The sequence below is a fragment of the Telmatherina bonti genome (genome assembly GCF_933228915.1).
Source record: "Telmatherina bonti genome assembly, chromosome: 19".
In the NCBI taxonomy this organism is placed as follows: domain Eukaryota; kingdom Metazoa; phylum Chordata; class Actinopteri; order Atheriniformes; family Telmatherinidae; genus Telmatherina; species Telmatherina bonti.
The window spans coordinates 15,864,756-16,008,934 of record NC_136617.1 but is presented as its reverse complement, the minus strand read 5'-3'; the positions used below and the strand labels follow the sequence as shown (position 1 = coordinate 16,008,934).

Here is a 144,179-nt window from a genome sequence, read left to right as displayed (position 1 = left end):
AATCCCTGATTCATCATGCTAGTCATGCCATTAATTTCTTTAGAAAATGAAACACTTTTAATCAATCTGAACAGGAGTTATTTGCTTGTAGTATGGTGCTTTTTGCAAATTCCAGTCAAATGTGACAATTTCTACACAAAAAGGAGAACCGCATTTTAGGTTCAGAATTTCACACAAAACAACAAAAATAATCAACAAAAACCAAGCCAGAAGAGAAATGTGTTTGAGAGATGATGATAGACATTGCTGTATTTAGACTATGTGGGAGCAGTATTTCAGCAGTGAGAACACTTGGCTTGGCACCGGGTTGTGCTTACGTACAAATGATGCAAATCTATTCATACCGTACAGTTAAAGCTATACCGAACGTAAAATGAGTCACGTCGCAACACACCCACATACGTACACAGAGGACTCTGGGTTTGCTGACTGTGAAGCATAGACTGAGTATTCCCTCCACTAACTCCACTTCCATCCCCCAACATGTGCGCACAGACAAACAATTAATACACCATTTGGTCAATGCTGCATTAACACCTGCTTGCAAAGACAAACGGGCCACTCAAAGAGACATCTACGCACAAACACATTTTCCAACCTACGCCAGAATGAACACACTGCTGTGCTGCAGGGTGCAGCTTCTCGTATATGAGTGTGACGTATTCCCTGACTATTTCTCACCAGAGGCCACCAATAGAGGATCTCTTCTTTATTGAGGAAGGGATCAAGGGTGGCTATGAATCATTGCCCTCCACAGTGGTTTGCCAATATTGACTTGGATTTCCAAAAGTGAAGAGGAAGTGGATAATTGCTTTTAATCTCTTGACAAACATCAGCTATGAAAGTGAGGGGAAAAAACGACTGTTACAAGAGAATTACTCAAAGTCGTTTCCTGAATATTAAAAGTACTTTATGGAAATGATACAATGATAATCTGACCTGGATTGCTTTTGTCACGATACGTCTTTTTCACAGTGACTTAGCAGCAAAACAAGCTAAAAAGAAGAATATAAATGCACTACGGAATGAAGAAATTTAGGTGAAGACATAATTATCATTATCTTAGTATTTATGCACAAATTTTTCACTTAAAAATGTGTTATTACATTTTGCACATGCAAGCGGACGCCAATAATTTTCATCATGCTGCTTGTGTTACATTAAAAACTGCTCTGATGGTGCTCAAACCCAGCTGTGAGTGGTAATTTAAGAAAATGTTGGTCTGTGATTTCTAAAAAGAGAGCTCCTTCATTTGCAAGATTATGAAATAATTTTTCAGCAAACTTTAGAACATTAGTACGTTTCAGATAATTTGCAGAACTTCAATGGTTTTTAAAACAGATATTCTCCAACTGTTTGTGTTTTTCGACAACTGCATTTGTGACGTGTGAATCTGCAAACTGAGCGCTCTAGGAGAACAGGTCACATCAGCAGGGCTGCGTACCTGGAAGTAAGATGTCTTGAGTCTCTATAAAATTTCTCTCAAGTTTCTTTCTGTTTCCTGGAAACCATGTAAACATGATCCAGAGATTATCAGCACTGCCTGTGATGTGTTTCAGCACAAGTGTGTGCTTGCATAATAAATATTGTCAGATTTAAGATAGATGCTTTTTGAAACAGCTGTCAGACAGATTAACCTATTTCAGGGAAGCGATGTAAAAAAACAACTTATTTCCATGCTAGGATGCTAATACATATTAGTTTTTATTTGTTTTCATGAAATCAGTACTAAATTTCTTTTTTTTTTTTTTTTTTTTTTTTTTTTTTTGTCTTGTCCAGCATTTAGGCAAGCAGAATGATGGTCTGGATGCTGTGTTCTGCTGAGCAAATTTTCTCTGCCAAGGGAAGCTTTATAGATATAATGATCCCCTTGACTTTCTGATTTTTTATTTTATTTCTGTTTATTTTGTATTGTTGTTTGAGTTGTAGAGTTTGTACTGCTGGACCAGAGAGGACAGACAAAAGACAGAAAGAGAAAGGAGAAGAAACACCTCATAAGAAAAGGGAAAGAGATAAAGGGAGAGAAAAGGGAGAGAAAAAAACAACAACTAAAAAATAACCCAAAAACAAAAAGAAAGAAAACAACCTACAGATGTATACAGGCACACACATACATATACACACACATACACACGCATACATACACATACATATACACACACGTATACACACATAATATATATATATACACAAATATATACATATGTACACATATACATATACACATACATACATTTACACACACACCTCTATGCACACACATACACACACATACATACGTACAAACATATACGCACTTGCCAGTATTAACACATATACATACACATACAAGCCAACTTTAGATCATAGTAACTAAACTATGAATCTAAAAAGTTAAATATAAATGAGAAACAAACAGAAATGAGAAAACTAGCTGCTGTTAGTGAATAAACCTGCAGACAACTCGGTGACTGTGTCACATGCAGAACATGCAGAGTGGAACGTGTTCCGGAAAAGGTGATCATGCCAGTGTGACCCCTCCCACACAAAGGCAAGAGGCACGCCAGGAGTACCCCCGAGACCAGGGCCATCGGCAGCCATCCCCAGGCGCAGACCCCAACCGCCCCACCCCGGAGCCAGCCATGCACCGACCCAGGAGGAGGCAGAGGGGGGTCCCAGCCAGAGTCCCCCGCAGTCAGGGGGAACAGGCACCAGCAGGCCCGGACCAGCGAGGACCGGCCCCGCCAGGCACCGGCCACCCAGGGCAGACAGAGCGCGGGCCCCATGGCCCCAAGAGCCCAGAAGCAACCCCCCACCCCCGCAGGCAGAGGGCCCAGCCCACACCGACGGAGGGCCGGGATCCCCAGACCGCCACCGAGCGGCAGCCAGGCCGCACCCCAGTGCACCAGCAGCGCTCCCCGAGCACCAAGACCCTCCATGCACCCACGCACACAAACACACACACACATACGCACACACGCACACACATGTGCACACACACACACACGCACACACACACACACACACACACACACATGCACCCACCCACCTACCCCCACCCACACCCACACGCATCCACACTTCCTCCTTAAACACGCCCTATACACCCATTCTCTTACACACGCTCAAACTCACACTCTCCTACCCCCGTTCTTTATACACACACACCCCCTCACACACACATCCCTGCTCCCTCTATAATCACCCATTCTTCCATACACGCATAGCCCACTCTACACACACACATACCTCCCTACACCCCTCTATCCACATTCACAGTCCTCATTGTACACCCACCCCATCACTTCCCTGTACCACCAACATAACCCCACATACGCACCCCCACCCATCTGCATACACCCCCCCCTTCCTCCTATCCCAGCGGCCATCCACTTTCCTAAATTCTTTCACCCTGATCCCCCCACCCCCCCTCTACCCTAACATTCAGTCACCACTTCATCCATTGGCTCATGCACGCCCTCACCTTTCTTTCCCAACGTGTCCCCTGTGAGATACCCCCGGGGGAGCAGGGGATAGGAGGGCCCCGATCAGGGCCCCACAACTACCCCCCACCCCTGTCAATGCCCCCCCACCACTCCACACATGCAGCCGATCCAGCACCACCCAGGGCCAGCAGCAGTCCCACCCCCGCCAGGCCAGCCCAGACCCAGGCCCCCTGAACAGCACCACTCCCCCGCCCAAACTCCTCCGGCACAGCCCCAGAAATAGGGGCGTGGCAGGACCCCATTGTCACCCCCTCCCTCCCAGCTTATGAATGATTGTGAAGTGTGTGTTGTTTGCAATTAAAATTGGGAAGAAGTAACCACATCATGTTGGGAGCGGGACCACCAAAGCAGCCCCGCCCACCGCACACTGCATGGCCCGCCCCCCAAAATATGTCCATGTGTTGTCAGTGTGTGTTTTTTGTGTTATGTTGACTAAGTGTAATTAAAACTGGGAGGTGAACCGATGCTGGGTGCAGCGATCGAAACCACCTTGATGGCCTCTCTCACCATCCAGATCAACGTGTCCACCTCCCAACGCCCTGCCTGTGTGTGGTGGAAGAAGGGAAGGAGGGGGGTCCGGGGATTTAGGTCCCGAGGGAAGCGCGCCTCCCTCAAGAAGATGAGCCACCTGCGGCACGAGGCACGTCCCCCATTCCCGGGGCCCCCGAAGGCCAGGACAGGCCAAGGGCAGCTGCCCCAACAACCAGGGCCCTCAGCAACCCCAATAAAGGAGCCGCCACCGGCCCCAGAAGGCACCAACGAACCACATGCAAAAGTGGGGGGGGGGGGCAAAGAAGAGGAGGGGCGGGAGAAGGAGAGACAGACCAAGGGCCCACCGCCCCCACACCCCTAGGAGACGCCCCCACCCAGAGACACGTTGCATTCCCTTCTCCTTTACACACCAACACATTCACACCCCCTCACCATCAGCCTGGTATACACACACATCTACACACACACACACACCTACAGACCCACACATACATCTATACACATACACACCCATTCTAACAGATACACGGCCAAAAGATTAGTCCACCTCCAAAACCCTACATCCCACTCACCTCCCTGCCCATCACAAAACACCCCTTCTCATTCTACCTACACTAGAACAAACCACCACAACTCCCCACTTCTCTCACTGAAGTCCTACCCCCTTCATAATCATGACCCTTCACCCCCCTATACACCTACATACACATGCACCCCCCCACTCCCCCCTACACACGGGCCACTACCCCCCATACACATGCATCTCAATACTCCTCTATATACACACCCCTATCTCCCATGCATTTAACACCAGATTATCCACACACAAGCCCTTACCCCTTCCCATACACACACACACACACACACACACACACACACACACACACACCCACTCCCTCATTCACAACCCCAACCCCCCACATAATCATGTACTATCACACGCCCCAAAACCTCCACCCCCACACCTACATGCCCTAACACACTCCCCCTTACACACAACCCTACCCCCCACAAACTCATGCTCCACTACACTCCCCATAAACCCCCCACATATAAACCACCACACACTTCCTACACCCCACACACTCATGTACTATCACAGTCCCCTAAACCTCCACCCCAACACCCCTCACACACTCCCGCATACACACACCCCTCACCCCCTATACCTTCATGTACCGCTACAATCCTCTATACACACCCCGCATATACACCACCGCACTCCCTCATACATACACCCCCACACATACATGCCTCAACACACTCCCACATACACGCACCCCTACCCCCCATACATTCATGTACCACTACACTCCTCCATACACACCCCATATATACACAGGCACCCCCCCATCCTCAACTATCTTGGGCCCGGGTCCCTCTGCCGGGCACCAGGGCACGGACCCGCCCCCGCTGCAGCGGCAGGTCCAGGTCAGCCCAACCCCCCCACGGCAGGGCCGACCCCCCATCCCCGAGAAGCAGGGGACAGCCCCGGGCACCGGAGCCCAGGACCCGCACCCCGCCCACCCCACAGCGGCACGGCCACCCGTCACGGAGCCAATACCCGCCGATCCAGCCCCCGCCAGCGACCTCGCCCCACCGCCAAAAGGCAACTCCATCAGTACTAAATTTCAAAGTAATTTGCATTAGGCTTTCTCAAGTCTTTTACACTGGGAAAAGATAATAACTGAGAAATAAATAGCCACTTACGTCAGAGGTATTAATGCAATGAGAAAATATGAATGTGCATTTAGACCTATGTCAAATGATTCTGCAGTGCAATAAAGTTTTCAGTTTTCAGCTCCAATTTAGTGGGAGCTTCAGTGTGAACAAAACATCTGGTTGTACACCAAAAGGATCACAGATCACTAATTCCCTAATAGCAGTGATTCTCAAGCTGGTGTGAAATGGCAACATAACAAGGAGATGGATACGCTTGGTAAAATGCAGCAGAGAAACTAATATTTTGACAACTCAGGCTCTTGGAAACATTCTGTTCTACTCCAGTTTTTAAGACAAAACCTTTCAGATGAAATGTTAAAACATGCTTGGTTACTAAAAGCAAGAAAAGGTAAATAAAAAGATGAATTGTTCCTGAACAAGAGGAGATTATGGGTGATTTTATTTGTGGCCAATCTCAGCCAGGTAGCTGGAAAGCAGAGTGAATGAAATCTCCAGCTTGTTACGACCTGTTATGATCACCCAACAACTTATTACCCCGCAATCTATCTATCTATCTATCTATCTATCTATCTATCTATCTATCTATCTATCTATCTATCTATCTATCTATCTAGTGCTTTTCCAACATAAAATATGCAACTTAAAGTGAAATACAGTTTAAAAATCATCCCCACCTGAACATCCCCAATATTACAGACAGAATAGAAACAGACACAATTTCTAATATGCATATTTATTTAGTTTTTTCAGTCCATGATCTAGACAGCTGGAAGTTTATTCTTCCCATCTGCATCACAACAAAAACAAAATGCCATGATCAGTAATAATATCTCTTAGCAAAATTTTGGATTATGACTAAATAAGTCAGGATGCCAGCCAAATCTGAGAACTTCTGTTAAATTTGCCCTGACAGTGAAATACGTCCCAGCAAAGCAGAAACCTCCAAGAGAGAAACATGAATCAAACAAATAAACCCCTGAAACTGCGTTTCTCCACACAGTCAGACGCTGCCTCTAAAACAGCTCAGCCCCACTAATCCATTAACTTTATCGTAAAAACAAACAAAACACCAAAAACTAATTTAAAGTAAGAATAAACAAGTTCAAAGTTTGAAATGCCATCAGCTTTGGTCTGTGATGCCATTTTACTCTCTGCAATAACTTTCGATTGCGTAGGAGGTTAACATTATTTCACATATTTCAATGACTCAATTGGCCACGACCCTCAGGTGGTGCCCAGAGGCATGATGCATCAGACTTGCTGACGTTACCCACTGAAATACAATCACGTTATTATATGAGAAGTTAAAGTTAGTCAATTTAATTTAATCTTTACATGTGATGTTACTGTTGTGTTGTTCTTACTACAGAGGAAAGGAAATTGATTCATAAAATCAAATTCAGGCATGAGTTGAACATAGCCACATAAAACTGTTGCCTTTCAGTTCTCTATCCTTAAACACTTGTTTCTTCTGACTACATCATGTCTGGAGGCAAGTGTTCTCTGCTAGTAAAAGGTTTAATCTTTTGCAGGAAGTCACTATCAAGATTTTTGTTCCTTGTAACAAAAATTTAAAAAAAAAAAAAAAAAAAAAAAAAAATCATAGCTTTAAATATTATACAGCTAGAATACTTTCTTTTTATACTTTTACCTTGTTCCTTTTACAGCAGCTACTCTGCAGCCTTTAATTGTCCTACATGGACAAATACAGTTGTTTGAATATAACTTTGCATATGAAACAAGGATCTGTGCTTTCATGCCATTTCCACCAAACTCTGATGAAAATAACATGAAAGCACAGAAATGGAAATGATTCTGCATTATTTATATATATATATATATATATATATATATATATATATATATATATATATATATATATATATATATATATATATATATATATGTATATCTGACAGATTTTTACTTTATTGATCTTTTATAATTTGTACAGCACTTTGAGTAGCATTTTATTAAAAGAAAGGTTCTTCATAAATAAAGCTTGATTTGATTAATTGTGATACTCACATCTATCAACTGTAAATAGATTAAATATTCCTTTATTTGTTATCACTTTACTAACAGTATAGTCATCACACAAATCCAGACAGCTGTCTTTTAGCTTGACCCTGATGTTTTCAAAATGTGCACTACTTTCAGCAGCAGTGCACTGAAAGAGAGAGGGGATGCTCTCACACCTTTTTGGCCTTTACAAAGAGATAATGTGCTTTAGTGGGAAATGCAGGATATAAACAAAGAGAATTTGTTGTTGATGAAAACTTACAAGATTGCAGAAAGGTATGAGAAGGTGAAAGCTTTAACCATAAATGTGTACTCCACAGTCATGTTAATAAAAGGTTCACGGTGAGTCGTCTGGGTCTGTTGTTCACAAAATAAAATAATATGAACTACAAGAGGTTAGGGAAATTATTCTCATTTTCAGACATACACAAACATGCACATATATTGCTACCCCCATTTTGTTCTGCCAAATTTAACTTTTAAACATGTTTTTTAATGTACAAGTTTTATTTGAACAATGAAACTCAATGTACTGAGTGTATCTGTTTGGTTAAATGCAGGATTGTGGGAGGAGGGGTTACATCAGAAATAGGTTGCCAGGCTGTATAGGGTCAATACAGACAGACAGACAAATGATCTAGCTTATATATATATATCTATATATATATCTATATATAGATATATCTATATATATATATATCTATATATATATATATATATATATATATATATATATATATATATATATATATATATATATATATATAGATATATATATATATATATATATATACATATATCTATATATCTATATCTATATATAGATAGATATATAGATATAGATATATAGATATATATATATATAGATATATGTATATATATAGATATATCTATAGATATAGATATATCTATATAGATATCTATATATATATATCTATATATATATATATATCTATATATATATATATATATATATATATATATATATATATACATGTATACATTATACATGTATATATATATATATATATATATATATATATATATATATATATATATATATATATATATATATGTATACATTATACATATATATATATATATATATATATATATATATATGTATATTATATATATGTGTGTGTGTATATATATATATGTGTGTGTGTATATATATATATATCTTTGTGTCTCCTATACATTCCTATCTCCTCCCCCTCTGCTCCCCACTTACTCTGCAAGTAAGCTGACGCCAATGCATGCTCAAGTTTGCCAATGCGCTTCCACTATGAGTCATTTTCATCAACTAATGTCTACCAAGATCAAAAATAGTGTTAGGTCCCTGTACAGCTCACAACATAACTGACTCTTAGAAGAGTCATACATCAAAAGTAAGACAAACACATTAATGCACAGTTTGAGTGCGTAGAACTCCAGTAAGTTGGGGACAGTTTCACCTGGTGATTTACCGTAAAAAAGGGAAGTCGGACTGATTTGTATACTGTCAAAACCCAAACAAAAGTTAAAATGAGCAAATATTTTTCTTACAAAATTTTAACTAACTAAAATGTCTAATCTACAAATCAGCCGTGCAAAGAAATTAAATAGTTTAGTTGAAATGACTTCATATGATTATTTGTGTCTCCATAAATGCATCTACAGGCACAATGCATGATGAAATGGTTGTTCCATTCCAAGGAATGGTGTCATCTCACCATGACAATACTATGAATACATGTTGGTTAAGTACTAAATAAAAATGCAGATAACATGCTGCAATAGCGTATATTTAAATGATTGTGTGTGGAGTAGTTGGCATAGTTTGTGTAAATATATGCCCTTCACTGAACATGGATATATTAGGCATATATTCGATATTCTTGTAATTAAATGTGAAATGATGCAACGGAAATATTACTGTACTTTTTTAAGGGGTAATTAAATTCTTAAATACAGACTTCCTGGGCTGCATGGTGGTTAGGGGGGGATTTTTGTTTTGTCAAGGTAATAAAAAACTAAAATCAAACTGGGGAGAAAATAGATGTCTGATCGGTCTCGTAACAATTTACTCTTTCTAACACCTAATTACATGGAAGAGAGGAGAATTAGTGTCATTGCCTGTCAAGCTTTGAAGTGATTCTCCAGTGTTATTTCACAGAAAACTTACAGCCGTCACTGTTACATGTGTGCTTGTGAAATATGCTTTAAAAAAAATAAAATTCATTTCACCTCTAAGAACAAACATTGACATCATCTCCTGCACAACTGCCTTATTCTATTTGAACCCTTTTTTATGTGTTTTATCCATTATTTGTCCCCTATGTTACACAAAACTCGACTAATTATGCAGCAAATTAGTCCTTTTGATTAAAATGCACCTGTGAGGGGCATCCCTTTAGTGCATTATCAAAGAAGAGCCTCTCCTGTCTACTCTCCACCCAACATATTAAAGACACTTTCATAAACTCTGAAAACATTAATGCTGGAGTTTTACAGCTAAAAGCCATTTTTGTATATTATTAATGCCTCCTCTTCATTTGTGTTAATCAAGCCTGATTTCATGACACTTAATGAATTTCAAACATCAGGCTGACAAGTTGAAACTGCAATGTCCACACTAGAGGTTCTTCACGCGGACCATTAACCTCTCTGCCTCACTACTAAGAGGTAGAAGTATATATCAGATGGCCACAATACCATGATTTGAGTTAATACTTAATAAAAGACAGGAACTTTATAATAGGGATTTCATTAGAGTCTATGGTTGATGTCGCCTTTGTAAATCAGCAGGACACAAGCAACGCAGGTCTATTTGTATAATGTTCAGGACAATTCAAAGTGCTTTCATTAAAAACATTAAGGCTTTACAGCGAGGTTCAGAGAGCATTATAAACAAACAAGTAAAACGTTTAAAAGAAAAAGAAAGAGATTGAATAAAAAGAGACAGAATAACAATGCATTGAATATAAATTCCAGTGTTAGGAATGAACAGTTACTTTGATAAAAGGGGACAAATAAAGTTCTTAATCTTTATTTAAAAAGAGCTTACAGTTTCAGCAGATCTGTAGTTTTCTGGGAGTTTGTTCCACATGTGAGGAGCATAAAAACTGAACTCCATGTCTGGGTTTTACTGTGAGAACAGAAAGTTGACCTGTTCCTGATGACTTGATAGATTTAACTGGTTCAGACCACACCTGAAGTCTTGAACATATTTTAGTTTGAAACCATTCAGTGGTTTTAGAGTTTTTTCTACTTCGACGGACGTGTCCTTGTCCTTGGGGATCCCGCCCCTGGTATCGTGGTGGCGCTGGCCCGCGATGGTTTTGCTCTGGGTTGGCAGGGCCCGCTGGGTCTTGGCCGGGGCTCTGCTAGGGGGAACGGGTGGTCCTGGGGCCTGTGGGCTGCCGGCTCTCTGTGCGGCCCGCGCTTCAGCACCCGGCACCCGCCGGGCCGGCTTGCCGTCGCCCTGTGCTACCCGGTGCCCCTGCCTCGTCGCGCCGGGTGGCGCCTGCCTGGAGGCTTCCACTGCTCTGGGCTCGGGGGACGGAGGCTCTCTCTGCTTTGCCTGCCTGGGCTCTGTGCGCGGTGGGCTTGCCGGGCCCTGGGGGCCTTGGGTTCCTCCCCTACACCTCGGGTCGTGGTCGTGCTCACCTACAAGCACTCAGCTGATCTTTGATTGCATGATCACAGGTTGAACACTCACACGTGCACGCCCACAAAGCGCTCATCTTCCCATCTGCTTCCTACTAAATGTTGCTGATGACTCTCTGTAGGTATGTTTAATAACGGTTGGTATTGTAATTGTTATTTTATTAATTCATTTACTTTTTTACTTTTATTTTTCTTTTTTTTTTGTCTGTTTTTGAATATTGTCACTATCCTACTTATGTCTTGTTGTATTTTTTCAATACTTTATGTTGTTTTGCAAATACTGTAACTTTAGCAGCTTTTCTTTTCTGTCTCTCTTTTTCCTCCTTTCATTTCCTCTTTTTTTTCCTCTTTCCCTGCCAGGTCAAGCTCGGCCATATCAAGACTGACGATGATTGCAAAATGATAAAAGGAAAATAAATAAATAAATAAATAAAATAAAATAATTATCATAATAAAAATATTCTGATTATCAAGGGCAGCTATATACATGAGATGTCTCCCTTGACAGAGCAAATCTGTCTGGCAAACAATGGCACACAGATTGCTGTTCTGTATGCTGAGATGCTGGACAGGACAGGTTAAAAAAAAAAAAAAAGATTTTGCTTTGCATACAGCAAAACATGTGAGTCAATGTGTAAATGTGATTGTGGCTTGTCAAGTGCTCTGGACTGTCCATCAGAATAGAGTAACCATGTAGAGAAGCAGTTCATACCACTTCCTTGATTAGTTTTCACAGTAAATTCGAAGAAAAAAATGGTGGATTCAGAAAGTGGATTTCAAGTACCATCCACGATGCTCTCCAGTCAGCCAGGATGGGAGCAATGACGGAGATAGGTTCACTTTTTTTCTTTTAATGACAGCACAACCAGTAAAAAGGCAGCAATCCATCTTACATTTACCCATGAAAAGGTTTCTGAGATTGAAATGCTTCACTCGAAACAACTTTCCTTTTCTTATTTATTCATTTATTTTTCTTTGCCTTTTTGACCATAACAAGTGTTGAGTTCCCGTGCAGGAAAGTCAACACTTTTCTGTAGGTTCCCAATGCAGGAAAACCATGAGCTATCTTTTATACCTTAACATTTCTCTTAAACATGATGACTTCCTCTTCTGCTGGACCTTACACATTTCATTGTTTTTATTGTTATTGCTGACCTACTATGTCAGACAAAATGCTGGTTTTAGAGCAATAGATGCGCAAAACCTTTAATCTTACAGTTTTTTAAAGAAAATGTATGCCTGTTCTGGTTGATCTGATTATCTACTCTTCGTCAAAAATTAGATAATCAGTGTTGACAAGTTGCTTTATGTCATCGTAACCGTATCAGTGGTAATATTAAGTATTGTAGTCCAAAACTGCAACTTGAACTCCATCTTGACCTCATAAATCCTGAAATAACATTCCTTTAAAGCCTTAGGAACAGGTCTTCTGAGTTCTCAAACTTGAGTTGAAATGTGAAAACTTGATGTCTATCATGCTCCACTTCAACTGAAAATAATTTTAGACGTGTCATTAAATTAGCATCTTTCTTCTAACTTACAAAGACAACCTGTGATTTCATGAGCTTTTTAATGAATACATCCATATGCATCATGGATTTAAATATAACTTGGTATTCTCTCATTTATGCATGTGCACATGCTTTTTTTGGTGTGTTTAAATGTGCGTGTAGGCAGCTATTGTAGAGCCATGAGGTAGGCGTTGAGTCAAACCTATACACGACAAGCAGTTGCAACCTCACAAGTCCTCAATCTAACCCAAACAGACCGAGGAAGACGATGACGCACAGGCCTTCCCTAACACCATGTAATCCATATTCATCATGATATCTAGCCATGTATAATTATAATTTCATCCATGGAGATGAGGAAGATTAATATTAGCATGTTAATATAAGGAAATCAGATTAATTATCAAACCTATTTCCTATTTCTACTGAGAAAATCTGACTAAAAAAAGTTGTCACGCCACAAAGTAGACTGAAGAAAATGACTGAGAGATGGAGCTTGAATTACACATTTACACCTAAAATTTTTATTGTTATCATTATTCTGTTGTGTTTGTGCGCTCGTTTCATTTTCACAGGAAGTGAGGGCACACAGGGAAGGCAACCACTGGCTGAGACAGATATCACTTCACTAAATCCAAATAGAAATCCAATAAAGGCTACTGACGTCAATGTTTGGGTTCAGAAGGCACAGACTGATTGAATCAGTGAGGTTTCTGTGTAATAAACACAGTATCTCTCTTTAGTAGTGCATTTATTGTTGTGATAATGGCCAGCCCGCAGGCAGCTGCAACTTCAACCTTGATTTTCTGGAATGAGAATTTAACTGGAGCAAGTTCAGAGAGAAGTAAATACTTAAATTAGTCACAAGATACCATGAAAACAAACAGGTTTGCATCCTGGGGATATACAGTTTTATGGAAAAGCATTGGCATTTATTATAAGCTTGTGGCAGTTAGAAAGTGTTTTCAAGCTTTACTGAATGAATAAGTGAGCAGACTGACTCATGTGTAAGTTGTATTTGTCATGATATGTTTGATTTCATTTTGAAAAATTAACTTGTTTTATTCATGTCAACATATTTTAAAATAAATTTTTCACAAAGGAAAGGCTGAATTTTGATACACCGTCGGCCAAATTAAGAAATGTCAGACTTCTAAATAATTATTTATGTGAGCTTTTGCCAGCTTCCTTTTTGCTTGTGGTTGTCCTGTGCTGATTGAGCTTGTTGTTCATGATATCAGCTATAAATAAAGTTTTTGTTTTTCCGAGACTTACTGCATTCTTTAAATCTTGATGTGGTCTGTAAGGACCCATGATATTATACGAGGGTAAGCTGTCTGGATTTTCATAACTTAAAATATAGTTTAATATCCCAACCTGTCTTTTTTTTTTTTTTTTTTTTTTAAATGCCATGCAAATACAACTTATGACAAAAACTTGAATGAAAGTGTTTAGTTATTTCCAAACATGATGTATTTTACCACAACCACATGTTGTCTGATTGGTATTATTCTGCCTTTTTTGATGCAGTATTAATGCATTTTTCCAACAGCAACTGGATGGATAATTTGATTCCCTACTTACATTATACAAAACTTTAACTATTAACTTCTTTACCAAGCACAAACAATGCATATGTTAATTTTGGCTCAGCCCTTTTGCGCATGAAATTTTTCAATGTATTTCCTGGGAAAATTTAAAAGTTTAAAGGGATTTTAAAGTAAGTTTAAAGTAAAAAAGGATTTATTTAAAACTTTGATCTAGGGGTGGCAAACTTGTGGTGAGTTGTAATTTTGTTGGAAAAATCCTATGACCTTTCAGCAGTAACACTTTTAAATCTGGTGCTGTCATGTCTGCAGGTTTTGTGTTGCTGCTGTCTTGGTTTTTAGGTCTTTTGTTTTGAGTTTTTACCAATGTGATCTGTTCAGTTTACTTTCTTTTCCCTCATTATCACACCTGGTTTCTTTTTGCTGATTGCTTCACCTGAAGCTCATTTTGTCAATCATTCCTGTAGTGTGTAGACTCTTGAGCTGTGTCTGAATGTGCATCCTATTCCCTACATAGTGCCCTATATAACTGTCACACCATTTTCTAGGAGTGTCCGAATATCAAGAGAGAAAAAAGTAGAGCAATCAAAATTACCCACAATGCATCTTGAAAAGTCATGAGCATCAATGTCGCTAGACAGGTCAATATAGACCACAATGCATTGTGGGCAGGAGCTTGAAGCGGCACAAGTGACACAAATGTTAAAGCAGGTTAAAAAAAAAAGACATCATTCATTTTATTTCCTTGTTTGTTAAATAAACATGCAACAAAGAAAATAAAATTCAATAAAAGAAAAAAAAAAATTTCATGTAAGTTTGGATTGGATTTGGAACGACACGTAGTGGCGGCGGTGGGGACAGTCTGTAGTCACATGATCTGTGACAAGGAGAAAATAGCCAGCTTCGTGTTCAAATCGCCAACAAAATGGATGCACTGTGTAGTGTGCTATATAGTGTAGCCTGATGAATGGTAAGGGAATCGGACATAGTCCTTGTTTTCAATTAGGCAACTCCTTGTTTATGCATAATCTACAACAGTGCCCAAGTTCGGTCCTCAAGCTCTACTATCCTGCAGCTTTTACATGAAAGCTTTCTCCAACACATCTGAATCTAATAAATGTCTCATTAACAGGCTTCTGCAGAGCTGGATGACATGCAGATCTGTAGTTCCTTGTGTTCCATTAGATGCCACTTGGCTTCAGCTCCTCTGTGTTTGTTTTGCATTTGGGTCCTTTTCACCCTCACAAGCCCACCTGCATAGTTTGACTCATGCTTTAAACATTTTTACTTGCAAAACAATCAATATTTTTCTATAATGTTCTAATAAAACTTCATTTTTAAAATAAGGAAAACATATTAGCTGTCTGACTAAGAAATGTTGAGCAACTATATATCCACAGGACATCTGTAAAATGTAAATAAAGTTATAAAGGATGATTAATAGATAGATAGATAGATAGATACTATATTCATCCCCAGGGGGGAAATTCAGGCTGATGATGTCTGTGTAGCTGTAAATGGCTTAGTTTTAGAGGGGCTGAACATCAAATGTTCACAGTGGAAATACGCTCAGGGCCTTATTATGTTCTCAAACTAGCAGTTTAATACCTACAGCGTTTTGTTGCAGGATTCAGTGACCCATCTGGGCAGCTTTGAATAACCTCGGCATAAACCCTTTTTGTTTGAGCAACAGGAAGCAGCTAATGCTGCATTTAACAAGCTCCATGACTGTGCAGTTTTTCTAAACCTCTAATGCCCACTTCCTCTGTGGAAAGGTTTTATAAGAGATCCTGCTTACTTCATACATTTGCCCTAGAGACTTCTTCTGACATCTGTGTAAAATCTTTGAACACAACATTTCTTACTTTAAAGGTTGATGTCAAGGGAATTATTGAGTAATGAAAGATCTCAGTTTTTTATCTGGTTGAGCTGACAGACTGGTGTTCTGTGATATACAAAAGAAATCATTGAGCTTCCAGACAGCTTTCATTTGTAATAAAGTACAAGGCCCTCGCTCTACATACGCTGCATGACAGGTCAGAAAAATTATCCACCGGAAACAAAGGACTGATGACATATCTTTCAGATCATGACACAAGGACAAAATCTGCTGATCTGCATATGCAGGGGTCCTCAATGTTGGTCCTATAGGGCCGGTGTCCTGCAGATTTTTCAAGTGTCCCTGCTGAACACACCTGACTCAGACTCAGACAGGCTCTGCACATGTCTGCTATATGCATTTTAATTTGAATCAGAAGCGTTGCAGTGGGGACACTTGAAAAGCCTGCAGGACACTGGCCCTCGAGGACCAGGGTTGAGGATCTCTGATTTAACTCATTAATATCTGTGATGACATTATGCATGGTGTGTGGTAGTGTAGTGGTTAGCACTGTGACCTTACAGGTTGCTGGTTCAAGCCTTGGCTGTGGGTGGTCCAGCTTTCTGTGTGGATTCTGTATGTTCTCCCAGTGTATGTGTGGATTCTCTCCTGGTACTACATCTTCCTCCCACTGTCCAAAGACATGCATGTTAGGTTAATTGGTTACTCTAAATAGTTCCTTGGTGTGAATGGTTGTTGTGTTACTGTGTTGGCTCTGTGATAGACTGGCCCCCTTTCCAGGGGCCTTAGTCCCTTAAATGGACAAAGGGGTGAAGACATTGGATGGATGGATATAGTGCAAGGGAAAACCTCATTTAGAAAAATGTTAAAATCAGTATGTGTCTTTTTGACTATTAAAGATTTCTGCACTCTTTCAAGAATTTCACCTTCTACTTTCCCTGTGATCTTGTTATTCCTCATCATTTTTATGCTTCAGCACCAACATGACCAAAGTTGTTATGTTTTTTTTTTCTTTTTTAGATATTCACCCATCTACTACATTCTTATAAATGCAATCGGCTGTTAGGAACATATTCAATAACATGGATATTATCTGATGCTTTTCTGATTGGTATGAAATACGTTTTGACTCTGTTGGGTTTAAGAATTTAAAAAGGAAACCTCAACTGAGTGTCATTTTCTGATGACTAAGTTCGACAATACATCAAGGAAAAAGCTGTCGTCCTTATGAACAATGCAGGGAAACACCAGCATACACTGAGCTAAAAGGGCACCAGGCATTACTCACGTCCTAATCATTTTAATAGAGTCTTTTGAGTCTGGCAGAGTTCATATTAGTAATTCTCTTTTTCAGACTTCAACAGACTCCCTTCTCATTCACTTGGAAGGGGGAAGTCTTTGTTTTGCCACATTGAATTGGAGCTCTGCTGTTTCCCTCTCCCAGTGTTGCCTACACAGAAAGAGTTGAGAGAAAAAAATATATTTTCAAGTTGTAGAGCAAGTACCAGCTAATCACTCAGCACATAAATCATTAATTTTGTTTCATGGCTGCCAGCTGCAGTTTATCAGAAGGACAGGGAGACAAAATAGTCTATGTAATATCGGAGCAAAAACAAAAAAGAAAAACAAAATCTTTTAGTTTCTTTCTGTGTATTTATTCATTGTTTCCAACTTGCAGGACTCAATAAACAGCTTTTAATTACTTTGTGAGATTTGATGAGCTGCCAAGAGAAGAATAAAATGCCAAAACCCGCTTTGGCTTCTTTGAGGATATAATTAACTGTCAGGTAAATTCTGTAACTTTAATAGTGTGCATGAAAACTCAGCTGAGGAAAGTCTAACCATGTTTTGATCAATCAGAATTAAGTTTTGTTTTTTTTTGTTTTGTTTTTTTTTTAAACTTCATCTGTAACCTTATTTACCAGTTCCAGCTGTGTGGAGGGAACGCCAGTCAGTGGAGTGAGACTTGCTGCACCTGCTTGACAATACATTTTGGAAATTCAACTCTGAATGCAGAGTTGCTGACTATGATCGAGCTGTTTGTTCAGCTTACATTTGGTTTTCATGAAGAGGTATTTTGACAATATCAACCCTTTAAATGTCTGCTCTACTTTTTGACACATCTTTTGGTGATGATAAATTGCATTAAAAAAAATCATCGACCAAAAGAAAAAAAGGAAAGAATATTTTTCAACATGCTTTTGTCTTGATGTGCACTAAGGGGGAAACAGGAATACTGATAATCTGCTTTTCCCCATTTATCAATTTTAATAAAGCTTTCAAAGAAGAAAAAAAGTTGAACTCCTAAAAAAAACTCCTGAGATTCTTTTTTTTTTCCACAGCCATTACATTTTCTTGCTTCATTCACAGGTTCACAGAAACATTTTTGGATTACTTTTGAATCAACACTTTCAACTTTCATATTAGTTTTTTTTGTGTGTGTGTGTGTGTGTGTGTGTGTGTAGTTTGTGTATACACACATACATGTACACACACATGTCATACATATAATATTTTGTATGGTAACATACTGGCGAGCTGTCCAGGGTGTACCCTGCCTGTTGCCCAAAGCCGGCTAGGATAGGCTCCAGCTTCCCCGCAACCCTGAATTGGAATAAGCGGTTCGGAAAATGAATGAATGAATGAATATATATATGTATATATATATATGTATATATATATATATATATAGAGTATTTTGGAAAACAAGAGTGGTCTAATATTCTTTTTTCCATGGCTGTATATGTATACATATACACGTATACACTCTTATACTACAGATAACACAGAGAGATAAGAGTGTAGCTTTGCCAAAATTAGCTGTTTTTTTTTTTAAAAATCATTTTGCTGTTGGCCAGTGATTTTATGTCTCAATTCATTAGACATTATTTGTTGAAAAATGTGGAATCAATAATCAGCTTACCCATATGGGACAGTAAAGATTTACTCTGCCTCCAAACAGGTCCCTATCATCTATTTACACTGCTGATCAGAGATTAAATTAAATCCATCTTAAATGCCATGGCTCATAATGTTGGAGAGCAACACTTTGCAGAGAAATGCGTATGACCAGTGTGGGTGTATGACATCAGTCATGAAATTCTCCTCTCTATCCTGGTCATGCAGAATCCATGTGAGGCTTAGCATTGACTTGCAGACAGGAAATCCTTTGACAAAAGGAAAGTCATAGAAGCTGCTGATGTCCAGAAAAGCCTTCTGACAGCAAAACTGAAAGAAACAATTTATTTATTTATTTTCCCAAGAGGTCTAGTTTGAGCACTCAACAACTCATTATAATTGCCTTGGTGAGCTGGAGCTTCCAAGTAAGTGATTGCTGTAGGTGTTAATTTTCTGTAGTTGCAGCCTCCCTTAAAATGTCATTGACGTCAATGGATGAAAAAAAAAATTAAAAAATGGCTAGCCTCAACAATTTTTCCCAGACCCTTTCATTTCTATTCAGACACAAATTAACCGTGCACACATGCACAGTCACACACATATAGAGAACACAGAGAAAGCAAAACGAGTGGGCTGATTGTGGTTATTGAACACAATGACAATATGAATGACAGCACTTCAAAAGCTTGAGCTTCAACAGACGTCATTGAAAACCAATGCTGAAAAGACAGAGTGGAAGACAAAACACTGAAACAAAGCAACAGATTTAATGTATTCTCTGTGTGGGAAGGGGGTTTGCAAAATGAAATGCACACTGAGAAGAGATCAATAAAACTTGCACTATAGAAATAAAAATGTTGCCGTTAGTCTTTGCAATTTCATGAGCACATTCTTACATCAACCACAGGGAATGACCTTCGAAAATTATATATTTTAATATGCTAATGTTTTGTGCATTTGGTCAAAGGGGTGAACTTCCACCACAGGTAGTGTAGTGTACATTTTTATTGCAAGTCATCAAGTTTCCATAACTTGACCACCTTATTTTTAATACTTAGCCACCTCCTCTGGGTTTTGCATTTCAGATATTAAATAGAAATCTGCAAGAGAATTGATGCAATGTCTCTTGAAAACGCCGCTGGTCACTGCAGATGTCTACTTCCACTCACTAGTCAAGTCCTTCCAACCTTCAGATTTTTCATGTCAAGTGTGATGCAACAGGTGACAGTTATGTAGCTATTTTGGCCAAAAGCTATGACAGAATTAATGAGACATTTTCACAGACAGTGGTATGGAAAAACACCTGAAATTGTACCCATGAAGACGTATCGATGCACTGTCATACTTTGTGATGAGATTGGTTTGGGCTGTTTCTCTGCAAAATATGTCTTTTGCTTAATCAATCAATGAAACTTTATTTACAAAGCACTTTTAATTTTACACAAAAACAAAACCAAAATGCATCTTAAACCATAAAAACCAACCAGACCACTGACTAAGAAGTCCAGCATACACACATACACACGACATATACCCACACATACAATTCCAATGAAGTTGGGATGTTGTGTAAAATGTAAATAAAAATATGATACAATGATTTGCAAACCCTTTTTAACCTATACTCAGTTTCATACACTGAAAGGTTTATAAAAATTCACTCATTTAAAATTTGAAGGTGAATGATTGATTTAACCCTCACCAAATGCATTGGGGAAGCTAAAATAACATATCAAGCACTCCTCATCACCCATACTGATTTCCAGTACTTTTACTCAGAACCAAAATCCAATCATTTTAGCTTGAAATGTGAAGTGGCATCACTGGCTCAGGTCAGTTCATAAATTGAGACTTAGTCATGTCTTCAGTCTAATCGTTTTCATTTAATGTCAAATTTTTAATTTGGTGTTTTTTTTATAATTGCAACATAGATACTTCTTGGCTGGCCCCATCTTGTGTGAAATGAATCGGATGGAATTAAAATGAACATAAAAAGGAATAAATAATAAATAGAAGATAACAGTCTTGTTATAGAGGGTGATGGCTGCTGCTAGTAATGATTTTTGTGTCCACAACACACTTTTTGAAAATATGCAACATCTTTCAGCAGACATTAAATGATCTCGGCTTAAAATGAAAAACCTGCTTTGATTGTTCTTGTATATCAGATGTGTCCAGGACCCCCAGATCGCCACCGAGCATACATCCATTCTCCACCGCTTATCCGGGTCGGATCGCGGGGAAAGCAGCCAAAGCGGGGAGGCCCAGACTTCCCTCTCCCCAGCCACACATTTGCCAACTCTGCGGGGGGGGGTGTTCCCAGACCAGCCGAGAGATATAATCCCTCCAACGTGCCCAACTACCCATTTATGAGTCACTAACAAATAATACAATATAACAATATAAAAAGACAGCAATCCTTTTAGGATAGAAATTTGATATCATTTTCTGTTTTAGTGTGTATGAAATTTTTATGTACCTCTGAAGCAATAGTAGATTAAAACCAGCAGAGTCCTCACAAGACATAAGAAATATAAGGACACAAGGAATATTGAGAGACTTAAGGCTCTAGGCAATAAAATGGTCATAAAAACTTTCAAGCATCTGAGCCTTGGAGATTATTTGTTCTTATCAATACATAACATAAGCAACAGCCCTTTAAGTACCCTCTACAGGTTTAATAATTTCATGTTCTAATGATTCTGACACTGAAGTATGTGGTAATATTAACAGATTTTCTTTTTTTTTTTTTTTTTTTAAAGCATTTTGTTTTTTCTTTGACACTTGACTTTGAACAACCAACATATTTTACCAAGTTGAATTATGTTGAGCTCTTTTGTTGGGACCATGCTACAGTCTGGTTCAGCTGCATCAGGGTCAATAATCACTGACTTTCATGAACACATGATATGTAATTTTTTTTAATTTTATTTAGATGTCCTGAGATGCTTTACAAAGCTGAAATGTTCAGCTGTGAAGTGTTTTTGTGCCCTGCACACTTTTGTTCCTGACTAAACTATTCACTGGATGTTCTCAAAGAAGAGTCATTCTACTTTTTCCTAAGGTTTGGAGCCTAAACGTATGTAAACATTTTGCAACTTTGAGCAAGCACCTTTATTTGTTGTTAGGTAAGCATCATAAGAATATGTGAATTATGCAAATCCAAGAAAAATACCCAGAAAGGTTGCATACATTTTCATTTCTTTATTCCTCTCTTTCAACAGGTTTTCCTGCCTAAAAGTTCCAGTAGCTGATGATCTCTCATTCCTGTCCTCTTAACTGCAACCTGTCAGGACAGATATTTGACCTCCTTGAGCCAGATTCTGACATAGCTTTTCCTTCCTGTTAAAAGGAAGTTTTTAATTTTTCTTTTCGCTGTTGCCCACCGTCCTCTTTATGCTTAAGATGGGGGATGGGATCAAAGTTCATCCAAACTGTAGGATTTCCATAGCTAGGATGTTATTTATCATAAACTGACTTGTATGAATAGTTAATGGATCAAAATGAATTGGCTGGAACTGATTTGTTTGTAAAGTGCTCTGAGATTAAGTTGCTGTGAATTGGCAGCTGAGCTGGATTTAATTTGAATTTGTCTTCTCATTACTCGGGCTGCTCGCCATCTCTGCCTCCACACCTGAGTTCTATTAGTTAATCAGCCTGCAGCTCATCTTACCTGCTTTCTTGTCCGCTTATCCCCAAATTACTGTTTGAATCAGTCAAAAACCAACAGCCACAGCTTACCCTGAGCTTTGCAAAATATTTTCAAGTTTTATCTTTTTAAAATTCTGGTTTGTCTGATTTTGAGGATCCAAGCTTTTCCCAACTAATCGTTAAGATTCTCCTGTCTGTCATCCACTATTTACATCCCTACTCAACCCACCTGGGTGTAAAAAAATTAGATTTTTCAGTATCAGTTAAACCTGTCTTCTTCTTTTGAATTCCTCCAACCAGTAAAAAAAAAAAAAAGGGGTTCATAAATTGAACCTTTAAAAGAGTGTTATGGTCCCAAACAAAAAATACACATGGCGTAACAAAAAGAGACCATGACCAAAACAGAAACGTTTATAAAAAAAAAAAATAAAAAAAAAGTTTTATTTCACCAAAAATTATGAATGAAAGGAGGAGGGAGCCTGGCCAAAATAAACGAGGGGAGCGGACCACACACCAGCCAAGCAGTTGGCAGGAGGATTCAGGCTGCGCCGCACAATGGAAAGAAGCCAAGTCAAAATCAAACACAGGACTACCGTAGACTCCCAACTCAAAACCTAACAATGCTGCAATGGGCCTGGCAAGGGTGATGGTCTCAGGATATTTGCCACAGGTTTTACATAAATCAGACTGACTGGTCAATCAGCTGGAAGAGAGAATATCAAAGTGGTCAAGAGCACAATGGTGTGTGTGACACGGAGGGGAAAAAAGTACCATGGACCATGTCACCTTTTAAAGTTTGCTGTTGCATATTGCATGTAGACAACAGCGAAATGTGTCATGACCACACCTCCCTCTAACTCTAAATCCTGCTGCATACTCCACAAGAAGAAGTGGAGCAAGAACTTTTTTCTTGACTTCAAGGCGCCGAGAAGAAAATGACATCACTTTGTTCTCGCAGAAGTGGTTGAAGACATTTCTCAACACACTGGGCTGGTAGAACTTTCTTCTTGATGGGCTCTGAGAAAAATTGTGTAATTGGTTGGGCATTTGAGGTGGGCATGGTTAGCATGAAGCAACAGTTGCTGCTTCAGCATTTTTACAAATATTGGTTAAATGGAATTTTTTAATAAAACAGCTGATGAAGGTGGTGAGAAATTATGAACATTTTACATGTGGCATTTAAACACATGGACCCAGCTGCATCCACAACCCATGAGAAGGTCTTGGCTGCAGCCTAGAGAATGAGGCGGGGCTGGATATTGGGCGGGGTTGGACGTCCAACCCCAAACCTCAAGATTTGGATTGGATTAACCCTAACCTTAACCCTAATCATGCCCATTTGACATCCAGCATTAACATTATTTGACATTAAACCACACCCATTGGATGTCCAACCCCGCCCAATATCCAGCCCTGCCCCATTCTCCAGGCTGCAGCCGGCGGTTATTGCAACCCACCCTTCCACTGCTGAAGTTTCTTGTTAAACATAAAATGACTCCCAGTAATTCCTACCCTGCTGCAGATAAAGCTTCTTGTGAAGTACAAACTGACCGTACCAAGAAGAACTGTTTTTTTCTTGTTCTTGCGGCCTCAAGAAAAATAACAAAACTCTTGGTTCAAATGGATTTTGTAACAAGCTTTACCCCCGACTTATCTGCTAACAAACATGCAGAAACAGAAAATGCAGAGCAAAACAGTATCAGCACTTTGTGGAACATATGTCAAAGTAACTTATAATATTTATGCAATTACAGGAGAAGAATGGCTCGCTGCAAGTCAAACAGCAGTCCTTTAGCTCTGACTGTGCTCTCCACGTTTGACATGCAAGGCCAAAGTTAATTAACAACAATATTAATAGAAAACTTCTTTGCCAACAACCATAATTGTTTTTAGTGGTAATGCTGGATCCTGGTCGTCTTCAGATGTTTTGTTTTAATTCTTTGGCATTTCTCTTCGAAAGCGTGCTGCCATCGTTGTCTTGCTGCAGCCTTTTATTGGGCTTCGGGCTATGAGAGGAGAGGTAGCGATTCATATGAGTATATGGCCAGACCAGCTGGTAAACACAAGTCTGGAGATAAACTCAGAGATGGCGTATGATGTCATGCAATACTCCAGATTAAACTACACTTTCAGTTCTTCACATCATGGATTTTTTATTTCCTTCAATCCAGAAATGGTTAATTTCCAGTTATTTCCCATTTAAGTGATGACTTTCAGTTATTATTGCAAGAAACGTCTTTCCTATTTAAACCATCAGTGGTGAAAGTAATATAGCATTTTGAAAGTCAATTGCCCTTCGTGTTTAAATCTTGTTCCCCCAGTCAATCTGTTGTTGGATGCCTGGGTAGGACACTTCACCCTCCTTGTCTCCAGTGTCAGCATTGTTTAATCTTTGTCTTTTTTTTGTGTTTTATTGATGGTTAGCTAATCACCTTCTTTGTCTAATCACTTTCAATGTAATGTTGAGTGGGGTAAGGGTGGATGTGGAAAAGTTTTTGTTTCTTGCTGTCCTACAATGGAAATGGCCTGAGAGCGGAGCCTGCACTGGGACCAATCACACAGTGGAGCTCTGTAGCCAGACCTCTCTCAATAAAAAGCATCCGAAGCTGACACAAAATGTTGAGAATCACAAAAAAACCTTGATGGTTTTCTTCTTTTTCTACTTTTTTTGGGTTGATAATAAACAGCTGTGCTTTACTACCAACTTGTGTCAAAATGTTGAATTGAATGCTGAAGTCAGAACAGCCAACCAGTGGACTGACACAACAACTCTGACAAAGTGAAAGACACCTGGAAATATGAGTGTTGACATTTGACAACTTTGGAAATGGTGGTTCCCATTTATATATGTAATGGGAGCATAAATGGGCCTTGAGAGGCCAGTTCTACAATTGATCCAAGAGCTGTTGGAGCACTTGAGTAAAACGGGTTGCCTGGAAGGGATGTGTCAAACTGTGATTACATAACATACCAAACTCAACAAATTGTAGAAGACATCTTATAAATCTAGTATATAAATGATTTGAATAGAAATGTTCATTTTACCTGTTAAATTCATTGTCAAGCTTTGTTTCCATTAAAATTCAGCCAGCATCTCACTTTGTAATAAGAAAATGGTGACTTCACTTGAGTGAGATTAAGATGTTATAGCAGAGATATTGGCTCCTCACAGATCTTATGACGCACATCTACCTGGGGGAGAGGGAGAAAAAAACATATGCTTGGTGAGGCAGAAAGCCTGAGAAACAGCAAGAATAGTAATCTATGCTATGCTGTATTAGTGCAGCAAAAGTTTTGCAAAGATTTATTCCTTTTTAATCATCATCTGCATATAAAGTGGTTTAAGCAGGAACACATTTAAATATGTTCCACTCATTAATTAAAATAGAATGCAAAAGAAAAAAGCGTGAGAAAATTGTAGCAGGAATTGTTTCAGAGTGACACAAATCTTTCCTTTGTGTTTAGTCAAATCAGGTACAACCACAGGCTCCCACAAAGCTTTTGCGTCCCTGAGTGATAATTAAATCACTTTGATGAATGAATAATCACACACACTTCAGCACAGCTGACCTGCTCATACGCATGTGCACTCACAAACAGCACATTCACACTCGGCTTGATGCTGCATATCACTGCCGGAAGTGGTCATCAAAATTGAAAATGATATTTAGCCTGAGAAAAATTGCTCTTTTTTATTTTTTTTTCCTTGAGAATTTTCTCCATCAAGAGGAGTGAAGGGAGCTCCTCTGTGCCGGAACTTCACAGAACGTGTTGTCACGGTAACCAAGTCTTGCATTTGGAAGAACCCTGAGCTTGTCCAGTTTCCGTGGTGATGACTTTCCTGTGGATAAGTTAAAGGCATCTGACATAAGGACTATGAATCATGAAGACACGTGGGCATTCAAATTTCTTTGATAAAAGATGGAAATTACCATTGCATGCACACACATAAACCTGCACACCACACACATTGCAAATAATATTTTCAAAATACACTTCTACATAAAAATACTAAATTATGGGTATTTATACATAGCAACTGAATTTGTTGCAATATATAGTAAATTTTCCATATCATATTGCAGATTGAAGTCTTTAGATCAGTGCAATACGTATGATAAACAATAGAACCTGCATGATCAACAGGCATCAAAAGGCACCAGTGCTGTTAAAGGGGATAAGTGAAAATTGGAAAATTTACCACCTTGAATATAAAGTTTGAATAAAATAAAATAAAATGAAATAAAAACAAACAATGCAGCTGAAGCATAACTAACATAGTCAAAACGGAAGCGGTAGAATTTTGACAAGCTCAGAGTGCAGAGTCCCTGTAATTACAAAGGCTTGCAATGGCCATCGGTGTCTGGAGTCTGAGCTTCCGGCTGCAGCTTGATACTGAATACTAATGCTACAATTAGTGTAACTCAGCAACAGGAAGCTGGGTGCCCTTGAGGGGATACAAGAGAACAGAGCTGAATACATCACTCTGATTCTGACAGGCTCTAGTGGCTGCTGTCAGGTGGCTGAAGCTCTCTGCTCAGACCTGAGAGGAAGTGTGGAACAGCCTATGCACTGCAGAGGGCTGCTCCAACTGACATGGCTCCAAGACGGGAGAGATTTCGGGAGAGTGTTGAGGTCAAGTTTTGCAATGTTTTTGCTGATTATCCTGATGATAATGAAGCTAAATGGCACTTGTGAATGTGTCACTTTCATTGAAATGTTTTGCACATGTCTGACTAGAAGTGTATGCAATCAGAATCTGTAATCTGACAAAAGTAATGAACTAGCCTGATTAAGTTGTTTATAAATGTTGCTTCAGCATGCATCAATTAACATAACAGTAGTGGAGAAAAAAATCACTTGTCGATGAATCAAGATAAATTGCAAAGCAAGTTATTTGAGCAACAAAAGACAGAGAAGAGGGTAGAAAAAACAACTTGTAAGACAACGTCCTGGTATGTTAAGCAAGTAAAAGGAGAAGCCATAAGTAAGATCACTTGTTAGTGCCACAGGTTGATGTAAAAGTTAGAATCAGGACAGCACATGAACAGACTGAAAGGATTGCATCCAGGGAGACTGAGGTCTGACACAGCAAACTGGACCAAATGTGTAGTCTGGAATAGTACTGCACAGACAAGCAGGCTAATATATTGCAATCATCATTCCTAGAGGATCTTTATTCAGCTGTCTTTCTTGAAGAAACAAAACTGCAGACATGTAACAAAACTTGGACATAACAGCTGTAATGTCTTTTCTAATTTAAAAGTCAGATGGAGATCCAGACTATTGCCCGGTCATGTCTATTTATTGATAGTTTTGTCCTGAAGAAAAGTTACAGCAACTTGGCAAAGATCAAAATCATGCTAAAAAAAATGACAAAAATCATCACCAAACATACTTTCAACAAATAAGAAGTGTCCAAATTGCATCTGCAGCAGAGGTAAAAGTACATTTACTTACTTCAACTCCATACCTTTAGTGACTATGGTGTATGTGATCAATACCAAAAAAATATCTGGTATCTTCTCCTGTCCAGTGCAGAAATGTAATTTATTAGTGAATTTCACTGCCATGCACAGTCCACAATGATCACTTCTGCCCACTGTAGCCTTGTTTTCTTCTGTTGAGGTGTAAATGATGGCAGATGTTTTTCTAAATGGATGTCTCATTTTCTTCAGCTTCTTACAGTTTAGTCACAAATAATGACTCTGCCCCATTTTCCTGTGGGATTGGGGTCCAAAAACCAGGTTGTTGGGATTGATTGGGAGAAAACTGGACCAAGCATTTTTAATCAGCCAGTGGAAAACTCTCCAGTGTTTACTCATGTAAAAAAACATCTTTTTTGGTTTTATTTTATCTTTTCTGCTTGCTGGTTTGGATTAAATAATTTTTTTTGTGTGTTAGTCACTGAGTCAGCTGCTTAGATTGACTTTAGTCTGTTGTTAAAATGATCAACTATAAAACTACATGATTCAGGTAAAATATGAGCAGGACTTTGGTTTTAAATGTTAATTAAATGTGCAGCCACTTCAAAAGGTCTGTATAGTTTTTCATCACAGTTCTCACTGGGGCTTCCTTTGGGCTAAAACTGATATAATACACAGTAGTGGTCTACAGCCAACCACAGAGGACACACTAGTGCCAAAAGTTACAACCAAATCCAGTGTGTGTCCTGTGCTATGAGTAGGTTGTGTTACATGTTGTTTAAAATTCATTCTGTTTAAAAGATTTTATGTCAGCATAGAGATCACTGTTATCAATGTATCAGTAAAAATTATTATTAAAATCTTTAATGTAAATATTCGATTAAAAAAAAAAATCTGAAATCTCTTAAAGAAAATAGGAAGGACTGATTGCCTACAGCCAGTGGATACTCTTGTTTTTTTTAAAGCTGTATTTTGATTAAATGAATTACTTTAACTTCAAATCTTCCCAGTGTGAGAAATTTGTCATCTTTGAGTCTGAGGTGGAAATTTATTTCACACATTAATGTCACAAAGAGAGGATTTGATCATGTTAAGAACATTGCCAGAATTTGCCCATTTCTCTGTCTTACCAGCACAGAGGTGCTGATGCATTTCTTGTAGAATAGATTTTTGTAAAGCCCTGCTCTTTGGTCTTTCCAAAAAGAATATTTCCAACCCACAGGTCCTTCAGAACTCAGTTGCACAAGTTCCGACAAGGACCAGAGGCCAGGAACTCCAGTCTTAAATTCTCTGCACTGGCTCCCAGTGCATCTTAAGATTCGTTTTAGTGTTTAAAAATGTCTTCTTGGGCATCTTTATTTATCAATTGTTTTTTATTTGTCAGCCTTCAATGAACCTGAGGTCCTCTGGCAACAGCCTTTTAGTTGTTCCAAAGTCAAAAGAAAAACTTTTAATGAGGCCTCGTTTCATAATTACAGCCCTCGATAATGGAACAAACCAGAGTACCTCAGAGCTGCAAAGACAGTTTTAAAAAGAGGCTGAAGACATTTAGCTTAGTTCATAGGTGAAAACATTAATCTTCTTTTAGTCTTACATAATTTATCGGATTTATAGTTTATTGATTTCTACTTATTTAATGATTGTTTAAAATAAACAATGCGACCCTGCTCTTATTGTTTTGGTTTTTTGCGTGTGAAACAATGAGGTGCATGTTTTTCTAAACTGCAGTTGTGAAGGCTTTTAAAAAAAAAAAAAAAAAAATATATATATATATATATATATATATATATATATATATATATATATATATATATATATATATATATATATATAATTTAAAAAAAAAATTTTTTTCTTATTTGTATAAATGTTGGGGTTTGGACTTTTTGAGTCTTTTAGTTCTGGTTTTCTGTTATTTTGTAGTTTTCCTTGTTCAGTTCCCTAGTGTCTTATTTACTGTTTTGTCTGCTGTTCATTAGCCCACCTGGTTTCATTTAGTTAAGTCATTCCACCTGTGTCTTGTTCTGTGTGTATATATACTACTTTGTTTCTGTTCTTCAGTGCTGGTTTATTGTGTTGGTTGTTCTCCCTGCTTGAGTTTAGCGGTCCAGTTTAGCTTTCTTAAAACCTCGTGATTCTACATCCCTGCCTCCCGACTCTTCATTTGGGTCCACGCCTCCACAACTCTTTGACAATAAATGTTTTTTCATGCAAAACTTGTATTGTTTTGTTCATGAAAAGCATTTTATAATTAACTAGATTTTTTTTTCCAAGTCATGAAACTCTTCTTTGACATTGTGTGGCCCATGCTCATTTTTAACATTTTTGCAGATTTATACTGCAAATCACCCTGAACCCAATCATAATCCTGCAGACTGTGACCTTGCAGATGGGTCTGACACAACTTAAACGTTGTGACATGGAGCATTATCATGTTGGAAGTAACCAATGGACAATGGCCATAACGGGAAGCACAGGCTGTGGCATCCAAATGACAATTGGTTGATATTAAATGACACAGATGGTGCTCATAAATAATTCCCTTTGCCATGACACCACCAGCAGCCTGTTAACATAATGACCCAACCACCTGCAACTAGAGCAGAAGTCAAGCTCTAATAATTCAAGCCATATTTTCATTCTTAAACTCTAAGTTATGGGTAGCCTTTTTATACCGGAGCTTCAGCATTTTCAACATCTCCTAAAAAAAGGCATTCATATATGCAAGTGGTGGCCAATTTCTGAAAGCTCTTTTGGCCTTCACTTCACATTGTGAGAAAATTGTGGAGAAGGGGGAAGTTTTGATATTTAGGTAATCAAGTGATTAACTTTAGAAATATTTGTCCCATTTTCTCCATTTGGAGATTTGGAAACTTTAACTGAAGCTACCAGTTTGTACTGGTTTCATGCATAGGACTGCTGCCACCTCACAAGTGAATATACTTAATATTTGCACCAATAAAAAAAAAAAAAAGTCATGGAGGACATTCTTTGTTTGCAGAGAAGCATGTATCGAGTTAAATATAGATAATTTTGACCATATATCAAAAAGTTGAGTTAGACATGTTGGAATATCTATTGCTATTCTTTTCTGGTTGGCCTTTCCCTGACTTGCCTGTGTCACTTTTATAATCAAACATACATTTTGACATTGACTTTAAAGGTCTGACAACAGCCAGCATCCCAAGTATTGAACTGAAGTGTGTTAGTTGTGTGGCATGTGGTTAACTCAGTTGCCATAAGTGGTATGAAAGACCATTAGAAATAACAATCCAGACAAAAGCCTGAAGTTACTAGAAGGATGCCTGCTAATTGAACTTAATGGTACCATTTGTGACTCTGCAGAGTGAACAAGTTCAACTGGTTTGTCCCCTCACTCAAGTGGAGTTAGGCTGTACGTGTTCTACATTCTGATGAACCTGTAGCTATGGAAACCTGTCCTCTGGTGCTAACTTGTTCAATACAACACACTTTGAGTGCTTCACAGCACTTTCACTTAAGTGCAGTTTTCCGCTTGACTCGCTCATAGCAGAGGCCTTGTACCCATTATCTGTATGTTGATTGACAACAAAATGATAGACACAGCACTCTTCATACACTCTGCAAGACATTTTTTTTCTGAATGAGGAGTCAAGCCCACTGACAGAGCTGACATCTTGTAGTCTGCAGCTCCATTCATGTTTTGTCTTGGCTTGTGGAAAGGAGTGCCAAGAAAAACGGGGAGGTTTACATGTTGGCATGCCACACACCGCCAACGCACTTATTCCTTTATCTAAGCTTTATTTTTGCCTCTTAGTGAGATGACAGTAAACATATCAATCAGTATATTATTGTCTGATGAATGGAATTGAAGGATGATATGAGGGCGATGTAAACATGCATACATAAGTTTATTTTTTTAGCACACTTTGGTTTAAATTCAGTTTACTATATGCTATATTGTTAGGAAATGCAGAACATTCAAATGTGAACAATAAAATTAAATGCTATATTTTCCCAGAGGAATATTTTAGTGCTTTAGTTGGGTTATTTTTTTGTATTTATAAAATCAATAATAGTTAGAGCCTTGTTTGGAGATTATGACATTGCAGGAATGATCTCCTGTATCTTTTTTTAGTTTTGCATTGGACTTGAGACGTCTCCCCCTGAACATGCCTTGTTGTTGGGCAGAGGATGCAAAGAATCTGTTGTCTTCAGCAGCTTGTGCAGAATTCTTTCCTGGAGAATCCATCCCAAGCAGCTCCAGAGTTTTCCCCAACACAGAACCATCCTTTATCAGGTTGTTCAGTCTTTTACAGTCTCTGACTGATGCTGCTGCTCCAGCAGATGGCTGCAAAGGGAACTGCACTTTATGCAACAAGCTTAAAGAAAGTGCAACCTCTCGGTGACAACAATGAATGATGTAAGTTTCATTAAAACTGATTGCAGAACGTTTACTACAGAACTTTAGTCATTTTCCTAGTGACGTGCCTTCTATTATATGAGACTGAGATCCAATAAAGTACTTCAATATTTTGACTAGTTTTCATGTCAGGATGACCATTTCAAATCTGGAAACAATCAAATCTGAAACATATAATACAACTGACACAGAGAGCAGCCAATTAGGAAGGGGAATAATAACAACAACAAAAAAAAACCCTGGGTTCCTTTCAAACTGGATTGTATGTTTTCCTGTTTCAATGGTGCAGATAGGGATGTGAATGGATAATGACCCACTCTAGAGTCCTATCGTCCTATAGAAATGGGTTGATAACAATTGATAATGTGCTTTTAATCATTTTATGACAACTTACTGGTTAAGGCCAGCCAATACCAGCTTCTCAGGAATTTGACAATGTGAGGTATTGAGGCAGCTGGTCTGCAGTCATTTGGTTTAGATGGTTGTGGGGTTTTCCACAGCACAGGAACTCTTTTCTGACTCTACTGGTGTTGAAAAGGTGCTGAAGAATTAATGCAAGTCAACATTAAGTTCTGTTTGACTGGCATAAAAGCTTTTGACATTGATTCTGATGATGGCTCTGAAAGCGGTAACCATCAGTGTGGAAATTGATTTAAAAGGCAGAAATACATTTTAATTAAGCATTTTAATTAGCTGCAAATGACAGAGCTCCAGAGTTTAATTAAAAATGTCATGGTAAGACTATCCCTCATTTACTACCTGTAAAATACAGTTTAGTCATTCATTCATTTTTTTGTACCGTTAGTCCAAGTCAGGTTCTCAGCGAAGGTGGAGTCTATTCCAGCTATTATCTGGTAAAAGGCAGGGTAACATACAGCTTATTCTTACTTTAAAAAAAAAGATTATAGAATGATATACTTTGTTGCTATTTTCTGTACCCTCTTTGCTCTACCCCCTGGTGCATTTGGAATTGTTTATATCCCGGTTAAGGACCAATGATGACTGAAAAGGAAAAGCTATTTTTACTGACCGATTATAACCACAGACCCCATTTGTCAAGATTACATTTCAAAAGCAACTGGTTTGGACAAATTGCCCCTTTAGGCTATTTTAAGAACTGTATGCAAAGAAATCAAAACATCAGAAAACAAACCTCAAATTAACCTGTAACACTCCTTTTTGTGAATGATCTCGGTGAAAGACTGATCTTAATGCTTGCAGATGCTAAAAATCTCAGAAGTGAAAGATGCTGAAGTTTTGTTAACTTAACCTTAGCTTTAGTTGACTTACTTTTACTTTAACTAACCTGGTGGTCAATACTGTGCAAGCAGTTTCAACACACTATTTAAAAATAAATCACTAATGCAAACAAAAGTCGAACATCTAAAATGGATAAATGGTTATTCAAGCCTATTTAAAGGGATGTTGCTGCTGAGATGAGGATTATCAGTGTATTTCACAACTTGGCTTATTGAATTATTTATTAAATAAAAGACACTAAAAAGGGTCTTCTAGAACTTCTTTCCACCAAACATCTACCTTGGTGTGTTTTGCAACATTTAACATATATTGTTTGTCTGTGTTGTTTGCACATCACTTGTCTTGATAAGCAGTTGAATTAAAATATGATTCATAGCAAACAACTCAGAGCAAGTCACAAAAAAGTCAACTACATGCATGAATGGTCTTGTGATATTTTGTGACCTGACCGTGACACTGTAGGATTCAGCCTGTCAACCCTATGAACAGCAAATTATGATCTTCAAGAGGGTTGTCAAACCATGTACTAGTTTGCTTACCTGCACAGTCCTAAAACTGAAGCCTATATGTAACCCGGTGACAGAAGATTTCACAGTGAAGTTAGATGCTGTAAGATGAAAATTAAAAATTGAATTCAGCCATAAATCTTACAGAAAACTGGTAGAGGATCAGTAAGATTGATGAATGCTCTGTAGTTTCCATGACTGGAACAGTCTATACATAAAGGAGCCATAACTCTTAAAAGCTGTTGGAAAGGAAAGGGAAAAAGTATATTTACTGTTTGGTCACTAGGACATGTATTTGTTTAATTTTGAATTTAAAGGCTCTCATTGTTGTTTCTAATTTGTAAATCCAGTTGTATCATGTGTGTTTGTGTTATGTCAACCAAACATCCTGTGATGCAAGTTCTTTAAGTAATTCATTCCCAGAAATACTATTTCCAGCTACAGCAGGAACCCTTTTAGATCGCACTGTCCTATAAGTACATGTATTAAGAATAAATCACTGGTAGCGACCCACCAGTCATTATTTTTAATGCTTGGGAGTAAATTGGGGGGACTATTTTTAGGAGCTACAACCAATAATTTACTGGCATGGGGAACTATTTCTAATCACAATGCTTCTGCCAAGATGTTCAGTCCATGCCCATTGTCTGATGAACACTCTATTCGTGGTTTGTGTACCACTAAAAGTAGCTCAGTAGAGATTAATTTTACACAAAGCAGTCCCACACGTGACAGGCGTTTTCATGATGGGTGGGTTCATTGTTAAGGCATTGCATGAGGTTATCTTGCCCATGTGAGGTGGATGACCAACCACAAGATGATTCACAAGAAAAAAAAAAATACCACTACTCTGAACTAAACTTGTAGGCAATCTTTTTCAGCCATCAAATCAATTTTCATCACCAGTGGGAGGGATTTCTTCTGCCAAATTGCATATAATTGACCTTCCCTAATTTGCACATCTTTCCTTCCTGCCAGCAGAGAGCACTTAGATACAGACCAGAGGCCTGAGTCATTCTTCTTCAGGCTGCTTTCATCCTCTTTTTATTCACTTTATGTGCACAAAGAAACTTAAGGCTAATAGTGTGAATAGAAAATACCCAAGTTGCGTCAAGGTAGATGAGTCAAACATTTAAGATGCACAGCCAGGTAAAACCAGAGCAAAAAGCGTGAACTCCCAGTACAATATATTACTGCCAAGCTCAAACTCTCTCTCTCGTATTTTCTGTCTTTCCCTCTACCATTTTTTTCCATCAGGAAATCTGTATATGGAGTGGCTGCCAACAGGAAGCCAGTTGCCATGGGGACTGCTGTCTTTCAGATTGGCTATATGTGTGTGTGTGCGTAAGACAGTCTTGCAGCTCAGAAAGAAAAGTTCAGTTTGATAGATATACGTGCTGCTGCATGTTGAATAGCAGAGCAAATTTTTAAATGACTGTACTTTATCAGTAGCTCATTAAGCATGATCCTTAAATTGTTTAAATTGTAGGATTGATTTCAAAAGGTCTGCAAATGAGTATCTTAGATGAAGAATCTGTTAGATCAGAGGACCACTGCATGAAATTGTTGCAGTAGAGGCAATTATTCTTTTCTTTTGAGATATAACTGTGAGTATGCATTCTATAAATGCTCTGATTCCACGTTTGGTTTGTGCATTCTTGACTCTTGTCTATAAAGTTTCTTTGCATGTGCAAAGATAAGTCATCACTGCCATTGTTCAAAATTTTTTGCTGCAAAACTAAAGTAGATTTCATTGTGCAAAGTTCCATAATGGCTGAAAAGTTACTTCATTGTTAATATGACTTAAAAATGCATGGTTTTCTTTAAAGGTATCATTAAGACTTTAGGGTTTTTAGCTGCAAGAAATATTGTTCACATTACAGGAGGTTATGTTAGTTTGAGTGTAAAAGTGAATACACACTGCCACCCAGTGTGAGCAACAGGTTTGTGAAAGTGTCACAGAATGACTCATAAGGAGAGTGTGGCCCTGCAGAAAAGATTTTATTACTGTGAACAAATGTTATTTAAAAATTGAATATTTTTTGTCTGAATATGCTCTTCATGATATGATTGCATGAATTAGCCTGCATGATTATCTGAAAGTAATCCTTTGCAGGGCAAATGGAAAAAAATCACCACACATGCTCAGTTTTTACATCCATGGTCCATTCAGAATGACCAATTTAAGCTGCATGTTTATAAAAGCAGAATGAAAAGGAACCTACAGAGAGAACTTTGTGTCAGGCAACAATATAAACAGCAGCACCACCATGCAGCAAAATAAATAAGAAAATTAAATGATTTAATGATTCGTGCATGCAAAAACATACTGTGTAAATTGCATCAAAAGGTGGATCAGTCCTTAGTATGGCATAATCAAGGGTCAAACAAATTTTATATGGATTATAGGAGTCGCAACTGGCACTAAGGAATGCTGTCAAACCCCTCTCCTCCCTCAAATTATGACCTATTGTACATTATTGAGTCATTAACTGTCAGCACCTTCATGAGTAATACTGAGGGGGCATGGGGGCTTCAAAATCTATTCAAATCAAAATGACAGCATCGACCAAATAATTGCTTCTCTCCATTTATTTTGAATGATGGAATTACAAAGAAAAAACGTCACAAAAACAAACCTGCAAAATAAAAGAAAAACAAAACAAAACAAACAAAAAAAAAACAAAACAGGACTTCTTCTATTATTTATCAGGTAAAAATCAAGAGCTGAAGTTTAAGTTCATAAAAGATCAAGAGTAAGTTATTAGAAATCATGCACCAGATTACTTAGTGGTCCACAATGGTCAGTCATCATCATAAAACTTTAAGTAGAACATGCCAACATCAAACAGTTTACAGACATGAATAATTCTATAAAGCTGTCTGCAAAATGACAGTATCACATGAATCAGAATAAGCCAACATGGAATATTTTTCTGTTTACAACAGCACTGAGTTGCACACAGCAACGTCAGAACAGGTAAGCCTTGACATCAGCCAAACTTGGATAGAAGTGACGTACATCTGAGCTCCCCTTAGTGCATCATTCTGAATTCATAACAACTACCAGTGTAGATTGTAGATTTCTTCAGTGTATCTGTTGTCCACTGACGACTGAATACTGCGATGTGAGAAGTGAAACTGCAGGTAGAAAATTGAAAACTTCTGCGCCAGTTTGTTGTGTTTAAATGTTTTATGCTGACTGCACTGAGAATGAACAAGTAGTGTAAAAAGTAGAAAAGCTTGGACGCCATTAGAAAGTTTTTGTTCAACCATTTTCTTTTAGAAGTATAGATGTTTTCATATTGTCTTATTTTAAAGTCAGGCAATATGAATGATATTCATCATAACGTTATTGAACACACATGTGGATCTTTCCACGCGTGCTTTTATTAGGAAACACTGACCACTCGAAACATCTGTACCTTTTCAAACTTTAAAGAGTTTCCCTGCAAAACAGTCCAACTAGAGAACACATACTAAATAAAAAATGTAACAACATATTATGATGTTCAAAAGATGAATCTGAACCAGTGTTGTTTGATGATTATCTTCTTAGGCATCATCTCCATGGAGCAGTGGCAGAAAAAAGAGAAGCAAATTTTAAAAATAGGATCAAACTATTAAGGTGTGAAGGGGAAAAAAGATGATTGAACCAGAGCTGTGACACTAGAATTAAGCATGAAGTGAGTGTGACACGGTGGGAAAATGAAAAATGACTAAGTGCAGCAGAACTGAAATAATCAAACACCTGAGAAGAAGCAGACAGACAGATCTTCCCTGCCGAGTTTAATCTTATCCTGCCACTATAAGCTACATTAATTCAAACAACCCTACAATGCTCTATCATTATAGCGGCACTAAGCATGGACCTGAAAAACACCCTTCACAAATGCAAACTACAGAAGATGAGATAAAGCAGGTATGTTGTGATTTTTAAACTGAAAATAGTTATCAATGCAAATAAAATAACATATGTGTCCGAGGAAAGAAACTGGTCTTGGAAGCATATGGAGGAGGTGGAGGTGGTGGAGGAATACAAGTATCTTGGAGTTCAGCTGGACAACAAACTGGACTGGAAATGCAACACTGAATACATCTACAAGAAAGGTCAGAGCAGACTGTACTTCTTAATGAAGTTGAGATGGTTTAACGTCTGCACCAAGATGTTGCATATCTTCTATAAGCCTGTTGTGGAGCGTGCAGTCAGCTTTGCAGCATCTGCTGGGGTAGTAGCATCAGAACCAGAGACTTGAAAAGAATCAACAAACTGATCAAGAAAGCTGCTTCTGTGCTTGGAGTAACTCTGGAGCCGCTGGAGCTGATTGTCCAAAGAAGAATGCTGCACAAGCTGATGAAGATGATGGGGGATTCTTCACTCCCTCTCCACAACACAGTAATGAAACAACAAAGTGTGTTCATTGAGAGGCTTCTTCAGGTCCGATGCAAGACTGAAAAATACAGAAGATCATTCCTGCCAGCAGCCATCAGCCTCCGGAACAAGACCTCCTCAAATTATTATTATATACTACAATATTGAATTTCCCTTTGGGGATTAAAAAAGTATTTTTCAATTCATTTTTCATTTCTTTTCATTTCATATGCTGACATGATGCATACCAACATATAATACAATGAATGCACATGGTGATATTTACACACGCTGTGCATAACTAACATTACCTAAAACAACAAACCACCTGCAAGGCAATAACAATAAACAGTTAAAAGAAAAGTTATAAGCTATATACACAAACCTCTCATGCAACTACTATCAGGGAAGCACTTACTTTTTTGGTGAAGGGTTATTGATGTTGGTACAAAGAATTTATTGTATCTATTACTTTACCTTTGTAGGCGGTGATGTAACAAATGAACATTAGAGTAATTTTCTGCAATTATTAAAAACAGTGTCTACTTCTGTAATTCAAAGTAAAATTGCAATATTACAATAATTATCGCAAAGAAACCTGCTAAAATGTTAATATATGGCATGCTATTAGTTTATTTCCTTAAACACAATTCATCAGTTCGTCTTTTGTGGCATGAAGGAAATATGCCTCAGAAAAATGTTTTCACTTTGGAGCAAATATCATTGAGTCTGTCATTTAACGGGCCACAAAGTCACCAAAAGAAGGAAGAGGAAGACTGTCTTGTACGGTTATAAGTTTTAAAAGCAGTTTTGACCCCTATCACTGTCAGATACAGTTTTTACCCTTCACACCTAGTTGCTCCGCTGCAAATTCTACTGGCTGTGACCACTGGAGGCTGCATATTCTTCATTCATTCATTTTCCAAACTGCTTCGTCCAATTAAGAGTAGCAGGGAAGCTGGAGCCTATCCTAGCAACCATCAGGCAAGAGGCCGGGTACACCCTGAACAGATCCTCAGTCTATCACTGGGCCAACACAGAGGAGCAAACAACCATTCACGCTCACATTCATTCCCAGGAAGAATTTAAAGTGATCAGTTAAACTAACATGCATGCATGGTGGGAGGAAGCTAGAGTTCACATTTTCTTTGTACGTAAAAATAGTCTTCATCTTCTTGTAGATCCCATTCAGGTGTTTTAGGGGAAAGGACAGTCTTTAACGTCAACAATGAGAGTGAAGTGAAGTTTTACATCCCTTTTATAAGTTCAAGTCCAAGAAGTCTGATCAGACTAAAATATCTGGGATCCACCTGTGTGACTTCATATAGGTTATGTCTTATTTTTATAACTTTACACAGTGGGTATAAAACAATCAAATAATATTAAATATGAAACGCTTTGTTAATGTTATAAAAAAGGACTCCATGTTAGTAGCAGAATTAAAACGGCACGTGCCATAATCCAGTTATAGGGAGGCCCAATGATCAATTCAGTTTGTGTTGTTTGGAAAAATCTTGGCTATGATGAGTATGACAGAATTTTCCGACCTTTGAAAGCAATAAGATTTATAGATTGTACTCTGACCTCTAAAACAGAAGGCAGAGCAGCCTCAATCGTTACTACTTAATTAAAACCTCCTCCAGTCAGAGACCTTTTCACACCAATGAGTCACTTGTGTAGGCACTCATTATAAACAGAGGAAAGACAGGGGCCTCTGAATCCTAAAATGTTTTGTTCAATAGCAAGGAAAACCCACAGTATTGTTACCTAAATCATGGCTTTTCATTCATTTTATTGTGGATATGTAAAGGGCAAATGTTACAAAAGCAGTAATGACGTAGTACTGAATGAACTTTGACTGAATGAGAGGTGCTTTTTTTCCCCATAGGATGTGAAATATGTCATTTCAACCTGGAACATTTTATGATTCTTGTTTATTAAATGACAAAGGCAAGAAATTATTCCTCATGAGAACATTATGATATCCTTTTTTGATCAAATAAATAGGAATGTAGGTTAACTGGGGGTGTATGACTCCTGATATCTGACAGCTTTTTGTTTTGTTGACTCTTTGGTGCTTTTTAGAATTCATATAGATGGCAGCTCACTTTGAAATGACAGAGAGCAAAATATCCAGTCATGGGTCTAAAAAGGATCACTTTATGGGTTTAAATGGAGGCTTATAATGTTTCCATGTAGATTTTATTTGCCAGGGTTTTTCTTGTGGCATTGTTTTAAACAAAGAAAAAGGGATTATAAAACTGCTATTGGTGGATCTTTGCTAGGACAAGGAGGTGGCACAAGTCGTCATCTTGAAGTGACAAGTGACCACGTGACAGTAGCAGTAACATAGGGTACATTCAGATCAGCCTTTTCTTTTATTCGAATCAGTCTGCTTTCTTGGAAAGTCCACTTCGTTTTTGGAAATGTGAATGCGCCAAACAAATTCTGATCGGACCAAAGCAGACTCGGTCCGCCTACATACGCAGGTCTGTCAATATTAAACGTAGGTTTTAAGTATTGTCACCCAGTGGGAACTGAGGTTAATTACAACATAGCCATAAAATCCCTGTAAAACCAGAAGGAGGTAAACATGTTAAGCAAACATAATGTAGTTATGTGAAAAATCATACATTGCTTTAATAGGAAAGAAATAATTTAATACGTGTTTCAAGCTGATCAAATGCAGGAAGCGGACTACAAAAAAAGTCACTTCTTGCATTTATCGTAGCATTGCGTTGTGCCAAAACAGCAATAGTTTCGTGTGCCATGTTTAACTCGCAACACGCGAGTCTTGTTCCCTCTTTCGCTAAATACCACCTTTGGTAGGAATGGAGATATATTATTGTAAAGGTTTAGTGCGTTTGACCAAAGTGCAGCGTGGATGCAATCTCGGTCTGAATGGATACACCCCCCAACAACTGAGCTGAGTCCCCAATTGGACGGACTCTAGCGGACTATCCTGATGTGATCCACCCGTAAAAAGATACTGGGTAACATTTGGCCTCTAGGGGCACTAAACTTGTACTTCCCACAGGCCACATGACACTGTTGCAAAATTAAAAAGTAAAACACTCAATTTGATGCTCAAAATTGATAGTTTTGAGTATGGAATGAAGCATTCCCTTTGGCACAACTCATGTAAATAATTATGAAAACATCACCATTAGCCCTTAGCTTACAAGACATTATAGTAGTACTGCTTACATTTCCACAGGACATGGAGAGAAAAAAACACATCCCTGTCACTTTGCTGAAGACTTTTAACACTGATCAATAAAGACATACCCATCCTGGCATGACCCAGATACTGTTCAGAGGCAGCTCTCCAAAGCATGGTTAATATGCCAGAAGAAAATCATTGGACTTTCCCTCTCTGAAAGACATCTACAGGTCATGTTGTCACAACAAGGCCTACAGAATTATCCGCGACGTTACTCTCGCTATCATGTCTTCACATTGCTACTCTCTGGAAAGTGCTACAGAGCCATAAAGTCCTGAACCAGACTGAAGAATATCTTTAACTTTCAGCTAATTCTCATCCCCTTGCAAACCTACATTTTAAGAGAGTTAGGATTTATTTTTATGTAACTGTGCCAACTTTTAATCGCCATATGTATGTTAATTACAGTTCTTAGATTGTTTTTTTTTTTTTTTTTTTTTACCAGTGTCCAGTTGTATCTGGGTATATGTATGAGAAAGTGTGTGTGGGAGTAAACTAAGCATCTCCTTGGGGCACTGATTTTGTTGTTTTCAAAGCAATGACTGTAAAGATATTCTAATTCTATGCCATTAATTGACTTTCAGTGGGAATAGTTGTTTTTTTTTTTTTCAACATGACTCTCTTTTTTCATATTTTTTTCTTTATTTTTCATTTTGTTTATTTGGCATATTAAAGAATATTCAATTTCCCTCTTTATATGTTTATTGTTTACCCTACCATTAACATTTTGTCAGGTCTATTTTTTTCTTGATTATTATTTTTTTTTTTTACATTTTACCTTTCTACAGAGGGAAGCCCTTAAAAATATTGACAAGACTTGTGTGTCTCCATAAAATGGCCAACTCATAGGTCACAGGAAGCTCTCTGGGGCCTCTGAAAGCACTCTGACATTTTCCAAGAAAAAAGAAATGGAATAAAAAAGACGAAGAAGAGTCTCTGTTGGATTAAGAAAATGCAGTCTCCACTCTTCTTGAAAAGCTAAATGTCAAGGGCAGATAATACTTATAATTATTTCAAAACAAAATCAAAGAAGTGCTAAAACTTTTTTTTTGTTGTTTTTATATTGTAACTGAAATAAAATGAGTACATTTATTTACATTTAGCACATACTAAATGAACGTATTATCAAATACAATGTTGTTAGTGTTCTTTAAACTTTTTCCACTGTGTTAAAAAAATTATATTATTTTTCATGTGAATGAACCCTCCATCACAGCTATCTGCACTAAAACCATGCTGGATCTTCTGCCCATAATCCAATGGCAAATTGAGTAGAAGCATAACAAGGCAAATTCAAGAACAAAGCTGCTTGCAATGACTGATGTGAACTATAAAAGTTCATTTTCACATTAGATCCCCAGTTTATTTTTTTCAGAATATCTTCAAATCAAATCCACTCTTAACCTGATGATTTTGACTAAGATGCAGCGTTTATTTCCACAAAACATTTGAATTGGTTTTATACATGCTTTGGTCAGCTGTTTCTACTTAGCATTATCAGCTGTGTGTCATCTTGTCTTTAATTTCCTCTGCTGTGATTGGCTGAAGTGGCGTGCTGGGATGGACATTAGGCAGGAATGCACAAAGCTCAGAAAGAGGTCACTGCCAACCTCTCCACTGGTTCCTGTTGGTGTTTTGAGTTGGAAATGTTTAGTAATGCAGGTTTTTGGTTCTTCCGTTTTGAGGAGTGGCCCAGATCCTACAGCACATTACGTGGCTGGTTTGAGACTGCTCCCTTCTTTTGCTTATTTCAACTGGGGCTCCCTTCTCCTTTTTGTACAACAGATCGTGCAGGATAATCAAACTAGCAGGCACATTTCTGTTCCAACTTAAACACTGAACGTTCATTGTTTTTCTGATCTCTACTCTCTCTAGGAAAAAACTATGGTTGAGGATTAAAAGTAGATTAAAAGTTTGAGATTAGATAATGCTAAATTATATCCTAGTTTGAAAAGTTAGTATGAGTTACGCCTTTTAATTCTCAATAATTGTTAAACAGTCATCACAACACAAAAATTATGTTTCTATCCCATAGTTTTTTTGTTTGTTTTTTTTTCCCCTGTGAAACTGTGCTGAATTATATTTACAGTCCTGGTTATTTTTATGGACTTTCTTTGGACTTTAATTCTACCAGTGATGACAAATCTTTAATACATGTAGTAGAACAGGCCAGGATCATGATACTACCATCAGTGTTCCATAGTTGGGGTAAGTTTCGTGTGACAGAATTTAATTTTCTTTCCTTTAGATAACTGTTCTTATTTAGATAATAAAATAATGCTTAAGTGTCCATAAATCAATGATGAAGCCTACATGGACTAATGAGCATCAGCAAATGTGCAAAAGTTGGAATGCTGTTTTTAAAGTTAACCTCAGTTATTTGGGTTTGCTTTTGTAGCTTTCATACACACTTGGAGAAGGAAACAAAGGCTAAATAATTCCTTTATTTGCACTGTACATCCATGACTGTGGGCTAAGGAAGTCCAATTTAATTTTTTCTGGTTTGAAAACCTTTAATGGCCTAATGTATATCAGCTGTTTCCAGACTCCTTAAATTTAGGATATGTGCATAGATGGATACATGCAAAGAGAAAGGGAAGTGGAAAACTGATATCTCTAGTGTGGTGCAATTAAATGAAATCTGCAGAACTCAAACAGTGCTGTACTTCACCCTGTCAACATACTGCTGCTTAAAAATAAAGAATTGTAAAGTATACACTTATTAGTTCATTTTAAAAAATGTTTGCTGTCACTACTTATTGCTTTTATTCATAAGCTTTATACCTTTTTACATTTTTGCAAGTTTTTGTTTTGAATTTTAGCTTGTTTAATTCTTTTTCATCACATATTTACTTTAAACTTTTTTCTTTATATGAAAATGACTTTGGATAAACTTTTGATTCTATATTTGAACAAGTTACACTATACCACCTTAAATTTGATAAATTACTCATGCAATAAAGCAACCTGTTGCAACAAATAAAATTGTTTTCTACTTCATGCAACTGTTCATGGTCTCAGCAGCTCACACAAACAGGGAAACGTTAAATTATCTTTCTCATTAAAGCAATGTATGATTTTTCACATAACTACATTATGTTTGCTTAACATGTTTACCACATCCTGGTTTTTACATGGATTTTATGGCTATGTTGTAATTAACCTCAGTTACCACTGGGTGGCGATACTTAAAACCTATGTTTGATATTGACAACCTCGAACGATTGCGATCTAAATCCAACGAAGAAGTACAACAGGCTGGGCTGTGAGTTACAAGCGGTAGTAGTAACATTTCGGACACTGGGAATAAACATGGTAAGCAAACTAGAAATGGGTTTGGTTTAGACGAAAATCGTCGTAGATATATATTGTTTTAAACATTTTGGCTCAGTATGCGAAGTGACAATTTATTATTTTCGCTTTTAGAAGGATTGTTTACAGAAAACCTATCGAAGCTAACGTTAGCTTAGCCAGTTGTTAAAGATCCCTGGCTAGATTTAATGACTGTTTCCACTAAATGCTATTTATTTGTTTGACCAAGTTCGCTGTTTGTTCTTACTGCGTCCGTATTTCCAAACTCTTTTGTAACCATCCTACAACCATGTTATAATCTACTGTTATTTACGGTTTAGCTAATCTCATGTCGCATATAAACAAGTAACTGTTCGTAATCTAAAAAAATCAAATCAAACTAATAACATGGAGGTCACCCTAACCTCATGTTCTTTGTTCTCCTCTCAGTGTCCAGCAGTGTGCCATCTACAAAATAAAATACACTAAAGCTCACCCCGACGGTGCCAGAATCCAAGAAAAAATAAAGAAAAAAAGCATAGTTTGGAAACTACCCAGAAAACTTGGTCCAGATCTCATTTGGTATTTCATGGAAGGCAAATGGTGATAAGTCATGGATCCAGCTGTTGTGGACAATCCTGTTACCCTTGTCATCAGGGCTCCTAACCAGAAGTACGACGACCAGACAATCAACTGCTACCAGAACTGGACTGTGGAAAAACTTAAAGCCCACCTGTCTGATGTGTACCCAAGCAAACCCGTGAGCATTTCACACTGAATCTTTTAAAACACATCAGGTTTTTGTTTACTTATTCCTTTCCATAATTCCCCTGATTTTTTGTGACCTAGGCCTCCTGATAACCACCTGTTAAAGGATAGTTATCTCGATTTGCTTCTTGTTTGTTTTTTATTTGCCTTGGCATTATGTAAGAGTAGTTCAGAAAAAAGAAAAAGTGTCATGAAAAATGCTGATGTCTCAAACTGGTATAAAGTGTTTATAGCCCCTCAGAACCACTAAAGTTACATAATTTGGTTGGCTGAGTTGTCAAGAAACCCTGCATTTAATTTTTTTGTTTTTTCTTGGGTGAGATTTTATTCAGTTCAAAGTGAGGAAATTAGTTGCATTAGAGCTTGGCTGGCTGTAGTTAAATGCCAGGTGTGACGTTTTATTCATAATTATTTAAGCTGAATTACATTTGCAATTGTTTTTAAAAACTTGGATGACAACATCCACCATCTGGTTCATTTTTGTTTTTTGGTTGTGTAAATTACACCTAGATTTGTCCATGAATCATAACACTGTTGAATAAACATGCACTTAGACAATTGATGTAAAAGTTAAAGAAACTGAGTTTCCACTGTCACTGGTTAACAACGCTACATGATTTGAGATTCTAGTAGTATTTGCTGCTAATCTGATTTTGTTCTCATTCCTGACTGAGAACTTGGTCTGATGCAATCATTACAAACAAACAGGAACAAACTGCTCTGTTGTAAAGCTGCAGAGTAATCTCACTAAGGCCTGTATTTATGTTAAAGTGACTTAATCTCAGTCAACTGTGGTATATTTAGGAATTGGATTGCTTGAGGAAAATAAATGCAGTTTCAGCTGAGCCAGAATTTAAAGAAAAGAATTAAAATTCTTGAATGATCGTATAATGACTGTGAGCTCAATCAGGACACACGCTGACCTTGTTGTACTAGTTGATAAATCCATTGTTAAGACCTACTTATCCAGATTGAGGTTACTATGATCTCATCCTCTTTACTCACTTACACAAGTTGTCTGCCCTTTGATGCTATAATCATCTTCATCTAAGAGACATAGTTTGAAATTTTACTTTCACTTTTTCATGTTTGTCTTTTTTGAAGAGCCTACCCTCTCCAGTGACCTATATTCTTACAAATGTTCCTAATATACCGAGTCTGCATGACACAAGTACTGACACTTGACCTAATTTTCAATATTCTGTGTTTTTAGAGCTCTAAAGATCAGAGGCTGGTTTATTCTGGAAAGCTACTTTTGGATCACTTTACCTTAAAAGATGTTCTCAGGAAGGTAAGTTTTTCTGGGTTTGAGTGTTTTATTTATTCTGGTGATTCCAGGTCAATAGTTAATGAGAAGCACTTAAACTGTCAGACTCGCTGCTTTTAAGATTCACACTTTTTGGAAATCTCAGCCAGCTACTTTATACATCTGTGCTAGTTTTCTTAAATCTTAATGAAATAGTGCGCATAATGTGCTTTCTGTTCAATCCTCTTCCAAAGTAGATGCTATTATGCAACACAACTTCTCCTAACTCTTGTAACTGGATGGAGAGATATCAAAGTTGTCATACAACCACAAACTTTTCCATGAAAACTTTTCATTGTGGGTGAAGGTGGACAGACAACACTTGATGTTGTAGGTGTTGGTTGTCCATAGGTGCCTAATTCAGTTATTCTGTCAGCAGCATTGAACTAAATGCAACAACAAAACAGGAAAATCTCAACTTCAGGAAAAACAATAGGCAAAATTACAATGCATTGCCGAGCATGTTTTTATTTTTAAGTAATATTGCAGAGCCACTGAAATCATGCATGATGTTGAATTTTGAGGTTTTATGTGTAAAGAGTTAAATATTAGTTTCTAAATCATATAAATAAAATATTTCATATTTGTAGCTCTGCTGAGGGTGAACGGTGTTACTAATACTAAACTCAGTGGAAACCTTTTTAGGTTGTCAGATTTTTAAAGTCTCATGTGCCTCCACAGTTAAACAGATGTAGTGGCAAGCTGACCTTGTGCCATCATAGCTGCTTCTTAATGGCAGTGTTAAATGTTTGGTGCCTGATGGTTTTCCTTTCAGCTCCAGTGTTAGCAGACGAGAGCGTCCCCACCCACTGTGCATGAGTCAAGTTCGCACTGTGTCTGTTTTTACTGCGTAAGGTAAACATCAGGGCAACAATTCTCTTGAAGCGAAACAGTAAAAATAGTTTACTGTTATTGTCGTCATACTGTCTGCAGCAGTGCACGTTTCCCTGTAGTTTGTTTGGAGGAGGAATCCTGCAGACGTTAAAATGCAGCTTATCTGTTAATATGTTGACCAGAGATGATAAAATATTTCAAAATAACTTTGATAAATATATGCGAGTCCTCAGAAATGACAGCTGCTGAAAGTGAAAACTTTTTGAACCATTTCAGATGTGGTTTATTATTAAAACGATTTATTATGCATCCATTAGAAGAGGCATGCTGTGTTAAAGATTGTGTGGCTGGCAGGTTGTGTGCTCCAAGAGCGCCCACCAGAAGGATTGTTGGTGGGAATGGGACTATGCAGCCACAATGCTCACAAGCATTAGCGTCAGAGCTTCACAGGATTCTTTAGGGAATTACTGATGAAATCATTGCTGCTCATTATTAAGCAGGGTAAAAAGTATTGGATAATGTTTTGTTTCTTTTAATCAAGAAAATGAAAGGGTGGTAGTACATCTCTGAAGAGGTTTAGTTTTGAATTAATAAGAGAGCAGATCCAGTTCGTTAATTTAAATACTTGCATTCATTCATTCATTCATTCATTCATTCATTCATTCAGGATGGTCGCCCCTCTCCTGATGCACAATGCATGTTTGTGGAGAACCTGGTGCTTAAATACTTACATTTAATAAAATTAATATTTTCCCAATTTTCTGTTTGCTTGCACCTTCAGTCAATTCAATATTAACTAATTATGTGTTTTTTTTAAATGGAGAATCATGTTTTTTTTTCCAGCATGTCATGAGAAATATGCATTTATCTGGATTTCAGCATGCTTTAAAGTACTGTTTTCCAGTAAAATACACCTATAAAGCCCTGAAGTATATTTAATATTTGAACTTTGTGAAGTAATGACCTGTATGGGCTCCAACAGCAGGATGAGTACCATATGCTCCATCTGGTGTGCGCCTCACGGACCCCCCCCAGCTCCCCGAAGCTTCCCCGCAGCTGCAGTAATAAGCCTCAGGAGAGTGCTGCCAGTCCCACGGTGGGTCAGTCACATAACTCTAATGCCTTTCAATTCATTTCATCATCACATGTTTCCTTTCATCATCCACCTCACTGCTGTGATCTACATCTCTGAGGATGTGATATCATCTTGTGCACTTCTTTCAGAGCTATTACTAATATTCAGAACTCTTTGTTCTGCTCACAGGCCCCTCCATACTCCAGTGGTCCTGGTCAAGGTGGCCAGTCGTCAACAGAAGAGAGCAGCGACGGGCTCAGGCAGAGAGCAGGACCCTTCCCTTACTACCAGATGTATCCACAATTTGTGCACAGGTAATCCTCTGGACTGGTGAAACACTGAGAAGTTCTGCAGTACAGAGGCAAACTGTACATCTGTAAGCTGACTCAGTGCAGCAGCTGAAGAGTTGGACTGAAAAGTTTTAAAAAAAAAAAAAAAAAAAAAAAAAAAAAAAACTTCACTTTGCAATAAGCCCCATTTAAAAATAACCACATGTTTTGTTTGTTTGTTTTTTATTTTGTTTGTACCGCCTGCAGAAAAACTTGATAAAGCATCCTTTGAACAAAAAAACATTGTGAAAGCAAGAAGTCACTATAAAATCATGCTGTAGGACAGCATGATGGATGGATGTTTCTTAAAAGTAGATTTAAAAAAAAAAAAAAAAAAAGAATCACTATAAGAAGCTGGATACTGTTGCTTACAATCATTGATAAAAGCTATAATACATTTTTAATAGCAACTGATGCAGCCTGTGATCAAATAAAACATCCTAAGTCTTTCACACCAGGCTTCTAATATCCTGAGTTATCAAAGCTGGGTGATGTGTTAATGACGATTGTGGTAAATAAGGGTATGTGTGTATTGTATGTTTTGCAGATCGGATATGAATACTTTGGGTTTTTTTGTTTCCAGTTGGAATCAGGACTCACAGCCGACACCTCTCTCAAACTTGCCCACCTACTATAGCCCCATGACGGTGATGTGGTGGCAGCAGCTGTATGCCAGGCAGTACTACATGCATTAGTAAGTTTATTTTTTAGCTTTTTGTTCAAGCAGAAAGCAATGTTAACAAGGTTTGTGTTGCTCCTTTTGCAGTCAATTACTGGCCGCCTCCCATCACAACTTCAGGCGCGACCAGCCCGCAGCTCACTCAAACCAATCTGATTCACCTAGCCAGCGACCGCAAGTGGGTCGCCATGGCAACCCAGAAGTCCAGATGAATGCCCAAGGAGGGGAGATCCTGAATGAGGAGGAGCTCAACAGGGACTGGTTGGACTGGGTGTACACGTTCTCACGTGCTGCCATCTTACTCAGCATAGTCTACTTCTACTCCTCTTTCAGCCGCTTTGTCATGGTGATGATGGCCATGCTGGTGCTCTACCTGTGAGTGTTATTTGTTGTTGTTTTTTTTTGTTTTTTTTCTTTTTAAATGTCTGCCCCACCTGCCAAATGATGATGCATACGTAAGGATTAGACAACGAGGAGCTGCTGTTTTAGACTCCGTCGTGCAGTAAAACCGTGTGGATCCAAGTTGTTTAATTCATTTATACCACAGTCCCACAGAGTAAACATTTTGCAACATATATTAATTTCTTTTTCTTGTTTAAACTTCCTAGATATGCTAAAGTTTAGGAACTACAATCGTTGTCAAGCTACAGCGCGTTTCTCTCATTCACCTGTCAAAAGTCAGCTGATCTGAACCAGTTGATTAACGCGTTGCTATGGTGATGCCCGTAACAGAGTGATACTACAGTGATTTAACTTGCCAAAATACATGCCTCATACGAAAATAATGCACGCCAGTCGACATTTGAATGATCACTGTCCATGGTATACATTGAACTTAACCTTCTAAAAAAGTTATTGTAATTTAATTAAAATGAATACACATATATACAATTTGTAAGCAGAGGACATGAGTGCAACAAGATGTAGCTTTAAAAGAATGAACTTTTGTCTGTCAGTTCTGTTAAATAAAAAACTGGACAATTTGTCATTTTCACTCAGCTGTTTTTAAAGAGATGAAAAATTTTATTTATATATATATATATATATATATATATATATATATATAAAAAATTACATGCAGGCCTCTGTAAAAGAACTTGTGGTGTTGGGCCTGCCTCTAGGGCAGTGTTTCTCAAATCCAGTCCTCAGGCCCCCCTGCCCTGCATGTTTTAGACACGTTCCTCCTCCAAAGCACCTGAGTCAGATTATTGAACTTCCTCATCAAGTTCTTTGCAGCCTGTTAAGGAGCCCTTTATTCCATACAGGTGTGTTAAGGTAGAGTTGCCTATAAAACATGCAGGGCGGGGGGGGCTGAGGACTGGAATTGAGAAACACTGCTTTAGGGCAAGATCATTTAATATTGTTAATAATATAAAGTAAGCCTGCACAGTGACAGGACACAGCTTGAAATAATAAAATAAAAACTTACCTTTCGGTTGCCACTGTTTTAACATCTGCTGTTCTACACTATGCTGACATCAGACAGGCTGCTCACAAAATTTCTTTAAAATCTCCACCATTTTAGCAAATATGTTGAAGTGGTATAGAGTTTTGATTATTTAATCAAAAACTCATTAAATTTTTTTTTGTCCTTAGTTTTTTTTTTTTTTTTTTTTGTCTCAGTTATGTCTTGACAAGTAAACACTCCTGCAGCAATCCTGCTTCCAACATTTTCACATAATAGAAATTTAGGAGATTAACAAATTAAGAAAATGACTTTTACTGACAAAATGTATGAAGTTTGTAATTCCGGGTTTGGATGTTTTATTTCTGTGCAGGCACCAGGCTGGCTGGTTTCCTTTCAATCTGGAAAACGAACTGCAGCTTCCTGGAGACGGAGCCAATCAGGATGACATGGAGGGAGACCTGCAAAACCATGAATTACAAGAAATGGTAATCGCATCCCCCTCTTATACATCACAGCACGACCCATAAAATCAGCCACAATGGAGGTTTTTATTTTGATAAATGGCAACATAAAGGTGATAAAATGAACGGCTTCTGCTTTGATTATTTATTTTCATATTTATTTATATATTTATTTATATATATATATATATATATATATATATATATATATATATAAAATGTGTGTGACAGACTATCCTTCACTTATTTTAGACATTTTATTACATGACCGAACAACTATAGCATAATGAAGATCAATAACTCTACTATGTAATTACAGCTTACAAAATAACCTCATCGGGTGATTCTGTAATTCATTCTATGCAATCACAGCAGTCTGATATAATACACAAAGTACTGCTGTGAATCAAATCTCTCTTGCTTCTCCTACATAATCTGTACAGGAAGGAGTGAATGATGATGGCTCTGATGATGATGATGGGGAAAGCGGAGAGGAAGGAGGAGAGGATCCTAACAGTGCCCCCAACACAGGCTTCTTGTCCTCCACGTGGTCATTCATAATCACATTCTTCATGTCACTCATCCCAGAGGGGCCACCCAACGCAGCTAACTGAGCCCAGAACCCCTCAAGCCACCACAGTTCTCCACTAGAGCACATTGCGTCTTTTAGGAGGAGGAATAAAAATTTCACCTGCATGGGAAGGGGGGGGGGGCTGTTTCTGTTGCCATGCAGTGTTGTAGTTTCCCAGCAATCTGCTCTTTGAGCCAACACACGAGTGACTGATTCGACCTGATGACGAGAGGAACTGTCATGTATCGTGGAGCTGTTCTTTGGGGTGGGTGTCTGCAAACACAGAAGTTTTACATTTTCAAACAACAAACACACACGTGTTTAACTGCTATGTACAAAGTAATGCCTTGTTAATATAGAAACAGCAGGTAGTTTCATACTAAAAAATCTTGTTTGACAGCTTCAATCAGGTTTTTTCTTTTTGGGCGGGGAGCAGCTATATTTATTCATACAGCTTCATTTGAATCGTCGAGTCCTGGTAATCGTGGTTGTATTGAAATAACATTTTAAACAGGCCACTTTGTACAAAAACAGAATTGTCCAACATGTAGCACCTATATTTACTCACGAGTGACTGGGTCTGAAAGTTGTCACCAGTGTGATGCTGGGTACCTTTTTTTTTTTTTTTTTTTTTTTTTAAACAAGACTGAAACAACATCCTGCTTCACTTTACAAAGAGCAATGAAAAGGAAGATGTAATTCCTTACCTGTGACGGGATATTAGTCATTGTGGCATTGAGAGGACAATGCGGCTCCTGTGAAATGACGCACTGCCATAATGCAGAATTCATGTAGAACAAGCAGTATGCCTCTAGAGTTTATATAAATGACTGCCGCTGTTACTGTCAATATGTCATAAACCAAGAATTATATTGATGTTAATTAAACTACGTCCGGTGTAGTGTTTGTCCTGTGATTTAAATGGGTATTGAGAAAGTTTTCTCCAAACTGACACTTAGCAGAAGATAAGCACTGAGTGTGTTTTAAAGGGAACGCAGCTGTGTGGTGGAATCATTTGACCTTTTGCATCTGCTCTATAAGCGCCAGTCAAGATGCATGTGACTGAGACCAGGGCTGTGTCGAGATTATGCTGCTCAGAAATGTTAATCAAGACGTTGCAGGGGAAATAAAGGGTAAACTTAATAAAGCTGTCCAATGATTAATAGGACAAAATTATGGCATCATCACAGAAGTGACTTGTTTATCATGGTTGAATTCTTGGAAGACCTTCAGAAATAAATGTAACCTTTTCTCTGACGTAGTTTCTTGTGCTTGACATTTAAACTGAACAAGCTGCGCTCTCAATGCTTTCCTCTAACACGTTTTAGCCGACACATTGTCAAGGCAAGGCTTCATTTAACAAACTAAGGAGAATTGCATTTCCATTCAGATTGTGGTGGAGACCGATAAAACACGTTCATGAAGGATTATGCATTTTATGTAACGTGTGATCATTACATTAGATTTTGCGCAAGGAAAAAAGTCACTACTGTAAAGTAAGTTACGCCTGAAGATTGTACCTGCTGGACCGATTTCTTAATAAAATGACTGTCAAAAGTCCTGCAGATCTTCTCACCTCTGGAAACGTGACAGTGAAGTAAACAGTTTAGCTCATTTTTTCCCCCTAATAGGTTAATCTACACGATCTGCAATACTAAAGGACAGGAAAGGTAACTGAATGCATGCACTTTGGTGTTGGAAACCTTTCTGGCATTCCAGCATAGAGTCAGTGCTGGTATGATGCAGATATAGGTGTGTGCTTTCTGTGTGTGTCTGCAGTGATCTCTAACGTAGATCTCTGCTGCCACCTTTTGTATCTACTGAGAAAAACTCCAGATAATGGGTCAGAATATCGTATCTTCACACTAATTTAATAATGTCCTGTTTTTCCCCTTTAAGAATCTAATCAGTTTCACTCCATGGTTTTTCTCTGAAAGAAAAACAAAAACATTTTCATTAAAGAATTATCATCCTGGAGATGTCCCTTCAAACATCGCTCATGTTGTCTCCAGACTCCAGCTTCTCAAAACTAGTGCAAAAACTTTTCTCCTAAACTAATTAAACCCCCCCTTTTTTTTTTTTTTGGTTTGGTGGAACGTGTTCAGGAGTTTGTTTTGTAAAAAAGGGAAATAGATCTTTCATAAGTAAACGCTGACTCAGATCTGCTGCTCTAACAGGTGATGAAAATAAGAAGGTAGTGAGTCAGTATTGCATCCATTACATGTTTCCATACTTATCCACATCTGACCAAACATTAATGGGTCAAGAGGCTTCTGCAGAACTTGATGATGAGCTGAATCAGCTGTAATGAAGCTGAGAAACATCCAAACCCACATTATGGAAAACCGCATTTAAAACTGGAGGATTAAAAAAAAAAAAAAAAAAATGACAGAAAAAAAAACTCAGCATGAATTCATTTTTATTGCTTTGCAACAATCAACCATGACAGAAAAGTCATCAAGCAACAGGATGCTAAGTGCTTCACTGACGTCTCTACATCAGTACAAATACTTTATTTTTCTTTTTGTCAAACCCAGCAGCCTTGGAGGTTATCGACTTATTTTAACTGGACTTCTTTTTAGATGAAAATGTGTCATTTTAAAATTTTGATTCATTCTGTGAAAATAGTCTTTATTTGTCAACATAAACCATGCGTCTGATCTAAACACTGGCTACTTATGTCCACTTTGGTCAATATTAACCATTTGTGAAGAGAAAAAACAACTATATTTCTTTTTTTTTTTCTCTTTTTTTTCTTTAACAAATAAATACAGATGCTCGTTCATTTTTTATGTTGACAGCACAAATAATTTGACATACACTAATTATTCAAACAAGAAAACGGTACCTTCATATCAATAAAAGGGTTTTTATGTGGCGAGCAATTACTAGCGCCGTGACAGGAGAACACACACCGATAAACAGACACATCTGTGAATGGAAGATAAGCTGAAGTACATCTTTTTGAGTCAGTGGCTCAGGTTACGAATTTTACACAGACGGGAAACAACATGACAGACGTAAGCCTCTGTGTGTACTGGATGGCCTGTCTTTGGCATTGGGTCACCACCCTGTGTACCTGTACATCGGTTCTGAACATTTTAATAATCAGTAGTACAACACGTGCACATAAAGAGCTTCAACAAGGCACATAAGCTATTGTCCGTAAAGTCGCTACACACAGACACAGCCGATGAAACAGACAAACGTGTCAAATTCTTCTTTGCCAGAATATTAGCAGAGTTCAGGAGTCCAAACATTGGACTGTATGGAATACTTATTGCTAAAACACGACTGCACTTAGTAAAATAAAACTAATTCCTAGAATATGATCGTTTTTACATAGACAGTAGAAATGTTTTGCATAAATTTGTAACGCTAGACAAACCAAATTATCTTTATACCACACACTGATATTCACAAAGATACAGACAGTATAAAAACAGGTGCGACTAACCGGGGCCACAAATGTTCTCCACTAGCTTGCGCTTCATTATATTTGACTAAAATGGTTGTTGTGTCGGCGGGGAAAGGAATACAGCAGACTGGTTAACTACGCCTCGTGACAAGAAACAACCACAAGCAATAAAATCAAGTTACCACGGCCAGAAATCATTCAAGATCCTGAGTTGTATTCAAACATCATCTCTATAAAAGATTATTGGTGGCGGGGGGGGGGAGTCATCTTTTTATTGACACAATATAATCTAGGTTAGGTCATAAACTTTACTGGCAAAGTGCTTACTTTACTATACAGTACAGACTTTATATGGCCTCTGAAGTAGGTTTTCTGTTATATTACAAATAAAATCACAGTACACATATATACATAAAAATACTTCAAGTTCACATACACTACGAATGAATTGTGAGCTGTACAGTGAAAATAAAAGACCACCTTTAGAGCAGCATTATTCACACTGAGTGTTCCCCTGGAGCCAATGAGCTAATCTGTCTGATGTATGAAGAAGTAGTGTGGTACAGTAATAGTGGTCTGAATGTACCTTTTCGATTCAGTTTGTGTCATTAACCAGCTTTAGAGGGAAATTATCTGACACTATCAGCACTGAAATGGCTTTTACTGAACGAGTTTTAAGCTGGTATAGTTTAGTAAAAAGTCAAAAACAATGTGAGCCAACTCATGGATGACAAAAAAACCAAAATAAAAAAAGGGGTTAACAGCAAAACTGGTTAAACTTAAATGTAAAAAAAAACACAATGGGTTCACACAATCTGAGATCCCCACCTGCGAGGCCTTTACTTTGGCATCTGTGTTGTGAACGGGGGATGAGAAACTAGAGAACTGAGATCATTCCTAAAACAGTGGATGTCAGTGGGCAGTTAACAGCAGAAGTCCGTCATTTCTTGGAAACAGCTGCCAAGACGCTGTTTGCACGTGTGCTGGACATGTAGGAGTTAAAAGACTTGAGTGGAGCTGGACTCAGCTTTGTGGGAGCTTCGTCGGGTTCCCTAAAAGGGGAGAAGAAGCTCGACAGAGGGATTGTGCTGCTCCAAGTCAGTGTTTTGTTTCCCCAGCTGATGGGCACTGTCTCAGTGAGACAGTGCTGTAAGAGGAGGATGATCCTGTATCACAGGAAGGTCTCAGAGGTGGAGCCTTCTCCAGGTTTGTCTGGGCTGATGTCAAGTCTAACACAGTCCACCTTTTCTTGGCTATTCAGAGATGAAGAAAGAGAAATATGAGCACCTGTGCAGATACATGACCGTTTTCAAAGATTTTTTTTTAAACATTTACAGATGAAACTATAATTCTAATAACAAAACTAAAAAGTGCAAGGTTTTACCACTTAGAGCAGTGGTTCCCAAACTGAGGCCCCTCCCACTGCTAGGAGGGAATGCCAGAGATTTCTGGAGGTGCATGAAGAATTCACTGCACTGATTTATTTATATTTATATATATATATATATATATATATATATATATATATATATATATATATATATATATATATATATATATATATATATATATATATATATATATATATATATATATATATATATATATATTAAATATAAGTTATTAGATTAATTAAATATAAGTTAGATGTAAATTTAATTATTAAACATAAATACATTTTTAAAAAATCTGAAAGAATCTACAAGAATGACCAAAAAGTCTGTGTGAGGGATGAAGTGTATCCTAAATCAGACTCAGGCACTCACAGTCAGCATGTTAACACTGAGTTACCTTGCATATAAGACTACATTTATTCACACAAATATATTCTTTTGAAAGTAATCGTGTTTGTTAGACTTTTACTTTTCCAGCCTCGTGGGAAATGAAATAACTCCTCTGTGAGGCTGAGCTTCATTATTCATGCTCAGTTGGTGTGAGTGTAAATGAGTGAGAGGACTGGCACAGGGTGGAATAATCTTTCCTGTATTTAAAAAGCCTCCAGGAAAACAAAGAAAAAAAGGTTGGGAAACACTGCTTTGAGATACAACTTTCCAATGACAGGACTTGTTTTGGGATTGTCTGTTTACAGTAGTGTGCAAACACAAGATGGTTAAATTACAAAATGCTGGGATGGGATGAGACCCTTAAAAGTCAGTTAGTATATTAAATCCATATTGCAAGAAATAATACCTCTGTTAACCCACACTGATGCAGGACTACAGTCTCTTCCTGTGTCCGTATGTCCACAATAATCCGTAACATTGCTTCTTGCAATGTATTGTGGTTTATATTGAGCCGTCTAGTGACCAGTGATGCTCACTGCTTTTCAGCATGTGTTGTGGGTAATTTTGAGTGCACTGCTTTATTCTCTCTGGACATTTGGACACCCTGTGAAAATGGCGTGAGTACTATATAAGGCACTGTAGGGGATAGTGTGGACATTCGGACACAGCCTCTAGGAGCCTTTACTTAATGTGAAAAAGTACATTATATTTGACTGAGCTGCCATCTAGTCAATTGGTTGTTTTTTTTTACTTTAAAATACAGCATTAAACTGATACTGCAGGGTCATATAACATGTTTTAAATATCGTGGTCTCCAACAAAAAGTAATACCATCACTCTTAAGTGGAGATTGTGCGGTGGGGGGGGGGGGGGGCACTGGAAAGCTCCAGGAGATGGCATAGCTACCTTCTACTACGATTCACAGGTTGGACACAAGACTCTGCACTCGAGTTCACTGCTTTCCACACTGCGGTTTTGGCCATTTCATCAGAGATATTTACAACCAAGGGGTCAGAATCAGAACTAGATGCCAGAATGCAAACACACACATGCACAGACACACACACACACACACACACACACACACACACACACACACACAAAAACAGAAAGAGAAGACAGGGATGTAGACATTGAATTGGAGGGCGAGGTTCAGTGCAGGATAGTTCAAAAAGGCAGACACAAGCATGCAAATATACTAGGTTAAATCAAATTTACAGCACAACATGGCCGACTGGACAGACCACATGAGAATGTTACATGTAAACACAGAAGAAGTGTTAGCACTTTAACTCAACTTATTAACGGGAAGTTAATTGTGGACACATTATTTAGTCTGACAGGGATACATTCAACAACACAAACATTTATTCAAAAAACAATTCACAGTTAACTTCAGGCAAACACAAACACACACAAAACTATGCTACAAAGCTACTGTTTTAGGGTTTTTATAAACAGTGAAGGAATGACAGTTTGGGCCATGCAGCAACTGTCTTAGTATGGGTAAGCAGAGTTATTTGCAGCCATGTGGGTCAGATGCTTTGCATCAGACACACAGCCCTGCTACCTCTTCTTCCACTGGGAGGCTGTGCGTCACTACTCCTATTCTGTATGATCTGTTCAAGATGGACATAATAACACAAAGCTGTCCAAATGACTATTTCAGGTTAAACAAGACAGCATGATGAATCAGAAAAATTGTTTTATTTGCTTTAAGCTACTTTTACATTTTTACCTCAAAGGATGTTTAGTCTTTTGTAACTATTTACTCTCCTTTAACACCATAAAGCATCCTGAGCCATAAAAATGTATTTACCCTCCAGACCAGAAAATAACTAAATATAATCGTAGTAAATCAGACTTTTGATGTGATTCACTGTAAAAGAAGTAGAACAGACTCAATGCTTTAAGATTTAACATCAAAGAGTGTTTACAGTGGGGCTCCACTCACCTCCCTGAGAGTGTTTTCACTGGGATGCTGAGCCGGTTTGAGCTTTCGAACGTCACCTTAAGTTCCATCTCCTCTTCTTCCTGCAGTCTAGACTCTTCCTCCTGGAAAACAGTGGTGAGAGTAAATCTCTCAAACATTTAATTACTACTAGGAAGCACATTGTTCTGTGTTTGTACTTTACTACTGTACTTTTATAAAGCTTAATTTGGCTGAGTTCTATGGCTGGATACTGGCTAATGAGTGTCAAATGGGTTATTTACATATGATGCTATTCAAAAGAGAGAATGCTAAACATTTGGCTAATTTCCTGTGCGTTGTTCATTATTAAATAAAAATAGGATTAAGATCAAATGTAAAGGTACTCAAATTGTAGTTTAACTGTCACTGAAATCTGATAACATCTCACGACAGGACCAAAGTGCCTTTGTTTTGTGTGTAAGGGCACACAGATGCAGGTCTGAGTCACTTCGTTTTGACATGTGTGAATTATTAAAAAGGAACAGCGGCAGGTCAGTTAGGATGCCTATTTTTGTCACTATCATGCAACAAGTATGTGAAAAGGGCTAATAGAATAATAAGTTGGGGAAAAAAGATTGTCACCAATTTAGACAACTGGGACTATTTCAAGTATGAAGTTTGTTTGCTGCAGTGCAAAACACAATCTGTTAAGTGTCGTGCTAAATCTGGAGGGGAAAACAACATAATCAAACTGAATCAAATCTTCTCATTATCACAACATAACTTGTGAATCTCTCACAAAAAGCATTACCAGCTTTTCACGTGCTTTCTTTTTCTTGTCATCTTCTTTCTTCTTTTTGCTCTCTGGCATGAGATCATCCAGCCAGCTCAACTCTCTATTGGTAAAGAAAAAGTCTAGGAGCTTTCGGACAAAAACAAGCGCCAGAACCTGGAGACACAGACAAGAAATAACAACAATTGTTGATTGTTTCATACAAATAATCAATTTTTTCATCAAAATAATCAACAATTATGTAAAAAAACTGATTAAAAGTGATTAAATCAGTGGTGGCCTTTACCATCATGGGGAATACAACTGCTGCTGCAGAAGCCTTGATTACCCAGAGCAGTACTAAACAGGTGAGCTGCACCAGGGTGAAGATGTGGACCTTCCAGAGTGGCACATAGCGCAGATAGATGAGATCAGGCTGGTGCTTTGCAGGCATGCCAAACAGCTTGATTCTGTCAAAGAACTATGAAAAAGAGAGATGCATGTAAACTTCAGATAATTTAATGTTATACATATGAAAGAAAAAAAAACATTTCTTCAATATCTGCAAGAGACAAACTCATCTCTACTAACAGCTCATGATTGCACTTAAAGGGTATATTATCTTTAAAGACTAGCAGAGTAGTCTTACTTGAATGCCTTTGAGGGAAGAGACGCCCATGTAGAGAAACACTCCATACAGAACAGGCATTGGAATATACTGTAAAGAGCAAAAGTGATGCAGCAGAGCACAAAACAAGATAAATAAGTAAACATGTGGAAAAGGAAATTGTGACTTGGCATTTACCGATTTATACTAAAATAAGAAACTAAACGCATCTAAAATATTGTTTAAAAGTCATGTCATGGTACAGATGCACGCTATGGAATCAATATTTCTCATTCACGAAAACATCTCAGATAGAAAGTAATCAAATCTTCTAATTAATCAACACATCTCACCTTTAGCACTGAAGTCATGAAAACTGAGCAGCCCATCAGAACAAATATCATAAATCCAGTGACACGCTGCTCTCGGATGCCCAGAAACTTGGGCTGCTCTCCTGGTGCAGAGCAGCCAGACTCCACCTTCAGGCTGTTGACGTGGGAAATGGACAGGACAGTTGCAGCCACGAACCATGGTAAACCCATAACAGAGCACACACCCAGCATGACTGCCACGATCAGCAAATCCAGGTGATAGCCACAGCCTTTCTGTAGGATATACAGGGAAAATAGACAGTCAGATTTAATTCAAAATAACATCAGTCAAGGAAAAAAACTCAGAGTAACACAGATTAATTTTTTTTAAAAAAGCAAAAAAAGGAGAAAAAATTACAACTGAGAGATACAAGAGTGAGAAAGTTTAAGAGGTGCTGAAAATGTGGACAATGAACCTAACAGGTGATCAGAAAGACTCGTTGGCAAAAAGCAAGTACATTTAAAGGTTATAGCTAATTTTCTGTGATTAAATTGAATCTTTTATTGCTGTGAAGCAGCTTTATATTATATAGGACCATCACAAATAAACAAGAACTACAATCCAGACATAAAACATAAAAATGCAACACAGAATCCTTCAGAGCATGACAGCAAGAAAAATAATTACTGATACAGTTAAAGCTTCCACTCACTCATCAATATTGCAGATACCGCCAGACACAAAAATAGAAATCATAATGGATAGGTTGGTCGTCACAAGTTGCTTTAAACAAATGCCATGCATGCCAGCCACACTTTACCACAATACTGCTGTGTGAACCCTGGTTTAAAATGCGACAAGTTATACGCACGATCAGGCTCCTCAAAAATATATATATATTAGTGTTGCATTTATTTGTTTCACTGATTGTGTCAGTAAATGTGATTACTATTCAGATTCAGCAGCACTTTAATTTGCAGCTTTAAGAAACAGTAAATAAATAATTATGTACATAACTTTCCAACTTAAAAGGGTTTTCATATGGGATGTGGTGGGCTCTGCGCTCACTATCAATGTGCAGCCATGATCATGTTGTGTGAGAATCTGCTGCACTGAACGGGGAAAGGTCAGGTGCGCCATCTGTGCTGTAGCAAAAATAATTTGAACTTGGTCATGACACTGTTACGCTACGTAGACGTGTCAAATTGGAGAGTCTAAGTTGTCCCTAATCACCCATCTCAGATAAATTAAAATTTGATATACTAACACTGTATAGAATGATTGCTTCTTACATTTTGTTCTATTTCCTAAACAGGTTTTCAAGTTAATCTACTCAGCCTGAAGCAATCCTGAGAGCGGTCAGGGTACGACTGTAGCTCCTCACAGCTTAAACTCTCTGAACCGCTGTCTTGCCATGAAGATATTACCTACTCATAATTGCTGCTTCGTCTCTTCCTCCGCTGTATAAGCAATGTCACCTCTGACAATTTAGCATATCCATCCTGTATCCAAGTCTGCAGGCGAAAAAGATGACAACTTCCTGCATATCTTTTCAGCCACAGTCTAACTGACACCTACCTTGCAGGTGTTGGAGTGTGTGAACCTTTCTTTGCTGCACTATGACATATACTACCTCTGTATCTGCATCCGATGCAAAAGCCTCTTAAATAGCAAAGGATCAATATCGTGTTTGGATCCCATTAAAAAGTTTAAAGCCTGTAGGGGTTTTATATGGACCTTTTTATACTTTTTTTATAAATTATTTTCAATTGCTGCACAAGAAAACAGGAACTTCAGGCGTTACATTAATAACAGTACTTATATAGTGAGCACAAGTCTAAGAGAATCTCCAAAGGCAGGTCTGACCTGAAGCTTGTGCTCTTTGCGGTTGATGATGACTGCAGTAATTTGTTGGTCCATAAAGATGAGGATGGTACAAAGCAAAGCAGGAAGTGCCGCCACCAGCAGCGTCCACCAGGGATTTTCTCCTAAAGGGTCCATCAGCCAACCTCTGTTCTTTGAAGTTGGCTGCAAGAAAAAAACGTTCCATTAGTTTTGTTGCTGTCTTCGGATAACAATGATCATGTGACATACGTAGTTTTTATAAAATATCATGTGAACATTTGTGCATTGTTGTATGATAACTGGAACGTATGCCTACCTCAAAGCGGTCGGGGACATTCAGTTTAGGAGAGGGGATCCCCATCAGATAGTCCACCAGTACCATGATCATGATGGTTATAAAAACAGCAAAATCACTGATGGTGGAACGCACCTACATCACATGTACACACAAATTAACAAACAAGAAATTGGGAACATTGATGAAAAATTAATAAAATCATTCATAACATCACAAACAAGGCCACTACAACCACATCCTGTTTAAAGCAACCATTTAGAGTCACCAAATTACACTTGTGTCAACCGGGAAAGGAATAATGAACACAACACCAACATCTGCCCACACCAAGTGATAAGAGACTAGCTGGAACTGTGTGGGAGGATGCAAGCTCTTTTCTCTCTGTACATGTATAATGTTCCCGCATACTAATGACTAACGCAATGTAAATATTTAGGGAGCGTGCAAAGCTTTTATAAAGCTTTTACATACATCCACCTACACTTGCATACAACCTGAGGCTAAACAGACCATTTTCTTCTGTAAAAAATATTTTAAATTTATGTTTTTCTTCTTTAAAAGACAAAAGAAAAAAACGAACAATAAGCATAACTGAATGAGTTTTAAAGCCCTCCATTCAGCTTGTAACAATAGTCTGCCAAATATATTTTACATGAATAAATCTGGTTTCACAGCTTACCTTGGTGGGGAAGTATCTTTCTGTCTTAAACTGCTTGAGGAATGAGGACAAAAAGAAAGTGGTGAAGAAAAGGATAACAGACCAGAAGAGAACATCTGGGATATAAGGTCCGTGATGACCGCAAGCTGGACCCACAAATTCCCCATGGAGCAGTTTACACATCTAGAAAAAGAGGAGCGTGAAGCTGTTATTGTAATGAGAACATTTCATTTGCTGAACAAATGCAGTGTCTTATGTAAGCTTCATTGCTCCTAAATCTGCAGTGTTCTTCCAAATGCTTGGGTTTTATCTGCTAGCTGTGGCAGGAGTGTGTTGATGTCCTGCACTTGCAGATTTAGTTCAATGAGATTCTGAAATATCCAGCTGAGCTACACAAATTTCACAGGAAAGTTTCCACTGATCAGCCTGCTTTAAAGTTTGTTATACTCTTCCTCCATGAAGAGTTTGATCACATTTCATATTCTAAAGACTGCGGATAAAAACGGAGAGCCGTTTGGGATTTGCAATTAAATACAAACAACTGATTAGATCCTGCTTCTGAAACTTTATTATTTTAAAGGTTGATTGGTGTGGCGATGATGTTTGTCATTATTATGTTCGGCTTGGGGCTCAGCTGTTTAAATGACAGCTCCTCTCATTGTGTCATGCTGGGTTTCCACTGCACGCTGGGGGGAAAAATGCTTGCAGCTCGCCTCATTTCCCAGCCACTACCCGAGCACCATCTGTGCACATCCCCATGCTTTCCTTCCACTTAACGTAAGCCCATTTCAAGTGTCAGTGATTTTTAATAATATGCCTATAATATTTCAGTTAGTTACGCATTTACAGAAAAACAAACCTGTCATCTCCAGCAATAACACTTATCTGCCATCATTTTTAAAAATGTGTTTATTTATATGTGATTTAACCAATTAACAGAGAAAATATTGTTCTTTAATATCTTGAAATTAAAAGGGACAATGCACAACATTTTAAACCCAGATTCATCAGCCAACTTGAATAACTAAGAGAAGAAGCAGTTATGATGTTATTAACAGACAGTTTAAAGCCCTCTTGCTCTGCATCTTGTTTTCTGTGTGCTGGCAGTCAGTTCAGCACTGTGTTGGGCTGCACATAGATGAGAGTGCATGTGAATGATGACTGCATAGGATGCACCAAGAAAATATCTGTGTTTTCATCCACCAAATAAACAACGTCGTTCAGCTTAAGTCTTTTTCTTCATACAGACAGGAGTCTATGTTACCCCTGTTTTTAAAGATATTTTCTTTTAGTGTTTTATTGTTTGTTTGGACTCTTCTGGATGGAAAGTTTGCCACTTCTGTGTGGAAGGCAGGAGTTATCTGAGGTTATATATTTCTCTTTCAATCTTCTTCTCTTTATATTTTAAAGAAATCTAAACATTTTTTGTTTCTTCTTTGTTTTTTTATTGTTATTTTTAACAGAGAAGATATAGAAACAGTCTTTAGTTCGCTTCTTTCCCCCCTTTCTCTGCAACTTCAGACATTACTGGACGAGAAAACACATCACTCAGCTAGAATAAGCAGCTTTACACAGTAAGCAGCTGTACAGTAAAGTACTTGACTGAATGTTTGGTGAGTTTTGGAAAAGACACAGATGCTTTAGTTCGGAAACTTATTTGTTCTCCACACACCAAATACTGAGGTCTATCTTCATCACCCACCATTTGGATGTGACATAAGCACATTTTTCATGAACTTTTTTGCTTAGTTGTGACAACTGGATCATTGCCCGCTTGCTGTTTACCTGGACATGTTTTAGAAAACTAGCAATAACATCATTTAGGTTCAGTTTTGTCTTAAACTTAAAAAAAAAAAAAGTTGTAATCACCCCCATGCTGCGGGTCATTGCACAAAATTTAGAATTACTGAGCGACTGTTAACTTCATCTGTGTTTCCTCAATGCATTAATTCTGACTGTGATTGTAGTTACAGTCTCATACACTAGAGGTCACTCAAAGCCAGTCTCACCGAAACGTTGAGGCTGCTCCATGGGATTGAGTCTGAACTGTTGTAACCTGTCTGATTCCAAGTCTGTGCAAGCTCATCTGATGCGTTGGTCGGTGGAGAGCAGTGACACCTGGGGACAAGAAAATCTACTTAGCAACGTCTGAACCTTCATGGTATGACAAAAGAAACCCGGGTGACAAAAAGCACATGGTACCTCTACTTTTTTTTTTTTTTAATCAGAGCTTATAAGACATAACAATGATATTTTGTCACTTAATAAACAGAGATTAAAATAGTTAATGCTTAAATTCTCACTCATGAATAAACTGTAAATAAATATAATGAAATTCATTCATTTATTCATTATCCAAACCACTTAGTTGGATTAAGGGTCGCGGGGAGGCTGGAGCCTATCCCAGCAGTCTTTGGGCGAGAGGCAGGGTACACCTGGACAGGTCGCAGGTATATTGAAATTAATAACCACTATATTGGCCTTAGTTGTAGTGCAAGTATGAAACAGGATAGTCAAACGTCTCCAGACCTGCTCAGTCTCAATGTACTGGTTTCCAGTGCCTGACAAGCACTAAAAGTTACATTGACACCTTTTCTTTAAGTTTGCTGGGTTTTAATATTAGTGCTTGGAGAAGAGGATGCACTGCTTTTTCTGCAGGACCTACCACACATTATGATCAACAGGGAAAAAAAATCTGTGATTCTTTAATTTGACAGTAATTATTACAATAGCATAAATACTTACGAATAGAGAGTTAGATTGTCCAAGTTGTTGTGCATATTGACTGGGTAGAATTCTCCAAGGTGAAAGAGCTTTTCTAGAGCCTCGTAAATGAAGATTATGCAGATAAGTGCCGCAAAGGCTTCTTCTGTGAAGCGGGTGATGTAACATACCAGGGAGCTAGCATCTGTGGCCACTAGAACTATACACAGGAAGGCTGTCCACAAACCAATGCTGGTTCGCAGTGACAGGTAGGACAAGCTATAGTCACTTGGAAAGAAAGAAAAAAATTATGGAGGAGAATTAGTGCCCATTAAACTGTTATAATCCTAATTAAATGCTGCTGGTAATTAGTTTAAAGTTGCTCATACTCACTTGCAGAACTTAAAAAGGATCTTCTCAAACACTAAAACAGGCCCTGTGCTGCCAAGGATGGTGAGGGGCTGGCCTGCGAAGAGGGAGTATGCCACTCCTGTCAAAGATGCTCCAAACAGAGACTCTATTGCACTCTGTAAAGATAGAGTAGAGGAATGGAGTCAGGGAGAAAGACAGGGAGGATTCAGACGGGGGAAATACACTGAGGAGAACTGAGAGGGAAAGGCTGAAGGAGAAAAAAAAGAGAGGTATAGAAAAGAACCCCCGACCAGAACACGGAGAGCTCAGATTAAACTGACACTGTGTGCTGCGTCTGAGAGGCTAGATAAACTGTTCATATGTTTCCACCCTGGTGACTTGTCCAAAGTCATATCTTTGTGGAGTCCATCCCTGCTGAGTTTACTTAGGAACAATATACACATCAGCTGACAGACAGTGTCTGCCAACAGCCACTGGCCAAGTAAGGGCATCTGGACATCAGGGAAAGAAAGAGGCCAGTAGAGAGTGGGAAGCAATACAATATAACACTATACTAAACAGTAAAACAGCAAAATAAATAGGCTTCGACTGTAAAAGATGTAAACTTATTGATCCTTTGAGATCATGAAAAAATTGCTGTAATGCTGTGAGATTTCTAAGTCCTTCGTTTATGTAATAAATGTTCCATACTTGCTACTTTCACTTATCTTTTTCTGTTTTGGTTAACATGCAACTGAGCATTTCTGTACTGTTAAATATGTGTAAGTGGCTCCCCTTGTGCTTCATGCTTCACCTAATGCTCTTTTCACAAAACTCCTCCATTTCAAGAAAACTCGATTTGCATAATTATGCTCAATCTGCCAGATGTGGGTGTTTGTGTATTTGGTTTCATCTGCTATCCAAGGCTGACTCATCTGTATTGCCATGGTTGTATTGGTAAGTGTTTCTCTTTTGACCTGAGAGACTATAAAAGTAATGGATTTCCTGTTTGGAAAATACAGATAGCAGTATTAGTGATGACAGAAAGCACGTATATCAGACCATTTCAATCTTATGCTTTAAACTTGTGTTTTTTAAAGAACTTAGGAGTTTTTTTTTGTTTTTTTTTTTGTCTTGTCCAGCATTTAAGCAAGCAGACTGATGTTCTGGATGCTGTGTTCTGCTGAGCAAATTTATTTTGCCAAGGGGAACTTTTGTAGATGTAATGATCCCCTTGTATTTCTTGATTCTTATTTTATTTTTCAATTTGTTTTGGATAATAGCTTGTATTACAGAGTTTATGCTGCTGGACCCGACCGGAAAGGACAGGAAAGGGGCAGAAAGAGAACAGAAAAGAGAACATAAAAAAACAAAAAAAAAAACAAAAGAAAGAGATCAATGCATACATGTATATGCACATACATACCCACCTACATATATATGTATATACACTCGCACATACATTATATATATACATATATACATACATACATACATATACACATACATGTACACACATGTACACATACATGCATACATAAAGATAGATATACATACATACATATACACATACATACACACACACATATATATATATATATATATATATATACACATATATACACATATACATACTCACATACATACACATACATATACACATACACATACACACACATACACATACACTCACACATATGCATACATATATACATATCCATACACATACATACATACACATACACATAAGTACACACACATACCCACCCACACACATAAATATATACACCCACACAAGCCAACTCTAGATTCGTGGAGAACAAAACCGTTGACAATCATGAGGACCAGAAACTAGCAAGTTAAGTCAAAAAGACAGAAAGAGAGGTACCTGCTGTTAGTGAATAAACTTGCTGGATGACTCAGTGACTGTGACACATGCAGAACATTCATGCAGAACATTCAGAGTGGAACGTGTTTAGAGAAGAGTGATCATGCCAATGTGACCCCGCCCGCCTACAGCTAGAGGAAGGCCAGGAGAACCCAGAGACCCGGGTAACCGACAGTCACCCCCAGGTACAGATCCCAACCCCCCCACTCCAGAGCCAGCCATGCATCTGCCCAGGAGGTGGCGAAGGAGGTGCCCAACCAGAGTCCCCCGCAGTCAGGGGGAACAGGCCCCAGCAGGCCCAGGCCGGCAAGGGCCGATCCCGCCGGGCACCGGCCACCTAGGGCAGACAGAGCGCAGGCCCCAGGGCCCCAAGAGCCCGTGAGCAGCCCCCCGCCCCCGGGTACAGGACACCACCCCCCCCACCACCAAACCACACACACATATACATGCATACCCCCCCCCCCAACACGCACTCCCCTCACACATATACATGCATACCCCACCCCCCCCCAAACACGCACTCCCCTCTCAACCCCCATCCACACAACCCTCTGCAATCCATGCACATCATCCATCACATATACAACCCCACCCCACCTCTACTCACTCACCCATACCAAGTCACACGAACCCCAATCGCCCCCGCCCCCACACACGCTCACCCCCCCCCCCCCCCCCCCACACACACACACACGCTCACCCCCCCCCCCACACACGCTCACACCCCGCCACCCCATCCCTCTACTTCTACCCAACCACACATGCCCCACCAAACACCCCTCCACCACCCATAGCCCCCCTCCAAACTTCACCCTCACTCACACATCCCATTCCGCATATACACCCCCCCTACACACACACACACACACACACACACACACACACACACACACACACACACACACACACACACACACCCTCACTCCTCCAACACAGGCACACCCCAATACAACCCACGCGCCAACATACCCCTCCACACACATCTACTCATCCTCACACATCCCTATCCCCTACCCACCTATATCCCCAACCCTAATCCCCCCCCAGCCATCCCACCATCCATCTGTAACCCCATACACCCACTCCCACACATCCTCACCTCACCCCTCCATCATGTCCCATGTGAGATACCTCAGAGGGGGCAGAGGACAGGATGGCCCCGATCAGGGCCCCCATAATTACCGCCCACCACTCCCAGCGTCCCCCCCCCCCCACCCCACAAATGCAGCCGACCCAGCACCCCCCCAGGGCCGGCGACAACCCTCCTACAGCCAGGCCAGCCCAGACTTAGGCCTAATGGACGGCACTCTTCCCCCACCCGTACCCCCCCCCCCCCCCCAGTAAAGCCCCGAGAGCAGGGGCATGAGAAGACCCTATCGTCCCTGCCTTCCCCCCGCTTATGACTGATTGTGAAGTATGTATTAGTTGCAATTAAAACTGAGGGAAGTGCCACGCGGTGTTGGGAGAGGGACCACCTAAGCAGCCCCGCCCACCATACACCGCATGCTCTTCCCCCTAATCATGTGAGTCGTCAGTGTTTTGGTGTTTGGTGTCTAAGTGTAATTAAAACTGGGAGGTGAGCCGAGGCTGGGTGCAGCGATCAAGACCACCTTGATGGCCTTTCTCACCACCCAGCGCCACGTGCACACCTCCCAATACTCTGCCTGTGTGTGATGTGTTCCTAATATTCTTGTACGTCTAGTGCCCCAAGTCCGAGCAGGAAAAAATATTTGGTCTACACCAGAGGTGTCCAGCTAAGGTCTTTGAGGGCCACAATCCTGCATGTTTTCCATGCATCCCTGTTCCACCTTACTCAAATGAATCAGTCCTTGTGAAGAACTTCATAGCTTGTTGGGTCCATTTAATGTTAGCAAGGTGTCTTAGAACAGGGACACATTAAAATCCTGCAGGACAGCTGCCCTCATGGACCTGTTCTGGACACCCCTGGTCTACAGATAGCAGTAGTAGAGAGGCTAAGTGACTGATGAGGAGGTCTTGCATGTGAGGTAAGTGGGAAGTGCTTTTAAAGCTACAGTCAGAAGAGTAATGTGTTCTTTTCCTCTCAGATTTGAAACTTTAAGGCTGGACCTCTTCCCAGGTGAAATCCCTTTCTAACCGTGGTTGTGTAATGCATAATGAAGCCACTGACTCGGTCACGGCACTCATTGTTCAGCTCGTTGCTCAGTTACATCCCTCTCTGACTCTGCTGTTAGTAGTTCACCCAGTCCATTCATTGTCTTGTTTCACAGTTGCGTAATATCAGAGAGTATAAGAGTGAAAACTTTGGATTTGCAGATGACTTGAAATGATTTGTTTTGGTTCAACAAAAACAGCACATGGAGTTGCAATGTGAAAAACCACAATGAGTGACATAAAACGTGACCTTTCTGCCTCCAGAGAGTTTGCACCTCAGTAAACTGTGACTAAAAGCTAAATATTTTAGTCTGGACTGGATATTTAGTCAGACTTAACAGCATTCAAGATGATTTACACATGTTCAAAGCCGACATGTTTGCTCAGCTGCTCTTCTGGAGGTGAAAGCAATGAAAGTTGTAAAAAAATACATAAGCAGGAAAAGTATTTGCTTCTTTTGCATCCTTTTTGTGCTAAACACACTAATTCAGGTTCCAATACTGCAGCTGGTACAATACCTCATTCATCACCTACATAAATGTTCATGTGTGTGCCAGTGTTTACTTTCAGAACATTGAAATCTATTGACTTTTGGAACGGAGACGCCACGCTGTTCCAGGAAGTGTGCTACATAAAGTAACAACTATGTTGACAGACAACTACCTTTTGTAATGAAACTGATCACCGCGTTTTACCAACCATGTGAAACATTGAGAAGTTGTGTAACGTATAGTGTGTATGCATAGCAGTGTGTGTATTTTTTTAAGTGTGCGTTCCATAAAATGACAAGCAGGCAGATCACCATCTTTTAACCTGACTTACTTCATGCACAGTATTTTCAGTCTTGATTAAAATGGCAGCTAACGATCCCATGGGTAGTTTCTGCCTGACACCAGAACTGCATCTCAGCGTTGCTGTCTGGAAGTATACAGCAGTCCACCCTCATAGACCGTCCCTTTTTAAGGATGCTCCACAGGTTCTTAGTAGGGTAGGGGTTCAGGGGATGAGGGTGACCTTGCCATGAGTTTTCCTGCCTCTCTACCCATAGAAGCCAGAAGAAGAAATCCAGCAAGGTATTCAATGGATGTCAGTGGTTTTGCATGAAAATGATTTTATTGTAGAAGCAACAGTTCTTTCTTTTAAACACCGTTCAGGTTGTCTGGTCCTCTGTGTCTTTTTATTTAGTTTTATCTTATTTCATGTTATTAATTTATTTTATTACCTATTTAATCTGATTTTAAGCTTATTATTATGTATTTATTGCTATTTTAGTGCTATTATAGTTTATATTTTAGTGTTGTAACATTGTGGTTCTTTTTCACTGTTTTATTTATGCAGCACTTTGGAAACTGTTTGTTTATAAAATGTACTATAGAAATAAAAGTGGATTGGATTTCATTAAACCATGGCAAGAAATATTCAGTAACTGCAGACATTTTGACACCCGCAGGGACCCTAAAGAGGTCTACCTTCTCTCTCCAAGATCCAGGACATTACTGAGGTCACAGCCTTGTTGGGAAATTGTGGCTAATTTATATTATAAATAATGAAACTATTTGAAAATGAGTCTTTATGCACTTATGAAACTTTTCTCTCCTAAATAACTGTAGGAGTTATTTTGAAGTAAAATAAAAAATCATCTTATCAACTCCTATGACAGACATTTAAAGCGTGTACATCATGTTATTTTCTTACATAACAAAGGCTGTGTTTAGTTTATCGTCAATCAGTCCTGACAGATGCAGACTGAAAAATCTAAATGACAAATGACCACATCAAACAACTTTCTGGTCATTCAAGCAGCCTTTTTCAATGAGTTTTATGCACCAGTAACAATATGACACACTTTAAATACATCAGTGTCAAGCAGAGGCAGTATTGCTACAAGCAAGCGGTTTGGCAGACATGATGGCGAGTAACAATGTGTGGACAAAGGCCAAAATAAACTGTTTAGTGCCACTTTGGAGTAAATAATCTGTGCAGCTAAAGCTGAAGGGACACTCCTGTTAGAAGTGTCTGTTAGAAGTGTGTCCATAGTGAAGCTTCCACAGCAAAGTTTGCCTACATCTGAGCGTACACATCGCACTGCATCATTTGCATTTAACCGTATGAAAAAAAAAAAGTCAAGAACATATCTGAAGAATGAGTCTGATTTGTGTGAACATCTTTATCTTGCAAATGTGGTACTCATGGGATTCATGAAAAGCATAAATATTAACTTAAGCGCCAAGCTTTATGACTCACTATGTTGCCTTTTGTTGCTTCTCCAAGCAGACCTCCAAATGTGATGACAGGGGACATGCAGGCGCAGTAGAGGAATAGGATGGATGCTAGACACTGCAGGCTGAGGGAGTCCTTAATGTCGCTCCAGTAGAAAGGTGCCTTCCGCTTAACATCCAGGATCAAACCCCCAAAGATCCTGCAGTAGCAAAGAGGTAGATCGGGTTTGGAAAAGACTGTCATAGATTTACGGAACAGCAAAGGAGGGTACTAAAAATATTCCCTCATCAACATGCTGTGGGAAGGGAATAAGAGGGACAGACATGTCTAATTTTGTCACAAAAACGGTGCAAAGTGACTTCAGTCCAGATCAGAGTCTGAATGAACTGAAATTATTTTAGATATGATTCATCCTATATTTAAAACAGAATTATCATCTCTTAAAACCATTACTCTCTGTGATGCTCTAACAGTATCATTTTATATAAGAGAGGGAAGAGTTTGACCACGTTTACATGCATCCAATTTACTTCTCTTCTTTAGCTTTTGTTCATTTTGCCTTTGAGGGATTCTATTTTTGAAATCCATTTCTCACCTGGAATATCTTATTTTCTTTCCTCCGACGCCTGTCCAATAGCTCTCCTGTAAGGTCTTTTTTTTTCCCATTTCTTCTCCCAAACACCTCTGGAATAACCTTTATTACTTGCCTTCACACTCCCTGCTGTCTTTTTTTTTTTTGTATAGAGCTCACATTTTTGATAGCGCTCTTAACATTAACTCCTCGCTCTCCCTTTCACTTATCTGTCCCCCTGTAGCTCCATCACAAAGCTAACCTTTTATAGTAACGACGAAAAGGAGGGTGATTCTGTGAATAATACAATGCCTCCCAATGCATGTGTATGTATGCAAACTGTGTGTGGCTGTGTGAGCTTTCTAAATAAACACGTTCTCCTCGCTGACAGGCTCTGGCTCAAGAGACTCGGGATTATTTATCCAGAAATGTCGGTGTTAAAAGTATGCAGAGTATAGTCATGTTGCTGCTCAGTTACATATTGGTGCTTAAGATTATAGACTTTTACAATTTCCAGAATTAAGCGGAATCTAAGATCATCGATGAATATAGAGTTCAACAAATCCTGACAGAGCAGGCAGTAACGCTGTCTGGGAAAGGAAAAACACATTTAAGGCTCAAGAGTCAGCTAAAGAGGACATAATGAGGGGCCTAAAACTGATTATATCAAAACACCCCTTTTTGTTAGTAATTTAGCTCTATTTTAGTTAGGATTTGCTTTAACTATCAAATATTTATTTATCTATCAGGTGTCAGAATACAGCATCTGCTCATAGATGTGACATTACCAGTGAGATATGTTTAGATGGGAATTTTGTGCCAATTAAATGTGGTATCTGTCCAAATACACACCTCCCAGTTCTCTGAAGTTCAGGTCCTGCATGATGGTCATCGTCTTTTTCCAGCTCCCCAGCTGGAGAGGCAGTGCCATTTGGCTGGGGTGGTCTCTTCCTCTTTGACTACAAGTCAATAAAACATTTAAAACCAGTATGAGTATAGCTTAATCCATCTCACTATTTGAATGTACAGAGAAACCATTAAGTTGTGAATAAACAATTTAATGTTAAAATTAGTAAGTCTGTACGTGTACACTAAGACAACCTCGGATAATTATTCACAAACCTGAGACGGGACATTTTTCGGGGGCTCAATCCGGATCGTGGGGTCCCATTCGCCAGGGGGAAGCACAGTCACCTGATCAAGGAACTCGTCAATCCCAGAGAGCAGGTCAGTTCGGTCTTTGGCCTTGTATGCCACATCATGGAAAATCTACACAAGAAATATTATTAGGACCTTCTTATTTCCAATAAACACATGGCATTGTTAAGGAGGCGTCACTGCATCAAACCAAATAACTACCACATCAATGAGCAACATAAACTGAAAAAGTAAAGATCAGATCTTTGGAGTAGCTCAAAATGATTGAAGCTTAAATGAAAGAATAGTTTTAAGAATGAGTCTTTCCTCACTTCATCCGTCATCAGTGTTGCCATGGATCTGCCAATTTCATGGTACTGTGGTCCTTTCCCATGAGGACCCAGAAGGAGAAAAAGAAACCTTTTGAATGAGACACATTGATTAAAGTTAGAAAACTAACATCACTACTCATGACAACAGTAAATATGACAACGAGTTAAGTTTTTTTTTTTTTTGTAAACTTGCCAAGTCATCAGTTATGATGTATAACCAAAGGCATCTTCTAGTAAGAGTCCTAAAGCATGTTCAGTATGTTAAAATGTTAGATAAATTAAGTCGGTCCACAAGTGTCACAGTCCTGCATGTTTTCAGTGTGTCCCTGCTCCAACCCTCCTGACTTAAATTAAATGGATACAACAGCCCATAAAGTTCTGCATTCATTAGTAATGTGTGTTGGAGCTGTTTATTCAGAGTCTGCGCACTTCAGAGTGTGCAGACTACTTTCTGTGGAGTGTTCTTCTTAGACTGCACACTCCGAAGGCACTTACTGTTACTGAAATGAGACAACCTAACTCGTGTGAAAGGATTACCCATAGGCCTTCAGTCCCACGTTGCTTAGCAACTGAAGATGTGATAGCTATCCAGTTAAAGTGTTCCCTTTCTTCCCACAAATTCCTTCCCATAAAACCCGGAAATATAAAAAAAATCAAAATAAAATGGAACCAGAAATTTTTTCATTTGATTTCTTTTCATTTACCTGTGGGTCAAAATTGAAAACATGTCAAGGAGACAGCCCAGACGAGCACTCCTTGTGCAGAGAGCGCTCCCTGTTCAGGTAATATTAACCTCAGTCAAAAAGAATGCTGGTGAGACCCGTGTAATTAAATTCATTTGTTGTCATTAAGTAGACTATCAGCCAATGCTACTGCCATCCCAGCTTGTCTGCTTATGGTGGTAAACGTAACCGAACTGAACCATATTTACTTTAAAGAATTCCCCCAAAGTGTGGTGATAAAAATAGACCTAATGGTGCCCTCTTACTGCTTTCTGGATGACTGCAGTATTATACAGTAAGACCCTGAAGTGGGACACATATATTATTAGTCTGCATGATTGTGGACCTCCAGGACCAGAGCTGGACACCCCCAGCTTTAGACTATAAACATAGGAAACAGCCAAATTAAGACAATCCCCTGGTTACACAATCCCATAAGCATAAGACCTTTATACATTTATCGGTTTTCTTAAAGCTGCTTCCTTTTTGTAATAACCTGTATAGACTAGTGACTTTTATTGAACATCTCATTTGTAATAACAGATTACTGTACCTTGTGGGCACAGGTACCTCAGTGAGGCCTGTGATAAGGACAGCCGGTGACAAGCGAACAAATGCTATTATAGGCTTCTCCAGGAAGTCCACCTCTCCCACCAGAACATTTGAGGCCTCAGCACCGGGGGGAATCTTTTTCATAAAATTCATGTCCACCTGAATGAATGAAATTGCAAAATAATTTACACAGTTAAGGATGAAGAAATAGAGGTTGTGGCAGAGAATATGTTAGCAGAACACCATTTTCAGTAGAAGCAAACACATGCTAAACAAAAAAAATAAATAAAGACATGGTAATGTAGAGGATGGCAACACAAAAAAAGCAATGTAGTCACAAAGTACAGATCTACACAGTACTGAGCAAAGATGGTCCATTGTAATAAATGTATGATATGTTCTCCAAGTAAAATTCTTTTTACGTGAGATGATAAGCATGGCATGCAAGCAAGCATTTTTTTTTATCCCTCAGCTGAAATGAATATTCCTTCATCCTTCTGTTTTCTATGACTCATATATACACTGCACCTTATTTTTTGGCAGGCAAATAGCTGGTTTTATAACAACTTATGGCGGCCTGCCATTTTTTTTTTTTATATGGATGTCGCCCTGAGAAACAGGAGGATGAATGGAAGCCATGAAACGGAGGTGGATTTTCAAAACTAAACAGTTACATAACCAAAGACATCCACTTTGATGATTAATGTTATTTGTCCAGTACAGGAGGAGCAGTAACTTGAAATGCTGCTTACTGCCCCCCATCCCCCGAAAAAGGTGGTGTGAAAATGTTACAAAGAATGTTTTCAACACAAAATGACTGTGAAGCCAAGGAATGAGAAAACGCAAATGGATTTTGATGATGGCCCCTTCACCATGATGGACTGTGCCTGTGCTCAGTACTGTACTGAGGTTACCTTGCTGAAGTCCACACTGCTGCTTTCTCTACTGACCCCTACTTTAGATGGCCTCCTCTCCAATGCCTTGTTGCTATCCAGGTTGTTTGGGACAGATGTCTGAGGCACCAATGGTCCTGGGAGGGACAGAAAAACAGTGATGAAACCAGTGATGAAAGCACTGTGTAAGCACTGCAGCAAAAAAAAAAGAAAAAAAGGTGCAGCTATGTGTTCACTACAAAATGCAGATTGTTAAAATATTCCCTTTTTACATGGTCTCTCAATTCAAATGTGAAATTTAAAGAAATAAGAAAGCATAATAGTATTTTTTTATCTATTGAAAGTCATGGAAAACATGACTAGATCACCCTTGCGTACCAAAACTTCAGGTTCATTTCTAGAATGCGCTCAACACAGGGGAGGCAATTTCACCGGCATTTTTCTCCTTCGCAAAATCCCATAATACCACAATATTACAATGCTGCCAGCAGATATTAATGATGCAATATGACAAGTTAAAAATCAATTACTGTTTAATTTTATGTATTCTACTGATTCTAACAAAAATATTGGATTGATAATATTTACTCATCTCTGTATTTAACAGGCCAGGGAATTGGTCTTTCCTGGATGTTTCTACTTCATTTCTCCAGTGTGCAGTTCACCAAATTGTAGCAAATATGAAATGTTACCATTTCTAGAGAATCAAAGTCTTTATCTGGAGTACTATGAGACAAAAGGTAAATAATGCAACTCAGTCTGTTGTATTTTAGGTTTTCAGATGCAATTTAAGTGAATTCTTCCACAAGGTTTATAACTTCACAGATATAAGTGATACAGAGTTGCAATGCTGTCATGGCATTTCAGGGAAAATATGTATTTCACACAGAGTAATTTTGATTGCTACCCATCTGTTGAGCTTATTGCTCTGGCACTCGGGCCAGTCCTGCTTATCTAGAATTCATGTAAGCTTTGGGCTATAGATGGGTGGATGTGTTTGATATTCCTGACAGTTCACCTTCCTGTGATTTCATCACCTTTATATATGTCTGTGCATAGTAGGCCGCACACTTCAACACCGCTGATGTTATTTGAGCCATACCAGATACAGGAAACGCTAGCACTTGAGGTGACATGAGAGAGGGGGATGAAATGAGGGAGCAATGTATTTGAATCAAAGGATAGCATAAGTCACTATCCCCTGAATTTCTGCGGTAACACTTCTTTTACCATTTTTTTCCCTTGTTTTGCATTTCCACACTTACAAAAGCACATTAACTCATCAATACAAGCGCAGGCTTGAGTAACATGTCAAATCATTATTTATTGACAAAGCCCTCTAATCAGAATTTAAGTGTGACATTTCAGCCACCATTTGGTTTGGCCAGTGATGCGTACCCTTGAACTGTACCCTGGTGTAACCCCAGTGGATTCCGGGTAGCTGCGATGGCCGAACAGAAGCATGATTGCTCACATACCCAACAAAGCCTTTAGGAATATGGGAGGGATTAGTTTATGTTGTGTTTGCCAACAGACTTCATTCAGGAGGACTAAGCTCTGGAATGCTCCCCCCATACCAGCCTTTCAAACTGTGGTGTCACTTTGCGAACTCTTTTGGATACAAAAGATTGACATTAATAACTGAAATTAGATAAGATTTTCTGACGACTGTGTGTGACTGGTGGCGCCTGATTTTCCAGTAAATGAGAAGTGACACAAGTGCATCATGTTTCTTGTGCTAGTAACCTTCTGTCGTTTTTGTAATATATATTAAAAAACTAAATGTAGAGAATTTACACATATGCACACAGATGTTTGCATGATTAGCAAGTATTTCTAAATGCTTCTGGTGGAGCTAAAATAACAATTTAAACCTCAAGGGGCATTAATGTGGGGATCATTAGGATATATCATTGCAGGGAATAAATTTCATGACTTCATTTTCTGTGATTACATGGCATCCTTGTATACATCGGTCAGCCACAACATTGGAACCGTTCTTGTTAAAGTATGTTGATTCTGACACCTTTTCGGCTCAACAAGGCGACTGCCTTCAAGAAACACCAAATACAAGAAGGGTGTTAACAGTATTTAGCAATGTTCAGATGGGTGACACGTGTTCAAGAAACATCCACAAGAATTTTCAAAGAGAACATTTCCCAGATTATCACACAGCTTCTGCCTACTCATTCTCTTCCCATAATCCCCTTTTAATCCTCATGTAAACAATAGACAAACACCAGCATATACACAAGATGGAAACACAAAGCACAACTCATCAAACTAGACCACCTTCTTCTTTTTCTGACGTTTACCCGTCCACTTTGTTTTCAGCTACAAACAGGTGTCAGAATACTCACTTTGATGCACTCTGATCCATCAACCCAAACAAAAAAAAAACCCATAACACTCCACAGTATCTTTCTGACACCTTGCTTATCACAGCTAGAATTACCGTGTTTGTGAGTTTGTGAGAATTGCTCCTCGGGGGGGAAAAGATCACATAGGCCAGCCTTTATTCCCACACACTTCAGTGAGCTTCGGACAATCGTGACCCTGTTTATACGTGAGTACAAACCACAGCAGGACCCTGACACAATAATCGCCGTTATGGAGATGCACAGGCTCAACTGTCAGATGCACAGGCTCAACTGTCAGATTTGACAACTTAACTGCTCACTTACTTGCAGCATATTTAATCCCTTGCCAGGTGGGTCTACTTTGGTAATGAGATCGTTTTTCTACTTGCTTATTAGCAGTTTCAATATTGTGGCTGATGGCTGCATGTTAAAGCATTTTTCTCTCTAATTATGTAATGTTCAATGCAAGGTTGCAAGTCAACACTATGAAGCAGAATAGCTTTCACAACCTTAAATGGGCACTAGACCATGCTCTTTACTTCAATAATATGGAGTTTGAAAGGTTTGAAACCTTCCACTGGGTAAACCCATGTCAAGATGCTTGCCTTTTAATGTTTTCTTAGAAGAGGGTACAATTACAGAAGCTTATTGGCTATAATAAGACCTCCCCAACCTTTCAAATTCCCACCAAGTCACTGCTTGATATAACTGGCCTGTACTTTGAAACAGAGCCATTCCCAGGGTGAAACAAACAGATGCATGTACACACATGCGCACAGAGTCTAATAATAAACTCACACAGCTTGGTTTGGGAGGAACAAAACGTCACAGTAAGTGCATGTTGGCACTGTATGTACTATCACACTGGCAAACTGTTGTCTCAGACTTATAATTGGCCTTGCTGCTGGTGTATATTGCTCTCAGTAGACTTTTTAATCGGGTAAAAGAATGTTTATTAATAGAAACTGATGAGGAGGATAACATTTGGGTGCCAAATGATGCAATTAGGAAAAATTAAGGAGGAACAGCCATGTCAATAAAACATACACAACTCCAAATACAAGCAGGGATGTCTCATGGCTAAGCACCAGTATGTAACTGAGCAGCAACATGACTATACTCTGAGTATGCAACAGTATTACCTTCAGATGGGACCTATTCCTACTACAACAGTATAAGGAAGTAAATAACAAAACCTAAACAGATCCCCATATTACCTTTCAAAGGAGAGAGGTTGTGTAAATGAAACCAGAACAGCTCTGAGTTATATAAATTAGGCAAGACAGTTCATGCATAACCCTGCACTAAACCATAACTGGAAAGCAGTCAAACCTTTTGAACTTCCTCAGAGAATATAGCTAGTTCCTCCACCCAATGGTAATGGCTTTTCTGTTTTAAGACTGTCTCTGTGAAACTGAGTTCATTGTAAACATGTGTCCAATACATATCTAAGTTTGGATAAACCAATGACTAAACATGGAAATAAACCAGATCAGGACACACTCCCCCTCTGATAGATTTTACATGAAAATCCCTGAGTAATATATGATGAGGTAAGCTAAAAAAAATAGAACACCACAGTAGGAGAGAACATAACATTTTGGGAGGTAGCCATGAAACAGCAGTGAAGGAAGGGGGAACGTGGCCAAGCAAAGCGCAGATGCTCAGGAATGTGTAGGGGAACATTTGACTAGGGAAAAGCACCAAGAATTTCAAGGGCAATAAAAGGCAGAAAATAGTGTAAAAAAAGTGGATAAATACAGTGTCTCAGCAAGTTAGACTTGCCGTGGGTTATTGATGAAATGGCCGCAAGGTTGGATGTTAAGAGGGAAGCAGGGCTTTCATGCGAGTGCTAGTGTTCTCTGTTCAAGCTGTGACTCACACTGGCAGGCTACACAGATATTTGCCTTCTAAGGGCAGCAGCTCAACATTCTGGGATGCCGAGGATGCTCGCCGGCCGAGCTGCGGTGATACTGTGTCCTCTTCTGTGGAGTTTGCCGGCCCATCATCCTCAGGAGGAGATACCACCACCTCTGGGATGCCTTGGGGGCCGAGACCAGCACCATGGATTTGTGAAGGGCTCTGAGCGGAGCGGCGAAAAGATGAAGGGGTATTTTGAGGGGTGCTGAGGGGAGAATGGCCTGGGGACAGCCCACTGTTGTAGGAAGAGGAGGGCAGGAGATGGTTGAGCAGGATGGAGACTCTTGACTCCCGTCTCTGTGACAGGTTGGAGACAGAGGAGGCTGACCCTGGCTTGTGGAGAGAGAGACGTGAAGAGGAGAGGCCCTCTCCTAACAGAGGAGACAATGGCAAAAAAAGAGGAGAGGAGAAGGAAGAGATAGAAGGAGGGTAAGGAGAAGGTACAGGAACAGGGGATGGAACAGAGAGGGTAAACATATGAAGCAGAGGTAAATTACACAGATGGTATCTGAAGGAAAGAAAGCGAGAAAAGATAGGCGGGATGAGCGCGGCGGTGGTGTGGTTAGAAAGTTCTGTGCTTGCAAAAGCATAGGTGTGCACAGTGGGCAGTAAGAATGAATGGTGAAGCACGTAAGAGGATGTGCGAGGGCCAGAAAATGCATTATAATCAACTTTCAAACAAACCAATCACACTTAATGACTGACCAGAGGCAAAACTCTGAGTTCAGAGAGAGAATTGCATGCTGAAGAGGATGAGTTTGCATGATCTCAGTGCACCAAGCAAACAAGTGCTCAACCACAAACAGACCAGTCATAAATATTTCATGTTACGTTCGCTTTTTTTTTTTTTCCATACACCTTTCAAACAGCAACCACTGCTGTCACCAACCTCTAAGACATATATCTTTTGATATTTTGCATTGCAGTTTGATGACAAAAAAAAAAAAAAAGCCAGCCCAACAAGTAGAACAAGCTGTGGAAGTGAAGAATGTGACCTCTCATTCATTTTACAACTTAGGTTGCACACCACACCAAAGATTCTTTCAATGCTTTGCAAACACCTCTTTGTCCATGCCCATTCACAAAAAAAGAAAAGAACATAAATTAATACAAAGCTGACTCCAGTCGCAGGTGAAGCATCATTTCTCAAATGCCACCATGAGATGCAGAAACGGTCGTCAATTCAAACCCCAAAGTCAGGCCAGCCATACAGGTTAGCACACTTATTAGCACCCAAATTTCTCTTCCACTAAGAGGACTGAGGTTGTTCTCTAAATTTTACTCACATTTACCATCCAACTCCAACGCTGGCAGTAAGGGATTTGAACAGCGGATTTTTAAGAACAGTTCCCCAGTGGTGGAACGGATGGAGGAAAAAGAAATGTGAGTGCGCTGTAGGATCTCACCGTTTCTTTCAAGCAAGAATGGGTCAGAATGTTTCTTGCCTATGTCAGCAATGGAGCGCACCAGAGGGATGCGATTGCTGAGCTTTCTCTCGTTCTGATGGTGATGTTTCTTCAGCATCGCTTCCCGCACCTTGTCGCGCAGATCCTCCTTCAGCTGACCTGATGCCACCATGCTGTCTATCACCATGTCTGAGTCACACAAAAACACCAGCATGAAAACCAACACTGAATCAATTTTTAATAGAAAGGATTTATTCTTGACATTTCTCTCTATCTTTTTTCCAACTATATATTTTAAAACATAGAAATCCTGTGTATCAACAGGTCCTGGATCTTACAGGGGGGTGGATCTCAAAGAATATTTTAAAGTTTACCTGCAATGTCTTCAATACTGTTGGCCCTCATATCCAGCATGACTGTGCCATTCAGTATGCAGCTGCGCAGTTCAAATAAGCTGTGAAGTGACAACGTGGCCACATAAGGCTTACTCCACCTTTCTCCACCGTCTTCCACATCCTCTTCAAATTTCAACCATCTGGAGAATCCACAAAGCGCAGTTTAACTTAAATCCAAACAATTAAAATGAACCAAAAAAAAGCCATGTTTTTTTTTTTTATTAGAAAAGAATACATGAGAAAAAGATTGTCCAGGCTCTTACAGATCAGTTACATTTTCTCCAATAAAAACATTCACTTAGACCACAGACAAAGAGAAAACTCAATGACTCATATGCCAAATCTGTCCCCCTATTGTGCACATTTTCTGTGTGGAGAAAAACAATGTCTCAAATGCCAAGTTAAGTCACAATTATCCTTCCTCACTCCCAAGAATTGGACAAAACAAGCCTGTTAAAGTTTAATGAGCTGCAGCTGAGCATGAACGCAGTTTTTGCCTCCTTAGCTCTCCAACCTGAGGTTTCATAGCAGTTTCATTAAGTTATGATAAACAGATGCATGAGTCCAGACGTCAGCAGTGTGGACAATTTCATGCCATTCCTGTTGTGTTTCCTAATGTACATTCAAAGAAAGGAATTATGCTGGAAGCAAAGTTCAGTTGTTTGCAAGTATACTGATAAACGGTCACTGACGCTAATTGTTTAAACTCATAGTAACACATGCAAATCCTAATCAGGATTTATAGTTAATATTATTATCCAACAAATCTAGAACAGCAGTGTATTATAACACTGAAGACTACTAATTGTACATAAAACTAACAGAATTCAGGGCTACAAGTCTTTAGGCATCACACGGGTCAATAAAATGCTGATTCTTGAGGTCAGAGTTGTTCTGTCCATTTAAATACATATTTGATAAACATCTGATTTACTTTTTAGCAAATAAACTTGCATGCTGTTGCTTCCTCAATAACCTTAAAATGTTATGAGCATTGAAGCCTGAAGAAACACAGACAGAAAGATTAAGTATGATTCAATACTGGCAATAAGTTTTCTACTTTGTGAATCTGTTTGCTATTCTATTCTTCTTTAAATTGTTCTGTTTTTACTTCCTGTAGCTTTTTTTATTTATTGTGCCTTTAATCCATTCACTTGCTTTCTGACCTGGCCGTTTCTCTCCATTCAGTGGCCCTTCCATCTCTGAATGAGAGCTCGTCCATCTCAGTGAAGAGGTCATGAGGGATGTGCTCGAGGTCATCGTCTTCTGTTCCCAATATGAACTGTACCCTTTGGGATGGTGTATCTGGACATAGTGGACAAAAGGTCAATCTCAGTGTTAGTTTTTGTTACCCATAGTAATACTACAAAGTAATACATCACAGCTACTTCCAAACAATGCATAATGAACCACTGCAAGCTAGGGTATTATTAATACAGCTTTAAACATATCAAGAACTGCTTTTGAGTGAGGAAAATTAAAAGTAAACGACTCTGCATCTTAAAAAGATCATTCCAAACGACAGATTTGACTCGATGCAATTAATTTCAACTGTATCCTAGCATTACAGACCTATTTGTGGAGTGAAAATCTATTATAGTATCTTGTTGCAAAAATTAAAGGATATATATATATATTTTTTTTTTTGTAAATTTCTTGGGGTTTGCTTTACAACTTAGGTGAGTATGTGTGGGGGGTCTAGCCAGTAAAAACACCACTGATCCCTTCTGAAGCAGGTAAGATCACATGTTGGGGTGACCACCACTGTAATGCTTCTATCTACTATATTAGAAGGTGGAGTCGGTGCTAAGACCTTTGTCCAGCATAAGTATACAGGATAGATGGTTTGATTTTAGGTCCAGATGTATATCAGGGCAAGTATAGAACTAAACATAGAAAACTGATCTGGTACATTCTCTTAAAAAAAAAGGTAATAATTGTGTCTTTTTTTGCCATCATCATGTACATCTTTGCAGAATCCAAAGTATTGTTGTCTTGCGGCTAAAATGACGCAACTTCTCACACAAAGAGCATGCACATTATTCAAATGTCATAGCCTTCAATCTGTTAGATGCTCATTCACAGTGGCCTTCAGTGCTTTTTGCAGCAAAATGTTTTATTCAGAGCTCGAAGATGAAGAAACACATCAAGCTGCAGCAAAGTGATGTTATAACTTGGAAACCTGAGCATTAAGTCGGGTCTTATTCTAAATCATACCACCATAACATATTTGTTTCTAAGTGACGCAAGTATTTTAACAGGATTTGTTTTCTGTATCTACGCTCTCCTTATTTCCTTGATTAACATAAACTAGTCCTCATTAATGAAAATGCATCCAATTTTATGTAAAGTCTGGTAATCTATGTTTCTATATGTTCTTTAGAGCACTGGTGATTTTCTGAAGTACCATCAAGGGTTGAATAAATCTGCTATTGACATTACAGTTAATATCTGGCATTAGAAAGTACCACCACCTGCCACTCAAGTTACTACTAGTTATTAGACTTCACTTCTGTCACTCTATTTGCAAACATAAACATGGCCTGTGTCTCACAGTCAGCTCTTGGCTGGGCAATATGTACTATGAAGGGATTTTATATGTACGTTGACCATGTGAATCCTTATGGTGTGTCACTGAATTTACATGATGTAACTCTAAAATAGCCATTGACTGCAAGCTACTGCATAAAGAAATAAAATGTAAGACCACAGAGAGAATTTGTACAAGTAAAGGAGAAAGGTGGCAAAATGTATGGTAGAAACGAGAGGCATTAATACAACAAGTGTAAGGAGGTTTAAAAAAAAAAAAAAAACACCATAAGTTGGGGATTCCCTGCCATCTTCCTTTCCATCTTCTGAGTCTTTTTCTTTCTTCTTTCTGTGATGTCTGTGTCCTCTGTGGCGATGCCTTCGTTTGTTTTCCCTTCCGAGAGGAACATGGACACCTACGTACACTGCTCTGTGGCCTGGGAAAGAAAGGTAACATTTCATATAAAAGCTATAAAACTGAAGAAATCTAGTTACACATTCCACATTCCATTAAAAAACTATATGTGGAATCTGACGTTATATTATGACATTTTCTACTGATGATCATGTTAAGTTAAATATTTTGTCCACTGACAAATGAACAACCAAGTCTGATTCTTCTCCAGAAAGTTGCAATAATAATAATAAAACCAAGGAACAAAACATTTAGTTTATCATCACTAATCTAATGAAACATTAGTGAAAACAGTGGAAATTGTCACTTCCCAATGAGCAGACATAATAATCACTGAAACAGAAGTTGAGTCAGTTCTCTGCATTTCTTTACATAAATTAACCCATTTGAAGGAAATCATTGCACATTATTTAATTAACTCACCCCCCCTCATTGTTTCCTCTCATTACCACTACCACAGCGGAACTGATCACACACATGAAAACAGCCTATCTTCACCCTGCACACTCTGCCAAAGCCCATTTTTCACAGATGAGTCATCTCTCTTTGATTTGAGAAAGAACCCCGAGGAATGACACCAAGATGCAGGATGCAGGGGAAGACATAAGGGACACACAAGCAAAAAGCTACAGATGGACAGAAAAGAAGGAGAGAAAAGACTGATGGGATGACAGAGGCTAGAGAGGAAAAATCAATCTGCTTATCAGGACAGAGAGAAAAAGCTCAAAGGATGTCATAAATCAATACACTGTATTAATGGAAGAAAGATTGTGATGTGGATCTAGAAGGAGCAAAGGTTGTTATTTAAAACAAACAAACATATTAATACGACTTATTTCAGCCTTGGTGGCCTAAAACCTACTTTCCAGTTCGTCCTTTTCATAGTTAGAGAGAGTGGTGAAGCTGGTCTTTCCATGGTCAACTAACGCCTCCTCATCTAAACCCTTGTAAGGATGATGAAAAAGAGAGAGAAGAAAGAAAGAGGACAGGATTAAAATTAGCCACATTCCAACTTTTATTAATTTATACAAACTCAGAAAGACATTTTTCCCATTGCATATACATTTTTCCATGTAGCTCCTTTGAAATCAAAATGTTCTTTCCGATATGGCTTGATGTCTCTGAGAAATAGAAATCAAACTTTAAAGATATGAACCAGTTTCATTTAATCCCCTATCTGAACAATAAAAAAGATTGAAAAAAATAATATGCAGTTTGTTGGGTTTTTTTTTTTAGCTGAAGTCTTGTCCTTCATGCACATTAATTTGTACATTATTAATTACTAAACTATACCTTGTTGTTGTGTTTTAATGGCATAAATGCAATAAATTGAAAATTGTTTATTTTAACATGACCAATGGTTCCTTTCCACATGACTTAACCTATTACATTTAAGAGAAACCACTTACCCCATCAAATGTGCAAACATGCACTAACTGCTCAGCACATGTAATAATATATCTCCTTTTTTAAAAGTAATACACTCAGTAAAGAGAAAAAGATATGCAGAACTTAACCACACAAGTCTTTAATAATCTTAAACATGATATGGTGTAGCAATTTTATGAGGGTATGTACTGTGCTCCACAAACAAATTAGGCTGTATTGGAAATCTATTCATTTTATCACCCCTGCCATAAAGGTCAAGTTTCATAGCAACTCAAAGACGCTGACTACACTCATTAAAACAGGGGTTATGACTTCATTGAAACTAATAAGCCTGATATAACTGTCATGGAAACACCTCTAGATGAGAAGATCCAGTTTAGAGTACACATCAAGCTGCTAGGATAATTAACGGCAAATACATGTCATGCTGATATTTAATCTTTTTAAAGTGGAACTATTATGTGCATTTCAGGCTAATTTATTTTTATTTCTGAGACCACAAGGGCTGGGATTGATCGAGTTATTGTCACAAATCGCTTTATTTACTTCAGACCAACCCTCTCCGTAGGCTGTCAGATCAGCCTGTGGGCAAAACGAGTCGATTGAGACTCTTCCGCATTAAGCCCCGCCTCCCGCCACTGCACTACATCAGGAGCGCGCACCGCACCTGCTTTCGCCGTCATTGTAACATCTCATAAACAGAAGGATTAGGCTAATATGAACTCAATAAAAAAACTAAATACAATGTCAACACATAGCATACAGCCCTACATGTTGGAACCTGAATCAGACCCTGAAAACAAAGTGGAAAACAGCAACCCACAGCAAGGAATGCAGCAGGATGTCTCTCTTTGGTAAACTCACCAGCCATCGTTCGAAATAACTTTATCCAACATTTTCCACCCGCCTGATGTATTTGTACATGCCCTTGTTAACCAGTAGAAGGTAACCAATCACCGAACCTTATCCCCCGGGACGTCACAAGGATTTCCAAGTAGAAAAAAACACGCGTTTTTCGTTGCCATGGAAACCGAACGGAAAGCGTGCTGGAACTCAAACTCAAACTCAAACATGCGTTTAGGTGATATAAAACAGTGCCGTTCACATGTCTGATGAGGATTCAACACTGTAACACTGTAGAAAGCTCAGAAAACTCCAAATACCATAATAGGACCCCTTTAAAAAAGAGAAATGATCATTTTGTTTAGAACGCAGTGAAAATGTGTTTTTCAAAATGAAGAACAACAACAACAAAAAAAAACAGCAGAAAAAACAGAAAACATTTCTTAATCCAAACCTGGTCTAAAGGAGAAGTCCAGTTTCACTTACCATTAGTAAGAGTATTTTTTACAACAGAAACAGATACACACCAAAAACAGAATTACTGATGACCAAGGAGTCCATGTGCATCTAACCAGAACATATAAACTTTTACAGATGCTGTACTGGGTCACAGTACAAAAAATAAATAAATAAACAGAATTCATTTGTTTCTTCTCATGATATCAAATTTCTAAAAATGTCCACTTCCACCACCAAACCAAATAAGCAAAGCAAACTGGAATGTGTGTTGGGAAAGAGAAAAGAACCATTTGCAACAGGAGCAAGGGAAGGGGTTAGAGTGAAATGTTAAGACCACCATGTTTAAAACTCCAGGATTAGTCTGGTATCTAGTGCATTTAATTCAAGAGGGAACAATATAAACGGAGCTGCGGAGTGGATATGAAGTCGCAGCAGCAGTGGAACAACATGAACTCGAATTTGTTTAGGGGGGCAGCTGTAGCTCAGGAGGAAGTGTGGTCATCTGCCAACCCTGACGTGATCCCTGGACTGATCCCTGGCTTTCCTGGACCATATGTCGAAGCATCCTACAAGACACTAATGCACGATGTGTGAAATTGTATAGATAAATTTAAATAATAAAAAAAGCATGCCACTGAAAGTGTGTGTGGACTTAGTGCCGTATGTGAGTGTGGCTCGTAATCTAAACACAAGACTGATGATGTGAAGACATCAGCTGGCTCCGAACACAAACATGATGGTATGCTCTTGTTTCTGTGAAGACACACTGCTTTCCAGCACTGTGGCCATCAACAGAAAATCTGAATCTGATGGGGAGAAGGGTCACATATGTAGTGAAAGACACTATTACTGACATAATACCATGGCTCTCTCGTGGCTCTCTGGCTGTGGAAAACCAAACCAGTTCATCCTGAAATTAACTTAGAAGTGCAGCTCTGTACCAGTAGCGAAACCATTTTGGTTTAAAAGGTTAAAAAAAACAAAAAAAAAACTACGTAATAAGATTCATACAGCATCAAGAGATATGCTTGACTCTACAAACAGCAGGTCTGTCACTTAATTATAATTTCTTACAGCCACATAAGAAAAACTAATTTTAGAATATCGTTTGCTCTGAATGTATACGACAGAGGGACTGGGGTTATCTTAATTCTGACTGCCAGATTTATCTTTTAATTCTCTGTTTATCTTCTGGCATGCACCTCGGTGCCTTTTTATGAATTCTTAAATATGTGATATTTTTCAATAAGAGAATATTTAAAGAAATAATATCCCCCTTTCTTCTGATATATTGATGGAAAAGAACTGATGCTAAAATAAATAAATAATGGGAGGATCTTTATATTCCACCAAACCAATCACGTAGAGCCACTACTTCCAAGTAGGACACAGTGGAAACAAAACGTGACGATGGCCACATGCTAGGATACCTGATACTGGAATGATGTCAGGGACTTGTGTGTCCCAACATGCCAGTCACCCTTACTGACCACATTTTCATTTGGACAGAAAGCATGCACTGTTTTCATCTTCCGCTCACCATGTTCCATTACTGGCTTACTATTATTAATATGTCTTCAGTGACATTCAGATTTTTACACATTATTATCATACTCAAGCTCTTGTTAGTCCCCCCTCCTACAACGAGCGATGCCATCTGTGCTTGTGTCTGTGTGCACTTGTAAATTTGCATGTCTGTGTATGGGTATCTCTACTCCTGGTGGATGTGCATGGTAGTGGGCAACAATGACCAGACAGCACCTTGATGATGAAAAGACATACTATTCAAAGAGCAACTAGAAACCTCCCAGTCTCTATTAAGTGCAGTTCATCAACTATAAGATGCAAAGTGCAAAGAATGGCGAAAACTAACCTGGCTGGTGATGATCAGTTGTGATCAAGCATACAAGTAACTGTGGCTGCACATTACAAACAGATTAGTAAGTATCTTCTGGATCCACTGGGTACGTCCACAGTATACCAGAGAGTAAAAATCTATTTACCTTAAAGTAAAAATAAATTCTTTTAAATTTGGATTTGGCCCTGCAATGGACTGGCGAGCTGTCCAGTGTGTACCCTGCCTTTTGCCCAAAGACGGCTGGGATAGGCTCCAACTTCCCTGTGACCCTTCACTGGATTAAGTGGTTAGGATAATGAATTAATGAATGAATGAAGAAATTAATGAATTTGGATTTAGAATAAAAATCCATAATAATCTAAGCACAAATTTGCACATAATTCTAATGTATAGTATGTGTTTAAATAGATTTACACAAGGTCTTATAAGAATATATTATTTATTGAGACAGATGAAAAAAAGTGGCTTGCAATAAGAAAAAACACCAGTGGTTAGAAGAGGCGGAAAGGGGTTTAAGAAGCTGCTCTGTATTTACACTTTCCCCTGAGACAATTAATTTTAAATAATTATTGTAGTTTTTTGTAGAAACAGAGTTTTAGCTATTAATTTTACACCTCTATACTGTAAATGTCACATGAAACCATGTTTACGGGCAAAGCTTTGCTGGTAAACATTCTTCATGAGAGTTGCTTTATCATTAAGCTCCTTAAAATGCTGCTTAACAAAATCTGTTACTTCAGCTATATTAGCACTTGTTTGCATGCCAAAGTCCCGAATTGTGCATTCTGTGCACATTTTCATCCGGCTAGTTTAGTTAATTGTAAGCTAATGTTGGAGTCTGTTGTGCCCTCAACCCCATGTTGCTTGGTACAATCCAAGGGCACATGATGCAACCTGTTGCATAGCTTTGTCAAAAATAAACCCCTGTGGCTCGACCACAGCTGTGCTTTGAGGGCATAAATGGCCTGCATCAGCAGGAAGGGCTTGTAGGAGGGAAGAGTTGCCAGCTGAGTAAGAAAAACTGCCATGAATACAGGGAGGTTGACAGAAGGCAGATGTGTCTCTGGCTGCATCTGTTGTATATAACCACAACAACAACAAAAAAGAATCAGTCAAAATGCTTTGCCTCGTGTTTAATCCTGTATGCACCCAGTGAGCAAAAATGTTCCCCATATCATTAAAAACTGTAGTTCTTTTGACACATTGCCAAACCGGACTGATTCAAAGCAGGAAGTCAAGTACCTGCTAAAGTCGACAACCATAACCACATATAGATATTATGGTAAAAGCATGAAAAATAATGATTTTAAAATAAATGAATAAATTGAACCATGTTTGAATTTTAAAAATAAGCTATAGTGTTCCTTTCTACTCTAGCGTGGCTTATGTACATCTCAGGGAAACATAATGTCACCTCTAGAGCGAGTTCAGAAGAACCAGATGCACCCATTGACCCTGGTGCATCACTAGCCTTGCTCTACCTAGTTGAACTGTGCTGTAGCACTAAAAAAAACACAGCAGTATTTCTTTGCTGTTGTGTGCTATTGTGTATTTTTAATGGATGGTGAAAGGCATCTACACATCAAGTGAAAAACGCTTTTGTTTACTACGGTTTCCATGCCATATGTCTACAGACTTAAAGGCTAATGGAGTTTTACTGTAAGAGTGGGTGATTACAGGGTGTTCTCTTGTTTAGGCGTGAGCTTAGCTGCTAATTTTGTAAATGGTTTATGAACAAGTGAGGATTTATTGCTCAAGTGAATCTTGGGCAGTACAAATCAGCTGTAGCCTGTGTCCTTTCACCTTGCAAGAAAACACTTTGTACTTGCCGATGGAATTTACATGAAAGTTTGCCCAGTAAAACAAGATGACTGTGATTTCAGGTTTTGAAAAGGTCTCTGTGAAAATGTATGTATGTAAACAATGACTATGCTATTGTGAATAAACCACTAACATAGTCTGCAATACTATACTCTGCAATTTAGTGCATTACTATAAAAGTAATACTTTCAGTTGTTTGTAAATTCAGTCTTTCTTGTCTCATCAGCAGCTCATAAGTGAGATTTTCCTTTTTCCTTTTATGAAACAAGAAAATGTGTCAGAAAAAACACTACAAAAGATAACATTATTAATTTTTGAACCAATTAAAATGACATTATGAAATGCCTGGAAACATGAACCACAGATTAATATTAGCTGCCCCACCAAGTGATAAATGCAGATCCTATAGCAGCTTCTTTCACATGTGGGAAATATTCATATGATTGGTATGAAACAAGCGTAATAAAGATTAAGCTCTTTTTAAATTTGGGACATCTCTCCAAGCTGTTGAGGGGAAAAAGCCTGAACACAACACCCAAAACATGCTTTGCCAAAAATAGATCATAAGATGGAAAAGATGCAGCTGTATATTCATAGACGAGCATTTGTGTTCCACAGCTTCAACTCCAGCAGAATCTCGTTACAGAAAATTCAAAGGAGTTCATTATTTAATATTTTTATGATATTAAATCAGTAAAGATCAGCGAAGCTGCTTTTAGTTAACTGTGAAATGGGGAAAATCCTCTGTAGTAGGAGTCATTCCAGGTTACCATCAGAAGAGACTAATTCAATTTACAATGACACCACTACAAACACAGGCGCAAGACAGGGTATTTGCAAAATGGAGGTCAACAGCATTATCAACTTGTACATGCTGAACTTATACTGGATAAAATGCAAACACCTCAAGCCTAATTACAAGTATAAAAGAATTTGTATACAATGTGTCTAATGCATTAACCAGGCAATATTTGTCAATGTCCTTATATTAATATCAGCTAAGTACAGCCTCTAAATCCATTTGCCTTATTAATATTTTAATGTACATTTATCTTGTTCATATAATCATTTTAATGATCATCAGTGTCATCGTCATTATTCTAAATGTTCCATCCATTTAATCCATTGTGACCTGAACAACACAAAAATTGATTTATCCTCCAAAACATGAGCAGTACACACTTTACAGCTTGTCAACACACTATTTTATGTTTGTTTGTTGTTGTTGTTTTTGTTTTGTTTTTTTCATTTGCACTGCCAGAAATTTCTCACCAGAGTTGCTCACTGTCAGTTTGCAAGCAAACTCAGCTGGTTGGCAGAGAGCAACCGCTGTACTGAGAGACACACATCTGAAAACATATTCAGACAATTAAATTTGACAACATATCTGCTTGTAGCAGTGGTGTTACCCAGATAAATGTTTGGAACAGTGTCACAGCCAGCTGTTTCTGGGGAAAAATATGACAAAACAGCTGCCCAAAACTGACACTGTCATTGTCATTGGTGAAAAAAATAAAGAGACCACGGCTCAAACTGCTCTAACGATGTGTTCAGACCGAACGCGTTTTGAGCGTCAAGAGCAGCAGGTTTCCGTGTAAAGTCTATGTGGAGGCGCGGCAAGGGGGCGTTGAGCTTTCTCACGTCGCGTTTTGGGCGTCGGCATTCAGCACGGAATGCACGTTCCACACGGAACACGCGTCAAAAGCCGGAGATGGGCAAAGCTGAACTTCTGCCGCTTGACGCGGGGCATCAACCAATCAGAGCGATTAGCTCGCAGCTCCTGGAGGATTCCTGTGGTGAACCCAGACACGGGGATGAGATGCCATTACTCCGTGCAATATTTAGGATCACCATTCCTTGCTAAAAAGCTGAATGTTACTGATTTGGCAACGTAGCAGGATACACTGCCTAGCAACGCTTTGTTTGGGGGAGTGGCAGCTCTCTGCTGAGTGCGGCTCTTGTTGCATTAACACTGACTATCACTGCCCTACGACAACGTTCTCTAGCTTTATTTATTAAATAAAACCATGCCATCGCTCTACCGAATCCGCCATCCTTTCCCACTCTCTTTTCCGCCGCGTTTGCCGCTCGCTCCAGACAAGCGGCAGACGCGGCAGGAGCGTTGGGAGCGTTTTGGGCGTTGGACATAAAAGTGGCAGTTTAGTGACCAGCGTTGAGTGTTCAGCATTTTGAGCGTTTTTGACGCTCAAAACGCATTTGGTCTGAACACACCGTAACTGCTGTTTGGCGACTCTCCACCAGTCTTTCTGCCAGAAATCAAACTGCTCAACTTTGCTTGCTGGTTTGTGAACATCCATCTTCCTTCTGTGTCATTCCAGAGGTTTTTAACAGGGTTCAGATGTGGAGATTGGGCTGGCAATGACAGGCTCTTGATGTGATGATCCTTTATCCAGACCTTGATTCCATTAGCTGCGTGGCATAGAGGACTGTGCTGTTGCACAGTCTTAGCATGAGGAATGTTTTTCTAGGATGATTTTTGTTTGTACCCTTATTGATGCATTGTTCAAAAAGAAACGTCTGCCTAATTCCACCATTACTGAAGTACTCCCTGATCAACACTGATCCTCTTCTGCATTCAAAGGTCAGTGCAAGACTTTGGGGCTTGCAGGCCTCCACAGGTCTCCATCTAACCATAAAAACATTAGAGGCTGGGCAAAGTTGAAAAATGGACTCAGAGAAGATGACCTTACTCCAGTCTTACACTGTCCAGCAAAGTGAGATGTGATAGTGTAGAAATAGCTTCTTTTACAAAAGCACACTATCAGTCAACACTATTGACTGGATATGTCATATTCCAGATGTCATTAAAACTTTAGCCCTTGTCAAAGTTAGAGATTCTTCCGCTCTGCCATTTGAGCAGTAATTCTCTTCAAAACTTTCAACATTAGATGCATTCTTCAAGGCAGCTAGCTGACTGCTAATTTAGCATGTCACTAATTTAGATATATTATTGTCTGAAAACATTAAACAAAAAAAGCACAACAGCAACTTTATATATGCATATGACCAAGGTTTCCAGGCTAATAAATTGTTCACCTAAGAAAGGAAGAGAGAATAGTGCAGAAGACATTGGCTGAAGCATTGCAGCTGAGTAACAAACTTTGAGCAGACAATGTGAAAACAGAAGGGATTAGCCCTCAGAGAAGTTGCTCTAATTTATTATTCTGGTCAATATCTTGTGAAAATTTTTGGAAAACTGCTCACTATAATGCTGTTAATCTGTGTGACAATTCCACACCCAAAGAATGTGAAAAGAGATGTAATGTCCAGTTTGGGTTGTCGTGCTCCTGCACTGCAGCTTGTTAGGCAAAACAGGCTTTTACACTGTGCAGCATATGCCATGCTTTCCCTAATGCACGTTAACCTGCAGAGCATTTCCAACCTTTGTAAGTAGCACTGTCCTTTTTATAGGACCTTCCAACTGACCTTTAAGGCACATAAAAATCCCAGTTGCTACTGCAAAATTTTGACTTTGGATTCAGATTACAAAGCGACAACAGAAACTGTCTTCAATTTATTTTAGAAGTCTTTTTTTCTTATAAATTATTTTGGAGAATGTTTGAATTCGATAATTTTTGTTCATTAGTTGCTTATCCAGAACTTATTTGTGGTTTACTACAACCCAATGAAACCTTACACAATACTAAATATAATAATGATGACATTCACAAAATTGTTCACGTAATCTGTAACATTAACATCCACCACACATAATCGTGATTCAGACTACTTGGAATTATCAAGCAGTCCTGATATATCCTGTACTTTGACACCAAATACTGATTACCAGGTTTGTGACACTAAAGAAAACACAGAGATTGAAATTAAAAATGACACGGCAGCAATATATTGCCATATTTTGCCGAGTTGCCACTGAATTATTTACTATCCCGAAGCTTAAACTTGTCTACTGTATCTAATATTTCCTGAGACCTGTGGTTCAATTATCTTATCCAAAGAACCTGGAAGTTATTCCAATGGTAATGTAGTGTATCATCAAAATTTCCAAACCTGCAGTATCTCAAACATCCATCTGCTATAAATACAAAAATTGGAAATTGTATTGTCTGTCTCTGACAATGTTTGCCTATCTCTATACATGCAACCAACCTAAACATTCCCTTCTTGCTCTCACTCTGGACAATTCAGTTTTTCCATTTGGGTAAAAACATGCATTTCAATTGTATTTATTTAAAGTAGTATATATTATTTCTGTAAACAGCAAGCTCCTTGTTAAATTTACAATATCCATTTTACCTCTTTTTTTTTTACTGTTCTTAGCCCTCCCATTCTCCTTGTCCCGCTCCTTCAAGCAGCCATAACTGTTTCAAACGATTTTCTCTCGCTCATGCTGCTTTGGGCAATCAAAGAATACATGTATATGAAAAAAAAATCCTTCAGTTCCTAGAGGCAATATGTATCTAGTGAGGTAACAGTACCTCACTCTCTCTTTCACCCCACTCGCATCGTGCGTTTTTCCTTATTAGAGTCGAATGCTTTGACCACCTGCCCTGTTCATTAACACTTTATTGTAGAAGAACACAAGCTGGCAAACTAATATAAACACAGTGCACTAGCGTACATGCAGAGCCAATAGATCCTGTCAAGGAGCTGACAATGACCACAGGTTCACAAACACATAAATGCGCATAAACACATGAGCAGACATACCGTAAGCACATGTTCCCCTCTTTTCTGTTTATCCATTTAGACTAAAACACCCACAAAGCAAATGCAGGAGAGACGGTAGCTAGTTCCTTCTCTCTGACGGTTGTCTATGCTGTGTGTGTGAGCCAAGCAATAACAGCAACAGGGACACACTTGTCTGTTCCCTCTTCCTCTGCTCATCTCTTTATACAAAGGGAGGGTGAGAGGGAGGGAGCGAGTTGCTTCAGAACACGGAGTGCTCTGCTCTACCCTGTCAGCCCGCTCTTTGCACAGCAGCCAATCCCACCATGGCACCATGAATATTTTATTCACCCAGCCAAGAGCTTTAAAACACACACACGCACACCATTACATTGAGGACACACATACACATTTGGAGGACATACAAATCCTTAGCTTCTAAGGTATTCAGGTCAGAAAGGAAGAGCGAGTCACCCCCAGCACTGATAAATAAAAACGGCACGTGTAGGTTCGGCATTCCTCACAGGGTGTAATTAATTAAAAAAAGGTTGGATTGCTGTGTATTCATTAAGATTCCGAAAAGTCCCCTTCATCTTTGACTTTGACATTCACAATTCTTGCCACAGCTTCAAGGCTGGACTTGTCTTTCAACAAACAGTAATATTACAAAGAGCTATGGCTCATATTTTTCCCATCCACCACAAGCATTCTCGTTTGAGAAGGGCAAAAGATCATATCTCTGAAACCTGAGCAGTAATTAAAGACACTGTTGGTTAATTCACTGAAGCCCTTTGCGTCCTTGTGCTGGCAACAGAAACCCTCTGAATGTTGTCTCTATACAGGAACAGGGTGAATCACAGAATCATGAATTAAGATAATAATATTCATCATAATAAGAAAGATAAGGATGGCATATAATTCAGCAGAATGAGTGACATCTAATGGCTGAGCTGGCTCTGAGCTGTGAATTTACTGAGCAACATGAGATTTAATGAAATGGCGATAAAATATTTCCAGTTGTTTAATTTTGTTTTTTATGCATCTGCATAGTATAAAACAATATGTTTTAACTTTAGAATCTTGCAACATATTTACAAGAACTTGAGGATATCACATTAAGTCCCTTGTCTTATTTTGTAAACCTACTGTCTTGATCAGTTTGTTTGGTTCGGTTTTTCTTGTAGTCCTTGTTATATTTCTGTTATTTATGTTTTATTTCCTCTGTTTGTTGGTTTTCTGTTAGCTTTTCTTGAGTTCAGGGCGTAATTTTCTTCTGTCATGATTATGTTTTTTGTTTTGTTTTTATTTTGTTCTGTTCCTCTGAGTGGTCTGGGCTTAGGATTCAATGTTCTGTTTTAACTAACATTTTGGTTTAGTCTTGCTTCCTGTTTTCTTTCTTGGAAACAGGATCCTCAATCCTGGTCGTCAGGTGTTTTGCAGCAAAAAACTTATACAACCTGCAGGATACCAGCCCTTTAGGACTAGGATTGAGGATCCCTGTAGAGTTTGCCCCTTGTGTATTCAAATCAGCTTCCTTCCTCTTATTGTCACACCAGGTCTTAAGTTGCTAATTATTACGCCTACTTCTTCAGCTATTAGCCCCCTGATTATAAATACTCCTTATTTTCCTTTATTTACTGCCAGGTCCTTATCTATCCTGTTCTGGATTACCTTTAGAGGTCTTCGGAAAGATAATGGGTTTTATTTAGTCTCGATTCAAGTACTTTGTTAATCCTTCTACTGCAGCGCCTTTAGGTTCTTAAAATAAAGTCTTTCTTAAATCTACCAGCTTGTCTGCTGCTATCCTGCATTTGAGGCCTCCTTCCTTATCTCCTCTCAATCAAGGTTCATCAACACCAACATTAACAGCCTAAAACCAAACCAAACAACAATGATTCATACATTTTAGAACCAAAATAAAGTTACATATTTTCTTTTAAACTATTTGTATAGATTATTTTTTTAGTTAACATGTTTTTTCTGTCAGTATTTTGGAAGAATGGTTTCTTACACCCATTGTATTTTCCCTGACTGATTTGATCTTATATCTGTAGACCAGCGGTGTGCAAGTGTGCTAAAAGTATGCACTATTATCCAGAAGTGACAAAGAAAAACCATGAAATATATAACCTGCAAGATGAACTCACACATCCATTGTGTGCATCTTAAATGTACCTAAATAACAAATAATTCCAGTGATGCAACATTTGCGAGGACTATGGCATGAATGCCCAGCTTTTCATTGTTTTCAAGGAAAGACCAAATTAGCTCCAAAACAAGGCCTCCTCATCTTTCTTTTTGCATCTTTGTAAGAATGAATTACACCTTATCTTATATTAAAAAAAAAAGAAAAATTACATGTGCAATGATTTGACATAGTTTGGATCAACAGATTCACAATAATTCAGCATCCATCTAGCATCTTACCTGCACTGTGAGCTCTGTTCAGCCAGCAAACGTCTTATCTTGACTCTTGTTCTGTCCATTTCTCTTTATTTTCCTTAGTGTTCTTGAGTTTCTTTGCTGAATCAGTCACAGCGCACGTTAAAAACAACTGGTGTGATTATATATGTTTACTAGAGTGTGAAGCATAACTTGGCTGCAATGCAAAGCGGCATCCTAGATTTAAAAAAAAAAAAAAAAAAAAAGTTTTATAGTGTGCTCTTACCCTCGGGACATTGGGCCGTCAAATGAGTTTGCAAAAGAGTTTTAAGGTTGGAAAGTTACATAAAACATTAAGTCTAGTAAAACAGCTTGTAATATGGTCCCTGCAATCACTTGTCAACTTAATAGGACTTCAAAACTGTCACGGTCTATAGTGTACATATAGCTACAAAATCTGGTAGTCTGAACATGGTTTAAGGACTAGCCCAGTTTCCACTGCTATTCTTTTATTTGCATTTTAAAGAAGTGACTTTGTCCACATCCACACAGGGACAAAGTTATTAGTTCAAATGGAAGCTTTTTCAGAAACACCAAACAATTTCAGTGAAAGAATTGTGGTATTGGTGCCAGACCTGTAATGGTTCTACAACATTGCCACAAAATACACCAACAATGGGAGATACCCTCTATAGAAACCCCTAAAGGGAAACTGCTTAAAGTAAGGAAAAGAGGCAAAGTAGTCTAAACCACCACCTTTGCCAAACCAGTTAACAGAAAAATGTGTCTGATTCACTTTGTTTTTGGAGGATTTTCAAAAGTTCTCTTCAGATTTTCTTGGCTAGTTAAATAAGATGACTACTGCCTTTAAAGCCATTGCTGCTATTGAGAATCAACTAATGCTGGCTGCTTCTTGTAAAAGGTTGTGGCTGTACAGAGCGGGCTACCACGATGGAAAAGTCACTAATAATAACTGTGATTAAACATTAAATGACTACAGTGAAAACTACATTTTCCTTGAGCAATATACACCCCAACCCACCTTGATTCCTAAGGCTTTGTCAATACCTTGTAAGCAAGTGCCTGCAATAACTTGACCTTTTGTACTGTTCCACTGCACTGTTCTTTCTGAAAATGCAGATACTTAAAGAAAGTAGATTGGGTGAAACATACACAAAGAGGTACTATGTGGGGGCCAAATGGCTTGTGGGAATTAAAAATCATATATCATTGTAAGAGTGAAGCAGAACTTTAAACCCATTACACAAACTCCTGCCACTTTTGGTAAGTGCCGAGCCAAAGTAAGTCCAGAACATAAAAGTCATGTTGGCTGTATAAAACTGGGTTAATTTAGTAAAGATTCAGTGAAATTCAGTAAAGATTTACAATATAGAGCCAAATTAATATTGTTATGAAATAGATACCATGGTGCTACTGACATTAGGTGTTAATTTTAAGGCCAAACAATTAAAAAGCAAACACATAAAAACTATATAGTTTGGATTAAAGACTGGCATTACTACTGAAAGTGAAATCTGAAAAGTGAACAGTTATGGTGTGTATTCACTGATGGTCACATTGTACTGCCTCCATCTGGTTTCCACTGAAAAAATCATTAACATCTCTGCTGAAACACTAATAAAGTAAAAACTGTTTTTCTGGTGGTCATTAAGCTGTAATTTCTACACTGATTTATTAAGAAGGAGAATTTTTTTCTTGATTAATCTTGATTGGGAAATTCCACTCTGACAGCCATTGTCAAGTCACTGATAAAAAAAAAAAAAATCCTTAGACTTGTCATTCTTGAGCAACCAGTGGCTGCTCAAGAATGACATGATTATAGAAAAAGCTGCTTTCCAAAGCTTACATAACTTTCTGACATTAAATAAATGTTTTGGTGTCTTCCAGTCAGGTTCTTGGCTACTACAAAACACTGAGACTGCTCTAGTTAAGCTCTTAGACACAACAGCAACATTTCAGTACTTGTACTACAGGATCTCGGAGCTGCATTTCACACAGTCTTACTAGACCAGCTGGGTGAGACTTTCTGGCAATGCAATTAATAGGCTTGAGTCTAATTTAAAAGACAGAGACGGCTTTGTGTCAATAGGCAACTGCAAACCTGAATAAACTAAAATAACCTGTAGAGTTCCCCACGGATTGGTTTAGGGGTCACTGCTGCTGAACATCTACAAGCTCTAACTAACTCAAATGAAAAAAACAAGAAAATCTGACTGCAATTATGCTGCATAACCATCTCACCAGGAGACTATGGTCCGAAATCAAAAAGTGTAATTGATGATGGAGGTGGCGTCATCTCTGAACCTCTTCCTGAGGCTGCAGCAAATTTAATGCCTGAGGTTTTTAACTTCATTTGGATTCACAGCAGTCTGTGTGTTTGTTTTAATCAGTCATTAACACCTCTGGATTCCACTTTACAGCTCCTTAGAGACTGTATTAGCAAAGAAAGATTGATCATTAGTTAAATAAAATGGCAAATTTTTCACTTCAAATTAGCTTTTTTTTGTGCCACTTCACAATAATGTCATCTCAGGGCACTTTACAGACAATTCAATTCAAGCCAATTCATAATTAATAGCTTAGATAAGGGAAGCCAACAGACTGCATTGAGTCTTGATTTCAATCAAATGCCCCATCCTGAACATGCATTATGGTGACAGTGGAAAGGAAAACTCCCTTTTCACAGGAAGGCAGAACCTCCAGCAGAACCTGGTTGAGGTGGACAGGACAGGGAAGACGGACGGACAGGACGGGTCAGCAAGCACTGCAATATACACAACATTTCACGGTTTTATCACACTATGCCAATGACTGGAAGAACCAGCAGAGTGCATCTGTAGCTACCTTATAATTATCGGTTCTACATCATTTAACACAATAATAAACACCAAAACAACATAGCCATATAGATTACTCCTCTATACCTGCAAAACATGCAAAGCATGCAGGCAGGCTCCGCCCACCTCTCTTCCAACCCATAGGCCGTATATGAAAGATGGACGGAGCCTCCAGTGGTTAAAAGTGAAGCCTATGCGGAAGCGCATAATACTGCAGTTCCCCTCTCATCCACTAGAGGCTGGCTCCAAACCAGAGCGAATTCTCATAGACTCCTATGTTACAATGGCCAACTTCAAAGCAGAAATAAACTTGTTTACAGCCTGGTACAAAAATCCATTTTCGGTTTAATAGGTCAGGTTTACCTTCATGACAACTGTGGGGGGAGTGAATTTTTTCCTAACTCGCCCGTTTAAAAGTAATTTGATCTTGAAATTCTGCACATTTAGGGGTGTGTCCTTTTGACTGACAGGTACACAATCTTCTGCTTAAAGTAAATAGAATGTGGAACAACCACGTTTTTTAGCCAGTTAACAACGTGACTTAGCCTGCTTACCTCCAATAGCAGGTTAGCTCCTGTTATCTTTTTCTGGTGTGTATCTCGCTGTTATTTGGGCTAAAAGTCAAAAAGATGCTACGTAATTACTGTCATTTGCATGATGACAGGTGAAGAGGGGATCCTGGTGTTGCACTCAGTTCCAAGTCAGCTGGGGTGTATCAACAAAATATATATGCAGGGACGAGTGTACGCACAGATTCACATCCATTAATATTTTTATGCTTAGTACTTTTCTATCTTTTGATTATTCATGTTCTTTCAGTGTGAAAGTTTAACAGTCCTTTGTACATAAGGCCTCTGGTAATCTTTATTTTTTCTAATGTCTTGTTTGTGTGCATGTTTAACATGTCTGAAAATCTTAATCTCCTCCCATTAATAACAAGGATAACAATACCGGTATCGGTATCAGGCAGTACATGTATATGTGCATGTGCTCATAACTGATATTCAGAAAATTGTTGTGCAGGACTAGACATACATCAACGTGTGGAAAGAACAGATATTATCATACACATTTACAGATCTACAACAGAAATACTGATTTCAAAAGTAGAGAAAGACCAGGCTTACGCACCCATTACAACTACCTTTCCAAAGCACTTCATTAAGTTTTATCTTCCAGGAAAAACTTTTCTATTTCTTCTTTGCTTTAATCATTTAAGCCAAATTGGATTTACAGTGCACGCTGCCTCTGAAAACCACTAAACCAAAGGAAAAATCCAAGACCGACAGCCATGTTGGTAAACACGACATTACATCTGTCTTAGCTGACCACAGACCAGAACTGCTCTTTGAGCTTAAGACATCCTTCCAAGAATTTTAGATAAACTGGACAAAGTCCCAACAACGGTCACTACCCGCCACAGCGGACTGCTCCACTGTAAGAAAATCCTGACACTGTTGGAAGAGGTAGGAAAATGATGCACTCAGCTTCAAACTGCTAACTAGAAGTTAGCAAACGGATCTGAAAGGGAGAAGCAAAGGCTGCAAAGTCTGACTGGTCTCCTGGAGGGAATTCAATTCAATTCAACTTTATTTGTATAGCGCCACTTCACAACAATGTTGTCACAGGGCACTTTAGATACACGAATCAACATATACATCCTTTCGAGCCAATTCATACAAATCCTATAATAGAAACCAACTGATTGCATCGAGTCATTGAGAACTGAACATCTACAACCCACACAGTTCTCTTTTGCAACTTCTGCAAGAGGCTTTGGGTGAGGAAATCTTCTCTTCCATCCCCGAACTGGACAAGACTTAGTAGGGGTGAGAAATCGAATTTAAAAAATTGAATATCAGAATTTTTTGCTTTACAATTTTAAAATTAATTTTTTTGTTGAAAATCTGATTTATTTATTTTTTTTAAAAATAAATAATCCATTATAATTTTTTTTTTTTTTTTTTTTTTTTTTTAAATTGATTTTTTTACTTGTCCTCTTGGACAAATTAGCAGCAGAATGATGGTCTGGTTACTCTGTTATTTTTTCCTAATTGAAATTTTAAAAAATGACTCGCAAAAAAGTTTTGTACATCTTTTTTGTTTTTAGTCTACAAAAATAAGCAATATTGAAGAATTGAAGAAGAGATTCACAATTTAAATCAAATTGGGACCAAAAAACTGGAATTGATTCGAATCGGGACCAAAGCATATTGTCACAGCCCTAGGTTTTGTGTAGCGACGCACTTGTCTCCACCACCACCTGTTACCAGCAACCTGGTCCAATAGCCTAAGTGAAGATGTACACTGCTTTACCAGCATCATTACTTCAGAGTTTATGAAGACTGCTCCTCGAGATTCGACCAGAGAACGTAATATGGGAAAGTAATGTTCTCCCTTTACTAGAAGACTGAAGCCATATTTCCTTTAGCCTGCCAGATCTCACATCACCCAGCAGGACAGAATATCTGTGGAATATGATCATCTGATACTGTACAGCATTCTCAGCAAGAATAAGAGCATGTCATGTCGAGTGTAAATGTGTGTGTGCTTCACAGCAAGCAGTCATTGAGGTGTGTTAACATCTTCAGGTGACATAAACAGAGAAAACAATGTAAATCATCTGCTAAAATGTGTGAAGTTTTTTCTCCCAAGTCCACTCTGACTTCAGACGGTTTACAGTAACATATTTCAGTGTAAAGGAGTGTCTTAGTACTTGGGCAAAATTCTCACACCAGATGCTGCGAGGTGTTTGAGTGGCGATCTGCACTTTTCATCATCGTAGTTTTCTGTACATTCAGGTTCTGCATGGAGCATGGCATATGTACCTTTTTCATGCATTCACACCCTTTGTACATGAAGCAGCAGGTCTAAAATTAGCAAAGTGGGAGCTAAGATAAAAAATAATACAACATTATACAGCTTTAATACCACCTTGAATAATATTTTAAAGTCATCATTGCAACACCTTTTTATTCTGTTTTCCTTCTCTTGTAACTTGTTGTTGTTGTTAGAATCAGCTACCAAGTTTGTACAAGATTATATAAAGATAATCCAAACACTTCCAGATGCCATACAATGAAAATGATTCAATGTTAAATACTTATGTAGCCTAAGTCTAGGTCTAAAGCTCACCTGCTCCTGTGGCCCTGTCTCTGCCTCTTCTTCTCTTTCTGAACTGCCTGCCAGCATTGACTCTGTTACCTGACAAAACAATTTATTAATGTATTGTAGGGAAACAAGATTTTATGCTTAGTGATTACTATTGTCGCCATTATTTTCTCAGTGTGTCATCAATATAGACTCTAAACACTCTAAACCTCTCCTATTCTTTGTTTGTATATGTCTGACTGAAAGTACGAGCACTATTAGCACCACTCTCTGGAACTAGAAAGTGCTACTTGCTCTACAGAATAAGCAACATCAGGAACAGCCAATCATGTTAGCAAGGAAAAGAAGAGTAGAGTCAATCATATCAGTTTAAATGGCTTATACAGTGGGACCAGTGATGCAGAAAAGAGCACAGGGGACACTGATCTCTTGGCTGTTTGTGACGAAAAAAAAATGGAAAAGACAGAACTTGTAGGACATTGTTAGACACATGCCCACGACCTCAGCTCAAAATCAACTTTGACCCCAATTCTGCCTTTACAATTTCATACAGCATACAGATGGGCCATACAAACGTCCTAAAACTACAAATTAAAAAATTAAATTGAGGCGTAGGTCCTGGTTTCGTTCTTTTTGTTTTCCAAAACAAAAAGAACAACAGTCTTTAATGTTTTCTAGTTTCTGAATAATCTTTTTTACTTTAAAATTGTTTGAAATGGTTTTTTTTTAGCCCTTTCCAGATTGACAAAAACCACTTTTTTAAATATATCAAAGATAATTTAGGAGTCTGTTATTATGCTGATGTACAGATAAATCCCAGCAAACTGCCATAGCTTCTGCTTTTATAGGCTGATAATCCATTAAACAAGTGCATTTGATAAACATCTGGCTGCTACTTCATTGCTATGGTAGCAGACATGTTGTAATTAGTCTTTCACACACTGTTTCACAGTATTTCAATGTAATACCCTTTATCATGATTCATGTTATGCATATGAAGTAGTTTTCATCCAATTTTATGACCTGCTATGGACTAGATTATTTTTATTATGTCCTGAATGCTTAGAAAGGAAAGAGGGTAGACTTTTGTGTGTGAGTGTGTGTGCGTGTGTGTGTGTGTGTGTGTGTGTGCGTGTGTGTGTGTGTGTGTGTGTGTGTGTGTGTATGTAGGGAATTTAATGGGCTTCAGGCATATGAATTACTGCCCAAAAGGTCTAATGTTACATTGTGAACATATTGGCTTCCAGGGCAGGGAAGGAAGTACGCAGCTATCCAGCAATGCCTTTTCACAAGGCAGCAGGGGGATTGGGTTTCCCAACATGTGCACATGTATATGCACGCGTACTCATACAGTAGGCCCATACACAGACACATTAGTGGACAACTACACCACCACTGATGTCACACAGCCAGCATACATTTTAAACTTAGCTCTGCAACCAGTTCCTTTTTCAGGGCTTGTTAACACTGCTGTGTCTCATGACCTTAAGTTACACCCAGCAGAAAGGATGTGGGTGTCTTTTCAAACTTTTTTAAAACCTTATTGCAATTCAAATCACGTGACCAATATTGTGGAAGTTGTTTACTTATTTTACACTACAGTTATATTTACACAGTTGTTATATTTAAACATATGAATATAACAACTAGTTTATTTGTTTTTTGTTTTTTTTTAAATAAATAAATATATATATATATATATATATATATATATATATATATATATATATATATAAATGATGTACCAGTATGTCATATCAACTCATTAGCTGGCACACATCCACATAAAGTTAAGGACGATGAAGCTTTCAGACTGTGAGAGATGCTAAATTACAGTTAAATGATGCTGCACTGTCATATTTACATTGACAACACGGTCTCTTTATACACTAATGATGGTTTAGATTACAGATTTTGGACCGATGTTTGTGGCTCGATTTGCCTTCTAACGAGGCATCCTCAAACTTTAATATATCTAATCAAGCATGTCTCGTGTCTGGCTAATGTATTAGCAACCGTTATCTAAAAGAAATCTATCCAAATTGTATTGTGTATAAGTCAATGGGTACAGAACTGACCTATGTGATATACATATATATATTTACCTAAACTCTTTCGCTGCCTTTCACTGAAGACTAGAAAATAACCTGTACCCCCGCCACGTGTCAGAAATAGGAAGCCGGCTAACAATAGCGCTCGCTGTGTGGTACCTCACTGTACATGACTCAAGCATCCCTTTTACTTGTGCTCTTGCTGCTTGGGAAACAAGGGGGAAACACGAACAAAGAGGAACATAGTCAAATTCGGGAGCAACTGGTGATTGTGTGTTGTGGGTACTCACTGTCCTCAAGAGGGGCCTCATTTGTTCCGATGATCCGTCCATTTCTCCTTTAGACAGTTTTCTATCCACCGTAAGTGTTCCGATACCAGGGAGACGCCGGTAAAGGCCGGGCCGGTGACAGTTCTGTACAGGATGCCGGGCTCTGCTTCTCCTAACGTCAGGCTCAGGACACGCCTCTGTTACGATTGACAGGCATTGAGAGCCAATTGCCTTTCAATTCCCAGCATTTTTGGCCAATAGAATTTAAAAACGTAATTATAGTGGTGGGACTTATTTTTGTTGCCGAAGAGTCCCAAGCGGGATTTTAGTATGTGTGTGTTCGGTTTTTGTTGATTCGTGTTTAGCTGTGTGTGGGTATTTTTATGTTTTTATGTTTGTTTGTTTGTTTGTTTGTATTTTCACTCAGTCACTATGAATGTGCTGGCAGCCCATGTTTGTTATTGAAAAACTTAAAAGTAGATCATTTAAAATATAAAAATATAAACACTGGAAAAGAAAATAAGAGTGCATTTAGACTATATCTAACTTAAAACTAAATGACAGTTTTAAAATTCTCCAACTACTGTGGCAACTTAGTTGTGCTTGAAGCATGTGATTCAATCAAACAAAAACAGTTTAACTGTAATTACATTTATCTCAAAGCTAAATGTAATGTGTGTGTGTATATATATATATATATATATATATATATATATATATATATATATATATATATATATATATATATATATATATAGAGAGAGAGAGAGAGAGAGAGAGAGAGAGAGAGAGATAGATATAGATAGGGATGCACAGTGGTTAGCACTGTGGCCTCACAGCTAGATGGTTGCTGGTTCGATCCTTGGCTGGGGAGGGGTTTGGTCAGTGTGGAGTTTGCATGTTCTCCCCGTGTATGCGTGGGTTCTCTCCAGGTTCTCCGGCTTCCTCCCACCATCCAAAGACATGCATGTTAGGTTAATTGGTTACTCTAAATTGGCAAGCTTCCCCACGACCCTGAATAGATGAAGCGGTTCAGAAAATGAATGAATATATATATATATATATACACATATATACATGTATATACAAAGAAAATATATGTATCCATTTTGCAAAACTGCTCAAAAAGCAGACTATGAAAAGGTTACAAATGTAATATTATCACTAACTTTAAAGCTGCTAAAAGGCAAATTATGTGATTAAAAATTCACAACAGATCATTCAAATGCCATAATTTAAATACCCCGATATACAGCTGCTAGTGCTTACTACTGTCTGTTAGAACCCAAGGCCACCTCACTTATGTGTTTTTGAAGCGCTGACATATAACACAAAGGTAAACGGTAACTTTACTGGTGTGTAGAGGTACCATTGACAAAAACAGGAATTCTGATTTCATCTTACCTTTTTCCCCTGTGTGTACATTATTTTGCAGGACAATAAGAGTACTGTTGCTACATGACCTACAACTTACCTGGCTTGATACATTCCAGGTATGTCTGTTGATGAAAATACACTGCCAGGTATATAAATAAATAAATACATTTAAGAGGCCCCACCAAAATCAAAATGTCACATGCAAGTATTTCATTGAGTGGTCTTTAACTTTGATTATGTCACACATTTTCTGTGAAATGTTTAAAAAAGGCTTCTGCAAAGTTACTAGATGCATTGCCCAGTGTTGCATTCATTTTTCACCAAGATCTTATTTTGAAGATGGGAGAGTCTGATGTGCAAAGTCTTCTCCGGCACATTCCAAAGATTCTCAACGAGGTTCAGGTCTGGACTCTGTGGTGACCATTAAAATCAATTGATGGAAAACCCGGTCATTCAGTGTAATATGATCATCAGCTCACCTCATTTGTTGGGCATATCATGCTGCTGAAACCAGACCTGGCCAACTGCAGCAACCCCAGATCATAGCACTGTTGCCACTGACTTGTACAGTTGGCACAACACATGATGAGTGCATCACTTCTTCTGCCTGTCTTCTTGTCGCATCACTCTAAATCGGGATAAATCTGGACTCATCGGCCAGTGCAGTATTTTTTCAATATGAGGCTCACACCTATTTGCTTAGCCTGAGAGTGTATGTGGTGTACTGTGAAAAGAAGAATACAAAACAACCATGAGCTGCTGAGCAATTGAAATCTTGTGTTCAGAAAGAACAGAGACAGATTCCTTTTGTAGAAAAGCATCAGGAGGTATCATCATATCCATGCAGTTGTTTAAAAAGTATCAGGGGAAGTAACACAGTAATGGACATTCCTCCATTCTTTATTGTTTTAATGTGCTACTGAAATTCAGACTGTTATTGTATTTAAAATGTCTAAATACTATAAATTTCACAAATTAATTTCCTTGACATTTTGGTCTGTTAAACAAAGCTTAAAAGGAATAAAATCACACACTGAGGTATTGGATGTTTATCAGAAAACTCCAACTTTGTTTGGGAAAATTGAGTATGTATTTTTGCCCTGTGTTGCATTTTGTAAAAGCATTTTGGTCTTGGCCATATATCTCTGGCAAAGAAAACTGCAAGTGAGTTGGATGGGATGAGCAAATAAACTTTCAATCAATGAAAGATATTTTGCAAGTATATGTTGATTTGAAACCTAAAGTTATTTACCTCTCAATAACACCTAAACTGCAAGTGCTTAGATTAGAGAAGAAAACATCACACACTGAGTGCGCATGTGATTATAGATTTTTAAACCATATCAGGATACTAAAGTACATGTAGTGATAAGTTTTGACTGCTATTTTAGGGTTAGGCCATGTTTATACCTGTGTTGTCAAACTCACATGATTAATAAAATACCTTAAAGTCATTTAAACAAAACATGTGATTCAGTCTGAACCTGATTTTCTTTACTAAAAAGAAAAAAAAATAATTACAGTAGAGGTCACTTTCTTTTTCATGAATTTAAATGAGATTAATGTTCAATCCAAGGACAAATATATTAAGCTAAAATGTTTCTGTCCATTTCAATCTTCATCAGAATGAAGGAGACACAGCATTTGTTATTTAAAATTATGATTTAACATTGTGAACAGTTCAAGCAGTAGCACACAGATGCAGTTCAGTATCAGCTGCAGCTACCTAGTCAGACTGCACCCAAGGTAAGGATGGAATAACAAGCCCCCATGGTTTTATTGTGCTCGCTTGTTTGGAAAATATGAAATGGTTTAAGATGCTTATACCTTTGCTCGTTGTTATATTAGAATTAAGTGCTGAAAACAGCTGTCAAGAGTTTAATTTAAAGCTCTTTATATCTTACTATCTTACTTTGTATCACAATTGGGATTTTTTAAAATTAATACTGCTACCCAGTTCAGATACTTTGGGATATCCTACAATAGTAGAAGCAGAGGCAATGGGGTAATTCCATGAACTCCAAAGAGTTAAGCTGTAAAAAAGAGTGCAATAAGCGAACAATTCTGTTTAAATGAACACTGGATGAAATACAAGTGTTTTCTTTGGCAAATCAGTGATTGAGAATATTATAAAGAACTTTTTCAATTCTTTGATTTCTACCTGTGAAGTAAATAAAAAATGCTGATAATTAAACTGGAAAAACAATATGTGAGTGTGTTTTAATAAGTGCAAACTTAAATGCCTAAGAAACCCCTTAATATCTTCATAAGTGCTATGAATTTGTAATGATTAACTTTGACCAGCAGGTGACAGTGTTGTATCAAGCAAACGTGTCCAGCCATGCAAAACAGCAGATGACTACTTCGTTCCCACTTTAATGCCTTTGGTTGCCTCATTTTATTTTAAAATCTATTTTATCCACCTGCATATTTAGTGTATATCATTTTAAAGCACAGGTTACATCATTAAATTGCCTACCTTTCAGTTTAATCAAAAAGAGATGATGCAAAAAACAAAACATTTCATTAATCACAAACACAGCTTAAGAGAAAATTATTCCTGCTTTTGCTGTGTGATTTATTCTGACAAGCTGTAAAAACCTTTGAGTTTGCAACTTCTTTTAATGATGCAGCTGAGAAAGCAATTTTAGAAACTCCTTTACAATAGCATATTTAGCTCAATACATCTTCAACAGTACAAAGCTATTTCATTGTAATTAAAGTAAACACCCTCAGTCACGCGCATTATTACATAATCACAGGAAGATTATGTCTACAGCTTAATACATCTGTGACAAAACTCAGACAGGTGCAAACAGCCAAACTAGTCTGTTCTTTCAGAAGTGCTCATGGTTGTCTTCCTTTAAATAGACCCCATTCCTCACCCGCCCATCAACCTCCGACATAATCACACAGCAGCTCAGAAATAGAACTGTGAGGTGGGAGATCAAACTATCACCTCCTAATTGTACCCCGAGTCTTAAAGATGCTGAGAGCCTATTAGCACACAAAGCTGTGTGGTGTGTACAGCTCCTGAAACATGCATCAGTATAATGCAGCTGGGAAATGAGTCAGAAGTTAGACAAGTGGAAGAAATATCACACTGGCATCCACCTGTGCTGGGACTCTCATGAATAGATACTAACTGGATGGTGTGGTAGGCAACGAGAAAGAAAGTTTTCTTTCCTTTGGAGACAAAAAGAGGAAACTGTGAAGTAAAATTAAACTTGTGGTTGTGGGGAAAATGGATTCTTTATTATTTCTTTTTCTTTTCTTTTTTTTCCAGTCTAATCGAATCCAACTTTATTTATAGAGCGCTTTAAAACAACACAGTTGACCAAAGCGCTGTACACAATCCTAGGCTCAACAACATTATACTACAGAATAAAAAACAGTACAAAAACAATGAAATTAATAGTCACAGTAACACAGTAAAAACAACAACAACAGCAACAAAAAACATTAAAAGGAGTCAACAACTCACGCAGTGTTAAAAAAGGTGATTCTTAAGAGCAGATTTAAAAGCAGAAAGAGACCCAGCTTGTCTAAGGTGCAGTGGCAGTAAATTTCTTTTGGACCTACAACTGAAAAAGAACGCCCCCCCCCCCTGGATTTCAACTTGGTTTTTGGGACAACCAGCAGGGAGTGATCAGCTGACCTCAGAGAGCGAGCAGGGGTGTAGGCCTGAAGCAGGTCGGACAGATACTGTGGGGCAAGGCCATGTTGATATTTAAATAAAAGAATTATAAAATCAACATGAAACAAGACAAACAAGGAAAGCAATGCAAAGTTTTTTTTTTGCCTATTGCCTGTAAGTTTTAGTCTTTTCAGTATTTATAAAACGTAATTTTTGCATGATTAGGAAGTCTTGGAAATATGCAGAGGTTGCACAGCTATTTTTTTTTTTTTCCTTTTTAGCTGAATGTGAGGTTTATCTCATCGGATGCAATCAATACAATGAATATTGATTGTGTCATGTTTTGTCCCAAAAGCTGCGGAAATTAAGAGTCCCTCTTCACCAGAAGGGTTAGTGGATGTTGTTTTTCTCCGGTGGAGAGGACTGCTGAGGGAGCCAGGAGAGATAGGAGAGAATGTGAAATTCCCAAATCTGTCGGAGCGCTCCATCAAAGTGCCAATGCATTGATTTTGACCACAGATTTTTTTTCCGCCTGGCTGCCTCAGCATGCCATGCCCCAAAATACTGCTCTCAAGACCAGGGTCTTGTGGGAGCTTATGTGCCCCTGAATCCTGTTCAGCTCCTCTGGGACACTTGGAGGAAGGAGGAGTAGAGGCCAGTGACCAGCATGGTGTACCTAAATCGACACAGGGATGGTAGGCAGTGGGAGGGGTAAGATGCAGAGATGGTAAATGGTGGTGATCAAAAGAAGAAGGTGGGAAGAGGAAAAGCATAGGAGGGGAGGGGGTGTCCAGCTTGTTGAGGTGCGTTGCACTGCCCTCCGGAGGGAAAGCAGGGGTTTGAAATCAATGTGCTGTTAAGTGCAGCTTAGCTGCGGGATACTCTCCAAGATTATCCATGCACCGGTGAATCAAAGCCCTGCCTACTTGCTTCAGACGCCATCTGAGGGCACCATCATGAGGCCCTTCTGTACCTCCAGATCCTATCACCTCCATGCTCTCTGCCAACACTCAACGCCTTCCTCCAAACAGTTGTGGCCCTGCTAACTTGAGACTCATGTCACACCAGGGTCTCGCTCCAACAGACCTGTTAGTATTACTGTAGTCCACCAACCTATCTACTGCTGATGAACGCACTGCAAAGGAAGTGCTGAACTAAATTAAGCATTTTTTGTTGTGTATATAAACACCTGGGGTGAGCTAAAAGAAGAGCCTTTGTCAGCATTCTCAGGTTGCGTGTGACCTCCAGGTATTAATGCAAACTCCACATGCATATTATGCATGTTACAGAAAATCACATGACATCAACAGATGCCAGAAAATTCCTATATCTATAATCGGATTGGAGTAAATGATGCTCCAAAATAATGTAACGCACTGAGCAGGATTCTTAGTCTTACTGTAGGCCTTCATGTAGTCATCAGATACCTAATTATAACAACTAGCTTTGACTTATGCAGACTAATGACATTAACCTCAACATATCTAAATACCAAATCTTATATCTAAATACCAAAAACCAAAGTGATTAACAAGATCATGACTGAATGCATCACAAACAGCAAAGCAGCCACATGAGACTCAAACTGTCCCCGAGGAGCAATTTTTACATAATTCTAACTGGCTTGGTAATCATTTAACAGAGGTGACATTTATCAACATATCAAAAGAGAATACATAGTGTGAAGATGAAACATAATTGCTACTGTCTCAGTCCTGCCTGACGTTACTTTTTAAAAGGGTGCACATAAAAAAAAATAAAAAAATAAATCTTGACCCAGACATACGTCTGCCTGTGGCTGCATTTAGTCAGTGAGAGCAGTAATAGAGTGTGACTGAAGGTGAGGAAACAGCCTCAGGCCTTCATCTGTGTTTAGATGTCAGCCCTCCTTGGGTACAATATCACCACGCAGCCTTCCTGGCCCTCTTTACATGAACTCTCGACATGGTAACCAGAGGACGGCCTGAGGGAAGGGCACGCTCATGTGACGATTCTTGTGCACACATAAGCCAAGAAAGAGAGAACTTTTACAAATTCACAGAAGTCTGTTTCAGAAATCAGTAAATTGTCATCCCAGGCCTTTTGCATTGCAGACACCAGAACGAAACTGAGTCAATTACGGAGATTGTAGCAAACTATGTTAACAACACTAGAGCTGAGTAGTCAATGCCTAAGGTCTTATCCCAATGCGCATATCTCTTTTAAGTTAACACGAGCAGAATTTCAGGAAGCATGCTGTAAAGGTGTCTATTGATTACTGAACTTCTTGCATGAATGGTTAAGAAAAACACAATTTATTGACTTGTTGCTTGTTTTTTTTTTTGTTTTTTTTCAGTTGCGGAGCGCTTTCAAGAATCATTAATCTTAAAACAATCAGATAATTGAGGCAAAATTGTTTGCAGATTATCATAGAAAAATGAACACATATCAAGGTCAGAGTTCATATAAATCCTGGAGTAGATTACTTCAGGTTTTATTCCAGAGTAGTCGGTGATATCAGACATCTGCAATGCCTGATATCACCTTTGACTATGCATTTAAACATATGGCAGACCTGAGAGTGGTACCTGCACCCTGTGCAGGATCCATACTGTTATGTAAATGTCTTTAGAAACCCAGATGTTTTGGCTTCTAAACTTTATGAAGTACCATCAGGGAGATGTCCAATCAGTCCCAAATTTATTCTGCAGCATGAAAATAATCACAAATATACAGCCACCAACTAGATGCATCTTTGAAGAAAAAAAAAAATAGCAAGAGAGTAATTTTAGAAAATCTGACTAAAAGCCAGAAAACTGATATTTGCAGATGTATATCTGTCTGTCATTGTCACAGCTAGTCTCACATCTCTGCAGTTTTTTTTTTCCACTCATGTTGGCTGCTCTCCTTGTCAAGTTATAATCTTGACAGCTGTTCGCCACATCATAACAAATTATCAACAGAGGTCAAGAAACCAGAAGCAGAAGAAAAACATAATCAGATGCTCTGATACACAACTTGCTGACAAGCACAAGTGAAAACATTTTTATTCTCCAACCCCGACCCCCTCTCACCCAAGAGCCTTTTTTTCTTACAGCTTTGTTGAGAGGCTGGGGCAATCAAGCACTCTACCTTGTTAGGAGGTGTTAATTGGAGTTAGTCAGACTCCTCACTTTGTCAAGGAGTCTGACAACGGAATTAATTAGAAATCCAGTATGCAAATCAATTCAAATTGGGGTCCTCAAAGGGGAGGATATAAATTATTTTTACTGAAAAAAAGCAGGTGGCTAGAGCATGAGTTAAGGAGTTTGTGTGTGAATATTATGACTTCCCTTTTCTTAGATTTTTATCTTCGCCAATGTACTTTAGGATGTACAATATAAATAGAGGTGTTGATTTGAACACCGCCTTTAGATGGTTAGTTACTGGACCGCTTTTCTTTCAGGCAGTTCTCTTACTTCCAAATATACATGCTCCACATGCATTACTTAGGTAAATTATTAAATGTGTGAAAACACCATGGCAACAACAGAAGGAAGAGCAGGACTCCTGCATGTGCATTTGTGTGCTTTTCCGTGTAATCGAAGTATGTCATGTAAAGACATGTCAGATTCATACTTAAATGACACTCTGCTCACTTGAACTGTGAGAGTTTTTTGTACAATGAAAAGGATAAATCACTGCTTTTGTTTGAAACATGTCAGTGGTTTGGCTTCAGGAGCAAGAAACAAGAAAAAAAATGCTTGTATACAAAATTGCAACACTTAAAGAAATGCCGTTTAATTTAGTTTCAGCAAAAAAAAAAAAAAAAAAAGTTACCTTCATTTGCAGGCTTAAAAAACACCGACATCCATCTATTCATGTGTGAAATGAGATATTGTCTTGCGTTTGTTATTTTTTTCTTTTGCATGAAAGCAGTGAAGCCACTCGACGTCCTTTTAGCACTAAAAATACAAAAGCGCAAGATTTAACTAAAATATACCACATCTGATCAGTTACTGCTGAAGTTCCTTTAGCATGCATCTGCTCTTATTTGCAACTGGTCGATGCTTAAAAGCAACCAGTGACCTGCAACAACACTGTATGGTGCTTCCTTATATGAATGAAACATACCAGGAGACATTTAGACAATGCTTTATGAAAAGCCATTTTATTATCCATTTAATAACACCTCCATGAAGACAATTTGTACAAGATACATCACATTCTAAAGTGCACGAATACTGTACAATGAAAATGACTTAAATACGCAGGTGGGGGGGGGGGGGGGACCACATTTGCTTCAAATTAAAAAAAACAGTAAAAAAAAAAGAAAAAAGTACCGCGTTAAATTGAACATGCTTTTTCAAAAACAACAATCACTACGCATGTTACTGCTCATGTGAGAGGGGCTGGTCTGGGAAAATAACCTTGTGCAGCTTGCTTGGGGGAACACTAAGCTTTGGCACCTTTAGAGAAAAGAGAAAAAAGATATTAACAGGGAATGGAGAGCACTCAATGATAAACCAAAGAATAGTTTCAGCTTAAATAAATACAGTCTTAGGGGCTTGTGTAGAATGCATAATAACCTATGCCTTTTGGGTTGTCCTTGTTGTACTCTTCTGTAGTCAAGTCCTCACACTTGATGGTAGGGGAGTTTTCTGTACTGGAGCCCCCAGGGGACAATCTGCGCCTCTTGCACCCCATGGAGTACACCCCAGAATCGGTAGAGTCCACTGATTTCAGTGAGTTGGACGTCTCGATCCAGGTAGAAGTGGGAGGTGCGTTTTCCTCAGGCAGCTTTTCTTTAGTGGCCCCCAGCTGGTCCTCTGGGAAGGCTGGCGGGCTTGGACGAGGGGACCAGGGCAGGCCCGTGGTCATTTTGCGCTGGTAAGAGCCTCTGGTACCCCAACCTGCTGCCATGGAGGCAAAGGCTGAGTCTGGATAGTAGCTGAGGGCATGGGATGTCTGCAGAGACAGAGGCTTGATGCCATATGACAGCAGGCTACTGGTGGAATAGTCATTCTCATATGAGAGATCAAGCTTGTTGGAGCCTGGCTGCTGAACTGGGGGGACAAACCAACGTTGGGCAGAAGCAGCTGCGCTGGCGTCCTCACTCTGCGGGGAGAGAAGGCTGTTGGTTTGGGGAACGGCTCGTTCTCCGGTGTAGAATCGGTTCTGAGGCAGGTTGTTGACAAACTGGTCCTGAAAGAAAGGCTGCATGGCGTAGCGGGCTCCCGGCACAATCTGGGTTGAGCGAGGAGAGTCTGTTGGAGATGGAGTCAGCCTGTCACTCTCCGGGGCCGTGTACATTCTGTTAGATAAAAGAAGAAATATGCACATGAGGAAATATAGTAGCACTAAGACATTCAGGGTTCAAAATATGAGACAGCAAATGCACAACAACAGAAAAAAAGAAAAGAAAATCAGAGCAAGCACAGCACATGAAATACAAGCACGTACGAGTCATAGTTATCCCGGAAGCCTTTTGCGAATGGGTTGTGATCTATCTTCAGCTGAGTAATCTGAAACAACAAAACAGAAATCCGGCGTAAATACTGTGAATCTTAAGAAAGCAACTACTTCCTGAAACTGAATAGAGGTTTAAAAATAATTTTGCTGCTGTCAGTAAATGCAATTCAAGATTTGTAAAAAAAAAAAAAAAAAAAAGGAAAACAAATTATGCGGGGGGGGGTAAAAGAATCAAGCTTACATCTGTATTCTGGTAAGCTGTGACAGCAATGAACTGATTCTCTGGAAAAGTGAAGGTTTGGGTTCTGGCCTCATTGCTCATGTCCTCCACGCCATCTTCTGTCACCTCCACGATGTGCAATCGTGGTTGGTATTTATGAAGCGACTGCAGGACGATCATCTGAAACCGGAAAAAGGGCAACAGTGACTGTAAGCATTTTTAAAAAAAAAGCATGTTTTTTCATTCTTTAAAAAAAAAAAAAAAAAAAAAAAAAAAAAAAGGAGCTTTTTGACAAATATTCCATGTCATTAAAAAGATTAACTGCTGGCAAAGATTATATTAAATTATTCAATACCAAAACAGACATGGAAATTCTGGTCCATTTGGTAAATATTGGATTTAAACGTGGCAGAAATCAATATCTAACCTGCGTGTTGTTGTTGTTGGCTCCTTTATTGTTGGTCAGCTTCAGTTTGCCAAATGAGATTTCTTGTCTCATCCAGTGAGCTCCAGTGTTTGGAGATTCAGGATGAACATACATTTTGTTACCTAAAATGAGAATAAATTACATTAGTTGTATGACAAAATCAAAAGTGTTCCCGAAAACAACCAGAAAAAAATTATTCTGGTAATTCAGGCTTTGCATATTAAATTATATCAGCTCAGAAAATTATTCAACCCACACAAAAATATCTAAATTATATTTTTACTCCATGTTTGGCTTCCACTATAATTAAATGTTTCAAATTATTTTATTTTAACAAGGAGAAAAAAAAAAACAATTTAAAATATACTTTTAAAAACATTTTTTCTTTAAATTGTAATTTTAAAAAACAAGTTTAAAAGAAAAAACTCAGGCCTATCTGTCAATGTCACACAGTAGATTACACACACTTTAAATATACTGTATTCAAAATGAAAAGTATGACTTTGAAAGCATTTTTTTTTTTTTACAGAAGAATTTTTTCAAAATAATTAAAAGAAAAATGTTTATTGACAATTGTGTAATTTTGCACATTTTAATTTTATGTTTCAATTTACTTTGCTACTAAGCAAAACATTAACATACCACTGCTTTAAAAATGTGTGTTGATTATCCAACTCACCTTGCATATTATTGTCTGCTTTTCCACAAGTGACCCACTTTCCTCCCTGAAAGCGCCAGTGATTCGGGTCAGCCAAGACTATTTCTACAAAGACGTTGTAATGGGCCGTGAGGTTGAGTCCGGTGATGTTGAAACTGAGGAATGGAAACATCCGTCTAGGGGAAACACCAAAAAGAAAAGAGAAACAAATTTCTGTTTAAGCTGTGCTCGTAAACCTGAATAAAATTGTAAATGCAAAAACTTTTCTTAGTTCCTTTTTTTGTGCCTTAGCTAGTTAATATTAAATTCTAGATCAAATTGAATTTGATCAGTTTCACAATTACACAGTTGTGCTTTTAAAAACAGAACACTTCACAAAAGCGAGGCAGCTGCTCGGGTGTGTGTGTGTGTGTGCGCCTAAAATGCTATTACGCGCAAAAGGTTGGAAAAGTTCAGAAAATATGATGAAAACGGATTAAAAATCTATTTATTTAAATTTCCGCTCTTTGCTGTGTTTAATTGAGGCCTTTTTCTTCCGCTTACCTGCCCTGTTTTGTGATGATCATCTCGGTCTGGTGCCGGTGGAATTTCAGCCAAAGAGGTCTGTTGCACAGGTAGACCTGCGCTCTTGCTCCGGTGACAGAACCTGGCAGAGACATGGAGCTAATACCAGTCCCCGTCCCGGGATACGAGGGGTACAAGCAGCCCGGACCCTGACTGAACTGGTACCCTCCGCTGCTGAACTGGTTCCGACCGCTGCACACCGACGGAGAGGAGAAGCCTGCGGGCGGCAGGACAGATCCGTAATGTAGCGACGCTGGATATCTGGAGCTGCTGGAGCCGGTGTACACGGACCCCGTCTGTCCTGCGTAGGGAAAGAGGGAACAAGGGTTTGCCATGTCGGAGCTCGCCTGGGAGGACGAGATGAAGTATCTGTCAGAGCCAAGTTCGTCTATGTTGTACCGCCGGCTGCTCGTCAGTTCGTCCTCACCCAGCACGGGGGAACTTTTCCTCCCATCAGCCTTATTAAAACTGTCTCCTTCTCCTTCACCCAGCATCCCGTTCCCAACCCCGCTTAGATACTTTTTAGAGGCACCGCTGGACTCGGATTCCGTCCGCTCGACTTCTTGATATTCAAGCTGCGACGACGGCCTCGGGCTGTTGTTGGTGCTGTCCGATGAGGACAGGTTGTAAAAAGTCTTGGGTAAACTGATGCTGGCGCTGGGAAGGATATTCTCTAACTGCATTGTATTTTTTTAAGATCTTTGAGTAAAGAGTTTCAAGAGTCCAGAGGAAATCTCAGCCAAGGAGGAGCCACTGGCACCCGGGTTGTCTGTGTCTGCAGCCCTCCTCCTTTACGAATAACGGGGGGGTTGAAGCCTCTCTTCACCTACAGATTTTCAGATCGGATAATGGGCTGGACATGGGATGCTCAGCGACTCTTATAAGATGCAGCTCTCCGTACACACACACACAGATGATTGTAAACGTCAGGGGAGGAGCTTTTGGAGGAGCACACCGAGGCTCCAACCGTCCCCAAAGCCAATAGCTGCACAACTCTAATTCAATTAGAAAGTGGATCTTGGATTTTGTACGAAAAAGTTTTTATTAAAACCCTGCTTCTTTGTGCCCAACGTTTTCTTAAATCTGACTTATCTATTTAGGGGTTCATTTGTGCACTTTGAGGTTTATTGCAGCGCAAATAACTGAAACGCTGTTATGGAAATGAAGTGAAACGCCTGATTATAACTTTACTAAAATCTCGTTGGATTTAAGCTCACTGAAAACCCTGCAAATACATAAAAAAAAGGCAATTTTTTGCATCTTGCAAGTTTCGCTTTGCCCGTCGCGCAGGCTAACGTGACAGACAGACACACACACACACACACACACACTCTGGACACATTTAAATAGTCAGTTTCGGCTTCAATCACAACAAAAAAAAGACTAAATGCACAAACACACAGGCGTTATGGCTTTCCCAGTAACTCACCATCAAATGGTAGTGGTTGCTTATCAGAAAAATACCGACACGACGTTTAGCTGCGCAAACCAGCACGTTAAAAAACCAGAAAAGAAAGTTTAAGACAAAAAAAGCGAGCGAGAGGGGAAAAAAACAGTCACATGTGCACCTTATTTCCTATAATTGGACTTCGTCGCCTCTGCAGTTCTGGCGTTAATCGAGTGTTAAAATTTTCTGGAGAAAAAAAAGGGGGAAAAATTTGTCTTTAAAGACATTTTTTTTAAAAATGTTGCATGTGTCGATAATAAGGGAAGTAGCTGTTTCTCTCTTTCTCCTCTCTTTTTCTCGCTTCTTTTTCTTTTCTTTTCTTTTAAAAAAAAAAGAATATCTACGTGATAAATAAAAAGTAAACATATATTGCATTTCTCTCAGAAACGAAAGAAAAACATGAAATCAATCGATATATTTTTACATAACAGCTTTTTTTTTTTTTTTTTTTTATTCATTAGAAAAATAATGCTCGATTTTTATCTGATTAATCTGCTTTCCTTTTATTATGCCACGAGATCACTAAATGTCAGGGATTTAGACAAATAAACTACAGACAGATTATGTTCAGGCCAACTCTGAGCTCTGTAGAATTACCTGATTTTAAATCTCTTTCTATCGATTAACATAATTTTTAAGCTACTCCAACCTTTATTAAGCAGATAAAATAATTTTGAAACGTTTTCCTTTCACATAAGGTTAGGGATAAAAACAATTTAAACAGATTTAAAAAAAAAAAAAAAAAAAAATATATATATATATATATATATATATATATATATATATATATATATATATATATATATATACTATTTGAATGGTGGTTCCTACCAAAATAGCCTATTTCTTACTGCATGTGAAGGCAACATAAAGGATGTACAACATAAAAGCGCAAACACATCGATTCAACACAGAAAACATGGACGTAAGGATAAAAAACTGGAGGATTTCAACCACCGTTGCCAAGCAAAAACTTCATAATTATAAAATCTAAACTACAGATTTCAGTTAGGATGAGAAATGCGTCTTTTTTTTACACGACGAAAGAGCGACATAAGAGATTAAACGCTGCCACAACCGGATAAAAAGAAAGAAATGCGTCGCTGTATTTACTGTATGCAGGCCTGATGATGGGCAGCTTGTCCTGCTGTGGCAGAGACAGCGCTCTCTAGTGACTGATCAGGACGTCGCTGTTTATGTTATTATAACTGCAAGAGATCAGCAAGCAGGCCGTTAACTCATTCCACTTATTTCTCACTTAACATCATCGTCAACTCAACCCAGAGTTTGCGTCTTGTGCGCGCGCGCGCGCGCCTCTGCTCGTGTGTGGGCAGTTTCGTGCATGTGTGAGTCTTAAAGAAAGCTGGAGGGGGGAGTACAGGGGGTGAGATGAATTTGGGGAAAATGGGGATACAAATCTGTGAAAAGCTGAGGGAGAATCTCGGCTGGAGGCAGATTGGCTCATGTCATAAATGGGACAGAAAAGCCGGCTATTGGGCCATCGGGGGACCAGTGCTACATGCATTCAGCACCGAGGCTGTCAATCAGGACAGGAGACCCTTCTGCACAGAGACACAAACACCAAACATTTGACAGCTGAGATCAAGCATTTTTCAAATGATTTTAAACCTGTTCTATTATTTACTTTGACCTGTTTCGCAGCAGAGATTGCCATAAAACAGATTTCCTCTTGTTTCGTTTTTTTTTTTTTGTTTGTTTTGTTTGTTTTTTTTCCTTTCTGCTTTTTAAAAGCGTCTGATTTCATCTGGGAAATCTGCAAAATTAGACAAGTGATGCTTTTTGCTTTTTGATAAAAGTTAAATAAGGCTAAATGCCAAAGGCTAAATTTAAAACTATAATTATTGTGCATTGTGAGACCCTGTGAAGTTTTACATAACATGCTTGTTTGTATATTTGTGTCTCTCACTTCACTGAAGCTACGAACTAATTCTATCTTTACATGAATCTATAGTTCAGAGAAATCAGCATTTGCATTTGAACCACAATCCAGTGGTTTACATATGAACTGCCATCGGATTATCAGCACAGCTGCAGTTTGTAGCTTTTCTTTTAGATAATCAGCAAATTCCAGGTTAATGGATCGCTCTTGTAGGGAGAGATTTCCCTCTCATGACACCTGTACAGGTCCACTGTTGATCCTTCTTCCTTAAATGTTATATTCCACTTGAATCAATCATTCCTCAGCCGATTGTTGCACACTACGCCTTTGTTTTGCACTTGATTACAAGCCTGTTGAGAGAAAATCCTGGCAAAACAACCACAATGTTATTGTTTTAATGGCCATAGTCTAAAGCGTAGCTTTTCCTGAATGACCCCTCAAGACTTACTTGCCATTTGAAAACTAGAAAACAAAATAAACCTGATTTACAGGCCACCTATAAATAAACTAATTCCAAATGAGGTGGATGTGTAAGTCCTACTCATAAAGGAGCTCCCGCTTGTGACCTGTCAGCATGTTTCTTGACCACCTATAAAAGTCCAAGTGTGTCTGAGATGGCCCTCTTTGGCCCCAGGACAGGGCCCGCGCGACAGGGGAAGGGAAGTCTTACCATATTGTTGTCAGAGTAGATCATCAACACAGCACATGAAAGGAATACATTCCAGGTTTTATGGGCCAAGGTGGCTGCAGAAGCCTTTGCTCAGGAGTGAATTCATGTACCCCATTGCAAGGATTAATAACGCAAGTCTCATTAGAGATCCTCGCCACTGAGACCCCTGGAGGGAGGGGTGCTGGGAAAAGAACCGAGTGCAATGTGCACCGTGCCAGCAATGCGCTCCTCCGCAAATCATCATCCTCAAGAACATTTTTATTGGAAAGAATTTATTTTGCAAGTTTATCAAAGATGTCCCTCAGTATATTTTCCAGTGTGCAGAGATGGCAAACATTTAATCAAAGCAATAGTCTTTACACAAGGAAAGCTTATGTTACAGACATGCTGCTGTTTTCAAAGATACAAAGGTGACAGCTTCATGAATTTCCATTTGAGTACATATTGCTTTCATCATTTACTTTGTCTTTTCCCTATTTCCTTGTCTCCACCATTTTTTTCCTCTTCCTGATTTAAGCAAAACACGGCTTTCACTTCACATTAGGAAACAGTTATTTGAATGGAGTAAGAGCAGCACATTTTGGTTTTTATTACTTGTTTTATTCAAAGAACATTAGCTGGAATATGTAAAGTGCATTCATGTTTGATGTCATGCAGGCGCTGTCATTTGTCATTCAAGCAGAGGAAATGATCAGGAAATAGGAATCTACTCTGTTAGGAAGCAGTCAGTGCAAGTCCACTGGGATTCCTGTCTACATGCATGCAGCACATTTGAATGCCTCAAAATGTATTGAAATGAGGATGCATAAAACTATCAGATGCTACTTTGGGACAAATAAACAGCTCAGTCTCAGTGAAAGATGCTGCTATATGCATGTATGTATGGGTTTGCCTGGTTTGTTTATCTGGCCTGCAGAAGGAACAGTGGATTATTGCGGAGATGTATCTAGGGATATGTAAGTCCAATACTTCTGTGGTGCATGGGTTTTCAGGGGGCAATGATAATCCACTGTGTTAAGACAAATCTTGGAAAAAATAAGGCACACTGGTTGCATTCAGGGAAATAGGATTGAAGCTGCTTTCCTATTTTTGATTCCCTAAGCCATGATAACATGATTTTTGGATTATTGCATTAAGAAAAAGTGTCACCCAGGACCTGTGGGAAAAGCAGCAAGTACAATTATGGAAACAGGATGCATTTCAGGTATCTGCCCTCTCCATATCTGATTTTTCATTTTCCCCAACTCATATGTAGTAGTGACACAGCCTATAAGAAATATGATCCAAGTTTTTCACGTTGATAGAAAAATAAAGAGATCTGCATCAAATTGGAGTTTTTTCCCCCGCTTTAATCGTTTGTTTAATGCCACTAGTTACATAAAGCGCCAAGTTGATTACAAATCAGTGAACTGAATTTGACACATCCATCCTTTTTATTTCACATCACGGGCAAAACGCACAGCCGACAATTCCAAAAGTGGATGGCAGTCCATTGGCCTGAGCCTCACCCTCATCCCCATTTTAGCATCAACCTTTGTTGACCCACTTCTTCCAAACCCATCCTCTTGAAACACCAGAGGAATTGACACAGCCTGAGGGACCGAAGCAAAATAGCAGGTGCTAAAAGTTTGACAGAGCAGACTGGATATATGTGTTCCCTGGAACGTGAGGTGTAAGGGAGGGTGGTGGAGTTGTATCGACTTGGCATTAAGCCTCCAATATAGCACGCCCTCTTTAACAGGCATGCTCCCGTGGCAGAGGAGAGTTGGGGTGAGCTGGTGGGGGGGGGGGGGGGGGGGGGGGGGGGGGGGGGGGGACGGTCCCACTCTTGAGCCCTTCAGGAAACCAAAAAACCAGTCCCCACAGCAGACACCAACAGACACAGCAACAGTACCCAGCTCACCAGTAATTCCATGTCCTTTCCCGTAACACTATTACTGCCAAACAAGTCTAGCTTTTATCACATCAGTATCTCTGACTCAGAAACCGCATTTCAGGAGGACTGTATTTATTTTCTCTTCTTTTTCTTGTTTTGCCTTTTTTCTATTCCTTTCTTTGTTCCTTTTTTTTCTCTCTTTTTTTTTTGACAAGGAACACAAACAGATTTACACCACAGGAGTATTCTGCTGCTGCTCCTGCCTCAATGTGGTTAAATCAGTGAGTCAGAAGTGAGAAGAGTTTTAACACTTCTCTCGCCCGGTATGAAAGCTTCTAGATCGACACTGAGGAAAGCCCTAACTGACTTACTGTCTACCAACCAGAGGCATATGCTACTGGGAGGAAGGTTATGTAGACATGAATAATGGTTTAAGGTTGACCCCCCAGTGAAACGGGGATGTTGCCTTGGCATCTTCAGCTATCTCGGGGGATCAGGGACTACATTCATAGTGCTAGAAGGCCCTCGAATGCCCGTTTCTGCCAGACAAAAATCATAACTCTAGCCCCCTTTAAGGCCATTTTATATTCACACAGGACATGGTATTTCAGTAGCTTTGCTCTGTCACATATTATGACAATTGATGAAATGCCAAGTTATTCATTGACAATCCCCCTATTTTTGCTATGGAGAAATGCTTCCAGCAGCCATTAGATATAATTAGAGAGCACAGAATGGTTTTGTATTAAAACATTTGCAGCAATTTGGCAGCTGTATAATTTAGATGTACTGGATCATGCCATGCACATACATGAAAACACACAAATGTGTACGCGCATGCTCACACACAATCATATATGCACACACAGAGGGACCTCAGTGCAGCGGACACCTTCAATATTGAACCCAGACCCAGGCCTGCTCTCTGTATTTACATATAAATGGTCTACAACAATCTGCGGCCCTCTTCGTCTGCTCTGTCCCTCCAGCCGTCTGGGCCTGGGGAAAAGAGCTGCTTGTCAGATGGGGAGACCACATCAGATGGACTCCCATGGCGATGGAGCCAAACTCTCCAAAGAGAGAGAGAAGAGGCTGCCTGACTGTCAGCCACTGAAACAGCAGGGACTCCCACATAGCATGGAAGTGGTCCATGGACTGGTCTCGTTCTGACTGGAGAGCAACAGAGAGATGGGAAGAATGGAGGGAAAAGCCTTCCTGTCCAATATCAAACAGATGTTTAATTTTAAATTTTTTTTTTTTAACTTCAAGCAAAGACCCACTCAGTTGAAGATTAGAAAGAGAAAAAATACTTTGGGAAGTTTTGTCAGGTTTCCAACAAAAAGACCAAGAACCAGGTCTTTTCCTTGTGGGTAGAGGTGCCATATTTGACAAGTGTATATGTGGATGTGGAGGGGTGGGTGTCAATGATAAGAAATTACAAACAGCAGTGAGCATGCATATCCAAGTCACATGGCGGTGGGAAGGAGCCTGCTGTATTTGTTCCTTATGATCGTCTGTCGAGTGTTTGCATGTCCTTCTGTGCTGGCGGGTCAGATATGATGGAGGTCTAGACAAGGACCAAACATTCTGCTTGACGCAGAATTCTTATTCTGGGGTTTATCTAATACTTGTAGACCTTGATACAACAGACCAGCCAAGACAGACTGGACCCATGCTCAGTGTTAATGGTCCAGACTTTATCTAAGAAAAAAAAAAAACTCGTTGTGTCTGTTGCGTTATTAAACTCCTACAAACTCCTTTCATTCCTTCTCTCTTTGTTGTTTGTTTGTAATTAAGTGACTGGAGGGGCTGAAAAACCTGCTTCTTAGAACAAATAAAACAGTGTTTTGACATATTTTGTTCATATATGATGGTTCAATACAAAAGAATCATCCAACTAAATGGATAACAGATGCTAATGGATTAAAAGTATCAACATTTTATTTTACTATTTGACAAACTGTTGTTAAATAGTTCATGTTTATTTAAAGACACATAAGTTTCTTTCCTTAGAGAGAGGTGGATGAGAGGTTATGTTACTATCTCGTGTGGTAAAACAAACAGCTTAGCTTAGCCTAGCATAAAGGCTAAAGTGTAGCTTCCTAAATTGGCTCTGTCTGAACCACATAAAATATACCCTCTATCCCTTTGTATTTACTGCAAGATACATTTTATTTAGGATACTTAATACTTAATCGAACTAAAATTAAGTTTAGAGAATTTAGAGTTTAGAGTTTAGTTTTTCTTTCTGTCATTTGGCCTGAGCCAAACTATTGTTTTTTATTCACTAACACACACACACACGCACACACACACACACACACACACACACACATATATATATATATGTATATATATATATATATATATATATATGTATATATATATATATATATATATATATATATATATATATATATATATATATATATATATATATATATGTATATATATATATATGTATATATATATATATGTATATATATATATATATATATATATATATATATATATATATGTATATATATATATATGTATATATATATATATATATATATATATATATATATATATATATATATGTATATGTATATATATATACACATATATATATATATATGTATATATATATATATATATATATATATATATATATATATATATATATATGTGTACGCATGTATGTATGTATATATATATATATATGTGTATATGTGTGTGTGTGTGTGTGTGTTAGCAAATAAAAAACAATAGTTTGGCTTAGGCCAAATGACAGAAAGAAAAACTAAACTCTAAACTCTAAATTCTCTAAACTTAATTTATATACATATATATCTATATATCTATATATATATCTATATCTATATCTATATCTATATATATATATATATATATATATATATATATATATATATATATATATATATATATATATATATATATTTATATACATACGTATGTATGTGTGTGTGTGTGTGTGTAAGTGTGAACAACTGCTTATGGTATAAGTGCATTTCCATGTAATTTATTAACAAATAAAATGAGTGTGTACTTTTGTTAGCATGGTAACAGTAATGTAAACAGGGCCAGAGGCCTATACAAACCAAACCCGTGCCTTGGCTCTATGGGAAAATAATACAGAAAGGTGCAACTGAGAATCTTAAAAAATTGTTTTTCTCTCTTGAATCTCAATGATTCACAAGACATGCACTGTGCATGCCTCTGAAAATGCTGAAAGTGATGTGTTTGTCACTGATATGATGCAATATACCTTAAAGAATACATTGGATTTTGGTTATTAAGAGCTTGACATGCACATTGAGTCTGAGTACACAATTTAAGTAGGATCTTTTATTTAGAAAATTTACATCATTTATGTACATATACTGAAACCTGAAGTATGCAGTGATTTGGGAAATATCTGCCAGTAAAGATGACAGTTACTGAGATACCACTGTGAGTCAGAGAGTGCTGAGTAAATCAGAATGACATTGGCAAGTAGGTCTGATTTAAAGGTTCTTTAAATTGTAATAAATGTAATGACAATAATTATTTTTGGTTCTATGTTATGCCTGTTTAATTCTGTAGTAAAATACTTAGACTTCTCTAGTTTTTGAAATGTCAAAAATTAGGGTGCTGCATCATGGATAAAGAACAGTTCTGTGAGAAACCAAACTGGTTGATTTGAATCTTCATGACCTGAACTTTGAGTTTGTTCTTGTTACGTTTCCACAAAACTTCCTTATTTCCCAAGATGCTGGAGTACTTTTATAAAAAGAGTAATGAAAAATGTGGTTTATATAGGTAAAATAAGGATGCTCAAACATTATGGCGAAGTTTTATCGTGCTATTTTCTGCAGATTTGTTTAGAATGATGCAAAAGGTAACCCTGGAGGCCACAGGGACAGGCTGAAACCCAAACAATTACTGGTCTTCACAGCTTTGGATTCATCAAGGGGATCCCCAAAAATGGCTAGAAGAGTATCAAAAATATGATTTTGCAGATGACGGCACATTAGGCTAATACCTTCCACCCCTACAAAAAGAATGTCCCCCACCTCCTCACAAGCACCAACGAGCAATCACACCTTTTGTGCAGAGGCTGGCTAAAGGGGAGCCCCAGACTGGTGTGGTCTTCATGTGTATGTGTGAATGATGATGTGTGTGGGTCTTTGTATTTTTCTGCTGTGTGTCTTTTGTACGTGAATAGCTGTGTGGGGGACAATGCAACACGTTAATGTGGGAGGTGTGAAGGCAGGGGATCTGCTGCAGTCAAAATGAACAAAGAGGAGAAGTGCTTCAGCTTTGTTTTTGTGTCTTGTGAAATTGCAATTAATTATGTTTATTGTTAGGCATTTTGCTTCTGCTATATGGCCATGGAGCTGTTATTTGTCAAACGCCAGAAATAATAGTCCATTAAAAGAACATCACACTTGCATAAAAGTGCACCAAAGCTTGGTGGGCACAGTCTTACAACGAATTATTGGAAGGGTGGGAGGAGGTGGGGGGGACACTATGGTTTTACCTGTGTGGTTAGCAGTGCCTGATGGTGAGTCACCCAGCGCAGAGGATGTGAGTGGGTGGTCTCTCATCATATTGAAACTATTTTTCTTTCGCTTTTTTTAATGTTTTTTACAGAATCCAATTTAAAATCACCAAAAGAAGGGTGTTTTAATCAAATCAAAAAGTGCAATAAACTCTGCTGTACCAGCTGAAAATGACTGTTTTCTATTATAATTAGCTTATTAACATGCCTGCTCCTCGCCCTTCTGATGCTTGCATCTGAAGCACTTCTATGTAAACCTGTATTCATATTCCCCCTTTCTATCCCAATAACACCCAACCTGTTTGGATGTGAGCTTGGTCACACTGCTGCTATTGTTGTTGTTGTTGTTGTTCCCTTTTGGCTTGTCCTTCTGGACGGGTCACCACAGCAAATCATCACACCGGGGAATTAGCACGTGTTTTACCTCGAATGGGCTTCGTGATGCAACTCTGTATTTATCTGGCATCCGGCCTTCAGAGAACAACTGTGTCCCACAAGGACCTGCAGCAGTGTAGGGTAGCAGGACTCGAACTGCAGACCGTCAGGTCACAAGAGGTCAGACTGCAAAAATTCACTATTTTAGTCAGTTTTGCAGATTATGTCAAAACCTACATGCAACAGTTTTGAAACATCATCAGATCTTGAATTAAGCTAAACACTCCAACCTGATTAACAAGACTAAAGTCAGAGTGTTTGCGCATCTCAAGTTATGCGATGTAAACTCTTTTGGCCCTCTGGCTTCTTATATTCAGTCTTTGGACCTACAACCACATTTCCTTGGTTGCCATAGTTTGTCCACATGATGCAAGAATCTCAGCATCGTAATACAATCATTTAAACAACGTCACTAATGACTTATTTTATTACAGGCTTTGTTGACCATCTTATATACCTGTCTGTCATTTTTTAGAAGTTTTGCAAGAAAATGTACAACTAAAAATGAGGTGTTATTTTCATAATTAAAGGGGTCCTATTATTATTATTATTATTATTATTATTATTTTTATTCAAGTTTTCTGAGCTTTCTGCAGTGTTACAGGGTTGAATCCTCATCAGACATGTGAACGACACTGTTTTTTATCACCTAAACGCATGTTTGAGTTTGAGTTTGAGATCCAGCACTCTCTCCGTTTGGTTTCCATGGCGATGAAAAACAAGTCGTTTTAGAGAGTTTTTTCTACTTCGAAGTCCTTGTGACGTCCCGGGGGATAAGGTTCGGTGATTGGTTACCTTCTACTGGTTAACAAGGGCATGTACAAATACATCAGGCGGGTGGAAAACGTCGGATAAAGTTATTTACAACGATGGCTGGTGAGTTTACCAAATAGAGAGATCCTGCTGCATTCCTTGCTGTGGGTTGCTCTTTTCCACTTCGTTTTCAGGGTCTGATTCAGGTTCCAACATGTAGGGCTGTATGCTATGTGTTGACATTGTATTTTGTTTTTTTTTTATTGCGTTCATATTAGCCTAATCCTTCTGTTTATGAAATGTTACAATGACGGCGAAAGCAGTTGAGGTGTGTGCTCCTGATGTAGTGCAGTGGCAGGAGACGGGGCTTAATGTGGAAGAGTCTCAATCCACTCATTTTGCCCACAGGCTGATCTGACAGCCTACGGAGAGGGTCGGTCTGAAGTAAATAAAGCGATTTGTGACAATAATTCGATCAATCCCAGCCCTTCTGGTCTCAGAAATAAAAATAAATTAGCCTGAAATGCACATAATAGTTCCACTTTAACTATCTTACCATCTCTCCTTTTGGATTATTTGACAACTTTTTTTGCTTTTAATGAGCATTAATGATATTTTAGGTTTTGGTAACCAAGTGGAAAGAAGAGAACTGAGTGAATTCCTGAATGGAAAGAGCACACAGCCCGATCAGTGCTCTCCCTTTTCTTCTAGCTTGGATAAATAGATAAGATCGGACACAATCTAATTAATCTTAAAAAGACACACTTTAGATCTGAAGCCAAAGTAGTTTGTGTCACTTGTGGTGCTCTGCCAGTCTTGGCAGGGCTGCAATGAGTCAGGGTTCAACACAAGAGTAGAAAAGCACCAACCAGCTCATGTCGGCTAACAGCCCTTTACTCACGCCTCTTTGATTCCTATGCCACAAACAAGATTACTGGTTACTACCTCCCACCTCTAACCCTTCTTGCATGCGAACCAAGTTCTCCACGACTCCTCCTGTAGGATAAAGTGTGTGGTGAATGTGAGTTTCTGCAGTCTGCTGGCCTTCTTCCCTGCCGAGGCCAGAAGGCATGCTCCCAAAGTCCTGCCAGTTCCTCTACAGTCTGGGGCCACTGATGTCAGAATGGCAGGAGCTTGTAGGCGGCTGCTAATAGTGAGTCCTCTTCTCGCCAGATTCTGGAGTTCAATCAGCTGATTGTGTAACTTGTTTCTTGTGGGACAGGGAGGGGGATGCATGTATGCATCGCTTAGTGTGTTCGGGAGGAGGGGAAGTGTGTGGTTCTACACTGGACAGGGCGAGTGGACATTAAGCCATCGGAGTGATTTCCAGCCAAAATGAATGAGCAGTTTAGTGATTTATGCACTTGGCGTTAAGTAAAATGAGAGTTCTGAAATAAGAGTCAGTGTTGATTTTGATGAGAACACTTCTGAGCAGCTGTCCTCCCTGTGTCTGTGTTTATGGTTCGGTCCCGTCTCCTGTATAGAGCAGCAGCAGGGGCGAACCATCACATTTGGTGCCCAGCGTGGGGGCGGTTGGTGAGCTGTCGAGCTCCAACTATCCCATGGAGCTTTTCTTCTGTCTTTTCAGTGCAATTTTGACTAACCTCATTTGCATCTGCTAATTAGATCCTGTTAGCATAATTCATACACATGACACCCTTTTGAAGCTAATGAATAGATACATCTCCAGACAACTCACAAGGAGCATTTAATGAGACTGAACTTAGTCAAGAATGCCTGTTACTGTGAAGAAGATAGTTGAGGAAGAAATTCAGAGGCATTACATTTTGTGAGTTAAAATCAAGTGGGAGTTGGATATTAAAACTTGCTAATGCAGTAACATTTACAATGTAATAATTCAATCTGTAAAAGGTTTATTATACGTATGAGCTGCCTGTACTCTTAATTATAATGTGAGCTTTTTCTCTTCACACTGAATAACATTTTAAAAAAGAAATATATCTACTTATTTACATAAGTGAGGTCTACAGATGGAAGGCTATCTATCATAACTGTGACTTTAAAATCCTCAACCTGTCTATTTTGATTTACAAAAATACATGCAAAATGCAAAGTGATGAATATTCATGAGAAAAATGTAAAATATATGATTCATCTCATGCAGCTGGGTATTATTTGGAGTAGAAATGTGTAGGAAAGAGCAGAGCATTCCTGGTGGTTTGTCAAAACAAGGAAAAAACAAAACAAAACAAAATACTGATCTCTCTGTTTGTCAGGATGTATTTCCTTCAAGAGTTGTCACAGTAATTCCTCTTTTAGACGTGGATTATAAAAAGACATCAAATACTTTAAGAAGTGACTCTCCAAACTTTCAATGTACTGAAATTATTAGGAATCCTGACTGGTTTTACGTTTCAAATACAGGTTTATGTAAAACCACTACAACTAAATACACCTAAATGCATCACTTGGTGTGTAAAGTGATCTCACCACATAAACTTTCAATCAAACTCAATGAAGTCAGAATCTTTATTAATTACAATAAGTGCAATTTCACACTCAGTGTTTGCACAATTTTGGGGTCACTGATGCTTTAGCTTGAGAGGTATTACAGGTTTTTTTGGGGGGAAAAATAATGCCTGGTTAGTTATTTCAGTTTTTTGTTGCTTTTTGAAAATACTCTGATGTCACTCTGATTTTTGTTATAAAACAGAATAATCAGACAGCAAACATCCAAAATTAAGATTTCTTCTGTAGAAAAATGGCAGAAATGTTGACAAGTTTATGTCTGTTTGTGATGAAGCAGTGGCATCGGCAGCTTTTATTTGTTATTTACATACCCAAGATGATAATTATGCACACCAGTAAGCTTTTTTTTTAAAAATCTTAATTTTTTGATCATTATTTTTTAATGTTTTTAAGTTACTTTTAACTAAAACTTTAACATTTTAAATACAATTTGCACAACAAAACAAAGCAGTAAATCTGTTTTAATGGTGGCTTTATTTTGTTACTTTGATGCTGTACTAAAACTCATCAACATAAAAAATCTCCAAATTTACAGATAAAATTGAAAGAAAATATGCCAATTTGTATCTTTGCTGCTTTCTTTATGATGGCAACACACTACTGTGCATACAAAGAGTGGAAAGTTACGCAACACCAGAAAAAGTCTGCTCCTCTTCTCAACCCGTAGCTCAGCAACAAACCCCTACCTCAACAACTCTAATAATTAATAAGCTGCTGAAGACAAACTTTTAAAAAACATTCCCTGACATGACAAATGCATGTCAGATGATCCAGAAAGAAGAAAAAGAAGTTCCGCTCATACATTTTGATTGGCTTTATTATTTCTTCATTGAGCCGCGAGTGATGAGTGTTGGAGTTGTGCTGTCATTCTGCTGTGGATCTCAACCTGGCTGATGGAGTGAAGACCCAGCGGGGAGCCTTGAATCATCTCAGCTGAGGCCTCATGGCTTGGCCTGGCTCGAGCCCTCATGATGTGATACGATGGTGAGCCAGGCCTGAGTGTGTTTGTGTCAGAGTGTGGGTGCGTTTCTGTTTCTGTGAGGAGCTGTGTTCATGGATTTAGTCTGTGAGAGCCTGTGCACGTGTGTCTTTTCAGTTGAGCAAGTGCATGAGCACTTAAGTGTGTGCATGTGTGTGTGTGCGTGTGATTGCTCCCGTCTGCTCCCTCCAACCGGTTGATCTTTCACATTTTGCACGGGCAGGAGGGACAGGAGGCTGCCAGGCTGCGCCCGGAGCCTGGGTACAGTACAGTTAGCAATGCCCGGCATTCATTAGCACCTCCCAAGCTGTCTGCACTTTTACCAAACGCTCAAGCTAGCTAACATGCACTGGCTCCCTGCACCCTGCTCTTGTCACCCCAGCAAAGGCCTTCACCATGCGTTGGCTCCACTCAGGCACAGCTGAGGCCTCCAGTCTTGGCTTGGGCCATTTCAACTTTGTAACAGTTCAGCACAATGACACTATGAGAAGCCAGGGAGCTTTGTCAGAGTTCATACAACTTCAGAGATGAGGATATCTACTCCTCTTTTACTTCTTTTTACGCAAACTTATTCAGGGACATTCACTTTGACAGACTGTGCTCTTGATAATAAAAATCAGCGCACTATGTCCGTGCTGGACACTGTTAGTGAAACTTGCATTTTCATTGTGGAATCCAGAGACAGGGACTTGAGTCTGGGACAGAGACTTGAGTCGTACTTCATTGCACATTTCCGGTGACTTGAGACTCGACTTTGACTCACACAAAAAAAACTTGAGATTCAAGTTGTGTGCGTGTGTGTTGTGTGCTGTCATTTCCTCAGATGTAACACTGACGTCATGTCACACAAACAGAAACGCGTCTGCATGCGCCATCAATCAAAACAATGGCAGCACCGGAGAACGCATCTGTTGCTGCAGCACTGTTTAACTTTTGGGTGTCAAAAAAATGAATAAAGGGACAAATGTACAGGTACATATCAGAATATTGTGAAAAAGTTCAATATTTTGAAACCCATATATCATATAGATTCATTACACATAGAGTAAAACATTTCAAACATTCATTTCGGGCAAATGTTGACAAGTTTATGTCTGAGCCTAAATCTGAGCCTTGGTTAAATGAGTCCACTCGCGCTGCGAGACGTGAGTGTAGGAGGGCTGAGCGCAAGTGGAAAAAGGATAAGTTGCAAATTTCTTTTCAAATGTTAAAGGCCAGTCTGCACAGATATCAGAAATGTGTAAAATTAGCCAAGTCAAAATATTTTTCTGATATGGTTACTGCTAACAGGCACAACCCACGGGCTCTCTTTAATTTGGTGAATGCTTCTCTTAATGTCCCCCAATCTGACAGCCTTGAAGCCTCACATAAAGTGTGTGAGAACTTTTTGAACTTTTTTGTGAATAAGGTTGTAACCACAAGGGCTCTTATTTCCCCTCAATCTGTCTGTCTGTCTGACTCTGTCACATGCACTGCCTTATTCTCTCAGTTGGAGCCTGTGACTCTCTCTACTTTGGAGAAGGTTGTTAGTGGAATGAAGCCTGCGGGCTCACCTGATGATTCCATTCCTCCGCGCCTCTTTAAAGAGGTGTTTCCAACCATAGCACCCTTTGTTGTACATCTTGTGAATGGAAGCTTGGTAAAAGGAGTGGTGCCAAAATGCTTTAAGCACGCTGTTGTTCAGCCATTAATAAAAAAGTCTGGCCTTGATAACAATGATCCTTCAAACTTTCGTCCAATTTCTAAGCTTCCATTCCTGTCCAAAATACTAGAGAAAATTGTATTTTGTCAATTGAAGGCATTTCTGGATGCACATGAGATCCCTGAAGTTTTTCAGTCTGGTTTTAAAAATTTGCACAGCACAGAGTCTGCTCTACTTAAAGTCTTTAATGACATTTTGATGTATACTGACTCTGGTCATACTGTTGCACTGGTTTTGTTAGATCTGACCGCTGCGTTCGACACAGTGGATCATGAAATCCTACTGTGCCGACTCGAGAACACAGTGGGCATTCACGGGGCTGCCTTGGAGTGGTTCCGTTCCTACTTAGCAGATAGGAGTTTTTGTGTGAGATTGGGTGACTTTGCTTCAACCTCGGCCCCCTTGAATTGTGGCGTGCCACAAGGATCAATCCTTGGTCCGCTCCTTTTTTCATTGTATCTGTTGCCGCTGGGGTCTATTCTCCGAAGGCTTGGTGTGTCTTTTCATCTTTATGCTGATGATAGCCAAATTTACATTCCCCTCAAACGTCAAGAAAGCTTCAGTGCCACTGAACTCTTAAAGTGCACTGATGAAATTAAAATTTGGATGTCAACAAATTTTTTGCATTTTAATGATAAAAAAACAGAGGTTCTTCTTCTTGGACCTAGCAGTGTTGGTGATGCTGTCTCAGTTAACCTTGGATCCTTGTCACAGTTTGTTAAGCCTACTGTCTGCAATCTTGGTGTGAAAATGGATCAGGAACTTAAATTGGACAAACAAATTAGTGCTGTGGTGAAAGCAAGTTTTTTCCACCTGAGACAGCTTGCAAAAATAAGGTCCTCACTCTCACGACATGATTTTGAAATTTTGATCCATGCTTTTGTAACCACACGGCTTGATTATTGTAACGCCCTGTACTGTGGGATCAGTCAGTCCTCTCTCGCGCGGCTGCAGCTGGTGCAGAACGCTGCAGCGCGTCTTTTAACTGGATCTCGAAAGTCTGACCATGTTTTATCAATTTTGTCTTCCCTTCACTGGCTCCCTGTCCGTTACAGAATTGATTTTAAGATTCTTTTATTTGTTTTTAAATGCCTGAACGGTCTGGCCCCTCGCTACCTGTCAGACCTGCTGGTGAGGTATTCCCCTACACGCTCTCTGAGGTCCACAGATCAACTTCTGCTTGTGGTTCCTAAGACGAAGCGTAAACTGAGAGGTGACCGAGCTTTTTCTGTTATTGGTCCCAAGTTGTGGAATAAGCTGCCCCTGTACATTAGACAGGCTGAATCGCTTCTTGTTTTTAAGTCTTGTCTGAAGACTCATTTTTTCTCTTTGGCGTTTTACTAATTTAAAGGGTTGTTTTACTATTAACAATGTGCTGATGCCCCAATTATGATGTAAATATGTATGTTTTATTGTTTCTTCTGTACAGCACTTTGGTCAACTTTGTTGTTTTTAACGGTGCTTTATAAATAAACTGGATTGGATTGGATTGGATTTCTTAAAATTTTGATGATTGTGGCTTACAGATAATGAAAACCTAAAATGCAGTGTCTCAGAAAAGTAGAATATTACGTAAGATCAATGATAAAAGGATATTTTAATCAGAAATGTCAGGCTTCTGAAAAGTATGTTCATTTCCATGCACTCAATACTTGGTTGGGCCTCCTTTTGCATGAATTACTGCATCCATGCGGCGTGGCAATGGAAGCCATCAGCGTGTGGCGCTGCCCAGATGTAATGGAAGCCCAGGTTGCTTTGATAGCAGCCTTCAGGTCATCTACATCGTTGGGTCTGGTGCCTCTCATCTTCCTCTTGACAATACTCCACAGATTCTCTATGGGGTTCAGATCAGGTGAGGTTGTTGGCCTATCAAGCACAGTAACACCATGGTCATTGAAGCAGCTTTTGGTACCTTTGGCAGTGTAGGCAGGTGCCAAGTCCTGCTGGGGGGGAAAAAAAGGCATCTACATAAAGCTTGTCAGCAGAAGGAAGCATGAAGTGCTGCAAAATTTCCTGGTAGATGGCTGTGTTGACTGTACACTTCAGAAAACACAGTGGAGCAACACCAGCAGATGTATTGGCTCCCAAATCATCACTGACTGGAAACTTCACACTGGACTTCAAGCAACATGGATCCTGTGCCTCTCCACTCTTCCTCCAGACTCTGGGACCTTGATTTCCAAATGACATGCAAAATTTGCTTTCATCTGAGAAACAGTCCAGTCCTTTTTCTCCTTAGCCCAGGTGAGATGCTTCTGTCATTGTCTCTGGTCCTGGAGTGGCTTGACACGAGGAATGTGACATTTGTAGTTCATGTCAAGGATTCGTCTGCGCTCTAGTGGCTCCTGATGTGCTGAGTCCAGCTTCAGTCCACTCCTTGTGAAGCTCCCCAAATTCTTGAATGGATGTTGCTTGACAATCTTCTCAAGGCTGCGGTTTGCCTTTTGCTGGTGCACCTTTCACTTCCACTCAACTTGCCATTAATATGTTTGGATACAGCTCTCTGTGAACAACCAGCTTCTTCAGAAATGACCTTTTATGGGTTTCCTTCCTTGTGGAGGGTCAATGATCGTCTTCTGGACATCTGTCAGCAGTCTTCCCCATGACTGTGTATCGATCTAATCTGAACTGAGAGACCATTTAAAGGTTTAGGATACCTTTGCAGGTATTTTGAGTTAATTAGTTGATTAGGATGTGACACCATGACTTTCTAAGATTGAAGTTTTTCACAATATTCTAATTTTCTGAGACACTGCATTTTGGGTTTTCATAATCTATAAACTACAATGATCAAAATTTCAAGAAATAGATATTTGAAATGTTTCCCTCTATGTGTAATGAATCCATAAAATACATAGGTTTCACATTCTGAAATGAGTGATAAAAATATTGAACTTTTTCATACTATTGAAATTTTCTGAGATGTACCTGTAAACCAACAAACTGCAGTGTCTGGTATTAAACTCCAGGACACTGGATCCATCATTTCCACTTGCATCCACTTAAAAACACACCTGGAAAGGTTAGTCGCAGTAATATGAAATATTAATGGAGGCATTTATGTCATCAACTAGCTTAATCCCACAACCATGGCTAAGTAGCTTGTGCAGAACTTTACAACGAGTTTGGATCAGCAGGGAAATATCAAAAGCTTTCCAGGAGGTTTGTTGGTTCCTCCACTAAGGTGTAGCAAAGATGTAAAATTGTTTAGTCTCACACTGCAGCCTCTTTTTCTGTCTTTCAAAGAGACTGTTAGTGGTTTTTGTTCAGTTTTCTTTTTTCTTTCTACTGTTTGACTATGCTGTAGTATCAGTGTGGTTAGGCCCAATTAGCTAAAACTTTTCCTGCCATCATCTGCTGAATGGTATGATGTTACTTGTAATGTTTTTTCTGCGTTTTGTACCACTGAAAGAAGCCAGAACATTTTGGGACGAAAAGTTCTTATGCATCACACAGGCCAATAGTGTTATCATTATAAAGAGTCACTGATTTTATTACTAAGTAAATTTGTGCCAGTGTATACATAATATTTTCATTGTTTTGTGTTGTTTTTTTTTTTGTAGTTTCCTATGATGTTAGAAAACTACATTTAAAGATACTTGGACTGGGATTTCCTTCATTAGAGAAACTTGTAAGTTTATGAAACAATGAGTGTGAATCTGTTTAAACTTGTTTAAAGAAAAATAGTAATTCAGGGTTTTAAGATGTAATCTTTCAGAACATATATTTGATATTATACATAAATAAATTGTAACACAAAGCAGCAGGCTGCGATGGACTGGTGAGCTGTCCAGGGTGTACCCTGCCTGTCGCCCAAAGCCGGCTGGGATAGGCTCCAGCTTCCCCGTGACCCTGAATTGGAATAAGCGGTTTGGAAAATGAATGAATGAATGAACAAAGCAGCAGGAATAGTATAAACACAGGACCTATTCTATATGACTACAGCCTTGTTTAAACTCCATCTGACCACTATCTACATGGCTTCCGAGCTTCATTAATGTAACTGGTGGGTTTAGATCAGCTTCCCATGGGGCTTAACACCTTACATTGTTTAATTGGCTGGCATTAATTGTCTTTATTGATAATATGGAAGTGTATTATGAAATATTAATGTAAATGTGCTCTCAATAGGGTATGTGGGTGGGAAAAATTGCCACTCTCCATTGGGAAGGTTGAAGGTTCAGTTCTTGCCAGCTGAACATCTTGCTCAGCTGTGCATGCCAAAGATAATGTTCATGTCCTCATTACTTTCACCGTTAAAATAAAATATTTAAATAAATAAACTCATGCTATTTATTTGAAAAAGTAGTCAAAATCTTTGGTTATTTGAAAAGAAAAATAAGAGATGTGTTCAAAGAAAAATGTAGATTTGCAGTAAACATAGCTGATCTGTGGAAGATTGCAGAGACACACACAGTCATAGCTGGGATGCTGCTGAGCCGGTCACTTATTTAAAAAAAAAAAATGCTTTACACAATTATATGGCTTAATGACAGTTCACAGGGAGGTGATGAAAGAGCCGAGTGGAAAACCCGACCTAAGGGCCGAGGTGGCGAGAGGCAACATACAAGGTGAGTCTCACCTCATCAAATTCATCTCTTTGTTTTTACACTTCTGTTCCTCCTTTTACCCTGTCTCCCTCACTTATCATATGTTCTAACTCTCCTCCTCTCCTTCGCTTCTTCCTCTTTCTGTCACAAGTTAAAGAGGCTGGGAATACCTCTGAGAGCTGCGACCGGGGTGCAAAGAACACAGCAGGAGTGGTATTCGTCCTGGCACTTTCCCAGCCAACACCATGAAAGCCTGAATATGCCCATTCTCCAGCGCGTCTGAGGAACTTCCAAAACAGTTTGACGGTTTCCTGAAAGATGCAGATTTTATAGAGATAGATGCAATACTATTAATATTAACGCAAAAAAAAACCAAAAAAAAAAAACAAAACAAAGAAACATTTGGAACACTGTGTAGAATGAAAACAGTGCAAATATTTGCTAATCATGCCACTGTAATCTTTCAGATATCACAGTATTAAAAAAAAAACAGGCATGATTCTGTCATAAATTCTTCATAAAGACACTTTTCAAACTGACTGTCTATTAAAGCACAATTTAGCAAATCATTCACACAGGTTAAAGACTCTGCATGCAAAGAAGAAACCATGTGTGTACACAGTAAGAAATACTGACATCTTTTTGAGCCAAAGCTCTTTTACAATTTTAGTGAGACTTTGAGGAAAGTTGTTTTGTGGTCTCAGGAATCAAAATTCTTTTTGGAAATCATGGACGCTGCTTGTTCTAGTTGAAAGAGGTCGAAAGAGAGAGGATCATCATGCATATTATAAGTGTTTAGAAAGAAGCTGCATCTCTGAGGGTTGATCCATGAACGGAACTGGCAGATTTTGCAGATGTAAAGCCACTATCAATCTATCAATGCTTAAAGGTAATACGTTTTGGAGCAACATAAATCTCCCTTCCAGACAAAATTGATTTTTTTAGGTAAAGCCTTGCATATTTCAGCAAGACAATGCAAAAATATGTTTTGAAATGATTATAACAGCATTGCTTTTGGGGAATCTAGGTGTTGGATAAGTCTAGATGTCACAAATTAAAAACATTTGGAACGTCATGAAATGAGAAATGAAATAAAAAGCTTTAATCCCTCCTCAGACAGGAATAGTCTCAGTTCCAAGATGTTTACAGACTCAGTGAAGGCCCCACTTTCAGCATTTGTTGCCTTTGTTCTGTCAATAAGAAAAAATGCTGGTTTGTCAGTTCTGCTATAATTCACAGTTTAATCAGAATTCCAACATTTATTGGAGTTGTAGATGTTTTTAAGGCTTTAAAAATACATTTTCCACTAAAAATGTCTGACATAATGAGATTCAACAATCTGAAAAGAGGCCTCCTGATCAGTTCAAGTGTCAGGTTAATTCTTAATAACGATGAAACAATGTCTCTCGGACAGTCTTGCTTATGAGAACTCATGTTCCACCACAACCTACAGAACGGTCAAAAGTCATAATTTACTTGGCAGTAATTTTAAGGGTTACCTGGGAGAAATAAGAGCAATGTGTTGATAAACTGAAGGTAAAAACAATGTTCACACCCCAAACGCTTCAAATGTTCTTTAAACGCATGCACTTTGACTTTTAACATTATATGCATGCTATCTTGGTGGCAAAAAAAATTAAGTTACTATATAAAAAATAAAACCATTAGAAACCAGTCGTTTCTGCTGTTATTACTCATGCTGTAATCCCAGAACAACAGCAGGAATGTACATTAGGAACTGTGCACAATATAAAATATGGCCTCATTTAAAGCCTCTGCTCTAATTGCAAACAAGGCCTTAAACTGACAAAGGCCTTGTTTGCAGGCTGGGTTTTGTTTTGTTGTTTAAGTCGGATAGTTGGCTGTTTAAGCACTTGATTTGATTTGCTACAAAAGCAAAAAGTGATCCGTGGAGTCTGTAAATAGACATTGAAATAATGAGAAGGGCTTTCTGTGATGATGCTAGCATGAAATATGTTTCATAGCAAAATAACAGTGACTTG

The 144,179-nt window shown here is 38.7% G+C and overlaps 3 protein-coding genes across 10 annotated transcripts; 1 reads left to right on the top strand and 2 right to left on the bottom strand.

Moving 5' to 3' along the window:
• Positions 1–45,203: 45,203 nt before the first annotated feature.
• Positions 45,204–53,948, top strand: LOC306770138 (homocysteine-responsive endoplasmic reticulum-resident ubiquitin-like domain member 2 protein). 3 transcript variants are annotated; one of them, XM_079258955.1, is made up of 9 exons: positions 45,204–45,284; positions 45,711–46,020; positions 47,242–47,319; positions 49,151–49,264; positions 49,433–49,557; positions 50,156–50,266; positions 50,339–50,626; positions 52,030–52,144; positions 52,564–53,948. In XM_079258955.1, exons 2-9 carry the CDS (start codon positions 45,874–45,876, stop codon positions 52,732–52,734), a joined length of 1,149 nt encoding a protein of 382 aa, XP_079115081.1. In that variant the 5' UTR covers positions 45,204–45,284; positions 45,711–45,873; the 3' UTR covers positions 52,735–53,948. The 3 variants fall into 3 exon arrangements, with proteins under 3 accessions (XP_079115081.1, XP_079115080.1, XP_079115082.1); XM_079258954.1 differs by having other exon boundaries at positions 50,120–50,266; XM_079258956.1 differs by lacking the exon at positions 45,204–45,284 and having other exon boundaries at positions 45,881–46,020; positions 49,126–49,264; positions 50,120–50,266.
• Positions 53,949–55,103: 1,155 nt separating this feature from the next.
• LOC306769810 (sodium bicarbonate cotransporter 3-like) lies at positions 55,104–108,630 on the bottom strand. Of its 6 annotated transcripts, none has more exons than XM_079258535.1 (26): positions 108,537–108,630; positions 87,687–87,768; positions 86,697–86,846; positions 85,047–85,185; positions 83,860–84,020; positions 83,486–83,674; positions 82,067–82,450; positions 77,821–77,936; positions 76,908–77,065; positions 75,633–75,720; positions 75,286–75,432; positions 75,016–75,122; positions 73,617–73,791; positions 67,394–67,527; positions 67,043–67,288; positions 66,307–66,415; positions 64,319–64,480; positions 63,658–63,771; positions 63,363–63,524; positions 61,538–61,789; positions 61,227–61,295; positions 60,885–61,058; positions 60,617–60,754; positions 59,848–59,948; positions 59,453–59,512; positions 55,104–57,362 (listed from the first exon to the last, which is right to left on the bottom strand). In XM_079258535.1, exons 1-26 carry the CDS (start codon positions 108,576–108,578, stop codon positions 57,281–57,283), a joined length of 3,741 nt encoding a protein of 1,246 aa, XP_079114661.1. In that variant the 5' UTR covers positions 108,579–108,630; the 3' UTR covers positions 55,104–57,280. The 6 variants fall into 6 exon arrangements, with proteins under 6 accessions (XP_079114661.1, XP_079114658.1, XP_079114656.1 ...); XM_079258532.1 differs by having other exon boundaries at positions 59,464–59,512; positions 77,857–77,936; XM_079258530.1 differs by lacking the exon at positions 59,453–59,512 and having other exon boundaries at positions 77,857–77,936.
• A 9,417-nt stretch (positions 108,631–118,047) lies between these two features.
• Positions 118,048–121,511, bottom strand: eomesa (eomesodermin homolog a; the record flags this gene model as incomplete). The annotated part of the gene is made up of 6 exons (XM_079258528.1): positions 118,048–118,801; positions 118,951–119,012; positions 119,201–119,359; positions 119,607–119,728; positions 120,286–120,440; positions 120,808–121,511. The coding sequence occupies 6 exons, from the start codon at positions 121,509–121,511 to the stop codon at positions 118,048–118,050; spliced, it is 1,956 nt and encodes a 651-aa protein (XP_079114654.1).
• Between the last annotated feature and the right edge of the window lie 22,668 nt (positions 121,512–144,179).

Coding starts and splice junctions, on each gene's coding strand:
- LOC306770138 (XM_079258954.1), top strand. CDS start 45,874: ATGGATCCAGCTGTTGTGGACAATCCTGTTACCCTTGTCATCAGGGCT. Junction 46,021..47,241: donor ATGTGTACCCAAGCAAACCC/GTGAGCATTTCA, acceptor CTGTGTTTTTAG/AGCTCTAAAGATCAGAGGCT. Junction 47,320..49,150: donor TAAAAGATGTTCTCAGGAAG/GTAAGTTTTTCT, acceptor GGGCTCCAACAG/CAGGATGAGTACCATATGCT.
- LOC306769810 (XM_079258535.1), bottom strand. CDS start 108,578: ATGGACGGATCATCGGAACAAATGAGGCCCCTCTTGAGGACA. Junction 75,123..75,285: donor CGAAAAATGTCCCGTCTCAG/GTTTGTGAATAA, acceptor ATTGACTTGTAG/TCAAAGAGGAAGAGACCACC. Junction 60,755..60,884: donor CAGTTGTATTCCCCATGATG/GTAAAGGCCACC, acceptor CTGTGTCTCCAG/GTTCTGGCGCTTGTTTTTGT.